The following is a 144,179-nucleotide window of genomic DNA, read 5'->3' as shown; positions in this document are numbered from 1 at the left end:
TATCCAAAGTATTTGAGCACAACAACTACCAGTGGATATGTATTCGGCTTCAGCGGTTGATAATGTAACACTATTTTGCTTCTTTGATGACCATGAAACAAGTGATCTTCCCAACAATTGACATGTGCCCGATGTGCTCTTCCTTTCAACCTTGCATTCCGCATAATCCGAGTCGGAGTAACCAACTAGCTCAAACTTTGCTCCTTTGGGATACCACAAACCAACATTTTGTATATGCTTCTAGTACCTCAATATTCTCTTTGTAGCCTTCAAATGACTTTCTCTCGGTGAGGCTTGAAATCTTGCACACATGCATACACTAAACATGACATCCATCCTTGATGCGGTCACATAGAGTAGGCTTCCAATCATAGACCGATACAATTTTTGATCCACCATATTTCCACTTGCATCACTATCCAAGTTGCCATTTGTTCCCGTTGGTGTGCTAATGGCTTTACTATCACTCATGCCAAACTTCTTGATCATGTCCTTGATATACTTGCCTTGACTCACAAAAGTATTATTCTTCAATTGCTTGATTTGAAGACCAAGGAAGTAACTCAACTCTCCAATCATGGACATCTCAAACTTATTAGCCATCATCTTTCCAAACTCATCACAAAAGTCTTGATTGGTTGATCCAAATATGATGTCATCAACATAGATTTGTAACACAAATAAATCTTTTCCAATCTTCTTGATGAAAAGAGTGGTGTCAACCTTGCCCATCATGAACCCTTTAGAGAGTAGGAAGTCCCTCAATCTCTGATACCATGCTCTAGGTGCTTGCTTCAAGCCATATAATGCCTTCTTCAATTTGTACACATGGTTGGGCTTTTTGTCATCTTCAAAACCGGGAGGTTGCTCAACATATACTTATTCATTGATGTAACCATTGAGAAATGCACTCTTGACATCCATTTGATAGAGTTTGATGTTATAGGCACAAGCATAGACTAGCAAGATTCTAATTGCTTCCAATCTAGCAACCGGGGCATATGTTTCTCGAAAGTCAAGACTGTCGCAGAACCGACCAATTTATAAGAGTACAAGTACAATAGTAGACCGCAAGCGGTCGCACTGTCATACTTGAACCCATATAAACCCGGTAGTCTATCGAGTACCACGACGGGTCTCAATAAACGATTTACAACAACCAAGATCGTACATGATTCAACATACATGTCACATATTTCATAAAGTTCACAGATACATTTCCATCATCAGAGTATGAAACAAGTTATTACAAACCAAGTTTGATAAACAAAAGCGGAAGCAAATTAAGTTTGAAAGTAGCAATTGCTAACATAGTTTGATACAGTGCCAACATACGATCATAGTCCACAAAAACATGTAGAGGGGTTAATAAAGAAGCCTGCCCAAGGCTTACTCCTCATCCACAGCGGGATAGAAGCAACTCTTGCAATAACCATGATACACAGTGCCATCTACAACAATGGGAAATAAACCCTGAGTACGAGAAGATACTCAGCTAGACTTATCCGTCATAAACCAGAAATAAAAATGACTCCAAAGATCATGCAAGGCTGTATAAGTGGATATAGCTTAATAACATTTTGCATAAAAAGCGATTAACTCAGTGATACAATTATAATTCTATTATCAAGTTAATTATGATTATCCATCTCTAAATTAGCAACTATCCTATGCCAAACATGTGGTATATCATTTTAAGAGCATACAATAGTAACCATAGCAGGTATTGTAATTCCGTGTTTATCCGAACCATCATGTTCCATAGTACAGTTACTATGAGGTTAGAGCTAGCCAAGTTTCTCACTATCTGGGAGAGACGACGATTCAAATCGATTTCAACCAGCTAGGAATTTATTCCTAAAAGGATCAAGATGCCCAAGAGGGGGGTGAATTAGGCTAATTCTAAATTTTCTTGCAATAATCAAATCCTACAGATAGCCCAATTAACCCCTTGTGCCTAGAAAAGTATTTCTATCAAACTAACGCACAAAGGACTTGCAGCCTATGTTCCAAACTTACTCTAGCATGGCAATTCTATGAATGTAAAGACAAGTATTGAATTGCTCAAAGTAAATACTCAAAGTAAATGCTCAAAGTAAAGAGAGAGAGAGAGGAACGCGGCGATGTTTTGCCGAGGTATCGGAGAGTCGCCACTCACCACTAGTCCTCGTTGGAGCACCCGCATAAGGGTGTAGCTCCCCCTTGATCCACGCAAGGATCAAGTGCTCTCTATGGGTTGATTCTTTGACACTCCATCACGGCGAATCACCCAAAGCCGCTCACAACTTGAGTTGGGTCACCCACAAGCTCCGCCGGGTGATCACCAAGCTCCCAATCACCACCAAGCCATCTAGGTGATGGCAATCACCAAGAGTAACAAGCACGAACTCTCACTTGACCACGCGAAGCCTAATGAGAAGATGGATGCACACTTGGCTACTCTTGATTCACTAATGAGGCTACTCTCTTGGATTCTCAAATCTCAATCACCTCACTAGGACCTTGCTCTTCTTGGCACTCACAAACGTGTTTCTCAGCTGTTGGAATGAGCAAAAGTAACTCCACACATGAGTGGAGCTTCTATTTATAAGGCAGCCTAAAAAACGAACCGTTATGAGCTTCTACGGGGTGACTAGACGCTCCGGTCGTGTTGACCGGACGCTCCGGTCAGTTCAACCCACGAACCAGTAAAAATGAGTTAACCGGACGCTGGTAGGGTCCGGTCAGCACTGACCAGACGCGTTTGGTCGCATGAAACCCTTACTGGAACCTTACTGGACTCGACCGGACGCTGAACCCTTAGGGTCCGGTCAGTACTAACCGAACGCGTCCGGTCGTGGATTCCCTTCTCTGGAACCTTACTGGAGTCGACCGGATGCTACATTTCAGTGTCCGGTCACTTGACCTCTCTAGTGTCCGGTCGCACCGACTACAGACTGCTGATCAAATGAACTGACCGGACCCTGCGGCCAGCATCCGGTTGCACCGGGGCCAGCGTCCGGTCAGCTTTTGACCCTCCATTCACTTCCAACTCTCGATCATATGTGAATGAAGTTTGCTCCAAAGGATCTTAGGCATTCATAGGAGCTACCTAGAGCTAGTTTTAATAAGTGTGCACCACACCTAACTCACTAGACTCAACTAGGTCAAGCTACCCATCCATACCCCCCTTAATAGTATGGCCAAAGGAAAAACAAAGTCCTAAACTATTCTAAGTGTCACTCAAACTCCAATCAACACTTAGAACTAGTCATCCTTAACCTTGTCGTCCATCCTTTGAAAACCGAAACGATTTCCATCGTAGGGGCATGACAACTTTGATTGCCCAATCGATCTCCATTACCATGACCTACCTTAATTGCCTCTGCAAAACACACGTTAGTCATAGTAATCTTGTATTGTCATTAACCACCGAAACCCAACTAGGGGCCTAGATGCTTTCAATCTCCCCCTTTTTGGTGATTGATGACAATACCACCTCGAGTATGTGAAAGAGTGAGGTTTTTGACGGGCTTGGTTCATATAAGCTTTTGTCGATAAGAACAAAAGTGTTAGTCAAGCTTATATGACCCAAGCCAACATAATGTACTCAAAGGATATGAATTAAGCATGAGTACAAGTAACAAAGCTCATTTGCATCGGAGTATAAACACGGAAGCAAAGGCAAATGAGCATAACACAAGTGATATGACATATACATAATGTAAAGTAGAGAGCACACATGTCATATATCACAATCACGTAGATAGCACTATCACATAGATATAATAATGTGCACGAAAGTAAACACACGGATGCATAAGTAATAGTGTATCACACAAATAAAACTCCAAATGTATATAATAAGCTAATACTAGAAAACTAGCTCCCCCTAAATCATGCTCCCAGTCTACATACTCGAACCCTCTCCCCCTTTGGCGTCAAACACCAAAACCTAAGGGTCGGTCGGCGGGGCTATAGCAGATGAGTCGAGTGCTAAAGTACGTGGAGCAAGCTGGAACTAGGCACCATCATCATCTGACCCTAAACTCTGAACAGACTGACCCTCTATGGCAGGAAGTGTCACTAAAGCGGTCTGGGTCTGAGCTAGGGCAGGTGCTGCCTGTGAAGCTGCTAGTACGTCTGTCGTAGGATCTGAAGAGGTGACATATGAGGGGAGCCTCTGAGTAGTCACTGTGACTGGAGCTGTTGTAGAAGGACCGGCGGTATGCATATGAGGCGGTGTAGGCATGCCGGTCAGCTCATTGAAAGATGCTCCAAGACTCCTAGAGACTGACATGTCAGGCACAAAAAGCAAGGGTGGCTGCTCTGGTGAGAAGCCCATGTGATATGGAGTGAACTGCGGGGCAACCACCAGTGAGGACAACCACTAGGACACCTGAACTGTAGGTGAAGCAAACTGAGCTAGAGGCTGTCCCTGACTCTGAAGCCCACTGGGCTATATAGCTAGAGTCGTCGAAGTGGTGGTAGGCTGAGCAAGCTGGGGTGAAGGCTGTGGCAGTGGGGCCCCAAGTGCTGTCACTACATGCTGCATAAAGCCCATAAGCTGCTACTACATGAGTATCTGCTGCTAATGCATCTGCTGCTACTGCTGCTGCTGCTAGAGAAGCTGCTGCTGCCTCTAGAACTCGTCCTGATGAGCCTAGAACTATGCGAAGTTGGCAGCGGTCTCCTGTGCCTGTCATGCCTGATCCTGCTGCATCCGCTCAAGAATGGCAATCAATGCGGGGTCCGTCTGCGGTGCTGGTGGAGCTAAGCTAGAACTGTCGGCCTCTGCATCATATCTGTGTGGAGGCATCTGAGGAATCGGCAGATAGTCATCATCCGAACTATCACTGGACTCGATCATCTCCTGCTGTGCCTCAAGCTGCTCCTCCTCTGTAGCAGCTATGCCTCTAATGATCTCATCCTGCTGAGCAGCTGACTTTGGAACATCTGGACAATGACTGGGACGAGTTGGTGCCCATGGAGTGCTGTGCCTGATCCTCTGTGCCATGTTATATGCGGGAAACTCTATGGTGGCAGCCCTATACTCTGCAACCAACTCAGGGGTCCTGACGTGCACACACTGTAGCATCAAGAATGTGACCCAATGTGCATAAGGAAGCTGTCGGCGACCCTTGAAGCCCTCAGCAATAGTATCCTCCATCTCTGATAGAAGGAGGTCCCAAATGTCGAACACGGTCTGCTGCATCAGGGCATTAAGGAGCCAGAGCTATAGGCGAGTCAGACCCTCTCTGTAACCCAACCTAGGAAGTAGTGTCCTCCTGATGATGGCCTCTAGCACATGAGCTGTAGGAGTCAGGTCACTGGGGTTCCTGCTCGACCCCTCACCAAAGGACTCCTTGAAGCAATGTCGCACCAGATCTGTAGGGGGCACCAACCCTCCATGAGGACACCTAGGAGGCTCTTGCTATCCATAACATACCTCATGCAATTTGATAGGCTGATCCTATAGCCTCAGTATCTCCTAGGCCCTGAAACTCATCACCTTGTAATCTCTGTCGTTGAATGCAAAGTGAATGAAGTTGTGATGCGGATCAACGTACAGTGAAGCATAAAACTGCCAGACCCAAGATGGTACATATACTCCTATCTGGCCAATCAGATCTGCGAGCCCCAGCAAATATGACAAGTAGGGGCAGATGTGCTCTCCAGCTGCTGCCACAATAGACTCTAAACTACAGACTCTCTGAGATCTTAACACTGCCCCACTGTTTAGATATACGTTGTAGAAGTCCTCCTAGAGCGGCGTGTAGAACCCCTCTGCTGCTCTCTCATCCCTCCTCAGAGGGAACCACACATCGAACTCAACAAACCTCAGCTAGCGAACCTGTCTGGCTATGGCAGCCCTCAAGTCGAGGTGTACCACTAGAGGCGGACCCTGTGGTCTAGGCGGTGGGCATGAACCCCTACGCTGTGTAGCTGGCCTCGGTGGAACTATAGCACTGGTACGACCAGAGTGGCGTAGCTGGGGTGCCCGCTCGGTCTCCTTGGCCTACTGGCCCTCCTAAGTGTCCTGAGCTGGCTGAGGCTCTGCTGGTGGGGGTTGCTGCTATGGCTCCTGCTGAGACTCCCCCTAACATTGAGGCTCCTCAATAGCAAGACGATGACCTGCCATCATGACAGTCCTAGGTGGACTACCATGAAGTCGCTCAATCTCCCTCAATCTGTCCTATGCGTCTAGTGCCAGCTGATCTGCTATGACAACTCCACTACGGGCACTGCCTCTCTCGGCACGCTCTGCGGCCTCAGCGACTGCAGCTGCTCTCGCTGTCTCTACGTCGAGGTACTTGCGCTTCTTGGATGTCACCTGCTTCGTTGCCTTGCCTTTTGGTCCTGCAGGCTTACGAGGCGGGGGCCTCCGATCATCATCACCTGGGCCACCACCAACGTCCTTGGTGTGAGCCATCTGATCTGACAAGAGGATGAACTGTCGCTAATGAAGATCAACTGTCAAACTGACACTCCCAAGGCTTGGCCTCGATCCTTACTCGCGAGCTTGGCTCTGAGTTGACTACCAACTGCCACAAGAACCACAACGGCACCGACTCGCTGCACGATAGAATAGATGGATATACGAATAAATACGATATACCTAATAGATGCGAAAACCTAGGAAGCAAGCAATGTAGGTACGAAATTGAGACGATGGGCAAGCTACCTGACAATCAGTGATCCGGGAAAAGAAAAGACGTCGCGCGGGGGGAACCTCAGAACCGACTAGGGTAGATCGAAAGACCTGAATGCGATTGGAAATCAGTGCATTACAATTGATCTATCACACAGGTAAATCAAATTTGGATCAAAGGACTGGCCTTACCAACGATGGAGGAGGCAAAGGTTAGGGCTTGGATCAATGGCCTTGAGAGACCCTCGGTGCCTGGGGAGCCGATGGCGGCGCTGGCATGGAGGGTGCGCGGTGAGCGCGCGAGGGGGTCACTGGCGAGCGTGGCTTGGACGCGCGGAGAGACTCGGCAGCGAGCTCCTTGGTGGCGACGCGGTGGCCAGCGAGGCAGGGGCGAGTGCAGGCAGGGGAGGCCCGATGGCGTGTGTGGCTGGCGCAAGGTGCTCAGCTACAGCAGTGCGGTGGCTTGGGCGTGGGAGAGCCAGAGGTGGCGGCTATGGCGATTAGGGTTAGGCCTAAAAAACGTGATGGCCATGGTTAAATGAGAACCCCCAACGCGACAGGAAAGGAAATGGAAAAGAGTCCTGAGACCACGCGAGATCCACTGACCGGACACTCCGGTGGTAGCAACCGGACGCTACCACCCAGCGTCCGGTCGATTCCAGAGAGGTCCAATTTCTCTAGAATCGGGACCGGACGCGTCCGGTGGTCCATGACCGGACGTAGGCAGGGTCCGGTCAGTACAACCTGTTCCTTCTTCAATCGACCGGACGCTGGATCCCTTCCTGACCGGACGCACAAATGCAGCGTTCGGTCACTCCTTCACCAGCAGTTCACCTCCTGTGAACTGACCGGACGCTGGACAGCAGCGTCCGGTGCAGCGTTCGGTGCACCTTTTCCAGCAAATCTTCAAAGTTCCTTCGCGCTGCCTGTTCCCAATCAAGTCCCAACTTGAATAAGATCCAAATAAACACCAATTGGGACTGATGTGGGTGTCCTCTCTCAAACCCTCATATTTTTCAAAATATTTTGCCTTAGGCTATTATTCTTTTTAAGAAAATAGACAATAAGAGGGCAAATGGAACAAAACGACAAAACAACATTCATGCATATGCAATACTTGTAAGTAAATCTAGTTGCTTGTCAAGTTTGATCCAAGGTTAAGCTTCTTCACACGTTTTTTGGTGGTTATCTTAACCATGTTAGACAAGCCCTATATGCATTGCAAAAAATTAAACATGTTGTATATTACAATGAATGCAAGGGACAACACAAGCTCAATTTTTAGTGAAGTTGCTAAAGTCAAGTACATTGAGCTCATTCCGCAATCTACAAAATGTAGCCTCATCTAGCGGTTTAGTGAAGATATCCGCTAATTAATCTTCGGTTCTTACACCTTCTAGTGATATATTATTTTTAGCAACATGATCTCTTAGAAAGTGATGGCGGATATCTATGTGCTTGGTGTGAGAGTGTTGAACCGGATTATTTGCAAGTTTTACCGCACTTTCATTGTCACACAAAAGAGGTACCTTTTCTAGAAATACACCACAGTCTAGCAAAGTTTGTTTCATGTATAATATTTGTGCACAACAAGCACCCGCGGCAATGTATTCCGCTTCGGCGGTGGACAAAGCCACACTATTTTGTTTCTTGGAGGACCAAGACACAAGTGATCTACCAAGCAAATGGCACCCTCCGGATATGCTCTTTCTATCCACTTTGCATCCGGCATAATCCGAATCGGAATAGCCAACTAACTCAAATATAGCTCCTTTGGGATACCAAAGACCAATGCTTGGTGTGTGCTTAAGATACCTAAGGATTCTTTTTACGGCAATAAAATGTGTTTCCTTAGGACTAGCTTGAAATCTAGCACACATACACACACTAAACATGATGTCGGGCCTAGATGCGGTTAAATATAACAAGCTACCAATCATAGAATGGTAGAGAGTTTGATCAACCGGGTTACCTCCCTCATCTAGGTCAAGATATCCATTGGTAGGCATTGGTGTCTTGATTGGCTTACATTCATCCATCTTGAATCTCTTGAGAAGATCTTTTATGTATTTCTCTTGAGAGATGAAGATGCCTTCTTTCATTTGCTTGACTTGAAAACCAAGAAAGAATGTAAGCTCACCAATCATGGACATCTCAAACTCCTTTGACATCAATTCACCAAATTCTTTGCATGAGTCTTCATTTGATGATCCAAAGATGATATCATCAACATATACTTGACAAATGAAGATATGCCCATCAAGCTTCTTGGTGAATAGTGTGGTGTCGACCTTCCCAATGGTGAAGCCCTTCTCAATGAGGAAGTCCCAAAGGCGCTCATACCAAGCTCTTAGGGCTTGCTTAAGCCCATATAGTGCCTTGGACAACCTATAAACATGATTAGGATATCTAGGGTCCTCAAACCCGGGAGGTTGATCAACATAGACTAGTTCATTAATAAAGCCATTTAAGAATGCACTTTTCACATCCATTTGATATAGTTTCATTTCATGATATGATGCATATGCAAGAAGGATACAGATGGCTTCTAATCTTGCAACCGATGCAAAGGTCTATCCAAAATCCAAACCTTCAACTTGAGAGAACCCCTTTGCAACTAGTCTTGCCTTGTTCCTCACAACAACACCTTGATCATCTTGCTTGTTGCAGAACACCCACTTTGTTCCAATGACTCTTGCACCTTTTGGTCGCACTTCAAGAGTCCAAACTTCATTGCGAGTGAAGTTGTTCAACTCTTCATGCATGGCATTGATCCAATCTGGATCTTTAAGAGCTTCTTCTACCTTGGTAGGCTCATAGCAAGAGACAAAAGAGTGATGAGCAATAAATGAAGTAAGTTTTTGAGATTGAGTCATTACTCCCTTTGATGGACTCCCTATAATGAGATCTTGTGGATGATCTTGTAGGAGAGGTGTATTTTTTCTATTGACCACTTGGGGAGGAGGTTGTGGAGCATCAACATCTTGTGCCTGTACCACCATTTGCTCATGAGAGATATGAGTATCTTCATTTTCTACTCTCCCATCTTTTTCACCATCTTGTGGCACACTTGATGAAGAGGGTTGATCAATGACTTGTACATCATCTTCATCATCTTTTGGCTTGATGTCTCCCACCGGAATATTCTTCATAGCCTCCCTTAATGGTTCATCACCTACATCATCAAGATTCTCATGTGATCCTTGGGAGCCATTAGATTCATCAAATTCCACATCATATGTTTCTTCAACCAAGCCGGTGGCATGATTAAATACTCTATATGCTTTGGACTTCAATGAGTAACCAACAAGAAAACCAATATCACAACGTCTTTGGAACTTCCCTAGGTGTTGCCGCTTCTTGTAGATATAGCATTTGTAACCAAACACCCTAAAAAATGAGACGTCCGGCTTCTTCCTATTGAGCAACTCATAAGGTGTCTTGCCAAGGAACTTTTGAAGGAATAGACGGTTGAATGCATAAGGTGTCCGCCCATAGAGCTTCGGGGCTGTTGTACTCATCTAGCATTGTCCTTGCAAGAGTGATCAAAGTCGGGTTCTTCCTCTCAACTACACCATTTTGTTGAGGAGTATAAGTTGCGGAGACTTCATGTTTGATTCCAACTTCATCACAATAGCCTTCAATATTTGTGTTGTCAAATTCTTTGTCATTGTCACTTCTAATCTTCTTGAGCTTCACTTCAAATTCATTTTGATCTCTCTTGGCAAACTTCTTGAAGCAAGATGCAACTTCAGATTTGTCATGAAGGAAGAACACCCATGTATACCTTGAATAGTCATCCACAATCACAAGACAATAGAGATTTCCTTCTAAACTCTTGTATGTAGTTGGTCCAAATAAATCCATGTGTAGGAGTTCTAGGACTCTTGTGGTTGATATGAAAGCTTTGGTTGGATGAGTATTTGCAACTTGCTTGCCGGCTTGACATGCACTACAAAGCTTGTCCTTCTCAAACTTCACATCCTTCAACCCTCTCACCAAATCATTCTTCATAAGCTTCTTGAGTGAGCTCATCCCAACATGAGCTAGTCTTCTATGCCATAGCCACCCAAGTGTTGTTTTGGTGAATAGGCAAGTCTTCAAATTAGCATCTTCGGAGGTGAAGTCAACTAGATATAAGTTGTTGTATCTAAATCCATTGAATATCACTTGATTGTCATCTACCTTGGATACAACAACCTCCTTCTCGGTGAACAAGCATTGGAAGCCAAGATCATACAATTGTCCAACGGATAGCAAGTTGAAACTCAATGAAGCAACATAGAGCACATTGGAGATGGAATGATCATTTGATATTGCCACTTTGCCCAATCCTTTAACCTTGCCCTTTGAATTATCTCCAAATGTTATTTTCTCTTGTCCATCTACCTCTTCATCTAGTGAGGTGAACATATGAGGGCACCGGTCATATGTTGAGTGCAACCACTATCAATAACCCAATGACTTCCACCGGTCTTGTAGTTCACCTACACATAAGAGATTCAAGCTTTAGGAATCCAAACTTGTTGAGGACCCTTCACCTTCTCAACAAGTGACTTAGCCACCCAAATCTTCTTAGGTCTACTCTTGTTGGGGGGGCCTAAGAACATGACTTTCATCTTTCCACTAGAATCTTTTCTAAGCATGTAGTGAGCATTGAAAGCAAAGGGTCTAGCATGCTTGGGCAAGGGTTGTGGCGGTGGAGTTTGACACTCATGAGCAAAGTGGCCTTCTTGTCCACACTCAAAACATCTCTTTGGCTTTGACTTTGACTTTGATTGTTGTTGTTGAGCTTGAGCCTTCTTCTTCTCTACACTTGCTACATATCCAATGCCACTTCTATCCATCTTTATGACAGTGTTCATAAGTAGCTCACTTTGGAGATGCTTGCCTCTAGCAAACTTGCTCAATCCCACCTTGAGATGCTCTTTCTCCATCTTGAGCTTCTTGTCCTCTTCCTTGAGAACATCATTGTTCTTCTCTTGCTTGAGCTTTTTATTTTCTTCTTTGAGCTTCTCATTCTCAAGGATCAACTCTTTGTCATGATCAAGAGTTTCTAGCACAATGGTGTTGTGGCTTTTCATCTCTTCAAGATCTTTCATGAGCTTCTCATTATCACTCTTGAGCTTGACATACTCATCATAGTCATTGCACTCAACCACTTGCTTGCCTTTGCTACTAGATCCATGCTCAATGCTCTCATCAATTAAATCATCACATGAAGTAGCTATATCAATCTTGCGTTCACCCTTGGCCATAAGGCATAGGTGTGTAGAGGGTGATGGCAATGGTGGCGGTGAAGATGCAAGATCAATAGCAATGGTGGCCACCTTTTTATTGTCACTATCATCATCGGATGATCCACTTGATGAATCAATGTCCATGAGCCAATCACCGACGATGTAGGCCTTTCCACTCTTCTTCTTCTTGTGGAAGTCTCTCTTTTTGCCATCTCTCTTCTTGTATGGCTTGTTCTTTTTCTTCTCATCTTCATCTTCATTGCTTGAGTCATCTTTCTTGCCCTTGTTCTTGTTTTTGAACTTGTCTTTCTTGGGCTTTGTGCATTGATGTGCAAGATGGCCAAGTTCGCCACAATTGTAGCAATCCATCTCAGAGATTGGCTTTCTTCTTGAGCTAGTGAAGAACTTCTTCTTGCCATCAAACTTGATGCCACTCTTGTTTAGCTTCTTTAGCATCTTGGCGGTCTTCTTCACCATGAGAGCAAGACTTTCTTCATCATCTTCTTCATCACTTGAGCTCTCATACTCAAGTCTTGCTTTGCCCTTATCTTGGCTAGCTTTGAATGCTAAGTCCTTCTCTTTCTTCTTTGTAGAGGATGAGCCATCTTGGGGAGTGATGTGCATGTACATCTCATGAGCATTGATCTTTCCCAAGATTTGTGTCGGTGTAGCGGTGGAAAGATCACCTTGATGTAGCACGGTCACAATGTGCCCATATTTGTAATGGGGAGGACACTCAAGATCGTTCTCACAACGTTAGATGGTGACATTTGAGTAAGTCCAAGCCCATTGACTTCCTCTACAAGAACATTTAAATGAGAATACATCTTATTAGCACTTTCTTTGGGAAGCATTTCAAATGAATTTAGCTTTTTAATCACAAGATGATAGCGTTCCTCATGCTCACTCTTGGTTCCCTCATGGAGCGCACAAACGTCCGACCATAGTGCATGGGCGTCTTTATGGTTCCTTACACGATTGAACACATCTTTGCAAAGGCCTCTAAAGATGGTGTTGCAAGCCTTTGCATTCCATTTTTCATAATTAACCTCATCACCTTGTAGGTTAGTAGCATTTTGAGGTTTTGGGAAGCCTTGTGAGGCGGCTCTAAGAACACCAACGTCTAGAGCTTCTAAGTATGCCTCCATGCGGATTTTCCAATATGGAAAGTCATCTCCCTCAAAGATAGGAGGAGGTCCATCCCCGTGAGACATCTTGCTCTAAGTGGTTAAGCTTAAAAATGTGAGCATGAGGCTCTGATACTAATTGAAAGGATCAAGATGCCCAAGAGGGGGGGTGAATTGGGCTAATTCTAAATTTTCTTGCAATAATCAAATCCTACGGATAGCCCAATTAACCCCTTGTGCCTAGAAAAGTGTTTCTATCAAACTAACGCACAAAGGACTTGCAACCTATGTTCCAAACTTACTCTAGCATGGCAATTCTATGAATGTAAAGACAAGTATTGAATTGCTCAAAGTAAATACTCAAAGTAAATGCTCAAAGTAAACAGAGAGAGGAACGCGGCGATGTTTTGCCGAGGTATCAGAGAGTCGCCACTCCCCACTAGTCCTCATTAGAGCACCCGCGCAAGGGTGTAGCTCCCCCTTGGCTGCGCAAGGATCAAGTGCTCTCTACGGGTTGATTCTTCGACACTCCGTCGTGGCGAATCACCCAAAGCCGCTCACAACTTGAGTTGGGTCACCCACAAGCTCCGCTGGGTGATCACCAAGCTCCCAATCACCACCAAGCCATCTAGGTGATGGCGATCACCAAGAGTAACAAGCATGAACTCTCACTTGACCACGCGAAGCCTAATGAGAAGATGGATGCACACTTGGCTACTCTTGATTCACTAATGAGGCTACTCTCTTGGATTCTCAAATCTCAATCACCTCACTAGGACCTTGCTCTTCTTGGCACTCACAAACGTGTTTCTCAGCTATTGGAATGAGCAAAAGTAACTCCACACACGAGTGGAGCTTCTATTTATAAGGCAGCCTGAAAAACAAACCGTTATGAGCTTCTACGGGGTGACCGGACGCTCCGGTCATGTTGACCGGATGCTCCGGTCAGTTCAACCTGCGAACCAGTAAAAATGAGTTGATCGAACGCTGGCAGGGTCCGGTCAACACTGACCGGACGTGTCCGGTCGCATGAAAGCCTTACTAGAACCTTACTGGACTCGACCGGACGCTGAACCCTCAGGGTCTGGTTAGTACTGACCGGACGCGTCCGGTCGCAGATTCCCTTCTCTGGAACCTTACTGGAGTCGACCGGACGCTGCATTTTAGCATCCGATCACTTGACCTCTCCAGCGTCCGGTCGCATCGAACGCAGACTGCTGATCAAATGAACTGACCAGACCCTACGGCCAGCGTCTGGTCGCACCGAGGCCAGCGTCCGGTCAGCTTTTGACCCTCCATTCACTTCCAACTCTTGATCATATGTGAATGAAGTTTGCTCCAAAGGATCTTAGGCATTCATAGGAGCTTCCTAGAGCTAGTTTTAACAAGTGTGCACCACACCTAACTCACTAGACTCAACTAGGTCAAGCTACCCGTCCATACCCCCCTTAATAGTACGGCCAAAGGAAAAACAAAGTCCAAAACTACTCTAAGTGTCACTCCAACTCCAATCGACACTTAGAACTAGTCATCCTTAACCTTGTCATCCATCCTTTGAAAACCGAAATGATTTCCATTGTAGGGGCATGACAACTTTGATTGCCCAATCGATCTCCATTACCATGACCTAACATAATTGCCTCTGCAAAACACACGTTAGTCATAGTAATCTTGTATTGTCATTAACCACCGAAACCCAACTAGGGGCCTAGATGCTTTCAATTCCTAACACAAACCCGGGTCTACCAGCCATGCTAGCCTTAGGTCACCTTTGATACAACTCAAGTACACATTTTGCGGGTTCGCCCAGCGCCGCACAATCAGGGACAACCAAATGCCAGGACGTTTAGGCCCAGCCTACCCTTGGGCTCAATCTGGCTCCCCCACATCCTTACTACCATCCAGAGTGTGCACTTTGATAGAGCGGGTTTCGGCCTGAGTTGAGGTACTCGGCTTCACGGTCGGAACGAGTCATCCGGCCAGCTAAGTGATAGGCATGCGTTCAATCTTGTCAAAAGGTCCAACAACGGTACGGTCCTTAATCGGCACAGACGGAATCACATGAGTCCACCTACCATAGACTTCGTCCGGCCTCGATTTACATTACCCCATGGTTCTTTTCCACGATAGCAAATATAGCCAACCGTGCTTCGGTATCCACCTATAACTCGCAGGTGATAGGAAATCACCCGACTTCTACCGGTCTAAGCATGGCTAAGCATATATTCGATCCTAGACCTATACAGGGTTAAAGGTACTTTTCTGGACAAGGAATTTATATGCATCAGTGGTTTCAAATCAACTCTTATAACCTAATGCATCAATCATAAGGACTTAAGTAATATTTTGTAAAATACTGGGAGACTTAGAATGCTCCGGGGCTTGCCTTTCAGAAAGGAAGTGGGGCGGTTATCAGGGCACTCTAGAAGCTCTTCTGGGGTTTGCTCCTCACCTTCAGGAACTGCAGCTTGAGGAATCTCCTGCTGGTTCCCTTCCTCTCCTTCATCGAACTCCAGCAACGTTATCTCCTCTGTCGATCCTAGATGCATGAGTGTGACATGAGATAATGCGAATGCATTCATGTTGGCAAGTATAGTATGATGATACATGATGAATGCATTCTTGCAAGCATTCTTAACAACATGGTGTTAAAGAAATATAAGTGCATCACATTTACTAAGTATGTGCATATCTCTTCTTGCTTATTTAACCAACTACTTCAACAATGCATTTACTATATCATAAAACAATAGCTATTTGTTTTACTCATAACTAAAGTTCTACTTATCCAAATGTGGTGATCTTGGACTTTCTGGAAAGTTTATAAAATTATCTACAACTTTCCTTTAATACTCTCACTGTGATTCAGGAGTTAAAGTGGGCAAACAATTCATTCAATCAAATCTATCTAGAAAGTAAACCATTTGGACAGCAAACTTGCAACAGCTCGAACTCGAAAACCCTAAGTCCTATGATTGTGAAAATTTAACACCAGGTATATTAGAAAGTTATCTACAGCTTTCTTATTAAAAAGTTTTACAGTAGAGACCATTATCCATATGAAATCATCCGCGCGATCAAAACTATACATGCAGTCTTATATTTAAATGATAAAGCGATAATTAGTCATTTGTGTACAATCAATGGCTTCTAAGCCTTACCACTGATATCAACAGTTAATATGCAACATAAGAACCATAGAAAACATTATGCTTGATCATAATCTAATTATTTAATTGCCTTTCTTAATTTAATTAAATAATTAGAGTAAATAATAAACATATACAAAAGGTGCATCATAAATTCTGAAACATTTACAGTGGCTTACTAGTGCTACCAATAGGCTACTGTAAAAGTTTCATTCCATTTTACCAAGTAAAACACCCTACACAAAAATGACAAGGCAAAAAGGCTTAAAATAGCATAAATAGAAAACCCTAGTGAAAAGTATCAAGCAACAGATTTTATATTTTTCTTAGCATCCATATCATACTAGGACAACCTCCAACAAATTTCATGAATATTGGATTCATAAATAATTTATAAAAATTCATACAAGGATCATCTAATTATAAAAGGAAAATCTATAATTACAAATCCATACATGCACTGACCCTCAAATTTTTACCAGAGCTTATACTTGTCAAGAACAACTCACCACATAAATTTCATAATTTTGGGAGCCTAGGAACTCAAGATATATATTAAACAAGTTTACATATATTTAAAAATACATTTCAAGTTTCATTTTAAATCTTCCAGAAACTTTACTACCATTGCTAATATCATATTTTTCATAAATACGACACTTCTCAAGGAACACTACAAAATTTGGTTCATAGATTTTGGATCTCTATAGCTCAACTTATAAATTTTCAAAGTTGCATACAAAAACAGGAATAAATGGACTAGCTTTCTTCACTTCTATCGCTGACAGGCAGGACCAGCTGTCAGTAGGCCCCACACGTTAGTGAAATAAAGTAGGGCAACGGCGTTGAAACGATGCTGTTCGGCCATGGCTCGTCACCGGCGAGCTTTCTGGCGAAGGCAAGTGGACCATCATGATCTACAGAGCAAGGTGAGTCTAGTGACCTAAGTGGTGGCGGTGCAAGTGTGGCGGAGCGGGCGCATCGCCAGCCATGGCGGCATGGCGGCGCTGCTCTACGGTGTGCCGGCCGTCACCGGCCACGGTGAAGCCAGGCAAAGCGCTCTATAGAACCACGGCGACCATGCGACTATGTCTAGGTGACCTAGGCGGCTGGAGGTGCTCCGACGGAGCATGGCCACGGCAGCGGCCATGCAGAGCTCCGGCGAAGGCGTACCCACGATGGCGCAAGGCGAAAAGCGGCTTACTAAGGACATGACTATGGCGCTGCAAGGTGGGAAAGGTGGAGAGGGGTGAGGCGGAGCTATGAGCACAACCGATTGGAGATTGGGGCGGCTGTGAGCGCAGGTGAGCTCGACGAAGCAGCTGCGACGGCAATAGTGATGGCGGCTACTGTGGTGACTGTGCTGAGGCGAAGGAGGAGGCCAAAAAACTGAAATGCGAGCTCGAGCGTAACGGGCGAGCGATGGGGCTGATAAGGGTGTGCTCTAGCCCGACGTGGCTGCGCTAGGCAGGGCACCGACGACGCGTGGCTTCACCAGCAGCTCCATGCGGTGGCCCAAGCCTGATGCCGGTCGGCCACTGAACGCTGATTCAGTTCGTTCATCAGCGCGAGCAAGCAGCCTGACAGTGCGATTTAGTGATGCTCGTTCTCCTAAACCGTGAAGCAAAATCGAAAACAATCTAAATCAAAGTCGTAGACCTATATACCATCTTCAACTTCTATTAAAGAATCAATCTCTAATTCCCAACCAATACACAGTAATATCATCTCCAAGTCGAGCTAGTGCAAATGAAAACCAGAAAAAGACAGAAAATTCTCAGTGTTGCAAAACATTGTTTTGTTGATTTTTGGGAGCTCAAAAAGACTAAGCTATGCACCTTATTATCTCATGACCCAAAAATAAAAGTTGTTCCTCTAGCCAAATACTACAACTTTGCTTTAGTGATCACCTCCATGCAAGGTCTCTAGCATATAGTTCAAACTTGGCCAAACATGCTACATTCAAAAGATGACTTGTACTTGAACTATGACTTAGTGACCCATTTAGCCCTAGCCATGAATACCAAAGTTGTTCATAATGATCTTCTAAACATGTTAAATCTATTTGTAAGGTCACACACTCATTTCATGCATTGGTCACACATAGGGCTATCCAGGTCAACACATAACATCACTTAAGTACTTGATCATGAAAGGTGACCTTCATGAACAATTTTCCATTTGTTAACCTAAGTGTAGCTAATAGGTTTTAGTGACTCACATCAACCATTTACATGTATTCACTCATGATCATATGCATATATACAAAGAAACATAAATAACAAGCATGTTTCATATGTTTCAATCACATGTTTCAAATGTAAAAGCTTAAATATGAATGCTTGATGCTCATGCTCATGCTATGCAAGTCAATTTATGCAAGTCTAACACCTAGGGTGTTACAAAGACCTTCAACTTGGGTATATTCTTGTGCTACCAATCTTACTTTGTTCCTTACTACTATCCCATCTTGATCTTGCTTGTTTCTAAAGACCCATTTGGTTCTAATCACATTGTGTCCCTTTGGCCTCTCTACTAATTCCCACACTTGATTTCTTGTGAAGTTATTCAATTCTTCTTGCATAGTATTACCCAATCAACATCCTTCAATTCTTCATCTATCTTCTTTGGTTCAATGGATGACACAAATAAGAAATGCTCACAAAATGAGGCCAATCTTGATCTTGTTTGTACACCTCTAGAAATATCACCAATGATAGTGTCCAATGGATGATCCTTTGCAATATTGGTTGGATAGAGTATTGGAACTTGATTGCTTGTATTTACTTGATCATTCGATTGAGATGATGTACTAGCCACTTGATCTTGTTCATTGTCATGAGAGCCACTTGTACTAGCTTGATTTGTATCATCTTGCACATTTGAGTTAGAGAGCACTTGCACTTGATCATCTTCATCATCATTCACTTGCCTAGGCTTCAATTCACCAATATCCATGTTCTTCATGGCATTTGAAAGTTGAATGCCTTTAACATCTTCCAAGTTCTCATTCTCTACTTGTGAACCCTTGGTTTCATTAAATTCAACATCATGAACTTCCTCAAGAGTACCACTATCCAAATTCCAAACTCTATATGCTTTGCTTGTAGTGGAATAACCAAGTAGGAATCTTTCATCACATTTCTTGTCAAACTTGCCCAACCTAGTGCCTTTCTTCAAGATATAGCATTTGCAACCAAAGACCCGAAAATATGCAATGTTAGGCTTTCTTCCATTCAAGAGCTCATATGGTGTCTTCTCTTTCAATGGATGACAGTAGAGGCGGTTGCTACAATAGCAAGCCATGTTGATAGCTTTGGCCCAAAAGGATTGACCCACATTGTACTCACTAAGCATAGACCTTGCCATATCAATTAGTGTTCTATTCTTCCTCTCAACAAGGCCATTTGATTGTGGAGTGTACTTGGCCAAGAATTGATGTCTAATTCCAAATTCATCACCCAACTCATCAATTCTACTGTTCTTGAACTCACTACCATTGTCACTTCTAACTCTCTTGATGGTTGTTTCAAACTCATTGTGAATGCCTTTGACAAATGATTTGAATGTTACAAACACGTCACTTTTGTCCACTAGAAAGAATACCCAAGTGTATCTAGTATAGTCATCCACTATCACAAAGCCATATTTGTTACCACCGATGCTAGTATATTGTGTTGGCCCAAACAAATCCATGTGTAATAACTCAAATGCTTTACTAGTGCTCATCATGCTTTTCTTAGGATGGGTGTTTCCAACTTATTTGCTGGCTTGACAAGAGCAACAAAGCTTATCTTTTTCAAACACAACATCTTTCAAGCCTCTAACCAAGTCATGCTTAACCAATCTATTCAATTGTTTCATTCCAACATGACCAAGCCTTCTATGCCATAACCAATCCATGCTAGACTTAGTGAACAAACATGTAGATAATTTAGCTTCACTAGCATTGAAATCAACCAAGTATAGATTCTCATATCTAAAGCCTTTGAAGATCAAATTAGAGCCATCTACACTTATGATCTCTACATCATCTACCCCAAATATACATTTGAATCTAAGATCACACAATTGAGCCACAGATAGCAAATTGAAGTTCAAGCTCTCTACTAGCAACACATTGGAAATGCTCATATCATTGGATATTGCAATCTTACCAAACCTCTTGACCTTGCCTTTGCCATTGTCACCAAATGTGATACTATCATAACCATCATTGCCATTGGTGTTGATTGAGTTGAACGTTCTTGCATCACCTATCATGTGTTGAGTGCACCCACTATCAAGAACACAATGCCTTCCTTCGACTTTGTAATTGACCTACAAAAGAAGATCAATTCTTTTTAGGTACCCAAACTTGCTTGGGTCCTTGAAGGTTAGTGACCAAGCTCTTTGGCACCCAAATGGCTTTCTTCTTTGAGCCCATCCATGGTTTACTAATGAACTTAGCCTTGACACCATTTGCACCTTTGGTAAGCACATAGAAAGAATCAAGCTTAATGGAGGATACATTAGCTTGTGACTTCTTGTTCATGCACTTTTGCTCTACATGACCAACTTGCTTGCAACTAGTGCAAAACCGACCATTGTTCTTCACAAAACTAGTTTTGTGAGGAGCAAAGGCCGCCTTGCCTTTCTTGAGGGTATAGCCCAATCCCTCTTTGTAGAGAGAAGCTCTTTGGCTACCCAAGCTCATAAGCAAGTGGTCCTCACCACCATAGGCCTTAGCCAAGGTGTGAGTGAGCTTATTGACCTCCTTCTTGAGGTTCTCATTCTCAACCATTAGTGAGGCATCACAAGTGAAACCATCACTACTAGATGAGGTGGAAGTAGAAGTACTACAATAAGGGTTAGCAGGAGGAACAATGATAGACATGGATAATGATTCATCAATTATATCACAAGTTAAGCCTACATTGCAAGTCTCAACATGCTTCTTTTTATTTTGCTCATCAAGCAAAGAGGAATGAGCCTTTTCAAGCTTTTTGGGAGCCTTGCCAAGCTTCTCATGGGCTTCCTCTAGCCTCTCATGAGTTGCATTGAGCTCATCAAAGGCTTGCTTAAGGGCTTTTAGTTCCTTACGTAAGCTTTTGCATTCCCTTCTCTTAATGTCAAAGTGTTCTTTAACATCGTCTAGCATGTCAAATAGTTCATCCTTAGTAGGTTCATCATCATCACTGTCACTTTCATTTTCATTTTCATTTTCATGTTCTTTATCACTTCCATCATCACAAATTTGTACCTTAGTGGCCTTAGCCATGAAGCATGATGGAGTGTCGAAGAGAGAAGGCTTCTCATTGATAGCAATGCTTGCAAGCGCCTTCTTCTTGGTGGTCTTATCATCATCACTATCATCATCATCACTTGAGGAAGCATCACTATCCCAAGTGACCACATATGAACCACCCATCATATTGAAGGTCATCTTGTCCTTCCCTTTTGTTTCCTTCTTGTCCTTCTTCTTGTTCTTCTTGTCATCATCTTTGTCGCTATTGTATGTGCATTGAGCAACAAGATGATCTTTGCTTCCACAATTGAAGCACTTTCTCGACTCTTGTTCTTGGATGAAGACTTATTTCTTCTAGCATGGTAGCCCTTCTTCATCATGAACTTGCCAAATCTCTTGACAAAGAGAGCCATCTTCTCATCATCATCATCATCCCATGAGCCATCATCTTCACTTGATGTATCTTGCTTTGTCTAGCCCTTGGATGATGTGGCCTTGAATGCCACACCCTTCTTCTTCTCATCTTTCTTCTCCTTCTTTTTTTTCCTTCTCATCATCATCTCTATATGTATCATCAGTCATTATATCTCCCAACACTTGGTTTGGTGTCATGGTGTCAAAACCACTCCTCACTAGAATAGTGACCAATGTGCCAAATCTTGAAGGCAAACATCTCAAGAACTTGTGGGAGAAGTCCTTGTCCTTTATCTCTTCTCCAAGTGCTTTGAGATCATTGACAAGCACTTAGAGCCTATGGAACATCTCTAGCACACTCTCATCCTCCTTCATCTTGAAGCTTGCAAACTTCTCTTTGAGAATGTATGCCTTTGCACCCTTCATGACTTGAATGCCCTCAAATGATTCTTCCAACTTCTTCCAAGCCTCATGAGCCATCTCAATATTCTTGATTTGCTCAAATGTTCTCTCATCAATTGCATCATGAATGGTACTTAGAGCAATGTCATTGTTTTGGAGAAGCACTTCTTTGGCCGCGGTGGGATTCTCCGGATCATCAATCTCAATTTTGGTTTCTACCACCTTCCACACTCTTATATTGATTGACTTAATATGTGTGGTCATCTTTGATTTCCAATATGGATAATTTGTGCCATCAAATTGGGGTGGCTTCTTGGTGTTGTTGATTTGAGCCATTTTTTACAACAAAGGTTGTTAAGCCTCAAATCACGGTAACCTCGGCTTTGATACCACTTGAAAGGCCCTAATGACTAGAGGGGGTGAATAGCATATTAAAAATTTCTACAACAACACTTAACAAATCGGTTAGATAATTATGAGGTGAAGCAAGTGTTGCGCTAGCCTACTAAAAATGCAAGCCACCTACCACAATTCCAGTTTATATAGTTTTTATCCACACAATGGCTATGTCACTATACTAAGTTAGTGCGCTCTCAAAAGCTAACTAAAGAGCCACACTAACCAAACTAACAAGCTCTCACAACTAGCTACACTAAAGAGCTTGACAGCTAGTTTGTGGTAATGTAAAGAGAGTGAGCAAGATGGTTATACCGCCATGTCGAGGAAGGAGCTAATCAATCACAAGAATGAATACCAATGAAGACCAATCATCTCGGAATCAAATGATGACATAATGATTTTTTACCGAGGTTCACTTACTTGTCGGCAAGCTAGTCCTCGTTGTGGTGATTCACTCACCTAGAGGTTCACGCGCTAATTGGCATCACACGCCAAACCCTCAATAGGGTGCCATACAACCAACACAAGATGAGGATCACACAAGCCACGAGCAATTCACTAGAGTACCTTTTGGCTCTCCGCCAGGGAAAGGTCAAGAACCCCTCACAATCACCACGATCGGAGCCGGAGACAATCATCAACCTCTGCTCGATGATCCTCGCTGCTCCAAGCCATCTAGGTGGCAGCAACCACCAAGAGTAACAAGCGAATCCCATAGCGAAACACGAATACCAAGTGCCTCTAGATACAAACACTCAAGCAATGCACTTGGATTCTGTCCCAATCTCATAAAGATGTTGAATCTATGATGGAGATGAGTAGGAGGGCTTTGGCTAAGCTCACAAGATTGCTATGTCAATGCAAATGGCCAAGAGAGTGAGCTTGAGCCGGCCATGGGGCTTAAATAGAAGTACCCATAAAATAGAGCTGTCGTACCCCTTCACTGGGCACAACACAAGATGACCGGATGCTCCGGTCAGATCGACTAGACGTAGGACTGTAGTGTCCAGTCACCCGATGCTTGCCACGTCATCCCTCTCTTCAAATACTGAGCACCCAATCCCAACGGTCAAGTGATGACCGGACGCAGCACAGTGCCACGACCAGACATAGGACCCCAGCGTCCGGTCACTTCCAGTAAGGTTCCAGCTGTGACCGGATGCATCAGTTAGATCATGACTAGGCATAGGACCCTAGCATCCGGTCATTTCCAGTAAGCCTCCACTCACGACCGGACACGTCCGGTCATGCTCGACCGGGTTCACCCAGTGTCCGATCACTCACTGTCTCCTCTATGCGCTGCCATGTCAGTGTGACCGGATGCACCCCGCCAGCCTCAGGTCACAAAGTGACCTAGCGTCCGGTCGAAGACCGACGCCAGCGTCTTCACTGCTTCCATTGATCGAACGCTCCGGTCCAGTTGAGACCAGCGTCCGGTGCACTCTGTGAAATCCTGTCTTTTCTGTATAGGGCACCGGTGGCATTGTTGGACTATCCGCACTCTATGGGCGGACACTCCACCGGTAAAGTTTCTAACCCTTTCTCAAATGTGCCAACCACCAAGTATATCACCTTGTGCACATGTGTTAGCATATTTTCACAAATGTTTTCAAGGGTGTTTGCACTCCACTAGATCCTAAATGCATATGCAATGAGTCAAAGCATCTAGTGGCACTTTGATAACCACATTTCAATATGAGTTTCACCCCTCTTAATAGTACGGCTATCGATCCTAAATGTGGTCACACTCACTAAGTGTCTCGATCACCAAAACAAAAATGGCAATGAAATCTCTGTCCAATGTTCGGGACAATCAGCCAAAATAAGCTCTTGCATCTCTGTCCACTTGGCAATGAAATCTGCAAGCACTTGTGACTTTATAGTCTGCCAACTCCTAAAATCAATGGAGTATGTGCCGGGCTCTATCGCCCATTTGATGATATTCTCATTGGCTTCCTTGTTACGAAGAATATCACTGAGTGGAAACTCGGTGACAACAACAATCTTGTATATTTTGAAATAGTGGCGGGGCTTGCGGGATGTAATCAAGATTGCGTACAACAGCTTCTGGACTTGAGGATATCGGGCCTTAGACTTGTTCAAGACTTCGCTAATGAAATAAATAAGACGTTGAACCTTGTACACATGTCCATCCTCTTTGTGCTCGACGATAATGGTTGTACTGACAACCTAAGAAGTTGCGGCAATTAGATTAATAGAGTTTCATCGGGTTGCGGCGCTATCATAATTGGAGAAGTAAGGAAGAGTTTGAGCTCGGCGAAGGCCTTGTCGGCCTCCTCCGTCCATGTGAAACGCTCACTGGCTTTGAGCAACTTGAAGAAGGGAAGACCCTTTTCGCCCAGTCATGATATGAATCGACTTAAAGCCACCATATATCTCGTAAGCTTCTGAACGTCTTTCACACAGGTCGACTGCTTCATATTGGTGATGGTCGAAATCTTTTTGGGGTTTGCTTCAATGCCGCGGGCACTGATAATGTACCCCAAAAGTATGCCATAAGGGACACCGAAAATACACTTAGTGGGATTCAGTTTCCATCAGAATTCCTTTAGGCTTTTGAATGTTTCCTCGAGGTCGACGATGAGGTCGTCAGCAGTCTTAGACTTGACCACGACATCATCGATATAGGCCTCAACGTTGCGCCCTATCTGCTTAGCAAGGCAATGTTGAATGGCCCTTTGATAGGTGGCATCGGTGTTTTTGAGTCCGAAGGACATGGTGGTGTAGTAGTAGGCGCCAAACGACGTAATGGATGATGTCTTAATCTGGTCTTCCTCCTTTAAGGAGATCTAATGATAACAAGAATAACAATCGATAAAAGAAAGGAGTTCGCAGCCGGCGGTAGAATCTACGACCTCGTCAATGATTTCAAATAGAAAAGTTGTAAACTCCACATTTGTAGAACTCATCGAGATCTACAACTCTTATTTTTGTTATTTCTCCATCCAACTTTGTTTGAATATTTTGAAATTTAAATTTCAGAATATGATAACTTCGAACATCATTTTGGGATAGTAAGTGATTTCAAATGAAAAAGTCGTTCACAACAATGTCGTAGAACTCATCAAGATCTACAACTTTTGTTGTGGTCAGTTCTCCATCAGACTTTGTTTGAACAATTCAAAATTTGAATTTCAAAATATGGCAAGCTCTCATTCTCCAATTATTTGAGGAATAAAATAACCAATAAACATCAATTAAAAAGTAGTAAGAACATAATGAAATGATAGAGCATGATTTTAGAAACTTTTAGAAAAAAACCATCACATTCCGAGTTAGTACGAGGAAGAAAGACTAGTTACAAATTTTAGCGAGAGATTAAAAAAAATTGCACTTGTTCATAAGATTAGTTACAAGATTTGTGAGAATTTTAATATATGAGAACTTTAAACAGAATTTTGGGATAGTAAATGATTTCAAATAAAAAAGTTGTCAACAATAAAATGGTAGAACTCATCAAGATCTACAACTTTGGTTTTGTCCATTTCTTTCTCCGAGTTCGTTTGAGTAATTCAAATTTTGAATTTTAGAATATAAGAACTTTAAAAAGAACTTTGGAACCGTAAATGATTTCAAATGAAAAAGGCATCAACAATAAAGTTATAGAACTCATCGAGATGTAAAACTTTTGTTTTGGTCGTTTTGCCATTCGACTTTATTTTAACAATTCAAAATTTGAACTTCAAGATACGAGAACTTAGAACAGAATTGTAAGATAGTAACTGATTTCAAATGAAAAAGTCATCAACAACAACATCGTAGGATTCATCGAGATCTTCAACTTTTCTTTTGGTCATTTCTCTATCGGAGTTTGTTTGAACAATTAGATATTTAAATTTTAAAATTTGAGAAATTCGAACAGAATTTTAGGCTAGTAAATAATTTTAAATGAAAAAGTGGTCAACAACAAAGTTGTAGAACTCATAGAGATATACAACTTTGGTTTTGGTCATTTCTTCATCTGAGTTCGTTTGCGTAATTCGAAATTTGAATTTCAAAATTTGAAAACTTCGAAAACCGAATTTTGAGATAGTAAATGATTTTAAATGGAAACATCTCTAACATCAAAGTCGTAGAACTCATTGAGGTCTACAAACTTTGTTTTGGCATTTCTCTATCAAACTTTGTTTGAATAATTCAAATTTTGAATTTCAAAATTTGAGAACTTCGAAATAATGATGGTTCAAAATTTTCGTTATAGAATCTGGGCCAAGGATGGGCTCCAAGAGAACCCATGTCTCATTCTGCTATTCTATGATGAAACCTAAAACTGTCACAAGAAAACCGTCATGGATTAACACATTTCTTGTAGTGAGGTGCACACGGCAGGGAGCGGTGGGAGATGGTAGGGGCAGCAGGGAATCAGCAGCGGGAGGAGCCAGGGGCGGCGGAATATGAGAGGGGAAGGGAGCACTACTATAGAATTGACTTTCACTATCGGCCCTTCACTGTCGTATTCTTAAAAACCGATACTGATAGTGGATGACGGCCCATCACTACCGGTTTTGGCTAAAATCGGCAGTGATATTCGGGTCATCATTGTCGGTTTTAGCACGAACCAACAGTGATATTGGGTCATTACTGCCGGTTTTTGGCTAAAACCGATAGTATCTCGGTTCGTGGTTTGAACCAGTACGGATAGGATGCACGAAAAATTTAATAACTTTCTTATATGAGGTTCGATGAAGGCGAACTTTATACCAAAGTTGTAGTACTTTTCAAGATCTACAACTTTGTAGTTCAAATTTTTTTTGATTTGAGGTATTTTAGATGTCCAAATATGTATTATAAGATTTTATAGAGTTAATACCAAGGAGTATATATGCTCTAAAGTCACAATTGAGTGTGTAATGGTAGAAAAGGTTCTCCGATATAGAAACAACCAAAATAAAAGATGTAGATCTCAAAAAGTTATGCAATTTTATAGTTGTCAACTTTTTTATTTAAAGTTGTTTTGATGCTGAGTTATTTGTTTCACAAGATTTTATAGAAATTAATACCAAATGAATCCATATGTTCTATAGTCATAAATGAGTGTGTAGTTGTAGTTAAGGACCTCAAATGGAGAAGCGACCAAAACAAAAGTTGTAGATCTCGAAAAGTTACGTAACATTATAGTTGACAACTTTTTCGTTTAAAATCATCTATCCAACGAAAATTACATTTGAATTCTCACATTTGAAATTCGAATTTTTCAAACGACCTCAGACGGAAAAACGACTAGAACAAAAGTTGTAGATCTCGAAAAATTATACAACTTTATAGTTGCCAACTTTTTCATTTAAAATCATGTATCAAGGAAAATTATAGCCGAATTTTTTAGTTGCTCTAAGCACGTCTATTGTACTTCTATTGTACTTGCTCTCGGCTGCACAAATCAAGCTACAAGTCGCTAATAGGTCAATTTATTCCCACAATCAACTGGAGCTAGAAACCGTGCAAAGTGAACGAAACTCATCCCTTTTCTCTTCTTAAAAACAATGTCAGATCATCAAAAGTACCTACGTGCACTCAATTAAATGCCGATAGAACTTTGACTGAGACTGATGTTAGTGATGCATCCACAGACCAGGATGTAAAGTCTGCATGTACATGGATCTTGCCGAGAAAGCTGGCTTCATGCAAAGTATATGCCCTTTAGAGCGGACACATTGGTTGATCATACCTTTTTTTATCTTATGGTTAGAGATGTACCTAAAGTAAAAAAGAAGACCTCTGCAAACGCGTTAATTAATGATGGGGTGGTAAGTTCTCTGCCGCATGGACCAACCAGTCAAGGGTTCAAAGCCCGCCTAATCATGCGTTAAAAAATATGCTCCTTGTTGTGGCATGTACAAAAGTGAGAAATAGTTTCTAAAACTTATCTCTTTGCAACAAACATACTCTCTCCGTCCTAAAATATATAGTCCATTGTGACTTCTAAAATTTATACTGAAATATAATGAATTCTATGTAATGACTATCTAGATTTGGCAAAATTTGTGAAAAAGGAAACCATGATTTGAGGAGAAACTCTTTAATTGGAATAATCCATAGGTACATACATCATTTTGAGTGTTTCCTTAAGTTGTCTTAAAATTTTAGAATGCACTGTATTGCAGGACGAAAAGAGTAACCAAGAAAAACAAGGATAAACATGCATGAGCTTGCACACTAAAGCACTGGTGGGTGGAGCAGATGCTGCTGCAACAAGGGCACAGGAGCACCAGAGACCAAAGCAGAGGCTGCAGCAGCAAGGGTGGCTGGAACACCAGTGCCTCACCGGGAACTCGAGCAAAGATTTATCGCGCGGTGATTCATTGGCCTAGAGATTTGGGATGAATTTGGTGGGGTGGAATTCGATTAGGGGAGGCTAGGTGCTGCCACTATCAGCAGCTAAGCGAGACCATCCTGAAGCAAGAAAAGCGCAGATGCAACGTGCTGCATCACACCATCCGCAGAGGATATAGGATGCTGACGCTCAAGCTGATTGAAGCAAAGGCTGCCTTGTTGAAAGCTGCCCACTAACGCGACCAGTCACTTATGTTCATCGTGGCAATGAGAAATCTTCAAGATGTGCTCGATCTCGCCTCTACAAGGAAAGAGAGATCAGTGGATAAAAGTGGTTAAAAGAAACCCAGCTAGAGTGCACCCTAGAGTGTTCACTGATGGCTTGCTCAACAGAGACATAGTGTTCAAGTGGGAACCCAGACTTCGGTGAATGGATCACTTGTCCCCTTTCTGCTTTACTTTAGAATATTTGTGTTTACCTCGACCTACTTGGTTGTGAATGTAGGTGCTTCGTGGACTTGTTATCATTGGACATCTCTAAATTTATATCCCCAAGTTTGGTTTGTGCTAGAACTCATTAGGCGTAGTTTAATTTCGATTTATTCTTTCAAGTTCGGAAATTCCAATCCCCTTCAGGACTTACAAGGATTATTTAGGTGGCATCTCGGCCCGATACATAAAAGGTGACATGCAAACATAAAAAAACTATGCTTACGGATGAACAAACATATAGATTAGAAATTGTAAAGTTTGTCACAACTAGATAGAGATTCTAGAGTATTTATTATGCCTATTGTGTTACAAAATGAAAAAAAAAAGTGAGATGTTGGGGGAACGCCCTACACGCGACACCCTGTCCCCGCCGTGGCCTAGGCAAGACCCTCGACTGCTTCTGGCCTCGCAGCACCCCTAGGCGTAGACGATAAGCCTCGCCGGCGACGGGGACCCTCGCCCGGAGGTCGAGCGCCACCCTCGCCCTAGTGGGCGCGAGCACCCGGGACACCCTCGTAAAAATTACACCCACGTTGCTGCCGGCGGGTGTCTACGACTGAGGATACCTTAGCTCTCTATTTCTGTAGGACCAAGGACCGCCCGCATGTTCTGGCTGTCTGGTGGGAACCCTCACGAGGTCAGCTTGATCGCCACCTAAAGGAAGACAGAAAATCATGGTCCCACAAGCGAAGCTCCGGAACGACGTTAGGGTAGTGGTTGAGGACGAGGGACAAATGGTCGCAATACCCCTATGACGTTGTAAGAGGACCCTCGGTCAATCCGGGGCAACTGTAATTTCCTTTCGTCCATGGGTATGCCCTATAAAGACCCGGGGGACATTACTATATGGATGATGAATTAACGACCATTTACTCTAGAATTAATTGTTGTCCCTGTTCTATTATGGATAGCATAACCTCTGCTTCCCTTCCTGATCCTACTAGACACCCTCGGCCTGCTCCGCGCTAGTCCTTAGTGAGGGTACGAGGCAGAGAGAAAGCCCCCACATGAGAAAACATACAGTTTAGTACAAGTAATTTTGATTAGTTGTAGCTACATGAATAATGATAACTAATGCTTAAGTCAGCTAAGATTCTAGCCCGTGCAGGAGCAAGGGTTTATGGACTAGTGCCATGAATAAATATAACGAGTCACCCATGTAAACGCTGTGAACAAATAAATTTCAGTTTTTTTTTTTTTGCTAAAATTTTAAGGTGAGAATGTGTGGTTTTAATTTTAGGGTTCGTCTTTCGACAAGGGTCCATGTATATATTTGATCGCATCGGTCTACACAAAGTAGAGAACAATCATATATTTATTCATCTCTGGAAAGTTTCGGTCGATTTCACTAAAAATTTTATGTTGTGAACACGAGAATTTTAATTCTACGGTTCGGTTTTGGACATGGGGTCCACTTATGTACCTAGTCACACTGGTCTACGCAAAGTAACAGGCAATTGTATTGAATCATCTCCAGCAAATTTTAGTCAATTTTTCTATAAAATTATAAGGTGTGAACATGAGGTTCAATTATATATATGGTCCAGCTTTCAACATGGGGTTCTCCTATATATCTAGTCATATCAGTCTATACAAAAGAAACAGGCAGTCGTACTTACTCATCTCTAACAAATTTTAATCGAGTTTGCTAAATTTTAAGGTTTCAATGATGAGCTTTTAAATTCTAAGGTCTAGATATTAACATAGAATTTATAGATAGTTATAAGAGTTATTTTTTAATTTTCATTGGATCATATTGGGTGGATTTAATTAGACTGAAGAGCGTCTGGATTGGATTGGAATGGATTGAATTGGTCATTAGTCATTTTATATCACGGTAGGTTGGGATTTAGATATTTTCCTTGAACTTATATACCTACAGATTTGTATGCTAATCCGTTGCCACTATTCTCCAATTCGATGGAACGCTTCCTAGGATTTTTATCTTTTTTTTTCGAAATAGAAATGGATTTCCATTACTCTAAAGCTAGGTGTCGCGCACCAGCTGAACATCCCAGTCTTCAGTGATAGGATCGAGGAGTTCTGAGACCTGGCGAATAAGGTGGTGGCCCCTAGGAGTAATCGTCTTACGAGTGTACTCCTTGGGGAACCATGGATCATTCCAAATATCTATCCCTCCCTCCATCCCCAATCCTCCATATCATCCCCTCCTTTATTAGGACTAAAATTCCCTTGAGAATACTCCTCCAGGTGTAAGAGATCCCATCCTTGGGACGAGCGGACAGACAGCTTGAGTTTGGAAAGCACTTTACCTTCAATATTCGCGCACAAAGTGAGTCAGGAGTCTGCATTAGCGTGGCCAAGTTGAAAGCATGTACATCTCTGAAACCCAACCCTCCTTCTTTCTTAGACATAATCATCTTCTCCCAGCTGAGCCAATGGATGTTATGATTGCCCTCTCACTGGTTCCCGCAGATCATGCTGCTTAATTATTTTGTCACAAAGGCCTTTGGCCAGTTCAGAAGGTACTTGAAGCCATAGAATACGATGCAAAACGTAAGCACCAGGAAACGCCAGTCTAATATAAATAAAGGCTAAATACAAAAGTGTAGAAATTAAGGTTGCTGAAACGTGGTTAGCGGCATTTTACAGCTTTGTCGCACTTTATATATTTTTTTCTTATTGACGAAATCATGTATGGACGGATGTGTGTGCTTTATGGCTAAACTGGCGCACATGAAGCACACTACCTGACTACCCACGCTACTACCATTCAGACGCCGTGTGTGTTAGCTGTCGACGTACGCATCGCCCATTTAAGCTACTGCGGTCGGCATGTAAACACACTGCTCCAACGGCTGGCCAGCCCTTGGATTCCTAGTTTGCTACGGCTACTACTCCCGGCACCCGACTTTGTGTGCGAGGTATGGGCTCTTTCATTCTTCCGTGTTCATGCATCTGACTCTTAGTTGCGTCTTTCAGTTATGTGTCCGATAATAAATTCTTATATGTATATCAATTACCACTCTCCTCCAGACGTGGATCGGAAAGCATCGTTTCAAACGCCGGTAACGACGTCAAGGCTGCATTCGTCGTACGTCTTCTTTCTCAATGGGGTCCATCATTAAAAACAAAGTATCCGCAGCATCTTCATGTCTTTCGTTAAAAACAAGTATCGGCAACGTCTTCGTGTCTTTTGCATTGTTACATGGTGGTGTTTAGTTCGGAGCTACAAATTTTTAACAGCTACAAAATTAGCACTTGTGGATTCAAACACCATAACTAATAGTCCAGCTAGTAAAAAAAAATTATGAAGTAGCTTCCTCAAGCTAAGTACTACGAACTATCAAGGTAGAGGATCTAAATGGACATACATTTAGTTGAAACCTTATCTTGAGCTATGTGTTAAAAATCGTTATAATCATAGCTTGCAGCAACCACTTCGTCAGCCACTGAGTCATCAGGAGCAGCTGCAATGGATAGGCGTCTCCTAGAAGCAGCAGCAACTGGAGACGCAGCAATGCAGGACCTGGCTTCACATGAGCCAGCAGTGCTTGTTGGAACCACGCCACAGGGGAACACCTGCCTCCACATCGCCTCCATCCATGGCCACCAGGGGTTCTGCGAGCATGTCCTGACGACATTCAACCAGTATCTTCCTCTACTCAACACCATCAATGCCGATGGCGAGACGCCGCTGCTCACCGCCGTGGCTAGGGGCCGTGCCACTTTAGCTTCTGTTTTACTTAGGTTCTGCCGTGAACAGCCGAGCGAGACGATCCGGAGGCAAGACAGGCGCGGATTCAACGCACTGCACCATGCCATCTGCAGCGGACACAGGAAGCTCGCACTCGAGTTGATAGAAGCAGAGCCTGCCCTGGCAGATGCTGTGAACAATTGTAACGAGTCACCCATGTACACCGCGGTGATGAGAAATTATGGGGACGTCTTGGAGAAACTATTGAAGATTCCTCATGCAGCTCATGGGGGAGCCCATGGGTGCAATGCTCTGCATGCTGCTGTGACAAGTGGTAATGCAGGTGAGACCAATGCATACAGCTAACTGGAATAAATTTTTTTTGACATGGAACAGGAGGGGCGCACCCCTACTGGTAATTTATTAATTTTTTTTAAAAGTAAGTACAGGTAGGAATAGGTAGGAATACAGGGGGTTCAAGAGACAAAGAAATAAATGAAAAAGATGAGCCACACTAAAAAGCTTAAACATGATTGTTTAACCATAATTCGATCACAAGAAAGTAGCTTCTTTTTGGGCGTATCAGAAGTAGCGCAAATTCATACTTGAAGGCCCTTTTTGCCTCCTGAATTGAAGGCTGTTTGTTGTTGAAGATGAGCCCATTCCTTGCTTGCCAGATCGTCCAGCACATCAAAATGATGATTTCTGTGAAGAAAGGGACTTGGAGTTGCCTTCTGAAATTTTCTAGACTCTGGAAGATGTCTAGGTGTTGGCTAACCTGCATTCCAAGCGAGTTCCAGCAGGTTGAGGCAAATGGGAATCTATTAGTAGATGGAATAGGGATTCCGCTGTCGAAGAACTACACAGGACACAACTGTAGTCCTCCAGTTCCATGTTTTTTCTCTTGAGAAGTTCTCTCGTGCATTGGGACCTTGTTGCTCCACAAATCTGTCCATAAATAGCAGGACTTTGCATTGTTGATATTTACCATTGCCAGCCCTTTGAATTTGTCTAATAGTTTTAGAATGTCTCTCCACCAAAAATATCCTTTCTTGGCCAGTGATGGTAGACTGCCAACCTCATAATAGCTCTCCCATACTAGTGAGACCCATGGTATATCTTCTCTGTTAAAGAATTCCATCAGATGTTTTAGGAGTAGTGCCTCATTTTGGGTTTTGAGGTCTATCACTCCCAGTCCCCCTTCCTTCTTTGACTTACAAACATTTGTTCAGGCAGCTTTTGGTTTCTATCTTGAATTAAGGTCAGCCCCCCTCCATAGACACAGTTTCTGAATTTATCTATTTGAGCAATCACTGTGCTATGAATTGCAAAGGTGCTCATACAAAAAGTAGGAAAAGCTGAGAAAACTGAGTTAGTTAATTCTAGCCTTCCTGCTTGGTTGAGGAAAGTTGATGTGGCAGCTAGTCTTCTCTCACATCTGCTGACCAGTGGGGAAAAATCAATGACCTTGGGCTTTGTTAATCCCAATGGCAATCCCAAATATGTGAAAGGTAGTTTGCCTTTTTCACAGTTGAAAGTTCTTGCAAGGTGCTCAAGCCTGTTCTCCTGAATATTGATGGGCACCATGACTGACTTGCTGTAGTTGATTTTTAATCCTGTTTATTCACCAAAAGAGTGTAATAATGCTTTCAAGGTTAAGAGTTGTTTGCTGCAGGCTTCCATGATTATCAAAGTGTCGTCCGCATATTGGATTATTGGGAAATCTGTAGAGCACCTTAGAGGTATAGGTAGCTGTAGTAAGTTTAGGTGCTTAGCTTTGTTCAAAATTGATTGCAAAAGATCTGCTATGAGCACAAAAAGTAGAGGTGAGAGTGGATCTCCTTGTCTGACTCCCCTTTTGCAGTGTAAGACCTTGCCTGGCATTCCATTTAATAACACACAAGAAGTCCCAGTGTTCAGAATTTCATTGATCCAATTATTCCATTTTTCCCCCAAAGCCTTTGGCCCTAAGAACTTGGATGATGACTTGATGTTCCACTTTATCAAATGCCTTTTCAAAGTCCAACTTTAAAATAACTAGTTCTTTCCTGGATTTATGACATAAGTGCAGATATTCCGGGGCCCAGGCTAGGCAGTCCTGAATATTCCTGGTCTTGATGAATCCATAATGATTTTTGTGTTGTGTTTTGCCTAATTATTTTCTGCAATCTGTTGGCTAACACTTTGGTGATAAGCTTGAAGGAGGTGTTGAGAAGAGAGATTGGTCTGTAATCTGCAGCTGTGGATGGACCATCTTTTTTGGGGATGAGTGTTATATGAGAGGTGTTTACGCTTCTCAGGCAGATCTCTTCTTCAAAGAAGGCTTCAATCAGAACTGGAATAATTAGGATTGTGAAATTTGTTACTTTCTTCACAGAAACATCATATCTAATAACTATCGTCAGCTTTGATCACCTGTTTCTTGCCTTGATTTGCTTTCAGTTATGGCTAAAAGGGTTATGGAGGCACGTCCATGGCTAGCCAGACAAGAAAATGAAGATGAGCGTACACCGATGTACCTGGCTGCAAAGGAGAACAAGATTGACATACTTACAGTATTGTTGGAACATGACCCGTCTTTGTGTCATTTAATCTCCACAGATGGCTCCTCTCTTCTTTGTATCGCAGCAACTAAGGGCAATGTTGGTGTTGCTCAAGAGCTTCTCAGACATTGTCCTGATCCTCCCTACTGCAACGCAACCGGCTCGACATGTCTTCACATAGCTGTATCATCTGGTCGGTCAAATTTTGTGAGGTTTGTCATGAGGTCACCACAACTTCAGCATCTTATTAACCTGCCCAACGAAAGAGGAGAAACTGCTCTGCAACTGGCAGAGAGAATCATGCAAGAAGGTGACGGAGGAGAAAGACGACAAACTATGATGAGCATGATCGCTGTTTTACAGTTCCACCTTTATTTAAGTATCCATGCAGAGCCTTTCACGTCGGTACGTATGATTTATCCGTTATATATCATGCCAAGTTGATAAAACGTGTCAGTTTGTGTAATATCGCCTATACGTCCTCCTGAAAGCAGAGAGAATCATGCAAGAAGTTGAAGGAGATGGACCGACTCCTGGAAGCAGCAGTATCTGGTTATCTCCCAGGAATCAGGCACCTGGATGCGCATGGCGTGCTGCTTGCAACCACTCCTCGGGGGAACACATGCCTCCACATCGCCACCATCCATGGCCACGAGAGGTTCTGCATGGAGGTCCAGGCTCTGAAGCCGTCACTCCTCGCCACCGTCAACTCGGACGGCGAGACCCCTCTGCTCACCGCCGTGGCGAGCGGCCATGTCACTCTAGCTTCTCGTTTGCTCGAGTGGTGCCATAATAACCTGCTGAGCCAGGCAATCCTGGTGCAAGACAATCGAGGGAACAATGCACTGCACCATGCCATCCGAAGCGGCTACAGGCAACTTGCTCTGGACCTGGTAGCAGCCGAGCCTGCTTTGTCCAAAGCTGTGAACCAATACGGCGAGTCACCCATGTTCATCGCGGTGATGAGAAATTACAGGGATGTCTTCGAGAGTCTGTGTGTGATTCCTGATTCTGCTCATGGGGGAGTCAATGGCGAGAATGCTCTTCATGCTGCCGTGAGAAATGGCAATTCAGGTGACACCTGCCAAGTACTATACCTCTTTCCTTCTTTTTTTCGAGAAACTAAAATCTATGTGTAAAGGCGGCGACGTACTATTATTCTTTAGGGTTTTGGTCCGTGCCATATGACTCAGCCAAGCCAAAATTTTCTGGGCAATAAAAATGTTGTTTGGATTTTGTGGCCAAGCCAATCTATGAGAGAGAAGATTGCCTTTTTTACTATCCTTCCTAAACATTGTTAAAATTGTTTCAATCAAAATATGTCAAATATGAATCTTATTTTGTGACAAAACCATGAGGAATATTATGATGAAAACCGTTTGAAAATCAGATACATGATTTAAGAGGTATTTTGATTTAAAGTTTGGTTGACCAAGAAATATAGGTCTAGGTGCACCCAATTCCCCTATTGCCACCTCACCTCACTTCTTCTTGGTGTTGAATAATTGATCTTAGACATAACAGGATCTTACATAGACTAAATATTATTACTAACATAACTTAGTTAAAAAAAAACCGGTATTAGATACTAACCAGAGTCTATAGATGCCAACTATACTTCTTTACTTGAAGTAGTGTTCATGTAGATGATGTAGGTCCTTAGTTTTTCTCAAATTGGGGCTTTCCTCTAGATTGTGAAGAATATGGAGTAGATTTGCAGCAGCAGTAGCTGTATATGGCATTCTTAGCCATTCAACAACTAATAGATTGATCTATCACTACTAAAAAAATGATATTAGGGGACAGGCTCTCTGACCAGAGGCAGATATATTTAGGGGCCGCCTCTGTAAATGGTCGCATGGCCTCTAGAAAAATACCCTCCTCCGGAAATCATTTACAAAGGAGGATGTCCTAAGGTAACCGCCGGTGACCTTAGGATGCCTGTCTCTGTAAATCAATTTTTAGAGACGGACATTGAAAGTGCCCGTTTCTGAAAATTGATTTTTCAAAGACAGGATCTTAAGATGTCTGTATCTAAATAGTTACACCTAAAAAAATTTATAACTTTTCCATATGGACATGGATGAAAACAAACTTTATATCAAAATTGTAGGTCTCGACGTAATCTGCAACATTATTGTTGACAAGTTTTTTATTTAAAACTATTTAGAATCCCAAAATATTATTTTAAGTTTATGGATTTTGAAATTTAAAATTTAAAATTTTCAAACAACCTTGAACGTTGATTGGTCTATACCAAAGTTTTATTTCTTAATACAGTTTACAATTTTGTAGTTGAAAATATTTTTCATTTGAGATCGTTGAGAGTCTATATTTTCTAAGTTTATAAATTTTGAAATTCAAAATTTAGAATTTCTGAACGACTTTAAATGTTCATATAGTCAATACCAAAGTTGTAGTAGCTGACCTGACCTACATGTTTATAGTTGATAATTTTTTTATTTGAATTTGTTTAGTGTGTCATATATATATTTTAAATTCACATATTTTAAGATTCACATTTCTGATTTTTTTTCAAACAATCTCGGATGGAGACACATCCTATACTAAAGTTGTAGTGCTTAACAAGATTTAACACTTCCATGTTAAACTTTTTTCATTTGAGTTTATTTAGTAGTCAAAATATTCAATACAAAATTTATGAAATATTAAAAAAAAAGAATCTTGTGTATGTGTACTCACAGGTGAGTCTGTGATGTAGTTGTAGTACGTTGTTAGTGCTAAGTGGTAGGTCGCGAGTTCAAGTCTTGAGTAACCCCGAATATTTTGTTTTTTTATTGTAGTATGGTGTATTTGACGATAAAATTGACGTAGGGAACGTGTAGAGGTATCACCCCTTTATTTATAGTGCTCCGGGAGGGGCATCACTGTGTAGTGCGGGCCATGCAGATCGGAGAAACTATAGTAGATTTATATATTGCCACCAATCATGACAAAAAGGTTATTTTAACAAAATATGCACTATTTATTAGTTGGACCAAACATTATGTGCCAAAGTAATATGCGTTAGCTTGGAGATCTCAATTCAACCCTTCGTAGCCGACAAAGTCAAACGTGGCCGAGCAAAATGCATGATGGCCCGTGCAACGTCCTCCTCATTACTGTAGCCGGGGCATGTCAATTATATTGGCCACGAACCTAAGCAAATGGGTGCCAAAATTTTTTGGACTTGTCAGTTAAGGGCCTGTTTGATACATCAGCTAAACTTTAGTTGGCTAAATTTAGCTGTTAGGCATCCAAACAGCCCAACTAAAAGACCAACTAAAGTTTAGCTGGGTTTAGCTATTTTATCCCAGCTAAATCCAGCTAAAATTTAACTGAGTCTATTAGCTGGAGTATCAAACACCCCAACTAAAGTTTAGCTGAGAAACTTTTAGCTAGCTAAAGTTTTACTTTAGCTAGCTAAGCTTTAGTTGGGTGCATCCAAACATACCTTAAATATAGCTTGGGCCGAAAACAGATACAAAGCAAATGTGCCTTTCAATATATTACCACTCCATCACACATGTCGTCATTAGATGGATAATGACCGTCTTTACTTTCATAATTTGCAGATATCGCTGAAAGGATTATGCAGACACGTCCTGCGCTCGCAGCAACAGAAGACAATAGTATAACAACGGCCACTCCACTGCACCTGGCTGTACTTTGGGACAAGATTGACGTGCTAAGAGTACTGTTGAAACATGATCGGTCTTTAGGGTATGTATTCTCCTCACAGGGTACCCCTCTTCTTGTTTCTGCTGCACATAGAGGCCATGTCGGTGTTGCCCGAAAGCTTCTTCAACATTGTCCAGATGCGCCCTTTACTACAAGACATCGCTCCTGGACATGTCTGCACCAAGCTGTATCGAAAGGACAGATGGAGTTCGTAGATTTTGTCCTGGGTTTGCCACAATTTGGTAGACTCATTAACATGCGAGATGAACACGGCCATACTGCTCTGCACCTCGCAGTCCGAGAGTGCAATCCCAAGATGGTGGCTGCTTTACTGCTTCACCCAAACATAGACGTCACAGTGCTTAACAACGGGGGAATCTCAGCAATCTGGAAATTAGATGGTGCAGCCGACAATTCCAAGACATTAAACTGGGTTCGTACTCGTATGTTTTTCTAATGATTAGTATGTAGTACTACTTTAATTACTCCACAAAAAATCATTAGTTATGCCAATCTTCTGCACACGCGCGCGTCGATCGATCTTCCTTACCTGAAACATCTGATTTAGACTATCATCGTTACCAAGCTCCTTTTGCATCTTTCTATGTGCAGAATGAAGTTTCCATGCTTATGTTGAATGCTGATCCTCAAGCCGCAACAAATATTTATAACCTCCGCAGGCAAGCCCATGCTGAAGTGACAAAAAGAACAAGGAAGGATATCAAGTCACTGACTCAAACATACACAGGCAACACTTCCCTAGTAGCGATCCTCATTGCAACAATCACTTTTGCTGCTGCTTTCACTTTGCCTGGAGGATATAGCACTGATCCTGGAAACGAGGGGCTTCCTATCATGGCAAGGAAGTTCGCATTTAAGGCATTCTTGGTCTCTGACACCTTGGCAATGTGGTCCTCACTTGCTGTTGCCTTCATATGCGTCATAGCAAGGTGGGAGGATCTTGAGTTCTTGCTTTACTACAGGTCTTTTACAAAGAAGCTCATGTGGTTTGCTTACATGGCAACCACCACAGCATTCGCTACTGGTTTATACACTGTTCTGGCTCCTCGACTCCCATGGCTGGCTATTGCGATCTGCATTCTCACATCTTTGCTGCCCATTCTTACTAAGCTTCTTGGTGAATGGCCCGTATTGAGACTGAGATTTCGGTTGGGTCGGACATTCAATTCGGAGCTCCTTGATATGGTCTAGCTAGCTTCATCGCCTTCAGTTATTGCTTCCATCTTTTTTATGTTGAAAACATAAGGAAACAACATATTTTTGTTGCAAGGTTTGCAGAATAGCACTATTGTTTGGGTAAATTGGAATCCCTGTAATAAAACCAGAATTATGTACTTTGAACACATAATATTTCAGCCTGCAGAGATGAGTGGTAGTATTTTATTTGCATGTTGGACATGCTAATTTGTTGATGAGAAATACATTAGGGCCTACAGTGTTTGCCATCATACTTCATATTTTTCAAAGATAACTGTTAGCAACCAGACAGTAAACAGAAGTGCTAGCCTTTTAGGGAAGAAATATACTTTAATCAAAATGGTGCATATCTCCATCTGCAGGGATAAATATTAATCTTTCCGGGATGGACACGTGTTCCATAATCTTGCGGTAGCTTGGCAGCTCTCCCAGAGTGGAACACAGAAATGAAAACAGAGGTCTGCTGCAGGTTGCAGCGTCATCTGGATGTTTGAAAGCAGCACCTAAAAAAAAAGAAGAAATATATGCCAATTATGTACGTACTCCCTCCAACCCAAAATAAACGTCGCTACGTTATTCGTATCGGTCAAACTTTCTTAAATTGGACTAGATTTGTAAAATATGGTTCGACATGTCTTCGTAAAGCTGTATATATCGTCTGGTCAGCCAAGGACTCTAGCTCAACCGGTTAGAGAACTCCAGCGGCACCCTCCAGGTCCTGTGTTCGTCTCCTCGTGCACTACTACACAAACTTTACTGGAGGCGGGCATTTTCGGTTTTCCGCGGCGGGCAAAGCCGTCCGCCGCGGCCTAGAGGCCACAGTAAATCGTGGCTTAACCGCGGCGGGCGGCCTTGCCCGCCGCGGTTAATCGATTTACCGCGGCGGGCGGTGTAACGTGCCCGCCGCGGTAAATATACTTTTACCACGGCGGGCACGTTAGGATGTCCGCTGCGGTTAATCATTTAAAAAAAACAAAAAAAAACTAGGAGCCCGCCGGTGAGCCCGTTCTCGAGCCCACCGGCGACGGATACGGGCTTCCCACGGCCACCACCACCTCGCCAGTCGCTCGCAGGGGACCACACCGACGCCTCCTCGCGGATCCTGCCGCGCCGTGGTGGAGGGAGGCCGCCGCGCCGACGCATCCTCGCCCGCCGTGGTGGAGGTCCCAGCGTCGTGGCCGTGGTGGAGATCCACCGCCGGATCCGGTCGCTCCACCGCCAGATCCACGGAGGAGGAGGGTGCAGCCACCAGATCCGTGGGGGAGGAGGTCGCCGCTGCCGGATCCATGGAGGAAGAGGTCGCCGTCGCCGGATCTGGAGAGAGGAAGAGGGAGGAGTGAGGGAGATGGAGAGAGGAAGAGGGAGATGGAGAGGAAGAGGGAGATGAACTCACTGGATTTGAAACCCTAGCCCCGCGCCGTCGTCGTTCATGGAGGATCCGTGGGGGAGGAGGAGGGCGCAGCCGTCGCCGTCGTCCCGCACGCGTCGCTGTAGGGGGCGGCGCTATGGAGGAGAGCTGCGCCGCGCGCCGCTGCCTACATCGAGGGACAGTAGAGGGAGGCAGAGGGAGAGTGGGGGAGGCAGAGGGAGAGTGGGGGAGGCGGGGAGCTGAGAGAGAGAGAGAGAGAGTGGGGGAGGCGGCGACGATGGTGCGAGGGCCTCGGTTTATATTGGAGATGGCTATACATTTTCCGCGACGGGCATCTTAAGACGTCCGCCACGATAAATCAATTTACCGTGGCGGACGTCTTAAGATGTCCGCCACGAAAAATAGGGTACCGTGGTGGGCAAAAAAGCCCGCCGTGGTAAATAAAAAATGCCCGCCTAGGTAAACCGTGGCATTTATCGTGACGGGTAAAAATAGGTGCCCGCCTCGGTGGCCTCCGGGGGGGTGTCGCGCAAAATCATTTGTGTAGTAGTGGTGGGAGCGAATTTCAGGCTGGGGATAAAAGCAAATCTCCTCGTCTGCCCCATGTCCAAAGCCATGTTAAAAGTCCGGCCCAGTCTCACATGGGCTACGGACCGCTGGTATGGGTGGAGCGGAGGTTCGGGGGTTTTCTTATGTGTGTGAGAAGTCTTCTCTATCGCATATTGACCGGGGGCGTCTTACCCACGCGGGTCAAGTTTATATCGTCTGGTCATATGGAGTTTGTACAGTATGTCCTGGAGTCTCCACAGCTTCAGCATCTCGTTAACATGGCAGATAACAGTGGTGAAACTGCTCCGCGTCTCGCAGAGAGAAAGGGCAAGACGGAATTGGTGGATGAACTAAAGAAGCACAAAGACATTGATGTAACATTGAGTTAAAAGTGCCGGCAAACACGCCAAGCCTATAGTCTTGGTATTACGTACGTTTTATCCGTGTATATGTTTTATTATCAATCAAAATCCATATATATGTCTTGTATAATTAATATCTGCTCATCTGCTGTACGTCCTTGATCAGGGGATGGATCCCGGCATGTAGGACGCAGCCACATCTGGTAATGTCACAAAAATGATGCGACTGAATCAGGATATTCCGGGCGTGCTGCTCAGAAGGACGCCACAGGGGAACACCTGCCTCCACATCGCGTCAATCCATGGCCACCAGGGGTTCTGCACGAAGGCCCAGGCTCTGGAGCCGTCGCTCCTCGCAGCAGTCAAATCGGAAGGGGAGACGCCTCTGCTCGCCGCCGTGGAAAGCGGCAGTGCTTCGGTAGCTTCTGTTCTTCTCAGGTGCTGCCGTGATCAGCAGCTGAGCGAGACGGTCCTGAAGCAAGACAAGCGTGGATGCAACGCGCTGCACCATGCCACCCGCAGTGGATATAGGAAGCTACTCGCTAGTGCTGGAGCTGATAGAAGCAGGGCCCGCTCTGTCTCAGGCTGAACCAGGATATTCCGGGCGTGCTGCTCAGGGGAACACCTGCCTCCACATCGCGTCAATCCATGGCCACCAGGGGTTCTGCACGGAGGCCCAGGCTCTGGAGCCGTCGCTCCTCGTAGCAGTCAACTCGGAAGGGGAGACGCCTCTGCTCGCCGCCGTGGAAAGCGGCAGTGTTTCGGTAGCTTCTGTTCTTCTCTGGTGCTGCCGTGATCAGCAGCTGAGCAAGACGGTCCTGAAGCAAGACAAGCGTGGATGCCCACCCGCCGTGGATATAGGAAGCTAGTGCTGGAGCTGATAGAAGCAGAGCCCGCTCTGTCGCAGGCTGTGAACCGGTACGGCGAGTCACCCATGTTCGTCACGGTGATGAGGAATTAGGAGGAAACTGCTGGAGATTCCTGATTCTGCTCAGTGCTCACGGAGGAGCCTACGGCTACAATGCTCTGCATGCTGCCGTGAGAAACGTTAACTCTGCCGAGCATCTGGTACAGTATAATACTCCCTCCATTGAAAATCATAAGTTATTCCAATTTTCTTGGAGAGTCGTAGCATTTCAAGTTTGCTGACACGGAGAGAGTACTACTCTCTACTCTGATAACACTGATATATTGTAATTGCCGTCGTTACATTTCTATAGCCGTTCACCGTATTAATTTACTACTGCTTTACTTGTATGTAGTCATTGCTGAAAGAATTATGATGAAACGTCCTGGGCTGGCAAGACAAGTAGACAAGAAAAAAAAACACTCCAATAGAGCTGGCTGTAAGTTGGAACAAGACTGAGGTGCTAAAAGTATTGCTGAAACACGACCGGTCTTTAGGGTACTCAGGTGAAGCCAAAAACGTTGAACCTCTTCTCTTTAAAGCCGCATACATATACATATGAAGGCCATGTGGATGTTGCTAGTGAGCTTCTGGAACATTGTCCAGATGCTCCCTACCACCAAACAAATGGCTACACTTGTCTGCACCACGCTGTACGGTCGAACGGACAGAGTTCGTAAAATTTGTGCTGGACTCGCCGCTGCTTCATAGCCTCGTTAACATCAGGTTCCTTAAAGACTACTCCCTCCGTCCCGGAATGAACGTAAGTATGGGATTCACGTCGGTTAAATTTGCTAAAATTTGATTAAGTTTATAGTGATTAGTATTAATATTTATGTTTCAAACAAGATTTATTATGAAAACATATTTAATCATTAATCTATTAGTACTTATTTTGTATTATAAATGTTAGTAATTTTTTATATAAATTTTAATAAAAATTAAAATGGTTTAACTCCTGAGAATTGCATTTTTTTAAGGAGGCAGTACCGTGAATTCCTCGCACCAGAGCATTTCACGGGGCCGCGGACATCCTCGCACGCGTCGACGCATGGCAGGCTCTCAGCCAGACATCGCGTGGGTTCGTAGAGGAACAATCGCTGGCTGGTGGACCTTCTCCTGCACGACCCCACGCAGGCAGCGACGGTGAGCAGGCGAAGGTTGGAAGCGTGGCGGACCCGAGAATTTTATTCATTGAACTTCTACTCCCTTCGCGTCCGTGGATCGAAATCCATTTTGCTTTTCGTCTCTGCCTCCCTTCTCCTGTTCCCCATCGGCGGCCAGATCTATGGCAGCGCGGAGGCGAGCGGCAACTACTGCGACGTGGGGTGGATCTGGGCGGTGCCGCGGAGACGAGGGCTGTTGCAGCGGCAGCCCCCTCTACGTGCCGCTACTCGCCCCGGAGCTCTTGGCTTCACAGCTCCTACTCTTCGTAAGGCTACCTGCGATGGTTTCCCAGGGCAAGATGCGAGCTGTTGTGTCAGCTCCATGGATTCTCAGCACCAGCTCGCGCTTCTACGCCATCGTCCGCCTCATCTGTGAAAGCCCCTGGCCGACTCCTGGGCTGGGTGAGCTGTTGCAATGCAGCCCTCCTTTATTCGAAAAAAAAACCAAAAAAATGCAGCCCTCCTCTGATTTTAGCAGCTATGATGTATTGATCTTTCATCGCCCCGTTTGTCCTGTGTTGGGACACAGATGTCTTGGTCGTGAAGGCAAGCCCCTCCTTCCCTTTGCCAAACGACTACTCTCTCGGTCCCGTAATAATCGCACGTCTGGAATACGAAGCTGTAAATTAGTGCTGCTAACCGTCCCATAATAATCGCACGTCTGGAATACGAAGCTGTAAATTAGTGCTGCTAAAAAATTACGTTTTTGCCCCTATACTGGTACGAGGTGACATGAATGCAGAAGCTGCAACGCTATTGTGTGAGGGGACAAGGACAGACGACTAGTGCTGCAGTGCAAAAACGAGTGGATGAGAGTACCCGCACTCCGTCAGTTCCCTCCGTTGGTCCCACGCTGTTCCATAAACTTTTGTCTTCTACTGCTACAGACATTGGACTTCACGCCTATGTGATCGATTAAATTGGGAAAAAATTTGAACTCCAGACGTCCATTTAATCTGGGATAGAGGGAGTAATAGTTAATCTGGAATGTGGACTGTTGTGTTTTTCTTTGTGCAGGTGCCTTCGGCGGTGCCCCCGGTCTAGGCAAAGGCACAGGGCCTGTGAAGACACCTCCAGCGAAGACTCAGAGCATACCGCAAGATGGGGGTCTCATACGGACTTCGCTCACAACAGCACGACCACGCGAAGGCCCAGTGGAAACGAAGGCACTGCAGCGAAGGCCGAACCAGGCTCTCAGAGGAAGCTCATTCTGCACGCCTGTTGGTCCTCCAGCGGGCTTCAAGCGAGGCCAATGGAGTAAAGGCGGTTAGGAAGGAGAAGGCTAAAGATACTCCAGAAGGTCTCTAGTTGTACAGGAATATCCCTAGGATATGCCGTGTCGGTTACAACGTATAAATGTAAAAGGACTTTACTTTGTACAGTGACCTATAAAAGGGGAGAGCAACCCCATGTAAAGAGAGAGTCCAACAAATGAATAAAACCCTAATTGTGTCACATGAGGTATCGTCTTGTTTGAGTTAGCCTTCGCCCCCCACCTTCATCGGTGAAGGCCCCCAAGTACTTTGCCTGTTGGGACACTTCTCCCAACATTGGCTCCCACCGTGCTAGGCCAAGTGCAAACCTACAATGGCAGGAAAAAGAATGACCTTCGCCCGCACCCAGAGGGGGGAGGAAGCCCCTATGTGGGGAAGACCCAGGCGTAACACTCCAAGCACTTTTGCCAGCCCACAACCTCAAGAAGGTGCGGAGGCCAAAGAAGAAGAGGTGGCTGCGGCAGATCAGCCAACAACCGAAGGAGGGCAGCCAGCGTAGCCAGCCCAAAACCGAACACTAGAACATACACTGCAGCAGTTGCATGCCCAACTTCAGTAGGCTCAGCAGGAAAGAGACAGGTTAGCTGCAGCCTACGCTGATAACCAAAGGGCCGCACTAATGTCTCAGCAAGCAACAAAAGTAAGGCAACAGTTGGTAATCTTGCAAGCTAAAATCAAAAGCTTACTACCAAACCCTCCGTCTTCGCACAACTCTAACTAGCCTCTGCTAGTTCTGCAAAACCAAGGCAGCCAGCTGTCAACCTCTCAACTTCATCGAATCTTCGGCACATCTAGTAGCCTTGTACCACCTCCAAGATCCATTGACAATAGGTCCCCGCTATCCGAAGGCTTACAGAGCTCTCCTTGGCCATCAACATACAAGGCAATTTCCTTGCCAAAGTTCAATGGCCAAATAGACCCCCGTCAATTCATCATGAGCTTCGAAGCTGCAATAGCCTTAGCTGGCGGAAATGACATCGTCCCAGCAAAGTCTTTTGTCATCGCAGCCGAAGATGATGCCCTCGCATGGTATTCTATGCTGAAACCAAAGTTTGTATACTCTTGGGAAAACCTCCGTGACAAAATCATGGCCAACTTCAAAGGGTTCTCAAGTAAATCTTTAACGGCCTCTGATCTCTCCAATGCAAGCAGCAGCAAGGGGAATCTCTCAAGGAATACTACCAAAAATTTGTTCATCTCAAAGCCAGAGCTCCCAATGTACCCGAAGACGTACCAATTGAAGCAGCAATCAAAGGCCTCCGCATCGGAGCCTTCGCAGGCCATCTTGCCAGAGAAAAACCATCGAAAATCAAAGAATTGTACAGTGAGTTCAAAAAATACTGCAGATCCGACAGTGACCTTCGTAGAAGACTGGAAGAGCAGGGTCAGTACAAGCAAACTTAGGGCCAAAGCAAAACCCCAAGGGATAACAAAAATCACAATCAGCCACAGCGAAGGCAAGACTAGCAAGTCCTTAACATAAATCAAGAAAGCAACCAGCAACAGCAAGAAAAAGACCAAAGCAACAAGCCTTACGACCAACAAGATACCAGAAGAAACAACCAAGGCAAAAATTGGAACAGGAATCAAAACCAAAAGCCCCGAAGGCAGTACTTCTTCTTCCATGGGGAGAACAAGGGGCACATCACTAGAGATTGTCTAGATGCCAAAGAAACACAAGAAAGAATCAAGAACAAGGAAAACACATAGCCTTCACAGCATCAACCAACAAGGGAAGTCAACCATACCTCCGCGGTGGCTTGGTAGCAGCAGCCATATTGCCCCATGCATACAAGCTTGAATTCTACCTAGATACACCCATCCACCTTTGCAGCAACATACTACCCTAGCTTCCTGCCCGCATGGCGACCTACTACCCAGCAACCCTCTCAACAAGGGCAGTGCAGTAATCACCGAGCGGAGGCCAATCTGACCTATGTAAATCTTAGGCCTCCGCACATCACTTACATTGAGACATGCCAACCTATGCAAGTTCCAAATAGATAGCTTGAAGCCCTACCCCCACCTCCGCAGACAGCACAAATGCCCCACCCCAAAAAACAAACCCCTTTCAGAGAACCAACTCAATCCACATACACTCTACCCACCATTGGCATGATACTTACAATTGCTGGAGGCTCATCACTAGAATTCCAAACAAAGAAACAGAAAAAGGATCACTTTAGACTTGTCAACAATGTAGCAGTACAAGGCCCGATCCACTACATAGATTGGTCGAAGACACCCTTGACCTTCTCCGAGCAAGACCTCAACCTAGGGAGCTACCCTCACACAGATGTGTTGGTAATCAAGGCAAATATTGTAGCTTGGGAAGTCAATAGGATATTGGTTGATTCAGGGAGTTCAGCAAATATTATCTTTATCAATGCCTTCGATCAAATGAAACAAAGCAAAAACCAACTGTAGCCTTTAGATTCTCCATTGGTCGATTTTGGAGGTAAGAGAATTGAAGCTTTGGGGAAAATTTCTCTGCCTGTTTCTTTTGGAGACCAACAGAATGGAAGAATAGAGTACGTGACCTTCAATGTCATCGACCTTCACTACCCATCAATATAATCTTTGGCAGAGGCTTTGCAAACAAGTTCAATGTCGTCATCAACATGGGATATCTTTGTATGAAAATGCTAGCTCTTCACGGTGTCATCACTGTACATGGCCGTCAGAAAGAAGCAAGAAAAATAGAAAGAGTAGTCCACAAGTCTCAAAGGAACATAAACTTTGTTCAAATAGCTAGCAGTAGCGCCCCGAAGCCTCCGGACATGCCTAAAGGGAAGACAGACCTCAAAGAACAAGAAGAAACAAAGACGGTCCCACTCGAAGACACAATCCTAGACAAGAAAGTCTACATCAGAGGCAACCTTTCCAACAAAGAAGAGGAGGAACTCCTGGAGGTTCTTGCTAAGAACAAGGACATCTTCGCATGGTCAGCCTCCGACTTGCAAGGAGTTAGCAGAGACATCATACAACATTCTCTAGACATCAACCCAAACATGAAGCCAAAAAAGCAAAAACAGAGGAAGATGTCAGAAGATAGAATCTTAGCAGCAAAAGCTAAAGTACAAAGACTGCTAGATGCGAAGGTCATCAGGGAAGTCAAGTATTTAGACTGGCTACCAAATGTGGTCTTAGTCCCAAAGAAGAACGACAAAATGAGGATGTGTATAGACTTCACAAACTTGAACAAAGCTTGCAAGAAAGACCCATTCTCGCTTCCAAGGATCGATGCCTCCGTCGACAAAGCTACTGGCTACAAGCGTTTCTCCCTGCTGGATTGTTTCTCAGGATACCATTAGATATGGCTGAACAAGGAAGATGAAGAGAAAACAAGCTTCACGACCCCCTCTAACACATACTGCTTTGTTAGGATGCCCGAAGGTCTCAAGAATGCAGGCTCAACCTTCACAAGAATGACCAAAGTAGTCCTTGGACCTCAGTTGTAGAAAAACATCATAGCATATGTCTATGACATTGTGGTCATGAGCAAGAGAGAAGAGAATCACATTGAATACCTCAAAGAGACCTTCGGCAATCTTAGAGCCGCAAGACTGAAACTCAACCCAGAAAAGTGTGTCTTTGGAGTAAGCAGAGGAAAGATGCTAGGGTGCATAATAGGGCCCCAAGGCATATATGTAAACCTAGATAAAATGAAGGCCATACTTTCAATGATAGAGCCCTCAACCTAGAAGGAAGTCCAGAAGCTCATAGGCAGAATAGCAGCTCTAAACAGATTCATCTCAAAGTCTGCAGAGCGCAATTTGCCATTCTTCAAAGCTCTAAGAAGCACAAACAAGCTAGAATGGGGACCAGAGCAGTCGAAGGCCTTCTAGCAACTTAAGAACTACTTGGCTAGCAACCTCATGGTCATGGTACCATGCCTAGACGCACCCCTGCTACTGTATGTGGCAACATCAGACCATGCGGTGAGTGGAGTCCTAGTCTAGGAGAAACAAAGTGATTCAAAGGTCATCCAACAACCCGTCTACTATGTATCAGAAGCGTTGGCTAGGGCAAAGCTAAACTACTCAGAGATTGAGAAGACAGCCTACGCTGTTCTATTATCTTCAAAAAAGTTGAAGTACTACTTCCAAGCATATGAAATCACAGTACCCTCGGCACAACCACTAGGTGACATATTCAGCAACAAAGAAGCCTCTGGAAGAATTGGGAAATGGGCAATGAAGTTATCTCAATATGGCATAAATTATGTTGCAAGAGCAGCAATAAAGTCCCAAGCACTGGCAAACTTCATGGCATATTAGACACCTTCGTCACAATCAAATTTACAACCACCAGCTCAAGTATGGACACTTTACACAGATGGGGCTTGGGGTCACCTAGGAGCTGGAGCCTCCGCTATATTGATATCACCATCTGGTACCCGATCCAAGTACGCAGCCAGGTTGACATTCAAAGCAACAAACAACATAGCCGAATACAAAGGCCCCATTCTAGGACTTAACAAAGCCAAGGCACTAGGTGCACAAACAATACTGGCGAAGACAAACTCTTAAGTAGTAGCAGGGTAGGTAGAGAAGGAATACATAGCATGGGAGCCAGAATTGGTCAAGTACTTAGCAACTGTGAGAGCCTTAGAGCATAGATTCCATGGGTTCACACTCAAGTACATACGAAGAGTAGAAAATTCAGAGGCAGATGAGCTTGCGAAGGTGGCGGCAAACAACCTACCTATGCCAGAAGGAACCTTTTTCTAGAAACTAGAAGCACCAGCAATGGCAGTAACATCGAAGGCATTCAAAGAAATCCTAATCACCAAAACAGAAGATTGGAGGCAATTGGTCATCGACCAAATCAATGGCGCCTACCAAGCAGAAGATGAACCTAGTGCTTTGAGAATGGCAGCCAGAGCAAGGAGTTACACACTAGTGGATGGGACCCTATACAAGAAAGGCGTTGTGCAGCCACTACTCAAGTGTATAACGTAGAGCTATGGCAAGGAGCTTCTACAAGAGATACACTCAGGAATATGTGGATCACACATAGGCCCAAGAGCATTGTCAATGAAGGCCATTAGAGAAGTGTTCTACTGGCCCACGCACATCAAGGATGCAGAAGACATTGTCTAGACATGTGAAGCATGTCAGAACACTTCACCTCATTAAATAAGGCCTTCGACAACAACATAGCTTATACCAGCCACTTGGCCACTACAAAGATGGGGCATGGATCTCTTAGGTCCTCTGCCACCTTCGCAAGGGGGGAACAAATTTGCAGTTGTGCCAATAGAATACTTCGCAAAATGGATTGAAGCCAAACCCTAGAAAACATCACTTCAGAGTCAGTGAAGAAGTTCTTTTGGCAGAACATAATCTGCAAATTTGGAGTACCAAGAATTCTCATAGTGGACAATGCCAAGCAATTTGACTCGGACAATTTCAGAGAGTTTTACAAAAACATTGGGACAATGCTAGCCTTCGCATCTGTCTACCACCCATAATTAGTTGGTGTTGTAGAAAGAGCAAACAGGGTGGTCTTCTCAGCAATTTCTAAAACATTGTTCAGCCTTCGCAAAGGCAAATTGGTTGAAGAATTGCCTAGAGTTGTCTGGTCACACAATACCATAGCAACTAGAGCAACGGGTTTTACCCCTTTCAAGCTGCTATACGAGGAAGAAGCAATGCTCCCCAAAGAAGCCAAGCATCAAAGCCTTCGAGTACTAAAGCACGCATTAGCTTCAGATGAAGCGTACTCCAAGGAAACTATTGAAGAAATAAGGCTAGAAGCAGCGGAAAACATCAACAAGTATAAACAACAAACTAAGAAATGGAGAGACAGTCAATTAGTTAGAAAATACATACACCACGAAGATCTAGTCCTAAGGAGAAGACCAAATGCAACCAATGTGGGCAAGCTACAACCAAAGTGGTAAGAACCATACACGGCAAAGGCCGTAGGGAGACCAGGCTCTTTCTACTTGATAGACACCGAGGGGACAACAACTACCCACACATGGAACATCGACAACTTGAAGAGGTTTTACATCTGATTGTAACGGCGGTCTTCGCGGGAATATAAGCGAAGGCCACCTCATTTCTTTTTAGCATTACTTTTTTGTCTTTACATTTTCAAGCAAGCAATGGGCCTATACTCTTTTCCTCACAGAGGGGCACTCCTAGCGGAGGTGAGGTTTTTAACGAGGTAGGACCCATGCAAAAACCCTCTAAAATATAAAGAGGAACCCCCGTCAAAAACAATTTGAAAGCGAAGGTCAAAAGTGGCTAGCAACGGAGCCACACCATTCGACGAGCAACTCATGACAAGGAGAACCCTCCGCCACCCACAGCTAAAAGCTCATAGGTGCATAATGATCTCCATGGCACCAAAGCACCTACCCTTGCTGAAGACCTATCAATCCTCAGGCATCAAGGTGTCAACCGTCAGGCTAAAAAGCCAGAACCCCGACAAAGACCTATCTTCGCCATAGGCATTGGGAGAATACCTGACGAAGACCTATCCTCATCAGGCATCAGGGCAAAAATATTCCCAAATCACATACACCAAACAAGTACATAATCATAAATTACCAAAGATACCAGAAGTACAACACAATATGCCACAATAATTGCAAATCACTTTCATATTCAAAGCACTCATCTATCCCAACAACCAAATTTTATGCAAGGAAGGGACTCCAGGCTATAAAAGAGGATGCTGACACCACCCCACCTTACTCATTCCATCACATCACCAACAGCTTAGACTGCAAAGAAGAAGCCTAGCCTTCAAAACCACTAACAACAGGAGAGTAAGGGAAGAACCACCACGATGGAATCTAGAGTATCCTTACACATACTAAAGCAAACAAAAAAGATACCATGCGAAGACTTGTAAAAAGAGAAGCTCGAGGCACCGGACGAAGGTCAAGAAGAACATATACACTCGTTCCATAGGGTGATGTACAACCTCCATCCGCCAAGTACCAGCTGAAGCCAAAGGCTACGGGTAGATATCGCACGAAGGCTCGTAACATCCCCCCGCAGCCAAAGGTCCCAGCTGGTAGTGCCTCGCAGCCCATCAACTCAAAGGGTGTGCAGTAGCCTCCGGTCGACTAGCAAGAGTCATAAGACATTGAGCAACAAAGCCACAAAGACCGTAAGGCTGACTACCTCGACACAGGCAGGGACGAAGGCATGGCACGAGCATGACTTCTACAGCCCGCGGAGGGCACCCGCAGAGGGGCGGAACCTTCGGAACAACAACAAGATCGAAGACAGGCACTGCTATTTCCTTACCCTAAAGCGCTAGAGGGTGCCTACCTTCGATGCTACAAATAAAGAACGGAGGCTAGTAGTAGGGACTTAGCGCTATCAATTAGGTGCTTTCTTCATTCCAAAGAATACTGTAACAATAATGGATGAAATCAAATAAGCCTTCGTTTATTTAAAACCAAGCATACAGCTAGAATGAAAACAAGTTACAACAAGCTCAAGATAGGGAGCGCGTAATCCCAAAGGTTTACATGGCCCGAAGGCCCCTAGCCATAACATAAACAATGGGCCTAAACACTACGGGGGGGGGGGGGGGGGGGGGGGGGGGGGAGGGGGGGGGGGGGAGGAGGCCCTCGCCAAGCGAGCAATCTAACAAACTCACTACGCTCATCGTCTCTATCATCCAACATGAAGTCCCCCATATCGGCGACCAAGGGCCGTGGAAAAGTTGCACGCCAGTAATCCCAAAGGTCTCCATTAACATAAATGCCATCCTTCATCATTACTAAAGGAGTTATGTCCTGCACAGACCCACAGGAGGCAACCTACGCAGGACAAATTTACATTCTGTCCAAAACATAGACATCACTAAACCAAGTTCTCTGTACAAATAGTGCAGGATGCGAAGATAGCCTCACTACCCTCATTCTACTCCTAAAAATCTAACTAAGCCTAAGGATTAACCTCCGGAGCGGTCGAACCAACTGTAGGGCCTTCAGGCTTCCGAGCCTCTGCAGCACGCGATGACTCCGCTGTAGCACCCTTGTCGGTCTTCCGAGCCTCCACCTCCCGTGCTGCACGAGCAACCACCGTAGCCTTTAAATCCTGCACAAGAAATAATAAATTATGACAAGAAGGAAACAAGTTCTAAGTAAGAAAACCCTACTGCACGAAGACAAACCTCAACCCGACGTGCCTCTGCTAAGGAACGAGCATCCAGTCGTCCGAGCTTGGACCAAAAATAGCCCATGAAGCGACGGACAACGCTAGAAACAGGCTTCGGGATCTCGCCAAGCCCCACCGGGTCTTCGTAGTCCTTCCGCTTAAGCGCCTCAATGTGCTCACAGCCACCTTCCGCCAAAGCTCTGGCAAAATTAGTTGCACTAGAAAGCGCAACAAAATCCGCAATCTTGCCAACGAAGTTTGGAAGCTTGGCAAAGTTGGTGGACATCCAAGTAAACAGGCGGAGGCTGAAGCCCCAGCTGGAAGAGATGACGTAACCTTGCCAAACCCAGTGAGGGCAGTGGTGTACGCTTCAGCAGAAGACAAGCCCAACGTCTTCGCCTCATCAAGTTGCCCTTTTAGCAACTTAACCTCCGTGACCAGGAAAGCACTCGAGGTCTTCTCAACATCTATCTCCTTGCGGAGATTGTCAGCAATCTCGGTGGCCTTCTGTGCACTCTCCAAAGCCAAGTCCTCTGCAGCCTTCGACCCAGCCAAAGCCTTGTCCAAGGACTCTTCCTTAGCTTTCATTTCGTCAAAATCCTTTTTGGTCACCCGAAGAGCCTCCGCCGCTTCCTCAAGCTGCTTCTTCTCCGCGGTCAGACCATCAAGCTCCTTCTGGAGACATTTGATAGTCTCATCATGGTGGATGATCTCTCGAGAGGCCCGCTCTTCCAGCGCCTGTGCCACGTGATGACTCTGTAGAAACTTAAGTTCAAATCAACCAAAAACAACCTAATTAAATGAAGACCAAACAAAGACATACCACGCATTGCTGCTCAAGATTTAGCCGCAACAAGTGATGGATGTCAATATTCTTGAAGTGATGGCGGGCCTGATCTGCAGAAAATCAACGCATAAGCAAAGTAAGACAAAAATGACAAGAACAGACAAGAAGTTGTAAGCAACCTCCTAAGACATTGTATAGTTGGCCAAGTGCCTCCACCCACCCACTTAGAGTGTCAGAAGAGCCGCCTACTGAAAACAAAATGCACATTAGTACTCATTGTATGGTGAAGAGAATGAATTATAAGCAATATAAACTAACCTTCAACGCCAGCCTGGGTGGGCTTCGAAGGCCCACCATGTCCGGGCAGCTCAGCCCCGATAGCCAAACCGCCCAAACCTTCCAAGGCAACACCGGCGGAGCTACACAGGGGCCATAGTGGGCCATGGCCCCCCCTTGCCTCTATGATTTCGTGAAGCCCACAGGTCTCCTCTGTTCATGAGTCACTGACCGCGGCCAGGGTCATCACTGTAGCCAGCGGCCAGGTCAGACATGCCCCCCTGAATTTTCAGTCTAAAATCTACATAGTGTGCGTATTAGAAGTGATTGTTTGAGTAATATTTTATTAGTAATCAAGATTTCATGTTGCGTTTTGGAGAATTTTTTATGCTCGGCTATTTTGTTGTCAATTGTATTTTATATACTATGACTTAACTATAACTACTAAAATTAATTTCTTCACTACTTGTGTACCTATGGATTCAATTGATAAATTGGCCCCCTCTATATTTCGCTTCAGGCTCCGCCACTGCAAGGCAAGGCCACGGACAGGCGACACCGGCTTGTCTTCACCAGCACCCTTGCCGATGAGGCCTAGCGCTAGCACTCCTGCTAAGCGAAGACAACTAAGCCAAAAAGACAAAGAAAGAAAAAAAACACAAAAAATAACCAACGGACTGTTACCCAAACTCAAGATGCCTTGAGCAGCATCTGCAATATCAATATCCACGAGGTGCGGAGACCCCACAGGACTCGCCCGGTCCTCTGACTCCGCTTCAGACTCCTCTAGGCTAGAAGCCTTCACGGACCGCGTGCGCCCCTTAGACGCAGCATCAGCGCTGTTGGACGCAGTAGAATCGCCCACGCCTGCATCTTCATCTTCGGAACTGGACGCATCTGCGCCAGGACCAAAGATGGATGGCATAAGCTCAACATCAGGGGCATCAATAGAAGCATCGGTAACCAACCCCTGAAGAGCAGCGGACATCAAGTCTACGTCTCCACAGGTGGTGGAGGTCTCCGTCTATGGAATCTCAGCTCCAACTTGTACGTCCTCATCTGCCCCGGCGCCAGCCTCCTCTACGTCCTTAGCCTCCTTTTTGCCAGAATTCCATTTCTTCGACTCCAAGCTTTCCTTTTCTTCGACTGCAAGCGGGCAGTCATGTTCTTCACCGTGGCAGCCTTCGGGGCCTTGTCTTCAACTCACTTTAACACCTTCGTTGGGACCTTATGGTCCCCATAAACCACACCCATCTCCTCGAAGACGCGATTCAAACGAGGCATGGTGCCTCCGATAGCTTGCCGAGCGAGATACTCATGCTCAGGTATATTGCCAAGTATATCAATAGTGGCTGCCTCAACTTGGGCGACAATTTCAGCATCATTTTTATCTTCCTCGCGTTTAAGGCCAAAACACGAAAACCAGACGCCTTCTTCTCCCCCGAAGACCGATAACTTTACCGCCTCCAAGGTCATCTTAGGCCGGTTGTCCTTACCCAATGGCTATAATCTAGAGGCCACCATTTCATCCATGAGGTCCCGGCCTCCGGAGTAGCAACAGGCACTACCGAAGGCCAAGTCGTAGGCCTTCCACGCTGCGTCAACATACGCAGACAAACGAGTCAAAGGCCCCATATCCTCCATGGTAGAGGCGAGCGGGTAACGAACAACTTTGTTCCCATGCTTGTCCCTAGTGTTCACGCCGGAGGTCTTCGTATAAAACCAGTCTGGTTCTGAACCATATGACTTGCACGCCCAGTAAAACTTACTGAGAGTAAGAATCCTGTTGGGGGTAAGATGGTGCAGCTGTACCTTGAAGGAACCCAGCACAAGCCAATGGAAGGTGACCGACGGGAATCGAAGACCACAAACAAAGAAGTCCTTGAAGACAATAGCCTTGTTAACCTCCGGACGAGGAACTGTCTCACCACCCGAAGGCCTCCCCTTGCCCTCAGGGAAACAGCCTTGCGCTGCCAGCTCACTGATCATTTCTTCTGTCAGTGAAGGCTCGAAATCACATGTCTTCCTCATTGTGGCCTTTCTCTCTCTGCCCTTGGGAATCGGATCTCCAACAAAAGCTTCAACGTTATCAAGATCTTCTTGGGCCTTCGCATTTACCATCATACACTCCTCAAAATGCCTAGCCCACTCACTGGCCCTCACGCCAAGTAAGCGAGAGTAAGGGCCACTAAAGCGAGCCTAGCGGGAGTGCGGGCTAGCGGGTGGAGCCGCCTCCGAAGGTTTTGGAAGCTAAAACTAGGAGAAGGCAAGAAGAATGCAAAAGCCGGGAAAGCGACGGCCGGTGGATTGAAGTGGAGGGAGCCTTCACCAACCTCCTTTTATAACCCACGAGTGTGCGCTTCAACTTCTGCCACCAACGGTCACATTAGTTCAGAAATGACTTGATTCCATAACCCCCGCAACCAACCAAAAAAGGACACGCCATACAATTGGGGTCTGGCACAACGCGCCTCGGGGGAGAGATGGGGGAGCCTTCGTGAACTGACATCAGCGAAGAAACAAGGTTCACGGCCGACCTACGCCAGACCAGACCCTCAGGGGGGAACTGTTGGGACACATATGTCTTGGTCGCGAAGGCAAGCCCCCTTTCTCTCTTTGCCAAACGACTAACTGTTAATCTGGAATATGGATTGTTGTGTTTTTCTTCTACAGGTATTATGCAGGTGCCTTCGGTAGTGCCCTCGGTCTGGGTGAAGGCACAGGGCCTGTGAAGACACCTCCAGTGAAGGCTCAGAGCATACCGCAAGATGGGGATCTCATACGGCCTTCGCCCACAACAGCACGACCACGCGAAGGCCCGGTGGAAGCAAAGGCACTATCGGTGAAGGCCGGGAGCTCTTCTAGGCGGCGCGCGGAGAGAGGTCGCGAAGGTCGCCAGGGGGAAGACGATGATTGAATGCGGAAGCCGAGGAAGATCGGCGAAGGCCAAGCCTTCACCGCCCAAGGACCGGGTTCTTAGAGGAAGCTCATTCTGCGCACCTGTTGGGCCTCTAGCGGGCTTCAAGGGAGGCCCATGGAGTAAGGCGGTTAGGAAGGAGAAGGCCAAAGATACCCCCGGAGGTCTCTAGTTGTACGGGAATATCTCTAGGATATGCCTTGTCAGTTGCAGGGTATAAATGTAAAAGGACTTTTACTTTTTACAGTGACCTATAAAAAGGGGAGAGCAACCCCATATAAAGAGAGAGTCCAATGAACGAATGAAACCCTAATTGTGTCACATGAGGTACCGACTTCTTTGAGTTAGCCTTCGCCCCCACCTTCATCGGCGAAGGCCCCAAGTACTTTGCCTGCTAGGACACTTCTCCCAACACCCTGTCTGATGCAAGTGCGAATGGATGTCTGACAAACATCCCATCAACTCTCCTAGGAGGCCACATAGGCTCATGCAAGCTCTCCCTGATTAGATCACTGCTGCAAGTGATGTCTGCTAGGCAAGTTACTTGTCGTTCTTAATTATTGCCATCTCGTGACATATTGGTCTTGTTTTGTTAAATTATGCTAAACCTGAGCTTGTTGGTATAGTGTCATTGACAGTGATAGCGTTGCATTTCAGGAACCTACAAGACCTTATGACTTTTGTGGAGTAGTCTATACAATTATGTGTAGCAGCTCAAGCGACCATTACTGCTAAAGACAGGAAGGATGTAGTCGATGACAACTGCTGCAAGGTTGTCAAGCTTATCTTGGTATTTTTACTGCTCGAAATCAGTATACATTGGTTACATGTTTTTTGAATACTACTAGAGCATTTTTTATTTGTAATACGTCTCAAGTTGTTTCTACAGGTCTCAACATTGTTGGCCTCCAAATGGATCTCAGATTCAGATTGGGGAAAGCCCTGAGGGTAGCTTGGCCATAGGCCGCTTGTTGGAATTGAAATGCAAAGGATTTTTGGCTTATCTTACAAGATGGTCTGCCACTGCTTTTATAAAGCAGCCGACTGCTCTCCTCCTCACCTGCTCCAGCATATTCTAAGATGCTGAGCATATTCCTAATACATGCCTGGGAAGCCAAGTAAAAGTAAAGTGCAGAAAAGTAAGATACAAGTGTAGGGCACTGGGCTTATCTATCATTCTCCCCCTAAGCCTTGTGCTGAGCACTGGAAATGATCTGTTGTAGCCCAATCCTCTCCCTCATCTCTTGGAACTTGGACTTTCCCAGTGACTTGGTGAGAATGTCAGCCAGCTGATCAGTGGTGGCAATGTGGCTGGCCTTGATGCTCCCATCCTCTAGGCAGTCCCTGATGAAGTGGTACTTGATGTGAATGTGCTTGCTTCTTTCATGGAAGACAGGATTCTTGGCCAGAGCTAGAGCGACTTGCTATCCACCTTCAGCTCAACCACATCCACATTCCTGCCAAGGAGCTCTGCCAGCATCCTTGGCAGCCATAGTGCCTAAGTTGCTGCAGTGGTGGTGGCGATGTACTCTGCTTCATAGCTCGAGAGGGCCACCACCTTCTGCTTGAGGGACTGCCAGCTGACCAAGCAACCACTGAGGAAGAACATGGTCCCAGTTGTGCTCTTGCTGGTGTCCACGTCGCCAGCGAGGTCGCTGTCACAGTAGCTGACGAAGCGCGTCGTGTTGGGGGCCCTGCCATAGTGGAGACTGTAGTCGAGGGTGCCCGCCACATAGCGAAAAATGTGTTTGACGGCCTACAGATGCTCCATCATGGGCCGCTCCATCAACAAGCTCACATACCCGACGGCGAACGCAAGGTTAGGCCAGGTATGGACCTGGTAGCGCAAACTCACGATCAGCCGCCGGTAGTAAGTTGGAACGACCTCCTCCGCCATGTTGTCTCGACTAAGCTTGAGCCATTCCTCCACTGGGGTGTGGGCCAGATTGCAGTCCATCATGCCGCCGAGCTTGAGGATGCGCTTGGCATACTAGGTTTGGTGAAGGGCGATGCCACTGGCATCCTAGTGCACTTCGACGCCGAGGTAGAAGTAGAGGAGGACGAGGTCGCTCATGTCTAACGCCTTCTTCATCTGCACCTTGAACGTCTCCTCCTTCTGTCCTTCAGCGCCGGTGATGATGAGGTCATCGACGTAGATGCCAACCAGTAGGACATTGCGCTCGCTGCACCGCCTGTACACCACCGCCTCATGCGTGCTCTGCTCAAAGCCCATCTTCTTGAGCGTGGCTTCGAGCTTCGCGTTCCAGGAGCGTGGGGCCTGCCGCAAGCCATAGAGGGCCTTACGCAGGCGGTACACCTTATCTTCTTCTTCGACGACAACGAAACCCGATGGCTGGCGCACGTACACCTCCTCCTTGAGGTTGCCATTGAGGAAGGCAGACTTTACATCCATGTGGTGGACCTACCACCCCTCCTAAGCCGCCAGCACGAGGAGGACACAGACTGACTCCATGCGTGCCACAGGGGCGAAGGCGTCATCGTAGTCGATCCCCTCTTTGTGGACGAAACCGTGCGCCACCAGCCACGCCTTGTGCTTGATCACCATGCCCTGCTCATCCTTTTTGAGCTTGAACAACCATTTGAGGGTGATGGGACGGTGGCCGCCGGGTAGTGGCACCAACTCCCAGGTGCGGTTCTACTCGACAGACTTGAGCTCCTACTCCATCGTAGCCCACCATGCCAGATCACCCTGCGTCTCAGCATAAGTGGTCAGCTTGACGGCGTGCGTCAGATGAAGCTGGGCGAAGAGCCGCTCTGCCTGCTCTAAAGTAGACTGGTCACCAAGGATGTTCGCCATCATGCGGTACCACAGAGGCTCATCGACATAGTAGGCGTCCAAGCGGTCTTCATCGTCCTCCAGTAGCGCTGCATACTCGATCTTCGGCTGCCCTGCGTGCACTGGTGTCACAGCGGGCGAAGCAGAGGATGCCATAGCTGGGGACAGAGGTGGTGAGATCGGCTAGGGTGCTGGAGTGGTCGGCTGGCTTGCCAATGTGGTCGGCTGGCTTGCCGACGTGGTCGGCTGGTTTGCCGACGTGGTCGGCTGGTTTGCCGACGTGGTCGGCTAGCTTGCCGACTAGCTTCCGACCGCCGCCGATGAGCTTCCTAGCTCCCTGGATTTGGTGAAGGCGAGCACGGTGGAGCTGTTGGTGTGGTCGGTGAAGCTGGTGAAGTGGTTAGTAAAGCTACTGAAGTGGCCAGCGCTAGTCCTCCAGCCCACTCATACTTGACGATGAAGTCATGCAGAGCTGCTGCGGATCCATCGTCAGCCGCCTTGTCCCACGCCCAGCCGCAGCCTTCGTTGAACACAACGTCGCGTGCTACCCGCACGCGCCGTGTCACCAGGTCGAGTACGCGATAGGCCTTAGCCCCTTCAGCACAACCGATGAAGACTCTAGGTGAGCTACGATCGTCAAGCTTGCCGACGTGGTTGAGTTCCTTGATGAATGCTAGGCAGCCGAAGACCCGCAAGTAGCCGATTGCCAGCTTGCGCCCGTGCTAGGCCTCATATGGCGTCTTGCCGTTGAGCGCCTTGGTCGGCGAGCAGTTAAGTAGATGCACGGCGGTCATCACTGCCTCCCCCTAGTAGATCGCCGACATCCCTTTCTGCTTGAGGAAGGCGCGGGCGGTAGCCACCACCATCTGGTTGCGGCGCTCGATGACGCCGTTCTGCTACGGGGTGTATGGCGCGGAGTAGTGGCGCTGAATCCCTTCATCGGCCTAGTATGCTGCGAACTCAGCCACCGTGAACTCACTATCATTGTCCATGCGTAGCACTCGAAGCTTGCGGTCGCACTCCTTCTCTACAACATCTTGATGGTGCTTGATGGCATCCGCAGCTGCCACCTTGGTGTCGAGCACGACTGCCCACATGTAGCGTGATATGTTGTTGACAAGGAGGATGTAGCACCAACCTCCAGGTGTAGCCGGTGTCACGGGGCCACAGAGGTCGCCGTGTACAAGTTCTAGCTTCTCCTTAGCTCGGAAGCTTGCCTGGCGGGGAAAGGGGAGCCGCCGCTGCTTAGTGCGGATGCAGGTGTCGTAGAACTGCTCCACATGGTCGACGCGCGGTATGCCCCGTGCCATCTCCTTGTTGCCGAGCAGCTTCAGAGCCTCGAAGTTGAGGTGCCCGAAGCACTCGTGCCATCGCCAGGAGTCATCATCATGGCGGGCTACAAGGCACACGGGATGCACCACCTACACATGGAGGACATAAAGGCGATTGGTGCCTCTGTTCACCTTGGCGAGAAGTTAGTGATGGCAATCCTAGATGCGCAGTACCCCGTGCTCGATCTCCACGCACGAGCCGTTCTCATACAACTGTCCCAAGCTGACGATAGAGTTCCTTAGTATGGGGATGTATTAGACACCGGTGGGCAGCCGGTGCTCACCAGTCTTGTGGTGAACATGACTGAGCCGACCCCCTTGATCTTGACGGTGGAGGCATTGCCGAACTTGACGGAGCCTTTCATGCCGGAGTCTAGGTCGGAGAAGAACTCATGCCAACCAGTCATATGGTGGGTGGTGCCGGTGTCGAGATACTAGCCGTCAATCTTGTCATCACCGGTACCGATGCCGAGGAAGGCGTGGGTGTGCGGCTCGTCAAGGTGGAGCAGGGCGGAGCCGACCGATGCGGGAGGGCAAAAGCTTGAACCTTTCTCCACCTCCCTTGTTTCTTGTCACAGCTCAACACACCCGTGCACCAAGAACAGAGCATGGTCCAGCTCCTCTGCTTGCGTGACATGGGCTAGCCTACTGCGGCATGGAGGAAGGTGGCAGTCCTTGGCCCAGTGGCTAGTCTTGCCATAGTTGAGGCAGGTATCATCTCGGGTCGCCTTGCGCTCGCTGCCATCTGCACCAGCTTGCCCTCAAGGTCCTTTCTCCTCCTTCTAGCTGCCGTGTGGTCGCCGGCGATGCTCCCTGGGCGGACTAGAGCCAGAAGCCTTGTCCTTCTTCTTCTTGTCGAAGGCCCGCCACTGCTCGGCGTTGTAGAGCAGCTTGCCTCCGGCGGTGCTTGACTCGGTGTGGGGCACCTCCTTGCGATCTTGCACCACCTTGATCCTCCCCGTGACCTCCTCGATGGAGAGCGCCTCGAAATCAAGAAGCGTCTTGATCGCCAGCACGATCTGGGAGTACTTCTTGGGAATGCAGCGCAGGAGCTTCTCCACCGCGCAAGCGTCTATGATGTCGGTGTCACCGTTGCGCGCCATATGCTCCTTTAGGCTAGAAAGGCGAAAGGCGAAGTCTTTGACTTGCTCACCGGGGTTCAAGGCGAGGCCTTCCCACTCCTGTCAAAGCCACTGCAGCGTCGCTCGGTGGATCCGGTGGTCGCCAAGGCACGCGGTGGCGATGGAGTCCCAAGCCTCCTTTGTTGTCGCCTTGTTGGCGAGGGAGGCACCGATCTCTAGCGGCACAGCGGCGCACAACTCCTCCAGCGCCCACCGATCGTCATGGAACTTGGCATCACCGAACTCGACCACGTCCCAGAGCTATCGCGCCTGCATCTTGACCTTCATCAACAAGCTCCACTCATGGTAGTTGGTTCTTGTGAGCATCGACCATGGCGTCCCCGCTCCAGAGTCACGGTAGACCGTCTGCACCACCGGCAAGCAGCCGCAGCACCCACGACGCCGTTCCGGTGAGGGCGAGACCGGTCGGCGCCTCGCGGGGCTACGCGATCCTCCAGCAGGTGGGCACTCCATCTCCGCTTGCAGCGTGGCAGTGGTGGCGGTCGTGGCTTCAGCCGCAGCCGCTACACACGTGGCCACCGCGACTGCCTGCATAGCTGCCACCTCTATGGCAGCAAGGCGCGTGGCGCGGTTGTCGGTCGAAGCTCCCTGTACCGTGCCTCTGGGTTTGATCTCCTCTGCGGCGGCTGCGGCGCGCCTAGCCCTCTGGCTGCTGGTGGACATGGCTGCTCTCTGAAACCCCAAAGAACCCTAGACGGCTCCGATACCAATTGTTGGCCTCCTAATGGATCTTAGATTCAGATTGGGGAAAGCCCAGAGGGTAGCTTGGTCATAGGCCACTTGTTGGAATTGAAATGCAAAGGATTTTTGGCTTATCTTGCAAGATGGTCTACCACTGCTTTTATAAAGCAGCCGGCAGCTCTCCTCCTCACCTGCTCTAGCATATTCTAAGATGCTGAGCATATTCCTAATACATGGCTTGGAAGCCAAGTAAAAGTAAAGTGCAGAAAAGTAAGATACAAGTGCAGGGCACTGGGCTTATCTATCAAACATTACGATTCTTGGTTGCAGTGATTTGTATTCTTATAGAAAGCAGGTGAACCTAATTTCTCTTTTACATACTAGATATCCCATATAACTTATAACAAATTTCCTTGTTCGGCAGCACAAGGTTCTCTCTCACACACATAAATGTTTTATATTGTATAATTCATTGTTCTGAGAATTTTCCTGGAAAATGGTAATCTAGATCCTATTTTCACCCTTACTTGAAGCACATATGCACACAACTGAATCAGTTCTGTTCACATTTGGAAGGCACAAGATAGTAGCTGAATATTGTGGAATACTGAAGATATCATTTTTCATTTGAGAGGGGCTGGACCAGGTTAGGGAGGGGTTTCAGTAAATCAAAACACTTGTAAACTATTTACATCTGTTATGGCAACTATCCACATCCGAAGGGCCAGTATTTTCCTTTGGCATTCTTTAAGATCTTGTATGCAATTATGAATTAAGAGAGCACATTATAGAAACAATGAATGCATTAGGATAAATATTTGCATATCTATTGTGGTGAATTTTGTTTGAAGACTGGTGGCATGTGAATCAGAAGATGGTAGCAGTCTAGCAGAAGAAAAATGGCACCCCTTTTCATGAATCTAATTTCAACTGTACTCTAATAATATCACTTAACATTGGAATTTTCGGAGGATAGATAGTTGGCATGTACTATAAAACAAATGATGCTTTACTTTTTTTCTATCTCTGAAGATATTTAGGAAATTAGCAATTCAGCAATTGCAGTCTTATCTGTAATTCCTATGCCAATGTGGTAGCGGTCGCCTCTAAGGTGGAGCGAACCTCCTCTTGGCAAAGCAGACCATATGTTGGCGCAAGGGTGAGCAACCACCGGGTGGCGAGCCACGGATGGAAGTGGCTTGCCAGTGGATATCTGGAGCAGCGGACGCAGGGAGCCACTGATGTCATTGTGGACAGGGTTATTACAAGATGTAACACTGTAAACACAATCGAGATTCCAGTTTCCACTAATATTTACAAGAAGGATTCTTTAACTAGCGATAATTAGTTATGAAGTCCAACAGTTGCCACCTGGTAACCAATGGAACTGGAAATTCTGGTGGGTATATGGATCTTACTTTTGGCCTGTTTTGCTGTTCAGGCCTCTGACTACTATGTGATCTTGCAACAATTTGAAACTTATTTAAATTTTAAAACATAATGTAAGATATTCTGATGTCACCATGAAGATATGAAATTCCATGAGTTAAAAACTTTAAACAAGGGTGTTTGGAACTGTTTTGAGACATACAATGCAAGGTGAAGTCAAGTAACATGATAATATGTGGGCATGAGTTTTCTTGCTGGAAAGCAATAAAGATTCATAATTTTAGTTAAACACCATGCCTTGCAAGGGCGTTTGAAATGTTCCATTTTTATCTTTTGATCACCATTTATTTAAGATTGAATGTTCAACATTGAGCCTTACATGTGAGCACAACTTCTTGTTTTGCATCAGACTCCTATTTATCATGTGCTACAAAGATAATCAGTGCATTTGATGATCTTCGCCCATAGAGATATGGTTCAATACCATTAAAATTGTACTTAAGTGAAACGGATACTATGTAATTTTCTATCCATTAATAGGGTTTATATTTTGTTGCTTTTGTTTTCCACTCTACATTTTTCAGTGGCACTAATGCAGTCAGCCTTAGAACTATGGGAAACATTCTTAAAAACAGCAATGCATTGTCTTTGTGCTGAGATGCACAAATGTCATGTTCTTTACAGAAAAGAAATCAGAGGAGAATATTATTTGATAGGGCGCGCGAAGACCAACTGGTGTAATCTATGCTGGTGTGCATCTCTTGCAGAAATGGTGCCCCTTACTGCACGCAAAAGACCATGTGAAGCTGGAGGTGTTCATGGAGAAAGTGCTGATTTAGCGATTTGGTTGCATGTGTTAAAAGTGAATGTAAATGAACAAGTGATTGGTAGAATTGTTACTTTCATTGATCTCTGAAATATATTTATACAAGTGAAGGGGTGTCACGAAGAGACACGACTATTCCCAAAGGTCTGCCCTTTGGGAGTAAAACAAACTATCTAATCCTATCCACTAATCTTGTAATTGATGGATGAGATCACTTCGTGAACATGCGTCTCTTGGTGGCGTCGTTTCACAACACTCCCACTTGATCAAATCTTCCTTGAGATCAATGTAGCTGTGATTAGCAGCTAAAATTCCTCGAAAAACTCAATGGGAAAAATCTGAGGAATATATGGCTATGCCATAAAAACTCTTTTAAACCTTATTGGAAAATAAGGAGAAAATAACATATTTATTTGTGATTTAAATAAACCACTATGTCATTGGTGTCCCATTAAAAAACCCTAATGGGAAAAATATTGGAGATACGACATAAAGATAACTCCTCCAAAAACCTTTTGGAAAAATATGAGGAACAATGTAAAGTGATATGCTGCAAAAACTCTTGCAAACCCAGTGGGAAAATCTGGAGAAAATGTGACGACATATTATTGTTATTGCTTCTTGGATAACTCACATGAAAAACCTTTTCACGAAAAAACATGGATGAGTTATGAGGGCAATATGTGTCTTTGATATTTCCCACAAAAACCCCAATGGGGAAAATAGAAAATACAACACATTCTTGTATTGATATTGCCTTATTAAAAACCTTTTATGAGAAACATTTGTGAGGAAAACTTATAGAGGGAAAATAGTACAACATGATGCTTGAACATGTTATAATCCAGGAGAAAACTCCCCCCGAACCTTGCAACTCTCAAAGTCATAGAATACCAATTCCATGAAATGTGGATGTAACTATGGACTTAGTGAGTGAATCTGCAAAAATATTGCAATACTAGTTTTGCAAGATGTTTATTTCCCAATATTTTGTAATTTATGGGGATAAAACATTTTGAACAATATATTTAATTATATTGCTCTTATATGACCTGTTTGCATCTTGACAATACAAGCAACCTTATCTTTGTAGATAATGGTTGATGACCCTATGGGATCACATTTGATCACTTTATGATGTCATGCATATAGGATGCTTCAAAATGATAAGTGGAAGTAATCATTGGAGTCAAAATTTGATGACTCGTGTGTGGAGACTATACCACAATAAAATCAGTATATGATCTGGCGTTGGGGACATTTGATCACTTTATGATGTCATGCATATAGGATGCTTCAAAATGATAAGTGGAAGTAATCATTGGAGTCAAAATTTGATGACTCATGTGTGGAGACTCTACCACAATAAAATCAGTATATGATCTGGCGTTGGGGAATTAAGTAGCCAGTATCTTGATACTCCACTTAGGTCGTGTCTTAGTTTATTTAATAATAAACTAAAATCCTTTACTACCATATGAATATATGTGGATATCCTTTTTGACTCCCACCTTTCGATGTTGTAGAAGTTGCGCTATTTTGTGCTAGCAAGGTATCTGCAAATGCAATATCAGGCCTGTTGCTATTTGCAAGATACATGAGCGCTTTATGGAATTAAGGTTGTCATCCCCTAAATGGATAGAAGTCCATATTTAGGGATTGAATGACGACAAGAGTTGATGGATATGATGTCCAATATTATTTGGAAATTGATAGACAATGTCAATTGGATATTGGTATACTGATATAGGTACTTAAGTTAAGACTTAAGCATAATTTGGTTTTACCCAAATATCTCATCTTAAATCTGTCTTAGAGGTCAATTCCACATGATGGAAATTGTACCTAAAATGATTGCTTAATTATATTTGTATCTTGATGATATTAAAATAATCAATATGTGTTGAGATGATAGGGAATCCAATTTAGGATTTCTTTACAAACACATATACACAATCATGATTAGAGTAATCCTTCTTTGGAAGGAACTCAATCAGTAAGTTGTACCACAATCAACTTTACTGTGTCAAGTTATGTTGTAACCTGAATTATACACAATGTATGTTGAAATTTGTATTTGGATTCAGAATGTGAAGTCCATTGGGACTTATACGTCTGAATCTATCAAATTCATTTGACCTACCAATAATTGAATTTGGGAACATAATTTTCACACATACCATGGGGTATGTTATGCTAGGTCTCTGCATGAAACCATATGCTACAAGCTCTCATTGTTCACCACCTTGCTTCTGAAAAGAAACTCTGCGAGAGAAGATATTATAGTGGTAATACTTCTCATCATTGAACAAGAGCAATTCTCCTTAATTGCCACCTTTTATTTTGACCCAATTTGAGTGTGAAGACACTCTGCCTAGGACTTTGGTCTAGATCTAGTAAGGTGAAGAGCAATCTTTGAGAAGTATATGTCGCGACAATTTGTTGTCTTTAAATGATTGATTCATTGGAATCAATATAGCATGTGAAAATGTTAACCCTTTTGAACTCAATGTCATTTCCCATAATTATGGAGTCAGGGTGTTCCGATATCTTAGGATCAGAATTTGGGTGAACCGTTGTTCCAGCTGGATTTTGATCTGGGTTTTAGATGCTGATCCACTAGGTGTCTGCCAACTTGAGGTTGGCTTGGATTTACTGATTTGGAGGATCTAGTCCTCAGTATCCTCAGACACTTACTTGGAACATTATCCTAAGGAGCGGCCATATTTCTCCCCATCTTTTGTTAGAAGTGGGAGTTGAATGGTTTTAATTGGTACCTCCACTCTTTCGGGCGCATTATGAGCAGGATAAGAGGATTTTGTGACACCCTTATTATTAGTAAATGTTTCTGGCAGATTATTTGCAATATGATGCAAGTATAAGATGTTCTAAATGATTAGGTTTAGATTCTTTGGTATGTGGATGTGAGGATTGATTATCAATATATGATACTCTTTTGATTCCTAGCATTCTTTGTGTGGTATAAATCTCCCCCTAATGCCTAGGATTATCCTCAAATTATGATCAACATACGAGCAATGTATAAATCCCCTGTAGAGATCCGAGGTATTCTATGAATAATGGATAATAATCCATCATTGGGATCCCTAATGCCCATTGGTATGTTGGGGTGGTGATATCGGTATGTGCAAACATACTTGATGCGCAGATAGGAAATGTTTGGTTACGACCAAACTTCCACGTACATACTACAACGGAGGGAGTTGTATAAGTGTAGCTTGATGAATTTGAATTAACGATGCGGTGTGTAAGGCCGCATGAAACCAACTTAGTGCTAGTAAATTACAATTATATTTTAATAGGTCATTCAATTAATTTGATTCTCAATAAGAGATTCAATCAAACCATTATTCGTATGGACATAAGGTACTTGATATATAGTTCCCAGAAACCAAACAGTTCCATGTAAAATGGATTTGATCCCACGTTCAAGATAATTTGCTCTACGAAGATTTTGAGCAATGGGTTTGGTATAACGGTGGTTCTCATGACTAAGAGACACATGTGGGACTATATTGTGGATGCATCAAAGTGAGTACTAATAGTCCACAAAAATGGTTAAGTGAGGTCACTAGTATGTACTTGAATGTGCTCAAGAAATTGAGTGCCTTTACATTTGAATTTTAAGGTAAGAGGGCCTTAAAATTAAATTCCCCTATGGCAACTACGGTGCACACAAAATCTATGGATTTTGGGAATTTCTGCATGACCAATAGAATTGACAATAATTCTCACGTTATCCCTATGATTGAATAATTGAGGCAAATGTGCCAAGTCTTGTTGACATCAAGGGAGAGGATTATTTTGTACACAACATTGGATACGAGTTATTTATATGCAGTCTAATCCAACTGTGGATGTTTTGTTTAAGTACAAGATGTGCCATATCCATTGTTAAGAGGAAATACTCCCCTTAGTTGTCATCTTGGGGTTTCGATATGGAAACCACATTGACAGATATCTCTATAATTGAATCGGGTACATTATGGAATCAGAATGCAATAATGGATTCATGATTATTATTTGAGTACCAATAGGGAGTATGATAGTAGCATGACCAAAACCCACTATCATGACATCGCGCAAAGCGATTATCAAAATATTTTTTTTGTCTCTATGTAAGAGTTTAGGAATATTTTGCTTCCCTATATATGTATAGAGTTTGGGGTGCAACTGTCCACTAGGCAAAAAATTTCTTTGCATTTGGATTGACTCCCGTATAAATCTATATGTATCATGAAGAATTTAATGAAATTCTTTGTAGATATACAGATTACATACAATTTAATAGAATATCAAATGTGATGGCACATTATTATGATATTCAATCGATTGAAATTGATGACAATATTTTATATTACAACACTAAAATGGGACGCAGATACTAGGTATCTTTATAAATGGGAGACAAATTTTTGGTCTCTAAAATGGATCAGGCGAAGTAAATTTGATGATCGTCTTATCCATGCTCATAAGACCCACTTATTGATTAAATTTTTGGTTGCTACTTGGTTTCGTCATGAAACTTGTTGTGAACAACTGGCCTTCTAGGTGGTGTCAGGTTGAAGATTGAAGCGTGCTTCATATCTTTATTGGTGAGCCAGATATTTATGTCCAATGGATTTGTAATACTGATCAACTAAATGTCTCGGGGCATGACATTTCCAAGTTGTGTGGCTGTAACATCCACAATTGGGACAAAGTATGATTTTGTCATGTTTGGGAAATGCCTTGACCCTAAGGAATGCATGGGGCTGCTACTTCTTGTTGCATTAAATCTTACCATTAAAGTTATTTGGATGGCATTATTACATGGCATCAAACTTGTCATGAATCTAAAAATTCAATATACTTCAGATAATAGAGCATCTCTATCATGCTAATGATGATTCCTCAGTAAGAGTATCATACACTTAGACCTGAAGTATTGTAGGAATTAATCCAGAATTCATATGGTAAGTTGCGAGCAATCGCAAAAACACAATATGGAGGATATTTGGGGACGACATAATTCTATTCTCAAGTGGACATAAAGTCCTAGAGATAAAATTGTGGCCGATCATAGTTGGTATTGGGCAAAATTATTGCCAGATGTTGTTTATATCACTTTGTGAGAGCTAGCCATATAGTGCATCAACTTATATCCATTGAGATACACATATTTTGTGATCTGGATGTGTGTGGTGCTTTATGTAAATAAAACTTCATATTTAAATTGATCATAAGTGGTGATGCTCTCTTGTGAGGAGCATCAAATAGCTATGAATCCATAGAATATCAAGCTTAACATTACATCCATTGTCCATGTTGGATAATGGTGATCATCAAGAGCGAGAGATCAACTCTTTCGTGGTCATTACTCCAACTAGGTGCAAACCATAGATTTTCTGAATTTACTCTAAGGTTAAATTGAAATTGCTATGGGTGTGTTGTATTAATTAATGCAGAATAAATTTGTAAACAAGATGGGTCTTGTATTGCTAATGGTGTGAACTTCATATTTTTGCTAACACTTTGGAGCTAGTCATCATAAAGATTTAGACCTCTAATAATGTGGACATCATTTGTATGTACAATAGATGCCAAGTAGTGTATGCAATTTATGTAAACACATGTTGAGGTAATCATCAAAAAGTTGATGTAGACCATTGTAATTCATAAACGAATTGGGTACACACGTTGAGAATAGTCGTTGAGTCATGAACTTAGTGTAGATCCCGCAACAGTAACTTGGTGCTACCTGGTGTATGTGTAGCACCCTAAATTTTCAGTTTTCATAAATAGCTTTAAATTGTTTTAGTTTTGTTCAGTTTGCTTGAATTTTATATAGGAAAATAAACATTTACAAAAATAGATTAAAAAGAAATATAAGGTAGAAACAATGTATTGATGCATTCATGCTGCTGCAAGGTTTTATTGCTTGCTCATGTGTGAGCTTAGCTTAGGGTTCAAATCGAATTTGTGAAAACTCTTCTCAAAAGCGCAATTGAAAAAAATGGAAAAATCTTTCCTTTTCTGATTTCCTTTTTCTCCTTAGTTCTGACCCGCTCCCGCTTGTGGCCCAACCAGGCCCGCTCCTTTTTCCCACCTCAGCAGGCGCAGCAGGCCCAGCCTCCCTCTGCCATGCTCGCCCTCGCCTAGCGGGCCTTGGTCAAGTGCTCGACGGCCTAGCCTTAGCAGCAGCGCTAGTCGGCCAGCTCGCCCACGCAACTGTGCCACTGCCAGCCTGGCCCTGCTTGTTAGTTAGCAGCGCCGCGCCGCCCAGCGGGACCCACCCATCAGCGAGACGGGCCGTCTTCCTAATGCTCCGCAGGAACTGGACGAAGCAGCCGCCGCTCGATCCTGCCTCAAGCGCGTGGATCAAGGATTGCCGTGCCTATATAGCAGAGGATCGAGTTCACAGCGCGGCCCCTTGAACCCTAGCAGTCGCCGTCGCCGCCACCTGTGCCCTAGCACCCGCCCGCATCACCGTCGCACGGAACGGCCGCCACCCATCGATCTCCTTCCCCGCCACTTCGCCGCCGTCATTAGCCCCTTGCTGGTCTTTGGAATTAGGTGAGGATCCCATAGGTACCGTTCCCATGCCCTCTCTCACGATGTATCGCTCAAACGATCTCAACGGAGTGTTGCCATCCGCCCCGTCCAGCTTTGCCCCTTCACCGAGCCGTCCCGAGCCGACGCGAGTACCCTAGATGAGTTCGTCGTAGTCTGCTAGATGTTCTCGTGCCTTCCCCATGCGGAACCATGGCCTCTACACAGTTTTCGCTGAATTTCGGCAAGGAGCTTGCCACCGGCCATGGCGCCACCACCTCCCATCCCTGTTCTGGCCGGCCCTATGACCCTGAAGCTCTCGCCATCGTCCATCCATAGATCTATGGCTCAGATCAGAACTTACCCTTTCGCCTCTTTAACCGGTCCACCGCACAGTTCTGGACTTGGCCCACGGCGCCACGTCGGTTGGTTCACCGTGAACCCGCCAGTCCCATGCCGCCATGTCACCCTGCTGGCCTGGCCGACCCGCAGCCGCTGCGCTTGTTACAAAAGAGCCCCCCAATTTTTTCTGGAATCAACCCACAGTCCTTCCAAGTTCAAAAATAATTCAAACTAAGTCCTTTTTCTTCTGGAAAACTCCCTGAACTTCCAAGCATTAGAACCCGCCGTCCAACAGAGGCAGTTTTATAGGTTAGACCTCGTGTTTATAAACAAAATTATGTATAGGTCCATTTTGCAAACTACAAAAATGCCACTGAACCTTGTTTTAAGCGTAGGATCTCCATTTTAAGCCCGATTTGAGTGATTCTCACGTCTGCATGCTCGTAGCAAAGCGTAGAACAATTTTAAGGCCTTTTCAACTTATTTTTATAATGTTTGGTGTACTATTCTAATTAGTTTATATTTGTTTGCTATGCATGTATATGTGGATGCCTGTGTGGTGTTGTTTGATCTCGAGTAGACAGTGAGTTTTACGTTGGTGATCTAGAGCAACTCTTTGAAGATGAAGACCAGCAGCAAAACTTTGAAGAAGGCAAGTATAATATGAGGCTCCTTGATTACCTATTCACTTTTAATACATTATTATTCATATGCATGTGTTAATGAACTGCCTAGAGTTTATCTACCTTGATATTGATATCCTGTCCTAGGTTTATGAAATGATCCCGATTTCCTCGAAGGGAAATCCACATATTTGAAACATAATGTGATAGTCTCAGAAGATCATTCCACCACATCATAGAATATCAGTCGATAACATGAGTCATACATGAATACCTGTCTTACAGAGTACAAATAGAGGGGTTTACTTATTTATTACATTGCCACTTGGTGGAATCAAACAGAGTTCGCAGCATCCAGAAAAGCACTAGGTGGAACGAAAATGGGCGTAGACTTCATCCCCAGCATCGGCAACTCGAGGGTAGGACAGACCTCTAGTCCTCCCGGTTGTCTCCCGAGTAGTCATACTTAGGCTCAGATCCTGTCAAACAATTATCAGTACGATTTGTACTGGCCACTAGCTCCCACCCTATGTTTTGCGTTTGCTTTGTGGTAAGTAGAATGCAAGGGTTGAGCAAAAGGCCTATATATGGTTGTAGGTTTCTTATGCAAGTTCAACAATATTTTATAGTAATTCATCATGTTTTAACCCATCACATCCACATGTTCACCCATCCCATCACACACATCTCACCTCACTCTCACTCTCACTCTCATGGCGGCAAGGACAACTCCCTCTCGTGCCTTGCCTCAATGGCCTAAGCCAAAAACCAACAACAACCCTGGGGAAGAAGAAGAAAGGACACCCCCACTAATCAAGGGAAGCGTAGAACATAGGAATGCCCGTGACCATGGGCATGGCTATACGTATAGAATTTCAACTTTTGCAGAGTGTGTACACCTGGAACCACAAGATCGCCATCATCGGCAGTGCCCTGCCTAGGCCGATTCTGGACTACCTTCTAGCCAATACAAAACCACCCTGCCACTCAGCCTTGGGGCACCCCAGAATCCACCAGCACGCTGAGACTGTGAGACGTAGAACCAGGCCTCCAAGGTCACCACGCTGTCTTAGGAGGGTGTGGGCCGCCTGCCCGTACCTCCCTACACAATCTCCTACCTCTTTGGTAGTAGTGGATTCGCACCAACTAGTCAGAATGTCGTCTCCCACCCATCAGAAGTGAGTGGTGTGCACGAAAGGTCCTATGAGCCGGTTCTCCCGCTCAACAAGCAATCTACCATGCAACCTATCACAGTTTAATTGCAAGAAAGTAAAGCGCTAGCAGCTACATCTTTGCATGTCTAATAGGATTCTACGAGGTTGAGTGGGACGTGGCACCTACTGGCAAGTCGTCACTGAGCTCCTCAGTGTAGTCCGAGTCGTCCTCCTCAGTCAGTGGCTCCTCCTGGGCTGTAAATCAAGACATATATCCATATTTAGCGACTGCTATAGATAGCCACAAAGAAGCAATAGAAATTCAAAAGATCCAAATGCACTCAAACATAAGCCTATGACATAGAGCTCGTTTTTAGGAAAATTTTGGGACTGGTTTCATATTTTTCTAAGGTCATCAGAATTTAATATGAATTTCCAAAGTTTAAATCATTTAAGAAAAAGAAAAAAGGGCTAGGCCAACCAGGGCATGACACGTGGAGTGCTATGATTGGCCGGACGGTTGCGGTCACTGACAGGTGGGGCTGAGTCAACGGCCATCATTGACCAGTCAATGGTCAATGTTGACCGGGCCTCGACTGGGCCGGGTCAGGGCTAGATCTGGGCCAGGTTGGGCCAGCCCCGCCCAGACATGTGTCAGTGCCATGGGCTTCCACGTGAGGTGGCTGGGCTCCCAACGGGCTCGGGTCTACACAAGCTGGCTCACGGTGGATAGGGCTTCGGCGCACCATGGACCACAGGCATGGTCCTTCGGGGACCATGCTCATGCAGGCACTGGCGCACGAGCGGTGCATAGTGCACTGGGTGCACGCAGGCATGGACGGGGTGCAGTCGTTCCCTCCCCCTCTCTACTGAGCTCTTGCCGATAGCGATCTCGCATGTAGGGGCGCCGTGGTTGCTCAGCGGGGCAGCTGAGCCTCCCTAGGGCTACTCGGCACCTCGGCAACCACGACAGGGCCCAAAAGGTGGTGGATTGGGGCTTGGATGACGCTGGCCTCGGCGGTGGTGGCTCGGCAACATCGGTGGGCGGTGACTAAGCAACTATGGCCATGATAGGGGCCAAGTGCTGCTCCTTTCCTCCAACTAGGGTCACGGGCGAGCCAGGCAACTAGTCGGTGGCGGCCAAAGGGCATGACGGAGTCCACGCCACGGCAAGGCACGTGGCGAAGCTTCAGCGAGCGCGCGACAAGGCGGCTAGGACCAAGCGGAGGCCCTCTTCCTCGATCAACTAGTCGGCGGGGTTCACGGGGTCCTAACAAAGCTCGACGGTCCCTCCTCGATGCGCGAGGCACCCAAGGTTAGCCAGAGCAAGCCCGGCACGACAGTAGCATGGGAGGCGCACGACTTCGATGAGGCGGAGCACGGCCAATGGCTCCCGAGGTCCTCTTCCCTTTCTACCTAGTGTACGTCATGTTCCTCGGCGAGGCGAAGCTCACCAGGGTGGTCGTCTTTTCTCTACTAGCTCTAGGTGGCCAGAACGAGGGTGCGACACAGCAGACGCTGGCCATGGCAACCGTGGCGGGTGCGCCGTGTAGGCGCTAGCATTCCCGAGCACCAGTGGCTCAGTAGAGTCAGCCGGTAGCTTGTGTGAATACATGTGCATGCGTTGTGCTTCCAAGATGGCAAAGGCTCTACCTTTGGCCTCCCAACGGGGAGAGCACGGTGGCGCGAGCACGATGTGGTCACAACAACGAGCGGAGGTGGTCGGGGTCTCACCGTGGGGCTCGCGGTGGTCGGATGGTGGTGCGGTGATGAGCTGTGGCCATGACGAGTCAAAGCAGTGTCGTGCCAAGCTGCTACACCGGCGTAGACGATCATGGCGTCTCCAACACCGGCGAGCTCCGGTGGCACCGGTGGCTCTGATGGCTCTGACTTCTTCCTTCCCTCCTTCCTTCGCCTTGCCAGTTCAGTGTGGAACGTGGATGGCCACCGAGTGGCGGTGGGGGCGTGGAAAGGGGGCTAGGGCACTGGGGTGCCCTCTTATAGTGAGGCCGTGGCCATGGCGTGGTCGGATGACCAGGAGCAGCGCGGGGGCATGTGTAGGGCGATTAGGGGCTCACGGCTAAGGTTTTGGGGAGCACGGGGTGGTTGCGCGGGCGCTAGTGCTCCCAAATGGGAGCGGCGGCCAATCAAGAAGCGAGGACGGGCGGTGGCGTTAGCGGTGCGTGATTCGTAGCGATGATGTCACCTCGTCGCGACGCGGGCGGGTGGCAGCGAGGGGGTATGGCTGGGGGACGTGGCGCGTATTTGCGTGTTGAGGCACAACGGCCAGGGCACGAATGGTGGGGGTGAGCAGGGGACCGTGTGATTCCCCCATGTCAGTGCCCTCATGCTTTTGCAAAAGCAGAGGAGAGCGCGAGGTTGGGGATGACAAGCGAGCCCCGCCCGTTAGCGGCCGCGTGTCGCAACGTGGGGCGCGGTGCTGGCTGCAGGTTGGGATGGCTCGGTCATGTGTGGGCGCAAGCATGTGCGAGTGGAAGCTAGGCCACGGCGCTGGGTCAGCGGTGAGTGCGCGCGGGGGCTTCCCGAGATTTAAGGTGTGATGTACCTTTCAAAGAGGTAGGGGTAGAGCATTCTCAGCTCTGTCTCCTTTTCCCAAGTGGCTTCCCATTCAGTGTGGTTGCTCCACTAAACCTTGCACATGGGTATGGTGGTGCTCCTAGTTTCCTTGTTGGCCTTATCCAGAATCTAGATGGGGTGTTCTTTGTACTCCAGAGTATCTTGCAGATCTAGTGCCTCGATGGGTACCTGCTCTTCTAGTAGCTTCAAGCATTTGCGTAGCTGTGATACGTGGAATACCGGGTGCACTTCGGCTAGTTCTTCAGGATGCTCTAATTTGTTGGCTAGTGTGCCAATCCTCTCATAGATCTGGTATGGTCCCACATATCTTGGTGCTAGCTTCCCTTTCACATGGAATCTGATGGTGCCTCGGAGTGTGGAGACCTTGAGGTAGACATAGTCTCCCACTTTGAACTTGAGATCCCTTCGCCTGTTATCTACATAGCTCTTTTGTCGGCTTTGTGCAATCTTTAGATTTTCTCATATTTGGGCAACTCCTTCGGCCTCTTTGATCTTTGCGGGGCCAAAGAACGATCTCTCTTTGGTCTCTGACCACGCCAGAGGGGTTCTGCACTATCTCCCATACAAGGCTTCAAACGGTGACATCTTGAGGCTTGCCTGATAACTATTGTTGTAGGAGAACTCTGCATGTGACAAGCTCTTTTCCCAATCTGATCCATACTTCAGAATGCAAGCTCGAAGCATATCTTCCAAAATCAGATTTACTCTCTTAGTCTGACCATCTGTCTGAGGGTGGTAAGCAGTGCTATAGTCTAGCCAGGTTCTGATAGCCTTGTGGAGACTCTTCCAGAACTTGGACACGTACTATGTCCCTTGATCTGACACTATGCTGGTAGGGGCTCCATGTAACCTGAGGATATTGTCAACATATAGATCTGCCAGTTTGTCAACTCTATAATCAGCTCTGACGGCTACGAAATGAGCCACTTTGGGCAATCTATCGACTATCACACAGATGGAGTCATGGCCTTTCGGGGTCCGTGGCAACCTAACAATGAAGTCCATGGATATGCTCTCCCACTTCCACATCGGGACATCGAGTGGCTTGAACAGTCCAGCGGGCCTCTGATGTTCTGCCTTGACTCGGTTGTAGATGTCACAATGTGTGACATACCCTGTAATATCTGCCTTCATGTTCCTCCACTAGAATAGCTTCTTCAGATCAGCGTACATCTTGGTGCTCCCTGGGTGGATGCAATACTTAGAGTCATGACCCTCTGCTAGGATTTCCTTGTGTAGGGCTTCATCTGTAGGCACACAGATTCTCTCCTTGCACCAGCATGTTCCTTGCTCATCCTCCCTGAATTCAGAGCATTTGCCTATCTTCATCAGCTCTTAGATTTCTGCGATTTCTAGGCAAAGTCATTGAGCATTACAGATACGCTCTTTGATATTGTACTATACGCAAAGCTGGTGTAAAAGTCCTTTCGGTATCACTTCAAGCTAGAGTTCTTCCATCTCTCGAAGTAGTTCAGGTGACATGGTGTCAGCAAGCAGGACATGGCAATAGCTCCTTCGGCTCAAGGCGTCAGCGACTACGTTGGCTTTCCCCGGATGATAGTGTATCTCCATGTTGTAGTCCTTGATCAGTTCTAGCCATCGGCGTTACCTCATGTTTAGATCTTCCTAAGTGAAGAAATACTTGAGGCTCTTGTGATCAGTGTAAATGTCACACTTGTTGCCAATGAGGTAGTGCCTCTAGATCTTCAACGCGTGCGCAACTGCTGCAAGCTCAAGGTCACGAGTAGGATAGCGTTGCTCGTGCTCTTTCAACTGTCGGGAGGCATAAGCAATGACCTTTCCTTTCTACATTAGAACACAGCCAAGACCTTGTCTGGATGCATCACAGTAAACCATGAAGTCTTGCTGGATATCTGGTAGAGCCAGCACGGGTGTGGTAGTGAGCTTCTGTTTCAAGGTTTGGAAGCTTCGCTCACATTCTGGTGACCATTCAAACTCGGTGGTCTTCTTTAGGAGATTGGTCATGGGTCTTGCTATCTTGGAGAAGTTCTTGATGAAGCGGCGGTAGTATCCCACTAAACCAAGGAAACTTCGAATGTTTGTCATGTTTTGGGGTTGTACCCACTCTCTCACAGCTTCGATCTTGGCGGGGTCTACAGCTACTCCTTCGGCAGTGAGTATGTGACCCAGAAAAGTGACTTGCTCAAGCCAAAACTCGCACTTGCTGAACTTGGCATACAACTAGTTCTACGTTAGCTTCTCTAGCACTATCCTTAGATGCTGCTCATGCTCTTCGGCGATAGCTGAGTACACTAGGATGTCATCAATGAACACTACCACAAACTTATCCAGGTCCTCCATGAACACCTTGTTCATCATGTTCATAAAGTAGGCCAGGGCATTAGTGAGCCTGAACGACACTACTATGAACTCATATTGTCCATACCTGGTGACAAAAGTCGTCTTCAGAATGTCCTCAGTTCGGATCTTCATCTGATGATACCCGGATCAAAGATCGATCTTGGAAAAGAACTTGGCATTCCTCAGTTGATCAAGCAAATTGTCAATCCTTGGAAGCGGATACTTGTTCTTAACAGTCACTACATTCAAGTTGCGGTAGTCTACGCACATCCTCATAGAACCATCCTTCTTCTTCACAAAGAGAACTGAGGAACCCCAAGGTGAAGCACTTGGTCTAATGTACCCTTTGTCAGATAACTCCTTAAGCTACTTCTTAAGCTCCTCCAGTTCGTCAGCCGACATGCGGTAGGGCCTCTTGGCTATGGGTCCCAAACCAGGCAATTGGTCGATCATGAACTCCACGTCCTGATCAGGTGGCATCCCTGGTAGTTCCTTAGGAAACACGTTGGGATACTCACACACCACGGGTACCTCCTCAACTGCCTTGGCCTCCAGGCTACATAGCATGGAAACTGTTCTCCCCTGATTTGGCTCACATCGGATCACGTGACCATTAGGGTGTGTTATTTCCACATACCTTAGGGAACAGGATGTCACTCCTTTGTGTTGGGTTAGCCAATCCATCCCCAAGATTACATCCAGGCCATTAGAGGGAAGCAAGGTAAGGTCGGCTAGAAAGGTGTGTCCCTCAATGGTGATTCTCACTCCCTGACATTTCTTGGTGCAACAAATGTTGCCCAAAGAGGAACTGGTGTCTATGGGCTCCTTACGAGGAGTCTCCGGTAGGTTGCGAGCACAGGGTTCCTCCTCCTTGAAGTGAAGAGGAATGTGTCCCATGCGCCTCCCACGGCGGCCTCGACCATGGACGACCGGTGTGGGGGAAGGGGAGCGGCGGATCAGCCGGTTCGAGCGACATGTTGCCATCTTGCTGTAGACGACAAGGGTGAGGGCATATGCTGATATTATTAAGCAATTTAAAACATTTTATATCTAGCTGTACACTCAAACAAAGAAGCATGAACAACCATAAGAAGCATCATTTATTACATAGCGGTATCTCCAGTAGCTACACTAGAAGATCCACGCAGCACGCACTACACGCAGGTAGGCTCCAAAAGAGGGACATCTACTCTACTTCAGAAGTGAGTCATGTCTCATAGCCAGGCAGGGCTCATCTCTGACACACACTCCATACTCCCACATTATTGGACCAACTCTAAGGGACTAACTCTAAGTGACAGGTGGGGTAGCAGGGCTACCGTCCATCTCCTAAAGCTCGTCATCGGTGCGGTGCATCCTGGCAATGTACTCCAATTCCTCTGCTAGCTCCTGGGTCTGAGCTACCTCGGGGTAGTTCTCGGACGAGCAGGTGATGAGGTTGAGGAAGGTGGGCTCCACGTGGAAGGTCTCCCATCGTGGCCTCTTGCATGACTCGGGTGGCAAGGTCTCCTGCAGCTCCTTGTACTCCTTCACATGCCAGGCATCAAACTTTACCCAAGCCTCCAGAATCCTATCCGCCTTGTCCTTTAGGAACTCGGTGTACTTCATGTACTGAATGAGGTGAGACTAGTTATGGGCAGCATTGGTACTCATCTGGGTCAGGTCCATCTCTAGCATGTTGTTGCGGTTCGCCATCATCATCTTGTGGAACCCGAACCTCTTTTCCTTATTGAGGTGCTTCCTTAGAGAGATCTTCTTGCACTCTAGAGCATCCTCAAGCTTGAATACCTTATTGCTAAGGTAGTCATTGTGGAGGCTGAAGTCTCCCACCTTGTCTCTGAGGTCCATGATTTCCGCCTTTAGCTTCTCCTCATGAGCTTCACGAAAGCACTCACGATACGTGAAGTCCTTGCATTCCTCATGAAGAGCTTCCCGCAGCACGGCCTTCTCCTTCTCCTCCACCAGGAAAGCCTCATCAGCTCGGAACAGCATGTCCCGATAGTGACGATTCTGAGCTTCCACCTCCATGATGTAGCGATCCTGGCACAGGATGTATAGTCCAGACACCTGAAGATAGGGGTTTTCCTCGGCAAAGGTGGCCTGGTCAGCTACCGCCAGCTGCTTTTGGGTGCTTTGGGTGAGGTCCAGGGCTCGAGGTAGTAGGTGGTATGGGCCTCTCTGGAGGTGCTCATGTGCATCACGCATCACGCGGCCGAGTGCCGAACGTGAGATGGACTAAACACAAGCGTCGATGGATGTCACCACCTCTAGCTCGGTGAAGGCCTACAGCTCATGGCATGGCCTCACTTGCGGGGACCTTGATGTTGATGATGACGTGCCCCTACAGTCCATCAGGGCCTTGCTCGCCTCGACAGACGTACTCAATGAGCTCAGTGCGAACAACTAGCTCTTGGAGCACCTCATGGAGCATCTGAGCGAAGCCTCCGTAGCTCTCTCCATCGATCTTGAGCTCAATGGTTGGGGCCATTTGCATATGTGGCCCCAAAGACTAGGTCAGCAGGTTAGAAAGGGGGTAAGCCATGCATAAGAATATGCAAGGTCGGTAAATATAACCGAAGAAACAAGTTTTCGCTCTCATTCTATCGGCCAAACCTAAGGGTCTCGTCCTAGGGCCCAAGCATGGCTCTGATACCAACTGAAATGATCCCGATTTCCTCGAAGGGAAATCCACAGATTCGAAACATAATGTGATAGTCTCAGAAGATCATTCCACCACATCATAGAATATCAGTCGATAACATGAGTCATACATGAATACCTGTCATACAGAGTACAAATAGAGGGGTTTACTTATTTATTACATTGCCACTTGGCGGAAACAAACAGAGTTCACAGCATCCAGAAAAGCACTAGGTGGAACAAAAATGGGCGTAGACTTCATCCCCAGCATCGGCAACTCGAGCGTAGGACGGACCTCTAGTCCTCCTGGTCGTCTCCTGGGTAGTCGTACTTGGGCTCAGATCCTGTCAAACAATTATCAGTACGATTTGTACTGGCCACTGGCTACCACCCTATGTTTTGCGTTTGCTTTGTGGTAAGTGGAATGCAAGGGTAGAGCAAAAGGCCTATATATGGCTGTAGGTTTCTTATGCAAGTTCAACAATATTTTATAGAAATTCATCAAGTTTTAACCCATCACATCCACACGTTCACCCATCCCATCACACACATCTCACCTCACTCTCACTCTCTAGGCGGTAAGGACAACTCCCTCTCATGCCTTGCCTCAATGGCCTAAGCCAAAAACCAACAAAAACCCGGGGGAAGAAGAAGAAAGGACACCCCTCACTAATCAAGGGAAGCGTAGAACATAGGAATGCCCGTGACTGTGGGCACGGCTATACGTATAGAATTTCAACTCTATAGAGTGTGTACACCTAGAACCACAAGATCGCCATCATCGGTAGTGCCCTGCCTTGGTCGATTCCGGACTACCTTCTAGCCGGTATGAAACCACCCTGCCACTTAGCCCTAGGGCACCCTGGAATCCACCGGCACGCTGAGACTGTGAGACGTAGAAACAGGCCTCCAAGGTCACCACGCTGTCTTAGGAGGGTGTGGGCCACCTGCCCGTACCTCCCTACACTATCACCTACCTCCTTGGCAGTAGTGGATTTGCACCAACTAGTCAGAATGCCATCTCCCACCCATCAGAAGCTGTGCACGAAAGGTCCTATGAGCCGGTTCTCTCGACATACCAGTCCTTAGGGGGACTGGATAGGATATCTTCCCTAAGGGGTTAAACAATACCCCACACCTCGACGGCACCTCCATTCTAGGGATTCATTCCACAAAGACACTCCTCCCCGGGATCTACTCATCTCACATGTACCCGCCACAGGTACCTCAAACAGGGGATGCCCAGGTCACACCCCCTCAGCAAGACTTGTCCATAGACTTGTTGGGATCCTGCCCAGTCGACACAACCCTCACCACACACCCAAGACTCACGCCAAGATCTCCCCAAGTTATTACCACATTATTAACATGTTATCGGCACCAAGTGCCAGGTCCACTCACAAACAACCTTCCACCAAGCATCACATTATAGATATAATGCGTAGTAGAAGCAAGCTATAAGTAGTAAGAGAGCGTCTATCCTACCAGCGGGTGTGCAGGGGTAAGGTTTGCATCAAGGTAATGGCTCAACAAGCAATCTACCATGCAACCTATCACAGTTTAATTGCAAGAAAGTAAAGCGCTAGCAGCTACATCTTTGCATGTCTAGTAGGATTCTACGAGGTTGGGTGGGACATGGCACCTACTGGTAGGTTGTCACCGAGCTCCTCAGTGTAGTCTGGGTTGTCCTCCTTAGTCAGTGGCTCCTCCTGGGCTATAAATCAAGACATATAGCCGCATTTAGTGACCGCTATAGATAGCCACAAAGAAGCAACAGAAATTCAAAAGATCCAAATGCACTCAAACATAAGCCTATGACGTAGAGCTCGTTTTTAGGAAATTTTTGGGATTGGTTTCATATTTTTCTGAGGTCATCAGAATTTCATATGAATTTCTAAAGTTTAAATCATTTTAAGAAAAAGAAAAAGGGGCTGGGACAACCAGGGCATGACACGTGGCGTGCTATGATTGGCCGGACGGTTGCGGTCACTGACAGGTGGGGCTGAGTCAACAGTCATCGTTGACCAGTCAATGGTCAACATTGACCGGGCCTTGACTGGGCTTGGATGGGCTGGGTCAGGGCTAGATCTAGGCCAGGTTGGGCCGGCCTAGCCCAGACATGTGTTGGTGCCACGGGCTTCCATGTGACGTGGCTGGGCTCACAACGGGCTCGGGTCTACACAAGCTGGCTCACGGTGGATAGGGCTTCGGCGCACTGTGGACCATAGGCACGGTCCTCATGGACTAGGCTCACGCGGGCACTGGCGCACGGGCGGTGCATAGTGCACCGGGTGCACGTAGGAGCGGATGGGGCATAGCCGTTCCCTGCCCCTCTTTGCCAAGCTCTCACCGACAGCGATCTCGCGCGTAGGGGCGCTGTGGTTGCTCGTCGGGGCAGCTGAGCCTCCCTAGGGCTGCTCGGCACCTCGGTGACCACGACAGGGCCCAAAAGGCGGTTTATTGGGGCTTGGATGATGCTGGCCATGGCGGCGGTGGCTCGGCAATGTCGGTGAGCGGCGACTAAGCCACTACGGCCATGATAGGGGCCAAGAGCTGCTCCTTTCCTCCAACTGGGGTCACGGGCGAGCCAGGGAACTGGTCAGCGGCTGCCAAAGGGCACGGTGGAGTCCACGCCACGCCAAGGCGCACGGCTGAGCTCCGGTGAGCGCACGACAAGGTGGCTAGGACCAAGCAGAGGCCCTCTTTCTCGATCAACTGGTTGGCGGGGTTTGTGGGGTCCTGACAAAACTCGATGGCCCCTCCTCAATGCGCGAGGCGCCCAGGGTTAGCCAGAGCAAGCTCGGCACGTCAGTGGCATAGGAGGCGCATGGCGCGGTGGCTAGAACCAAGCGAAGGCCCTCTTCCTCGATCAACTGGTCGGCAGGGTTCGTGGGGTCCTGATGAAGCTCGACGACCCCTCCTCGATGCGCGAGGCACCCGAGGTTAGCCGGAGCAAGCCCGGCATGGCAGCGGCATCGGAGGCGCGTGGCTCCGACAAGGCGGAGCGCGGCCAATGGCTCCTAGGGGTCCTCTTCCCTTTCTACCTAGCGTACGTCGTGTTCCTCGGTGAGGCGAAGCTCGCCAGGGTGGTCGTCTTTTCTCAACCGGCTCTAGGTGGCTGAAACGAGGGTGCGACACGGCGGACGCCGGCCATGGCGACCATGGTGAGTGTGCCGTGCAGGCGCTAGCGTTCCCGAGCACTAGTGGCTCGGCAGAGTCAGCCGGTGGCTTGTGTGAGTGTGTTGTGCTTCCAAGATGGCAAAGGCTCTGCCTTTGGCCTCCTGAGGGGGAGAGCACGATGGCGCAAGCACGATGAGGTCACGACAGCGAGTGGAGGTGGTCAAGGTCTCACCATGGGGCTCATGGTGGTCGGATGGTGGTGCGGTGATGAGCTGTGGCCGTGATGAGTCGAAGCAGTGCCGTGCCGAGCTGCTACGCCAGCGTAGATGATCGTGGCGTCTCCAACACCGGTGAACTCGGGTGGCATTGGTGGCTCCGACGGCTCCAACTTCTTCCTTCCCTCCTTCCTTCGTCTTCCCAGTTCGGAGTGGAATGTGGATGGCCACCGAGTGGTGGTAGGGGCGTGGAAAGGGTGCTAGGGCATCGGGGTGCCCTCTTATAGTGAGGGCGCGGCCATGGCATGGTCGGACGGAGGGGAGCAGCATCGGGGCACATGTACGGTGATTAGGGGCTCATGGCTAGGGTTTTGGGAAGCGTGGGGTGGTTGCACGGGCGCTGGTGCTCCCAAATGGGAGCGGCGGCCGGTCAAGAGGCGAGGACGGGCGGTGGCGTCAGCAGCGCGTGATTCGTGGTGACGATGTCACCTTGTTGCGACATGGGCGGGTGGCAGCGAGGGGGTATGGCTAGGTGACGTGGTGCGCATCCGCGTGTCGAGGCGCAACGGCCAGGGCATGAACGGTGGGGGTGAGCAGGGGACCGCGTGATTCCCCCACGTCGGTGCCCTCGTGCTTTTGCAAAAGTAGAGGAGAGCGTGGGGTTGGGGATGATGAGCGGGCCCCACCCGTCAGCTGCCGCACGTCATGACGCGGGGCGCGGTGCTAGCTGCCGATTGGGCCGGCTCAGTCGCGTGTGGGTCTGAGCGCTTGCGAGTGGAAGCTAGGCCGCGGCGCTAGGTCGGCGGGCGAGCACCCGCGGGGGCTGCGCAGGCTGGACCGGTCTCAGACGGCGGGTATCTATGGGAAGGAGAGGGAGGGAGAGGCAGGCCGGAGCTAGGCCAGTTGGCTAGCCTCCTCCTTCTTCCTCCTATCCTTTCTTCTTTTCTGTTTTTCTTTTCCTTTACAAGCTCATTTATGAGAAAGGTACTTATACATGTATACATGTATTGCCTTGCATGCTTGCTCCCATGTGGGGGGTCCACTAGAGTCAACTAGGGGCTTAGGGCTTGGTCAAGGGTTTGGGCCCACACACAAGCATTTTCATAAAAAGGTTTGATTCATATTTTAATTAGCCATCACATAAAATCATGAAGAAGCAAATCACACGTTGGTTAGATGCAAATGCTCATACAAGCTATCTTGGGGCTACTTGTGCATCTAGGGTGTTTTCCTAGCTTGCCACTCATCACACATGGTTTTTTAAAAAAAATTGAAAGTTGGGATTTTTGGGTTGTTACAGTTTACCTATGGGCTTTTGCATGTGGGTAGTATGCTTAGATTGCCTCCACCAATATTCGAGTCATGAATCTGATTAAAGATATATGCAACAAGGTATAAATATATGTTTTTTAGCAACATGGAACCAATGGGGCTAGAGCATTGGGCCTGTCTTTTGGTGCTCTAGTTTTTCTCCATAAGGACTCATCTTTAAGCGGCAACCTAGGACTTACAGTACAACCATGAGGACCAGATGGCTCTGGTCTTAGTCTAGTACCTTGCTCTGTTCTAGTTTGTAGCAACTTACAGAAAGGGCAAGAGGGGAGTGCTGTGATGGTTATGGGTCTTATCCTACCATTGTGTGTATAATGCTGCGAGCACGTGTGCCACCTTGGAGGATGGGCTCCATGATGGGCGGTCCACTGAAACCTTAGCAGTTGCTATTTATTAGAATGACTGGGGAAAGCTTCGTAGTGTACCCTACCGCACTTCCTTGGAAGAGGTGATATGGGATTCATGACCCCTGGCATATGGGAATCATGACTCATGGGTAAAGATGTACAACCTCTATAGAGTGTTTTAAACTAATATATCAGTCATGTTCTCGGTCATGAGTGACCTGGATCCTTTCTGAATAGTGGTTACTTGGATGGTTTGGTAATATTGATGATATCTTTAATTATTATTCACACTCGGGAGCCTAAGCATAACTTACCAACTTATGATTAATAATGAATGTTACCAACAAAAAGTGCTTACCGCAGTTCAACCGTGTCAAGCCTTTGAGCTTGCATCCCATCATATTATGCTTGTTAAGCGGTAGTAGCTTACGCTTGTTTTATTTCAATACTTTGGCAAAATCCCGGATGGGTACCAGATGGAGGTTCTTCTGTGGAGTTTTCCAAGAGGATTAGGCTTGTGATCAACCAGTTGACGATTCCTGTGGTGTTGGAGCCTTCGCCACAAGAATAGAGCTAGTACATTGTGTGATGTAAGACTATGTCTTTTGTAATGAATACTCATGAGCTATGTAATAAAGACATTGTCTTGGTATTACCCCTTTATTTGTAGCTATATGTGTAAATTGAATTCTTGGGCACACATATGGTTTGTACCTGGTTTTGTTCTTCAAACTGGGTGTTAAAAGTGTGGTATCAGAGCTATGTCGACTGTAGGACGCAAGCCTAGCTAGAAAATGGTCGTCTTAAGGTCTAGAATTTGCCATGAAATCCTTGTTCTATAAAGCTTGTTATCTTCTATATTATATTCCTTCCCTTGATATCCATCTCCTCAATTACTTTGTCCCTATGTCCACTCCTTGTTTTGAGCTACTTTTAGAACTGTCTCTTACCAACTTCTTGCGCGTCATCAAGATGAGGCCTTAGAGTTTGAACCCTTGGTGTACCAAGAACGATAGTGTCGCAAGTTGAGTCAATGCTTGTTGTGTGCACCTTTAATGCCTTGTTGAATTGTCATTATGATTTTGCTTGATTTGGATCTTTGTATGATTGAAATGATTTTGTAGAGTTTGTCTACAACTTCATTTAGATGTAGGCTTAAGACATAAGGATTAATGAATAGATAGTTGGGTTGGTTATCTTGTCTCTGCAGTCTTCTATTTACCTGAGCAGTCTGTGTTCTCTGTGTTATATCTCAAAATCTTGACGCCCAAAGTTTATGAAATTTTTATGGATAAAAGTATACTTCTTCATGTTTCATATGCCACTGGAATCACCCGTATATCTATTTCAGTTTGAGAGTTATGACTGCTACAAGTTGCCGCGATTGCGCTGACAGATTCTCTGGACAGAACTTATGTTTCGCTGTTTTACCTAAATTTAACGTCAGAATCTCGAGAAATGTTCTATGCAAAATTTGTAGTGAATTTCATAAGCTTTCCAACCATATAAGGCCCGTCTTCATATGATTTCTGGAACTCGAGATAGAACTGTTTTACTGCACTGCTACTGTTAGTTCTCGTCCAGAAAATTTCAGATTGAATGCTTTATTATGTAAATGACTTCCGGATCATGGATTTCAACCAATACTTGTGCTACATGTTGCAAACAGATGGTTGCTACCAGGAGGAGTGTTGCACATGGCGCTAGAAGGAATGCCCCCAATGCTAATCCTCCACCACCAAATCCTCCAACTATAGAGCAGGTTTTGATGACACAGACTCAACTAATGCAAACCATGGTACAACACATGCAGAATCAGCCTGCAGTAGGAGCGCCACCAGCTCCACCTCGGGACAAGCGTGGTGAATTTATGGAGGGACACCCGCCGACATTCTCTCATGCAAGCGATCCACTGGAAGCTGATGACTGGCTTAGGGCTGTGGAGCGACAACTTAACGTAGCCCAATGCAATGATCAGGAGAAGGTGCTTTATGCTTCCGGTCAAATTCAAGGAGCAGCTTTAGGCTGGTGGGGATCGGAGTTTGGGCAACAAGATGCAAATCATATTGGTTTGGAAGAATTCAAAACTGCTTTTAGATCTCACCATGTTCTAGCTGGATTCGTGATGATCAAGGAGCAGTTCCTCAACTTGAAGCAAGGCTCCATGTTAGTGTGTGAGTACCGTGACAAGTTCACTCAGCTATCACACTATGCTCTAGGAGAGGTGGTTATTGATGCTAAGAAACAAAAATGCTTTTTGAAAGGACTGAATGATGGACTTCAACTGCAGTTGATGACTGTTGTGTATCCTGACTTCCAAACATTGGTGGATAGGGCCATTATGATCAAGAACAAGCGTCGAGAGATGGAAGAGAAGAAAAGGAGAATGCAATGCCAATCTGCAGGTAGGAACACTCGCCCCCACTTTACTCTCCCGCAAGAATTCCAGCAGTGGCACCAGGAACCATGTGATCAGGGAAATCTCAACCAACCTCAGCAACAACCTCAATGTCAACAACAGCAGCGGCCTCAATGTCAACAAGAGCAGAGGTATGAGACTCACACTCCACAACCAAGGAAATTGAACATTGTCCCTATTAAGAGTGGAGTTTCCAATACCCCTCCAAAGGACAAAAGGTTCTATCAATGCGGCGAATTAGGTCACTATGTGAACAAGTGCCCACAGAAGCAGAGTCAGCGGAACTGTGTGCAAGGAAGGGTGAATCATGTGTCTTCAGAGATTGCACAGGAAGCCTCAGATGTGGTTATTGGCACACCTCTAGTCAACTCCAATCCAGCTCCAGTTCTTTTTTATTCTGGTGCTTCACATTCTTTTATCTCCACCCAGTTTGTGAAGGAAAATTCAATGTTCATGTACTCCATGAAGAAAACCATGTTGGTTAGTTCACCTGGAGGAGACATGCGAGCTACCCGTAAATGTCCAAAAGTCAATCTTAACATAAGGAGGGTAGACTTTGAAGCAGATCTTACCGTCTCAAGACTTACTGGAATTGATGTTATATTGGGAATCGACTGGTTGTTGACACATGGTGGAGTAATCAAATGTGAGCAAAGAACAGTGAGTTTGACCTCTCATATGGGAGAGAGGATCGAGGTTATCACCATAGAACTAGCTATAGAGGATTATAGAATCAATCATCTTGAGAGTAATTTCGAGGATCCACGTAGAGTGGTGGATGAATTCCTAGATGTGTTCCCTGATGAACTACCAAGTATGCCACCTGAACGAGACATTGAATTCTTTATTGAGCTTCTACCAGGGATAGCTCCCATAGCTAAGAGGCCATATCGAATGGGAGTGAATGAACTATAAGAACTCAAGAAATAGATAAAGGAGTTGCAAGAAAAAGGATTCATGCCCCCAAGTTCTTCACCTTGGGGAGCACCAGTTATATTTGTGGATTAGAAGGATGGTACACAGTGGATGTGTGTGGATTATAGATCTCTCAATGAAGTTACTATCAAAAATAAGTACCCGCTACCCAGAATTGATGATCTATTTGATCAGTTAAAAGGTGCTTGTGTGTTCTCCAAGATTGATCTTCGTTTGGGTTATCATCAATTGAGGATTCGATCTTCGGACATACCCAAGACAACGTTCACTACAAGGTATGGGCTATATGAGTATACCATGATGTCCTTTGGAGTGACCAATACATTTGTATACTTCACGTATTTGATGAACAAGGTGTTTATGGAGTTTCTCGACAAGTTTGTGGTGGTCTTCATTGATGACATTCTGGTTTTCTCCAAGACCGAGAAAGAGCACGAGGAACATCTAAGACTAGTTTTGCAGAAGCTCAGGGAACATAAATTGTATGCTAAGCGGAGCAAGTGTGAGTTCTGGCTGAAGGAAGTTTCTTTTCTGGGTCATGTTGTCTCCAATGGTGGAATAGCAGTGGATCCATCAAAAGACAATGATGTGTTGAGTTGGAAACCACCAATGGATGTGAGTGAGATCCATAGTTTCCTTGGATTGGCAGGATATTATCGAAGGTTCATTGAAGGTTTCTCTAAGATTGCTAAGCCGATGACAGCATTATTGGAGAAGAATGCCAAGTTTGTATGGACCAATAAATGTCAAGCTAGTTTCTAAGAATTGAAGAAGAGATTGACTATAGCTCCTGTGTTGACATTGCCAGATCTAAACAAGAGTTTCTCCATCTACTGTGATGCATCTGTCAAGGCCTAGGATGTGTTCTTATGCAAGAAGGAAGAGTTGTGGCATATGCATCACGACAGTTAAGGAAGCATGAGTTGAACTATCCTACACATGATTTGGAATTAGCAGCTATGGTTCATGCTTTGAAGATTTGGAGACACTATCTTATTGGACATAAGAGTGATATCTATACAGATCATAAGAGTCTCAAGTACATATTCACTCAGTCAGATCTAAACTTGAGACAACGTCATTGATTAGAGTTGATCAAGGACTATGACTTAGAGGTGCACTATCACCCTAGAAAAGCAAATGTCATTGCCGATGCTCTTAGCAGAAAAAGTTATGCAAATGAAGTTCGGGCAACACCAATGTCTAGGGAGTTGTGTGCAGAGTTTGAGAAGCTTAACTTGAGCATAGTCACTAATGCTATGGAGTTGGTAGTGGAGCCAACCTTGGAACAAGAAATTCATAAAGGTCATTTAGAGGATGAGAAGTTAAAGGAGATAGCAGAGAACATCGTGATTGGTAAGGCACCAGGTTTTCGTATGGATGAGAATGGAACCTTATGGTTTGGGAAGAGAATTTGTGTGCCAGAGTCAAAAACTATTCGAGATGTGATTCTGCGAGAAGCTCATGAGTCAGCTTACTCTATACATCCTAGAAGTACCAAGATGTATTTGGATCTTACGGAGAAGTACTGGTGGTATGGACTAAAAAGGGATGTGGCAGACTATGTTGTCTTGTGTGATACATGTTAGCGAGTTAAGGTAGAACATCAGAGGCTAGCAGGATTATTACAGCCGATGAAGATGTCTGAGTGGAAGTGGGAAGAAGTTGGTATGGATTTTATAGTCGGATTACCACGTTCTCAGAGAGGATAAGACTCGATATGGGTAATAGTGGATCGATTAACCAAGGTTGCTCACTTCTTACCAGTCAAGACTACTTATTCCGGTGCAAAGTTGGTAGAACTGTATAGGGAAAGAATAGTGTGTTTGCATGGAGTTCCTACGAAGATTGTGCCTGATAGAGGTACTCAGTTCACATCAAACTTTTGGCATAAGGTACATGAGTCCTTGGGAACTAAGTTGAACTTCAGCTCAGTCTATCATCCATAGACTAGTGGACAAATCGAGCGAACTAGTCAGATACTAGAGGACATGTTGAGAGCTTGTGCTTTGCAGTATGGAATAAGTTGGGATTAGAGTTTGCCCTATGCAGAGTTTTCTTACAACAACAGTCACCAGAAGAGTCTCAAGATGGCACCATTCGAGGCTTTATATGGACGTAAGTGTAGGACTCCATTGTTTTGGAATCAGACTGGTGAAAGCCAAGTGTTTGGACCGAATGTTCTTAGAGATGCAGAAGAACAAGTGCGAATGATCAGGGATAACTTAGGAGTGGCTTAGTCTCGACAGAAGAGTTATGCTGATACACGGAGAAGAGAATTGGTCTTTCAAGGTGGAGACTATGTATATCTCAAAGTATCACCCATGAGAGGCATAAAAAGGTTTAATGTGAAGGGCAAGTTAGCACCTCGCTACATTGGTCTGTTTAAGGTACTGGAAAGAAAAGGAGAAGTGGCTTGTCAGTTGGAATTACCAGAGAGCTTGTCTGGTGTACATGATGTGTTCCATGTGTCTCAACAGAAGAAGTGTTTGCATGTGCCAAAGGAACAAATACCATTGGAAGAGCTCAATGTGAAAGGGCACCTTACCTACAAAGAGTATCCAGTCAAGATCTTGGAAACCACTGAGAGAGTTACTCAGAGTAAGGTTATCAAGATGTGCGATGTACAGTGGAATCGATACTCAGAAGATGAGGATACTTGGAAAAGAGAAGAAGATCTAAAGTCAGAGTATCCACATCTCTTTGAGGCAACATCTTCTGAATCTCAAGGATGAGATTCATCTTAAGGGGGGGTAGGTTTGTAGCACCCTAAATTTTTAGTTTTCATAAATAGCTTTAAATTGTTTTAGTTTTGTTAAGTTTGCTTGAATTTTATATAGGAAAATAAACATTTACAAAAATAGATTAAAAAGAAATATAAGGTAGAAACAATGTATTGATTCATTCATGCTGCTGCAAGGTTTTATTGCTTGCTCATGTGTGAGCTTAGCTTAGGGTTTAAATCGAATTTGTGAAAACTCTTCTCAAAAGCTCAATTGAAAAAAATGGAAAAAACTTTCCTTTTCTGATTTCCTTTTTCTCCTCAGTTCTGGCCTGCTCCCGCTTGCGGCCCAGCCTGGCCCGCTCCTTTCCCCTGCCTCAGTAGGCCCGGCCACCCTCTGCCGTGCTCGCCCACACCTAGTGGGCCTTGGTCAAGTGACCGACGGCCTAGCCTTAGCAGTAGCGCCAGCCGGCCAGCTCGTCCGCGCCACTATGCCGCTGCCAGCCTAGCCCCGCTTGTTAGTCAGTAGCACCGTGCCGCCTAGCGGGACCCACCTGTCAGCGACATGGGCCGTCTTCCCCAATGCTCCGCAGGAGCCGAACGAAGCAGCCGCCACTCGATCCCGCCTCAAGCGCGTTGATCGAGGATTGCCGTGCCTATAAAGCAGAGGCCCGAGTGCACCACGTGGCCCATTGAACACTAGCAGCCACCGTCGCTGCCACCCATGCCCTAGTGCCCGCTTGCATCGCCGTCGCACGAAACCGCCGCTGCCCATCGATATCCTTTCCCGCCTCTTCACCGCCGTCATTAGCCCCATGCTGGTCTTTGGAATCAGGTGAGGATCCCGTAGGTACCGTTCCCATGCCCTCTCTCATGTTGTATCGCCGGAACGATCTCAACGGAGCATCGCCGTCCGCCCCGTCCAGCTTTGCCCCTTTGCCGAGCCGTCTCAAGCCGACATGAGTACCCTAGATGAGTTCATCGTAGTCTGCTCGACGTTCCCGTGCCTTCCCCATGCCGAACCATGGCCTCTACACAGTTTTTGCCAAATTCTGGCAAGGAGCTCGCCGCCGGCCATGGCGCCACCGCCTCCCATCCTTATTCCGGCCAGCCCTAAGACCCCGAAGCTCTCACGACCATCCATCCACAGATCTATGGCTCAGATCAGAACTTACCCTTTCGCCTCTTTAACCGGTCCACCGCACAGTTGTGGACTTGGCCCACTGCGCCACATCGGCTGGTTCACCGTGAACCCGCCAGTCCCGTGCCGCCACATCACCCCGTTGGCCCGGCCAGCAGGCAGCCACCGCGCTTTTTACAAAAGAGTCCCCCAATTTTTTCAAGAATCAATCTGTAGTCCTTCCAAGTTCAAAAATAATTCAAAATAAGTCATTTTTCTTCTGGAAAACTCCCTGAACTTCCAAGCATTAGAACCCGCCGTCCAACAGAGGGAGTTTTATAGGTTAGACCTCGTGTTTATAATCAAAATTACATATAGGTCTGTTTTGCAAACTACAAAACTGCCACTGAACCTTGTTTTAAGCGTAGAATCTCCGTTTTAAGCCTGATTTGAGTGATTCTCACGTCTGCATGCTCGTAGAAAAGCGTAGAACAATTTTAAGACCTTTTCAACTTATTTTTTATAATGTTTAGTGTACTGTTCTAATTAGTTTATATTTGTTTGCTGTGCATGTATGTGTGGATGCCTGTGTGGTGTTGTTTGATCTCGAGTAGACAGTGAGTTTTACATTGGTGATCTGGAGCAACTCTTTGAAGATCAAGACCAGTAGCGAAACTTTGAAGAAGGCAAGTATAATATGAGGCTCCTTGAGTACCTATTCACTTTTAATACATTACTATTCATACGCATGTGTTAATGAACTGCCTGGAGTTTATCTACCTTGATATTGATATCATGTCATTGGTTTACCTATGGGCTTTTGCATGTGGGTGGTATGCTTAGATTGCCTCCACCAATATTCGAGTCATGAATCTGATTAAAGATATATGCAACATGGTATTAATATATGTTTTTTAGCAACATGGAGCCAAGGGGCTAGAGCATTGGGCCTTTCTTTTGGTTCTCTAGTTTCTCTCCATAAGGACTCATCTTTAAGCGGCAACCCAGGACTTACAGTACAACCGTGAGGACCACATGGCTCTGGTCTTAGTCTAGTATTTTGCTCTGTTCTAGTTTGTAGCAAATTACCAAAAGGGCAAGAGGGTTGTGCTGTGATGGTTATGGGTCTTATCCTGCCATTGTGTGTATAATGCTGCGAGCACATGTGCCACCTTGGAGGATGGGCTCCATGATGGGCGGTCCACTGAAACCTTAGCGGTTGCTATTTATTAGAATGACTGGGGAAAGCTTCGTAGTGTACCCTGCCGCACTTCCTTGGAAGAGGTGATATGGGATTCATGACCCCTGGCATATGGGAATCATGACTCATGGGTAAAGATGTACAACCTCTACAGAGTGTTTTAAACTAATATATCAGTCATGTTCTCGGTCATGAGTGACCTGGATCCTTTCTGAATGGTGGTTACTTGGATGGTTTGGTAATATTGATGATATCTTTAATTATTATTCACACTCGGGAGCCTAAGCATAACTTACCAACTTATGATTAATAATGAATGTGACCAACAAAAAGTGCTTACCGCAGTTCAACCGTGTCAAGCCTTTGAGCTTGCATCCCATCATATTATGCTTGTTAAGCGGTAGTAGCTTATGCTTGTTTTATTTCAATACTTTGGCAAAATCCCGGATGGGTACCAGATGGAGGTTCTTCTGTGGAGTTTTCCAAGAGGATTAGGCTTGTGATCAACCAGTTGACGATTCCTGTGGTGTTGGAGCCTTCGCCACAAGAATAGAGCTAGTACATTGTGTGATGTAAGACTATGTCTTTTGTAATGAATACTCATGAGCTATGTAATAAAGACATTGTCTTGGTATTACCCCTTTATTTGTAGCTATATGTGTAAATTGAATTCTTGGGCACACATATGGTTTGTACCTGGTTTTGTTCTTCAAACTGGGTGTTACAGTATGGCCAATAGGAATCCAAATTAATGGTAGTCATCTTGTGAAAAGAAGTAGAGCGTATGTAGCGTATGTTCCAATTTGTGGTGTTGGGTACACACGTTGAGGATAGTCACTAAGTTACAACTTAGTGTTGATCTCGCGGTAGCAACTATATTGCTACCTTGTGTATGGCCAACATACAATGTGGAATTTTTTGTGTTATACAAATAATGAGGTAATACACTTAGTTGATTTTGCACTAAAAATGTAAGCACTTTGAGATTTAAATAAAGCATAAATGGGCTTAACATGAAATGAAAATTGCAAATAGCAAAGTAGTTGCAATAAATAGGTCATGATAATAATATTACATGTTTATTGGGTTTGCTCATTTGGACAAACACTTTGAACAATGTAATACTAATAGTACATGTTTATTGGGTTTGCCATTTTGGAAAAACACTTTGAACAATGTACTAGGATTTTCCAGAGTTGAAACTGCAATGTGAATTTACTATGGTAAACTCATCTGCTTTGGTACATATCATGATGCAATTTTTCATAACGCACGGGTCTCAAAATATTTATTTACATGAGGTAAATATTGTGCATCATAATTTTTAGACCCAAAGTCTAAAATGAATATTTACATAAGGTAAATATAGTATGCTGCAGTTACATTAAAATCTGATGGTTAAAACATAATACTGGAATACAATTAATAATTCATTTGAACTATTATATAATTTGCTAAAAATAAGGGGATTTTGTCAAAATGCACAACCTTATCCATCCATTCCACATAGGGTCTTCCGTTCCCATGGACGGTTGCGTCGCGTGGACGGTTCCCAGTCGGCCAAGGTGCGTACACTTGACCATATGGCCCGAGGCCCGTTGGCCCGGCCCACGGCCCGATGTTTTGGCCCAGCCCAGGCACGGCACGGCCCGGTGGCTGGCAGGCCCGGGCTAGCCTGGGCCTCACTTTTGGCACGGCGTGCCGGCCCAGCCCGGCACGACACAGCGGTCGACATGAGGGGCCCGACCTAGCCCGTTTGGCAACCGACGAATATAACGCGCCCCTCTCCCCGGCTCTCTCCATCCCAAACCCTAATCCTCATTTCCAAAGACTCCACCGGCCGCTGCCTCGCTCGCTTGCCTAGCGCCAAAGCGGAGAAAGGGAGCACCACTGCCGCTCGCCTCCAACCATCACCGGGTGCCAGCGAGCTTCTCTCGGCTCGTTTGAGCTTGCTTCCTTGCCGGATCTACGACTACGGCCATCGAAGGCGCATTGACGACTCCTCTCGCTTGTCTGCTCCGTGCATCCTTCCTACTTTCTCCGTCTTCGTCTTCATCTCCGGTCACCGCTCGCTGGATCCAGTCCCGTTTTGGCCATCTATAGCCTCTTCTCTCCCCTCTGACCATCTCTTCCCCGGCTTGCTCCCTCCACTGTCCTTCTCTTCGTCAGATCCGTCCCCCAAAACCTAGTCTCTCCATCCTCTTCTCGTAGATCTGTGGATCTCGGTCTTCAACAGCAACTTCGGTGCTCCGGTTGAGCAGGTAAGCCACACTCCTAACCCTAACCCTAACTTTGTGTAGCTTGTTCTAACTTCTATCATTTTGTAGGCCACAGGCTTCTTGCTCAGCTGCGGTAGCTGCCGTTGAGTGCCCGGAGTGCCCGCGATGGCCGATGGTGATGATCCCACCTCCACCAATTACGAGTTGAGGATGATGGGGCTTCGAGGTGATGACAAAGATGACCTGGAGGACGAGCGCGTGGAGCTATTCGGCACTGCAGCCACTCCGACCGAGGTTGGCGCAGATGAGTCGCCGGCGACAGCGCCGTAGTCTGAGCATGGCGCTGCTCCTAGAGCTGCTCCTGAGCACGGCACTGCTCCTAGCGCTGCACCATCCGGCTCGAGCGCCAGCAACAAACGCACCAGGTCTAAGGTATGGGAGGATTTTGAGGAGTTGTTTGAGCTCCGCAAGCGAGGCTCCATGGCCGGCGGCGTGGAGCTCGCCGGAGTGCGCTGTTAGGGGCCTACGGGCCACGGTTCGAAGAATCGAGGGTACCAAGGAAAAGAGGGGAGCAAGGGATCTCAGCCAGGCCGATACGGCGGCTGGAGGACGCTGCTGACGCGGGGGTCGCCATGGCCGGCGGCGAGAGCACACGACCACACGCGAAACGGGCTCTAGAAGCCATGAAACGAGAAATAAACTGCATGGGGAGAGAGAGGGGAGAACGGTGAAGCTCACACCGGGGAAAAACAGGGTCGACGGTGGCTTGGAGACGGCGAACCACATGGAGGCGGACGACGGATCCCGGCGCGCGCTGCGGCGGTTGCTGTGGCTTCCTCGACGCCTGGCGAACGTGAAGAAGAGAGCGGGGAGGCAGCAGGGGTGTGCGCGGGGGGTTCGGCACCCTTTAAATGAGGCCGGGGAGCGGGGCGACGTGCCCACGGCGCCAGGAGCGGACGGCGGTTGCGGCTTGGACTCGCGCGGCGGTTGCGGGGGGAGGGAGACGGCGCTGACGTGCGGGCCCAGTTCGTCAGCGGCTGCGGAGAGGGAAGGGCGCGCGGCAACGGTTGCCGCCCGAGTGGGCCGACCCAGGAAAGGAAGAGGGGGAGGGCGAGCGGGCCGCGGGAATGAGAAAGGCCAACAGGCCGAAATGAGAGAGAGGAGGGAGTGAGAAGGATTTTGTCTTTTCTTTTTCCAAATAGATTTTCCAAACTCATTTTCAAGTTGAATTTGAATTCAATTCAAATTTTAGTCAAAACTAATCATTACAAAAACTAATGTGCAGCAGCATGAATGCATCAACATGTTTCTATCCTTATATTTACTTTTAATTTCATAAAAAATATTATTTCCTAAATTTGAAATGCACATATAATTGCATAAATAAATCAAATTTAACTATTTTGAAAGAATGCAAATTTTTGGGTGTTACATCTCAAGTTAGAGTCAATGCTAAGTGCAATTACTGCAAAAAAAACTTTGACTGCTCGTTCTACTGCTGGTACTGGTCATTTGATTAGGCATATCAAATCATGCAAACCGAGAAAGCTTGGCAGTAATGCCATGTCTCAGTCCCTGCTTAGGTTTAATCCTGATGGTTCTGTCCATCACTAGGAATACAACCCTGAGGTTGCTAGAACACAGTTGTGTAGGCTGATTGCTAGAGAGGATCTTCTAGTTTGTTTTGGTGAATCTGCTGCTTTTGAGGAGTACATTAAACTTGCTCATACCCCTAGGTTTGTTCCTGTCTCTCGGCAAACCACCACCGGAGACTTTGTTAAGTACTTTAATGAACGTCATAGCAAACTCCTTGAATCTTTGAAGTTTGTTAGTTCTGTTGCTTTGGCATCTGATATATGGTCTGGTAATGCTAAAGAAGACTACTTAAGTATTGTTGCTCACTATGTTAACTCTGACTGGCAATTAGAGAAGAGGATTTTGGGTCTAAGGTTGATTGATGTGTCACACAATCATGAGAACATTGCTGAATGTGTGCTTACTTGTATTGATGAATATGGCTTAACTGATAAGGTTTTCTCCATTACATTAGACAATGCTTCTGCAAACACTAAAGCAATGGAGATTCTTGCTCCTGCATTGTCTAGTTATGTTGGTGAACTATTTTTGCATCAGTGCTGTGCTTGTCATATCATTAACTTAATTGTTAAAGCTGGGCTAGAAGTCTTCAAGCCCATGCTGCATGCTTTTAGAACTGCAATTTCATTTATGAATTCCTCTAATCTGCGCATTGCATCATACAAAAATTTCTACATTGCTAAAGGTGTCCGCCCTCGTAAGTTTGGCTTGGACATGGATGTTAGATGGAATGCAACCTATCTGATGCTAAAGCATCTGATAGGACACATGGCCCCTTTTTCAGTGTGGATCACTGCAAACCATCCTTTGGTTGATGGCCAACCATCGTTGACAGAGAATGACTGGAAAGCTATTGAAAAACTTCTCCTATTCCTTGAATAGTTTTATGATTCTACTGTTGTGCTGTCTGGTGTTTATTATCCAACATCTCCACTAATTATGGATCATGTTCTTGAGATTGCTGGACATTTAAATACTTATGAAAGAGACAGGACCTGAGAAATATTGTTGCCCCATGAAAGAGAAGTTTGAGGACTACTGGTCTACAATTCCAATGCTTTATTCCTTTGCTTTTTATTTTGGATCCTAGAGCCAAGATAAGAGGATTCACCAATGTTCTCCAAATTATGTCTAACCTAACTGATGACAACTATTCTGAATATTTAACCACTGTTAGGGCTAACCTATCTGATACTTTTGCTAAGTATGACTGCAAGTTTGGTGCTGTGAGATTGCAAAGGGCCACAGTTCCAGGCCCTGCTTCAGGGAAGAGAAAGACTGCTTGGGGAAAAAATTTTGGTGGCACTCCAGGTGGTGGACTTGGTGCTGGTGCCAGCCTAGCTGGTGGACTTGGTACTGGTGCCAGTCTAGCTGCTGCTAGACTTGGTGCTGGTGCTAGTCTACCTCCTGGACTTGGTGGTGGTGCATCTTCATCCACTAGGAGGCCATCAACATGTGCTTTGCTGCAGGCAGCACACTCTGGTGCTAACCTGAATGCTTCTGAGTTGGCTGCATACCTTGACAGTGACACTGTCAATCAATATGACGACGACTTCAATATCCTCAACTAGTGGCATGAGCACAAACTGTCATGTCCTGTTCTTTCCATCATAGCCAGAGATGTTTTGATTGTGCCTATTTCTACTATATCTTCAGAATCTGCATTTAGTCTAACTGGCAGGATCATCGAGGAACGGCGACGGCGTCTAACTTCAGACATGGTGGAGATGCTGTCGTCGGTGAAGGACTGCCATGGAGAATGTGGAGCTAGTGGAGGCATTTGAGAACTTGTATCTTGATGATGAGAATGTGTAATGATGTGGCCTGTGGGCTTGTACTCTTTTCTTTTCTGGGGTTTTCTCAGGAGGTGTGAGTTTTTACCCAAAAAGATTTTTAATGAGGCAGCCATTACACTAAGCAGCTAATATGTCAGTTATTTATGTTTACATTCATGTTCCCAGTCGGCCGGGGCGCTTGGCCTCCATGCGTGCTGCCCAGGGCCGGCCATCACCGCCGGCCTGGCCACCGGGCGCGGCTGCCAGCCGTGGTGCGCAAGGCCACAGCCACGCGGGCGCGGGAGCCGGCTGCGGCGCGAGGGCGATGGCGCGGGCCGCCGGCCGCAGGGCTGCCGCCAGCTATGGGCGAGGAGGTCTCCGCAGGGGCTACCCAGCCACGAGCGAGGACGCGGAGCCGCCGCCGCCGCCGCCGTATTTGGTGAAGCTGAGGCCGCCGGGAAGCTGCCGCCGCTGCCAGTCGCGCTAGGGCTGCTGGCCTCGAGGATGGGGCAGCGCCGGGCCACCGGCTGCGAGCGTGGGGGCCTCCAGCCACAGGTCTCGAGCGCAGCAGGCGCGGGTCCGGCCACGGGCCGCTGACCGCAGTGGGCTTCATCGGCTATGCGCACTACCGTTGTCGCGGGCTAGGCAGGCGCAGGTCCCGCCGCCACGGCGGTTGCCGATGACGTTGATGCGTGGGCATGGTGAGCTCCCGCAACAATTGCTCCAGAGCAGTCAAACTGGTAAGAACTTTTTTTAATGGAGGATTTTACATCTGTTCTTACCGTGAGAATTCGTCCTAAGAAGTTGTTCTGGCTTGAAATGCCGCCGTCCTCAAAACGCCGATGAAGCAGCCCTCCATTAGCATGAACATTGAGTTCTTGAGTCTGCACACCAAAGAACGTCCTTACCCAGTGTGTTGATGGCCCTTGTGCCTGTCTGGATGTTGGAGAACAGTAGTCTTGCAGCGGAGACGGCGTGGGTGAATACTGCGTCGCCGGCAGCGTCATGCTTGCTTCTTGCGATGATGGTACACAGGCATCCGACGTGTCTCTGTCGTTCTCCTTTTTCTCGTTCGCAGAGCAAAGTACTGATAACACGTTAAAAGTGAAGGTAAATGAACAAGTGATTGGTAGAACTGTTACTTTCATTGATCTCTGAAATATATTTATACAAGTGAAGGGGTGTCATGAAGGGGCATGACTATTTCCAAAGGGCATGCTCTTTGGGAGTAAAACTAACTGTCTAATCATATCCACTAATCTTGTAAGTGGTGGATGAGATCACTTCGTGAACAGGCGTCTCGTGGTGGCGTCGTTTCACAACAGCATGCTTTCAATTCGACAACACCAACTACAACTGATGTGTGGAAGATTTGAGAGTCATGTTTAATCTTTTATTATGTTCATTAACGACTCCCGATACTTTATATGTGGTATTCGGGTATCCTCAGAGGGATCTGTTTTGAACCCCCAAAAGTTTGTTAAACCTTAATTGCTTTCAGTATAAACAGAGAAAATCTCAGTTCAAAAAAAGTGTACAAATATGCTCAATAGGGCGCGCAAAGCGCGCTTCATTTTCTAGGGAGGGATGAAAGAAGATGAAACACCTCTGCGTCTCGCAGTCAAAAGGTGCAATCCGAAGATGATTGAAGCTTTTATGCATCACCAGGACATAGATGTTACAGTGCTTAACGACTCCGGCGAGCCGCCAATCCAGAGGTTAGCAGGTAGTGCCACCGACCGTGCCAAGGCATTAAACTGGGTACGTGTGTTTTCTCACAATACATTGCATTGGTCCTATACCATTACCATTTATATGCACCTTCTGGAATGATTGCTTCTCTGCACTTCCATATTTTCCCCTATACATCCATATACACATTTGGAATTTGACAACTAAACATAACCTATCATTTCCTTTAATTAGAATTTAGAAGCTAGTGTGCCAACAACGCCCACTGAATGACTAATTTTTTATTTCAGCAACAGTGACAATATATATACCTAAGACCATTTAGTTTTCTAGCTAGGACGACAAACCAGAAGGAAGTCAATATGGTGCACGCTGAGCCATGTAGGCTTCTTTTTCATAAAATCCATTGTAGAACTGTAACCACAAGCTAAGGGAAGAACAGCACCAAAAAAAAAACATGCAAAAACATGGCATTTGTATGGTTCAGTAGTCCTTGGGCATTGTATGAATTACTGCAAGCTCCGTTTGCATGTTTTTTTGAATTTATGCAGAATGAAGTTTCCATATGCTTATGTGAAAGCTGATCCTCAATATGCAACTTCAATCTCTAATATCTACAAAGATGTCAAGAATAAAGTAACAGACACAACAAGGAAGGATATCAAGTCACTGACTAAAAAATACACAAGCAGCACTTCTGTAGTAGCATACCTCGTCGCCTCGAGTACCTTCGTTGCTGCCTTCACTATGTCCAAAGGATATAGCACCGAAGATGGAAATGTGGGGCGTTCTGCCATGGCAAGGAAGTTCACATTTCAGGCATTCATGATTGCTGATGGCTTAGCCATGTGCTCCTCAGTTGCTGTTGCCTTCATATGCATCATAGCAAGGTGGGAGGATCTTTTCTTACTTTACTACAGATCTCTTACAAAGAAGCTTATGTGGTTTGCATACATGGCAACCACCACAGCGTTCGCAACAGGTTTATACACTGTTCTAGCACCTCATCTCCTATGGCTGGCTGTTGCTGTCTGTGTTCTAACGTCTTTATTGCCCATTCTTACTAAGCTTCTTGGTGAATGGCCCATCTTGAAACTGATAACTCGGTTGGGTCGTACTTTCAAGTCTGAGCTCCTCGATATGGTCTAGCTTCATCACTATTATTAGAGATGTATAACCTTTCTAATCCTAGCGGTTAGCAAGGCTCTATAGATCTCTAGGTTCCAACTGCTTTCCTTTTTTTGTTGGAAACACAAGGATTAAGAAAACAACATACGTTGCTTGATGTTTGGTTGAAGACATTAATAAGATTTTGGTAACTAGGAATTCCATGTAAAACCACAACTTTATGTTTTTAAAACATATTATGTCAAGCCTGTGCAGATGACAGAACTTCATTTACCTTATTGATGAGGAATACTTTAATGAGGACAAATATATTATCCTTTATCGTGTTTATGGTAATTCAAGGAGATATGAGCAGTAAGGAAAATTACCCAAAACCCTCAGGCCTACTTTGGCAATAGGTGCTTATTAGCCCGGGGACAGGAAAACCCCGATGGAATTTTTTTGAACTTCTTCTTCCCGCCTCTTCCCAGGGCAGGTAACCACGGGTGGGGGGAGTTTCCACGTTGTCCTTTGGCAACAAGCTGCCGGCGCAGGGAAAACTGAACTGAATTGAATTGAAACACAACACAAGACTAGAATCGAGCTGCAGTTCAAACAAGAAAAACGATCGAGAACACTGCTTAGCTTAAGGTCCAAACAAAATAAACAAATTGTTGCTGTAGCAAGAAGCTGCAGTGGAGAAAAGATTTGTCGATCCCCACTGAACTGCAGTTTCAGTAACAATACAGGGCATAGCAGTACACCTCCAGACCTCCCAAAATCAACACAAACCTAAACTGATTGATACAAAAATTTAACCAATATTATGGTCCTCCAGTTCATACACACCAATATTACATAGATGCTTCTAGCATAAAAAAAATTGACAAATAGTAGCTTTATGTATATAAAAATTGACAGTCAGGAGGAGCGAAATCTCGCTATGAGATTGAACATTTTCTCAGATGCTTGTGATGAAGGGAACAAACTTTTTTTTCGCTAATCATGTGTTGCTTCCACCAAGTCCTCTACAAGTAACACAAAGGAAATGGTGAGTTACAAGGGAATACACAGCTTACAAGAATACGCAGCAGAACAATGTAGTGTCATGCTTGCTACACATTTCATATCATGAACTGGTGAGTTGCATTCATCTCCCTTATCTCTCTACACATGAAATGGACAAAACAAACAGGCTCACTCACCTCTCTATCACAAGATAAAAAAAAGGCCGAGACATACTGTACATATAGCAAGATCTATACTACAGAGAGAGAGCTATGAGCAAACCTAGCAAAATGGATAGGAGTAGCAAAATTCCAACACCATAACATGAATACACCAGTGACAAGGACTGAGCGACATGTACTACAGCTCCTCTACAAAACCAGAGGCATTATTTTTATAAACAAAAGAGGCTTCTTGCAAATAAGATCGGAAACACAGCTCAGACACTGACCAATCTACCAATGTGTGCTCAACCCCCCCCTGTAGGAAAGGTCTCAGGAAAGCTATCATCATGACAACCTGACAAGGACTGAGCTATGCTTTCATAGCAGGAAAATAGAATCTCAATTTAGCAACACATAGCTAACCTGACAACAGCAATCCAAGTTCTGTAGAGAACATAAGCAAGGACAAATGACAAATTCTAGGCTCACACTAATAAAAAAATTTGACCTAACCAGTGCAATATACTGTGCTCACAACGATGGAAATACCTGCATACAATGACTGCAGCTGCATTTTTCTTCTCAATTCAAACATTGCCTCCACCAACATTGCCTCTACAGATAGCACTGCAAGTAAGCACAAGGAAAAGCATTAGCAGCTAAGACATACCAAAGTAAACTAATCCAGTGGCAGCTAAGCATTATTACCTAATCTGCTGTTTGAGCCAAATCAAGCGAACATTTTTGTTTTTCATTTTCATGAATACCTCCCTATCTATCTCAGATTTGAAGATATTCATAGCATACGCCTTCTCCACATCAGTAAGTTCCATTGCATCAACTTCATCGAGACACTTGTCGACTGAAAATGCTTCGTCTTGTTTCTTCTTTTCATTGAGTGCTTCCATTGTTTTACTTGTTTGCATCTTCTTAAACTGCACAAAACCATCAATAGCAGCACCAATGTGACTTTGCTTACGCTTTCTCCCACCACTCGTTCCTTGCACAGAATCTTGATTGGAAGGTGCAGACTGAGCTTCATTGCGTGCACTTGAGACATCTAGCCCATCAAAAGTAGCACCTGGACTTGTGCTATCAGGCACTGCAACAGGAGCAACTGGAGCAGCTGGAGCAGCCAGAGCAGCCGGAGCAGCTGGAGCAGCAATAGGAACAAGAGGAGCAGGCTGCAAGTGCTCAGTTGATGTGAAGTTTAGATCTCCTGTAGCAACACTTCCTATGCAAAAAAAAATAGGAAGAGTTACTACTTTTACTAGAAACTGATGGGTGGGCGAAAAATAGGAACACTTCCTATGGTTTAAATCTTGTCTAAACAAGAAAAATAAAGTATAGGATTTATTGATTTGTATGAGCCTGTGCAAGAATCTGAGCTGTTGAGGAAGGAATTTAGTGTGTAGTTGTTAATACAACTTATTTTTGGAGTTGTGCTCTAGTTCCTTTGATTACTAGGACTTTCTATCGTGAAATTATGATGTATTTGTCGGTTCTGTTATGCTCAAGAATCGAACCCCTGCCATTTTTGCACTTCGACAATGTTCTGATTTTACCATTCCCAAGGTGATGATCACCCACGTACGGTTTCCCAATTGTTGCAAGAGGAGATTATCAGTAGGGAGGAGACGGTGGTGCAGACCGGATTCATTGTAATGGAGGCATGTGAAGTGATCATGGGGTTGCACAGCGAGGGGCTGGTGTTGGGGTGCCTCGGCCTGGACTGCTTCTGCCTCGATCACTTTGGGCAATGCCTGCTTGATTTGAATCAAGCGTTGGCATTGTGCCCGGGAGTCCAAGCAGGGACTAGCTCAAACAGTATTCGAGCTTTCATCGCTCCAGAGGTGGCGGCGGTGCTAGGTGACACATTGCGGATGAAGGATTGCGATTTTGATGGTTTGGTTGGCTGTAGCTCGGATATCTGGTCGTCGGGTTGTGTGTTCGTGGCACTTCTTACTAGGGATGAGCAGCTTGTGGCAGGTTGGAACTCTGAAGGACTGTATGATGATTGGGAGAAGGAAGTAGTTACAAGGCTTGATGCCTCATTGCTTGGTACGGTACTTGAACCATTGGCTGCAGTTATAGCATCGTGCTTGAGATATGATCCAAAATGCCGTCCAGAGATTGCTGACACAGCAACTGCAATTACAATCTCCCCTCCACAGTAACTGCCATCTCATGCTGACACTAACCAATCCCGCAATACAAATGCACAAAAATAAAACACCCAGAGAGGGAGTATGCGGAATCCTTACCGAAGCAACAGCAGAAAGCACAGAGGTGACGAGCGCCCTCAGATCTCGCACCCTGCTCCATAGAGCGCCCAGCTTCCGGTTCCCATGTCGTGTTGCTCGGCGCCGAAACCCTAAATCAGCCGCGGCCACCTCACCGCCCTAGTGGGACAGTCTGTGAGAAGAGCGGATCAAGAAATCTGAAACCCTAGCGGGAGGCACAGAGATGTAGGATGAGGCGGTCTCACCGTTGGCGTGACCGAAGCGATGAGAAGGCGGAGTGGCAGCGGTGACGGACTGCCGGGGCAGCGTCGACGGGATGCCGGGGCGTCAACGGCCTCACGACGAGAAGACCTGCGCGAGCGGAGGAAGCTACGCGGCTCACGAGCGGTCGCCACTGGGAAACCCTCCCGGCCTCACGAGTCGTGGATTCCTTCCGCGTGGAAAAAGAAGGGAAGCGGGCTGCGACCCTCGGGTGGGTGGGCTGCCAAAGTGCGCAAAAATTTGGCCCGGGGGAGATTGGCACGGGGAGACTAGCCCAGGGGAAACGCGGGGATCCCCCCGGGGAAACGGGCTGCCAATGTAGCCCTCATGGATAATGTTCACTGACAGTAACATTCTGGGATAGATTGATAGGGAAAGCCATGCTCGAAGCTTCTCGATGGTGAACATTCGTTGTCTCCGTAGGACCTTCACTGTTCTTCTCCCATCGGCTCCAACCTTCGGCCTCTGAAGGATTCCTCGTTTTTAGGCTTTGGTATGGACGAAGGGCGAGGGCTTCTCTGTACCTTCGTGGTGGATTCCCAACGTCGCTCGTGAGGGGCATTCACGAACCAACCCCCGAAGGTTCCGCTGCGTGCCTGCCATCAAAGGATTTGAGCAAAAGGAAATAAGATATTATCGTTATAGTATTGATTGGAAAAAATATTTATAATGCGCATTTTGTCAGCATATTCACATCTAAAAGAATGCCGGCTGATTATATATGATTGCAATAACAATTTTTTTGTTCTAAATGAAAGGCAGAAGACACATCACGTCTACTTGTTCCCATGCTTAGTGCAGTTCTATTTTGATGAGTTCAGTCACGAACTCGTGTTAATCTGGTGTATTACTAATATAGTTATTATGGAAGCAAGCCAAGTGATCAGCATTCAAAAAACTAGATAGTCGGGTATTCTCTAGTTTTCCCCGAGAGTGGTAAATCTCACCCTTTTGCGGTGAATGGTACCTAGGTTTTCAAACAAAATAGCAAAGGATACCGATCACGCTTATGTGGCAATGAGGAACTAGTTTTTGAGAAAATTAGTAAATTAAGGATCTTTGGGGGGTATAACCCTAGGTACCCACGGCGTAAGACATGGGCCGCACCATCAAGGACGGTCCAGCCCACAAGATCAAGGCTTGCGGTGCAAGGCACTGCTCGGCGTACACCGCAAGGCTTCAGGAAGGAATCTTGAAGATAGATAAGGATCTGATCAGATATGCTAGATATCATATTTCTTATTATGATTATCATGTAACCGACTAGATTTAGATCTAACCGACCTGTAACCCTACCTCCAGCTATATAAGGCGGGTAGGGGACCCCCTCCAATTCACCTCATCATACATACAATCAATACAAACCAACAGAACACAGGACGTAGAGTTTTACGTCGCATTGACGACCTGAACCTATCTAAATCTTGTGTCTCTGTTGTCATCTAGTTCCTGATCACGCGCACCTCTACCGTACAATCTACCATCGTGGGTACCCCTCGGTAGACTATCGACGATATCATGTCGACAGTTGGCACGCCAGGTAGGGGTGTGCATGCTGATTCCAATGGTGAACCAGATGATGCGCGTTCCAAGCTCTCCGTTCTCCCCCTAGCCGGATCAGACCTTCACAGTCGGATCCATGTCCTGGGTCATCAACGCCGACGGAGAAGGGGAGATCATCGATGCGGTGCAGGTCAATCTTGTGCCGATCACGCCAACATCTACGCTAGCAGATCCGATCTCGGAATCCGTTCCGGGGTCATCTTCCTCGTTGAGAGCCCACCGACCGGCGCCTCGTTGGAGGAGGAAGCCCGTTGAAGAAGACAATCCGATCATTTCTATCAATTGGGTCGGCCAAAGCTTAGCTGATTGCTTGTCTCTTGCGGACTCAGTCTTAGATTGATCTACTGGAAGCGACAAATCTCCGCTACTCCAGCACCACCAGGCGGTTTTCGCCAAGTGCTCCGTTTGTTCACACCATCCAAGGTGGTAGGATGAAGATATAGAGATCACGGCTACTCCAGAGGGGCGCACAGTTCATTGCCGACCACTCCCCAGATCCAATCTACCTAAGGCCGATCTCGAAGCCCCAGTGGAGGATGTCGTGAAGGCCCATCCCTTCGGGCTGACCAATGCGGCTGCCATCTATCAAGACGCCATGCAAGAGTGTTTCGCCGACCAGATCGAGCGTGGCCAAAACCTCTCCGGATCCGATCTGCCTAAGGCTGATCGGGTTGCGCTAGAAGTGAACATGGCCGTTATCCGCCCGCTCGAGGACTCTCTGCCCACGATCCTGGAGGAAGACCCAGGATCAAAATCGGAGGGTTCCACTAGCACCACCGTCAGCTACTCCACCATCCCTAGGCTCTTTGGTGGAGAATTGTTCATGGTCAGTCACGACAGCGTCGCTCAAGACGGTGAGACTAGCGCCCAGCGTGGGGCTCGTGAAGCTAGAAACCCCGACCACGAGCGACGTCGTCAGGAAGAAGGAGATGCTGCCAATGCAGCCAACCTGGCCAATGCGGGAGGTAATCTGTGTCCTTTTGTTCGCAATCTTGATCAAGAGTTTTTTCGCATTGGCAACCAGGACGTTGAGCAGACGCTGAGCGCCAATCTTGCCGTGGCCGCTCATGAGTTGGACAGACTCCAACAGACGCTCCCTCCCATTTGACTTCATTGAATCGCCACTGCTCCGCGGGCCGACATCCGTCTCGGTCCCACCGAGCAGGGGGAAGTCATATCTCCCTCGCTCACCACTAGGGAGACGCCTAGTACCTCATGATTGGCTCAAGAGGCAACTACCTCGTCAACCCTGGCCAGTAGGGAGCCAAAAATCAACAAGGCCAGCGAGGAGCCAGGAACCGACCACCCCAACAGGCCAATGCCGGCAACGCCAACCAGGAAGTTGATCAGCCTATCGGCGACGTTCACAATGTCCTCAACGCTCGCCATGACGTGTGTAACCACATCGAGAGACAACGCAACGAACGCCATGAATAGGAGGCCATTCGTCGGTAGTAGTATGACGACGAGTTCGGCAATCCCACCGACGCTCTCTTGTCGGCTGTTGCTCCCGGCAACGCTGTTTTGCCCGCTGCTAATAACCCCGAAGGACCTCGCCCCTTCACAGCAAGACTCCGAGCCATTCAGTGGTCGGCTGGCTTCAAGATCTCGGGGGTTGAACCCTACGATGGCAAAGTCAACCCTGAGCAATGGCTGTAGCTTTACGCCATTGCCGTGCGTGTTGCTGGGGGAGACTATGATGTGATGGCAAATTATTTGCCTGTTATGCTCGCTCCTTCTGCAATGAACTGGCTCACCAATCTGAGGACAGACTCCATTGGCTCTTGGGATGATCTCAAGAGAGTTTTCATTGAAAACTACACGGCCACATGCGTCCGACCAGGTACGAAGCACAACCTAGAGAAGTTTTATCAGAGAACCGGCGAACCTCTCCGCGGCTACATCAGATGTTTCTCGGAAATGAGGAACTCCATCCCCAACATCAATGATGGTGAGGTCATCTCTGCGTTCATTCGGGGTCTTTATCATCACCCCAAGCTGCGTTCTAAGCTCAATCAGAAGACGCCGCGTACAATTGGCGAGCTATTGCAAATAGCCAATCCGTATGCCGATGCTAAGGAGGCTGACCAGCACCACAAGGATGATGTCACCCAGACTTCTCGGTCCGAACGCCAGCCGCGTTGCAATGATGATCGCCGCGAAGAGCGGGGCGATGACGACCGTGACCGCCGTTATAATGACAGGCCAGAGGGCTCAAAAGCCAGGCAGTTCCATCATCGCCGACTAGATAATGCCATCGCCTTGGTTGAGCAACCACACGCTAAGCGCAACTACGATGACAACTATGAAAATCTCCTTGATGGTCCATGCCTCATTCATAAAAATAGCAAGCATACAATGTGACATTGCTATGGCTTAGCCAAGGCCTACCGCGATGAGGAGAATAAGACAGCCAAGAAGCGTAATGCCCGCGAGGATGACAGCCGCAAGGATCCTGAGCACCCTAAGGACGCGAACACTGCCTTCCAAGATCCAAGCAAGACCGTCGGCACGATTTTTGGAGGAGCGGCTGCCTCCAAGAACAAGCGCAAGCAGAAGCTTACCACTCGCCAGGTCCTATCGGTTAGCAATAATGACACTATCGCCGATCCCAGGTACCTGAACTGGTCGGAGTACCCCATCACCTTCAGCAGGGCTGACCAGTGGTCAGACATTCCCTGTCCAGGGCGGTTTCCGCTCATTCTGGACACCATCATCCAGAAGGTGCGATTTAGGAAGGTCATCATTGATGGTGGGAGCGCCCTCAACATACTCTTCGCCGGAGCCCTAACTGAGTTAGGCCTCTCCAAGAAAGATCTCACCCCCGTCGACTCTCCATTCTAGGGGATTGTACCTGGAAGAGCATCTTAGCCTTTAGGCGAGATTGCATTGCCTGTCCAATTCGGCACCATTGAGAATTTCCGTACTGAATACGTCAACTTCATGGTGGCCGACTTTGACACCGCCTACCACGCCATCCTTGGCCGACCGGCTCTAGCCAAGTTCATGGTCATACCGCACTATGCGTACTTGGTCATGAAGATGTTGGCAGAACGAGGAATCCTGAGCTTGCGTGCCAACATCGCCGTCGCCTATGCTTGCGAGAGAGAGAGAGAGAGCCTTGCGCTCGCTGAGGCGCTCGATCTTTCTGCACGCATGGATAGCTGTCTCGTCGTGTCGAAGGAGGTACCCATGGAGGAGCAGGAGATTCCGATGGTGGAAGCACCCCGAGCAGCCATGAAGGCCAAGGAGACCAAGGACGTGGACCTCGTTATCGGTGACAAAAACAAGACTGCCAAGATCGGGGCCAACCTCAATCCCAAATAGGAAAGCGTGCTCGTCAGTTTCCTATGCGCCAACACAGACGTGTTTGCATGGAAACCAGCAGACATGCCTGGGGTGCCGCGGGAGTTGATCGAGCACTCCTTAAACGTCTCGCCGACCGCCAAGCCGATCAAGCAGAAGCTTCGACAATTCACGCAAGACAAGAAGGAGGCAATTAGGGTAGAAATAACATGGCTCTTAGCAGCCGGTTTTATCAAAGAGGTGTATCATCCTGATTGGCTGGCTAATCCAGTCCTTATACAAAAGAAGAATAAAGAATGGAGGATGTGAGTTGATTACACCGATCTCAACAAACACTACCCTTAGGACCCCTTTGGCCTACCTCGTATAGACGATGTCATTGACTCCACCGCTGGCTGCGAACTCCTATGCTTCTTAAAGGAGGACGACCAGATTAAGACTTCCTTCATCACGCCTTTGGTGCTTATTGTTACACCACTATGTCCTTTGGACTCAAAAACATCGACGCCACCTACCAAAGGGCCATCCAGCGTTGCCTTGCCAAACATATCAGGCGCAATGTCAAGGCCTATGTCGACGATGTAGTGGTTAAGTCTAAGACTGTCGATGACCTCATCGCCGACCTCGAGGAAACATTCAAGAGCCTAAGAAAGTACCGATGGAAACTAAATCCCACTAAGTGTATTTTTGGTGTCTTGTCTGGTATTCTCTTAAGATATATTGTCAGTTGCCGAGGCATCGAAGCTAATCCCAAAAAAGTATCGGTAGTCATCAACATGAAGCAGCCAACCTATGTCAACGACGTCTAGAAGCTAACAGGGTGTATGGCGGCTTTAAGTCATTTCATATCACATCTGGGTGAAAAAGGTTTTCCTTTCTTCAAGTTGCTTAAAGCCAAGGAGCGTTTCACCTGGACATCTGAGGCCGACCAGGCTTTCGCCGAACTCAAGCTTTTCCTGACAACACCTCCGATCATGACAGCACCACAACCCGGTGAGACATTGCTAGTTTACATTGCGGCAACCACCCGTATTGTTAGCACGGCTATTGTCGTCGAACGAGAGGAGGTTGGACATGCATACAAGGTTCAGCGCCCAATCTACTTCATCAGCGAAGTCCTGAACGAGTCTAAGACTTGGTATCCACAGGTACATAAGCTCTTGTTTGCAATCTTGATTACGTCCAGGAAGCTCCGCCACTACTTCGAGACATACAATGTGGGTGTGGTTACCGAATACCTACTGGGAGACATTCTTCGCAATAAGGAAGCCAATAGCCGCATCATTAAATGGGCGGTTGAGCTTGGCACGTACTCCATTGAGTTCAGGAGCCGACAGACTATAAAGTCGTAGGTGCTCTCTGATTTCATCGCCGAGTGGACAGAGATGCAAGAACACATCCCGGCTGATCGTCCCGAGCACTAGACGATGTACTTCGATGGAGCGCTCAACATCGATGGTGCCGGGGCAGGTGTGTTGTTCGTTACTCCATCCGGGACGAGCTCCGCTATGTCCTACGGATTCACTTCCCGGCCTCCAATAATGCCGCTGAATACGAGGCGGCGCTTTATGGTCTCCGCATCACCGTTTCCCTTGCCGTTAAACGTCTAATGGTGTATGGAGATTCTGCGCTAGTTATTAACCAGGTCAATAAGGACTGGTCCTACACTAGCGAGAAGATGGATGCTTACTGCGCTAAAATTAGGAAGCTTGAAGGAAAATTTTATGGTCTTGAGTTCCATCATGTTGTTCGTGATGAGAACACAGCAGTCGACCGCCTATCTAAGATAGGGTCGACCAGAGGTCAAGTTCCAGCTAGAGTTTTCGTTCAAGATCTAAGGACATTGTCGATCAAGCAGGGGGGAGAAGTTGATGAAGCACCCCTAGCCGAGCAGTTAGTTCTGGCGATTCCTATGCTCTACAGCGACTGGAGAGAGCAATTCATCAAGTACCTCACTACTGCAGAGGTGCCGACCGACAAGACTGAGATGGAACGCCTCATTCATCGCAGCAAGCATTATGTCTTGGTTGATGGAAAGCTGATGTGGAAGAATGCGAAGGAGGAGTTGTTGCAGAAGTGCATCTCTAAGGAAGAAGGTGAGAAGTTGCTCCTTGAGATACACGCGGGATCATGTGGCAACCATGCAGCTTCTAGGAATCTGGTCATTAAGGCTTTCTGAGCAGGTTTCTACTGGCCCTCTACTGTTGTAGATGCAGAAGCACTAGTTCAGCGATGTGAAGGGTGTCAATTTTTCGCCAAGCAGATACATGTTCTAGCACAGGCCCTACAGACGATCCCAGCCTCTTGGCCATTTGCAAGCTTGGGACTGGATATGATTGGACCTTTTAAAGCCGCCCCGAGAGGATTCAAATATGTTTATGTTGCCATTGACAAGTTTTCTAAATGGATTGAGTACAAGCCTATCGTCACGTCTACAGCGAAGAAAGCAGTCGAGCTATTTGAAGACATAATTCATAGGTTTGATCTATCGAACAGCATCATCACCGATTTGGGATCTACATTCACCGGTAGCGCTTTCTGGGACTTTTGTGAAGACCGATACATCTCCATCAAGCTTGTCTCGGTTGCCCACCCTAGAGCAAACGGCCAGGTCGAACGGGCTAACGGCATGATATTAGATGCCCTCAAGAAGAGACTCCACGAGAAGGAGGAGAAGCATCCGGGCAGATGGCTCAAAGAGTTGCCGGCTGTGGTCTGGGGGCTGCGGACTCAGCCCAGTCGCAACACTGGTGTCTCGCCTTACTTCCTGGTGTATGGCTCGGAGGCCGTACTACCTGCAGATGTCGCCTTCCAAGCACCCAGGGTGGAGAATTTTGATGCGGAGAAGTCTGAGCAGCACCGACCAGAAGATGTTGATCGTCTAGAAGAAGAGCGCCCGATTACATGTGTTCGGACGGCTAAATATTTGGAAGGGCTACGAAGGTACTACAATCGCAACGTTTAGGAGCGATCCTTTGTGGTCGGGGACCTCGTACTCCGCAAAAAGCAGAAGACCGAAGAGTAGAGTGATCGAACTACCGCCAGGGCATGGCATGTGGCGGAGACGGCGGCGCCACGAGTGAACTCCTTGAAATGTGTCACGGCATCTTTGCACCTCTCCATGATCGCGTCTGCTCGGGGTGGCCTGTATCCGAATGCAGAAGTCTGAGGGGCCTCTGGCACGGGATCGATGTAGTCCAGTACGGGTTTTATTCCCATGACTATGGCATCGATCCTGTCCTGTTTGGCCTTCAAACGTGACTGGAGGTCTTGGAACTGCGCTTCAGAGTTGGTGCAGATCACTGCAAACATCAAAGCGACGTGTTAAACACGTACACCACTTTAGAAGATGAATTATTATCGCGTGGACATACATTGAAGCTCCTCGGCAAATTTTCTCTCCGCCGTACGCGCTTCATCCCTCTCCTTTGCCAGTTGTCCTGTAGACTCGCGCAACAGGAAGAGCTCCGTCTCCACCTCTGTATCAACAGGGGTTACATTACTGCATGACGTACGGTCACCAACGAAAGCACTACGCCATGAGGCCTAAGGTCTTACCATTTTTCTGCTCGGTTAATGCCCAGTTCTCGGACTCTAGCTCCGCCACGCGCGACTGCAGCTTCTCCTAGTCGCCGTGAGCCCCGACCAAGCTCTTTTCGAGCGCCTCCACTGACTCCCACAGCCTCTTGTTCTCGGCAAGGGCTGGGGCTGCCTGCTCCAGAAGCCGAGCGCATTGCTCGGATGTCTTCAATACACCCGGCAGTAACGGTAATTAACGCCTGGACTTCATGACAACAAGTGGCAATGAAGCTTGATTTACTTCTATCCGGCTTGACAACGATGACAGGGAGTCCCGGAGTTCTTTCACTTCCTTGCTGTCTTCCACTACCTAGATTTGGACATCACTATTGGTTCAAAAATCCACTTCACTGTAGGATTTTGAATCGACAGTAGCATACCGGCAGTGATGGGGGTTGATATCACTGCAGGTCTTTAAAAACCGACACTGATCTACAGGAAACAGTGTCGGTTCCTAGCTCCACCCAGCAGTGTCCAGTTGAATAACAATGCCGGTTTATAGTGCCAACCGACAGTGACGGTTGCTTCAAGAGTGTCGGTTCTTGGCTCAAGCCAGCAGTGTTGAGCAAGCCTACATTGTCGGTTCGTGGATCAAACCGGCAGTGTTGTCGTAACCATCAGTGTCGGTTCATGGTTCAAGCCGACAGTGTTGAGCAAGCTAACAATGTCGGTTTATTTCTAACCGGCAGTGATGGTTACGACAACACTGCCGGTTAGTTGCTAACCGGCAGTGATGGTTATGACAACACTGCCGGTTTGTTGCTAACCGGCGGTGATGGCCCGTTCGTATTTTATTATTTTATTATTTATTTTAATTTATATTTTTTCGTTGAATCGGGTTTCGCTTTATATACGCTATGTAGACGACAGGTCCATCAATATTAAATATTACAAATGTTACGGTTACAATTTAAATACTCTTATCCAAATCTCGATCCCTCAAAATAAAAAAGAACCCTCAAAATAAAAAAAATATTCTCGGACTTCACAGATTGTGCAATGCTTGTCGAACTTCTTACAATAATCTGGCGAGCCGTTCTGGGCCATACTGGTCCTTGTACTTCACGGATTGTGCAATGGAAAATACTCCATCTTTTTTTAATACCTCGGCTAAGATGAATTTTGCCAGCTCCGATTGTAGTGCGACGATCTCCATGTCTAGCAGCCTTTCATGCTTAAATTTCTTGCGCTGTCGTTCAAAAAAGATGATATCCAAAGAAGAATAGTAAATCATTTTGTTGAATTATTAACAGACATAAATAAAATGGGGATTATACACACCAACTTATCGGCTTCTTCCGATTTCCCGCCGATGTAGCGAAGCATTGCCCACATTACATAAAACCCGCATTCATTGTTTCCCGCCGGCTGTGATAGGTACTTCCCCTCCATTTCGACAACCTTGAATGGGATCGATATCCCACCGATATGTATTCTTCGAACACTGAGCAACATTAAAAAGAGAAACATTAGAAAGCGGTATGTATGATTAGAAAATAATATGTTATTAGGATCGCTTACTAATTCAGCACTTCCACCAGTGCATCCAGATGATGAAATGGTTTTTTCTTCGAGTCCCACACCTCGAGCAGATTTTTGGCAAGATTAACACAACTAAAGACGAAATGGTTGCTGCAATCACATAATCCTAATTATCGAATAATCTTAACGAAAAAAGAAGCATAAAATTAAAAGCCGAGAACACATACTCGCAGTTGTAGGCTATAAGTATGTGGGTTTTCTTCTTCATCGTGAATTCGTCGAAAACAGCAATCAATCTCTGTTTCAGGTCTTTCACGTCACATCCATAGAGGCCTAGACATGTCCTCTCATTGACTCGCATGGGGTCCAAGAAACCTATGTAATTCCATTTGCTTTTTAGAATATAAAATTTTGCTATACACCTACATAAAATCATGGAAAGTGCTCAAAAGTTAATAATTTATGTCTCGAGAGAGTAGTTAATTGTAATATCGTGCGTGTAGGGTACTTACATAGTCCACAACGTCAACAGTTGAACATCGAGATCGTGTTTCTGGTATAGCTGGAACAAGCACTCCCACTCGACATCGAACTTCTCTTCTTCAGGATAATGGAAAACATGTGGCGAACGGATAATAACCTCAAAACCAAAGTCCTCCGTCTCTGTTGTTTGAGCCATGTAATATTCATGCAATTGGCGCATATATGTTGTCAAATTTTTAAACTCGTGATTGGGAACCAAAAGATTGCCCCTTTCATACTTCATTGCTGGTGTTGCCGTCCCTTGTACATCATAATAGATGGCCACGGCCTCTTCCATGGTTAATTTGGGGTTGTCTTCGACTAACTTCTGTATGTTCCTTAAATCTTTATTGTGTATTTCTTCATCTCTTGTTGTAGCGTATTTATTCTGTGTTTGCCTTTCGAATTCGGACTTCACCAAAAACGGAGGCAGTGAGGCACAGAGATTGAAGAAACTAACACAATCTTCCTTCGAGATATGTACTGTAAATTTTTCTTTCATCAAGGTGGTAACACTGCCACTGAAAGGCCTTTTTCTTTTTTGTTGGTCCACTTTGGGAGCATTACCGACTGAATCCAAGAACCTTTTCTGCGACTGCGAGGATGTCCGTGATCTTGTTTTGGGCTGAGGTGGAGGAGGAGGAGGAGGATGACGACGAGAATTCTATTTTCCCGGCGCTGATGAAGATGGAGGAGGAGGAGGAAGAGTCTCTTTTCTCGGGGCTGATGAAGATGGAGTCGGACGAGGAGGAATAGAAGGAGACCTCTGTCTTCTCAGGGGTGATGGCTCCAGATGAGGAGGGGAGTGATCTCTGTTGGGAGATGGTGAGTGATCATCGCGGGTGGGCGAAGACTCGCAGTCGTCCTCGTCATCAGAGGACAATTGGTGGTCAAGCTTAATGAAGCGCTTGCGCTAGGCCACTTGAGAGCCCTTGTTATGACCAAGTTTTGGCCTGTCTTCCACTACGGGGTACTCAATGGGTATCTTGTTATACTTCTTATAAAGTATTCTGTCAATGGTGACACGAGCGTACCCCAGTGGAACTGGGCGGCCATTAATTGTCCCGTCTCCCATAGGCCAGGCCTGGCCGAGCGCCACCTTGTCCTTTGTCCATTTCTGACGGATGTACAACTTGACATTGACGGGTTCAGTGATGTCATCCACCGGATGAGGCACATTCGCCTCTTGTTCGTCGAGCGGGGTCGATCCGCAGCTGCTGTGACCCCTAAACTGTGGGCTAAAGGCACTAGGAGTAGGGTTTTGTGGTACTACTGACCCTTTGGACAGCAAAATTTGCTTGACTCGCGCTTCAACGGTCGCCTCAATCCGTGCTTCCATTCTATCTTCCATCTCTTTTAGTCTCCTCAAATACTCTACCTCATGTTCCGCTCTACCCCTCAAGCGGCTCCGGTAAGTGTTAGATTCTTGGGGGAATGCTAGTTTCCAAGGAACAACACCGGTTCCTCTAGTGCGACCAGGGTGCTCCTTGGTTCCGAGTGCTTGGGTGAGCACGTCTTTCTCCCTATTAGAAGTGTGAGTCCCTTACCTCACCTCCTCAGTTACCTAGGAGATCCTCTGTATGAGTTCGCTCATGGGTTGATTTGAGGAGCTAAAGCTCCCGTCCTCGGTGTGCCGTACATTTCTCCCCATACAGTATAATACCGATCTAGGCTCCCAATCGGCGGTCTCAACCTGAACGCCTTCCTCAGCAAGGCAATCTATCTTTTGAAGTTCTGCTTCAAATTCTAGCATCTTTTTGGCGTAGCCACGAGAGCCGAGATGATGAGGATTCGTCGCTTTCTGTGAATTCTCCTTATTCTTCCTGCTCAGTTCTAAGTACTCCTCGGATAACCTGTATTCCTTAAAATCCTGCCAGAAGTCCTTCTACTTGCTAAACTGTCCACCATCGAAATCTGGCTCTTTATTTCGGAGGACAAAATTCTTGTACAATGTCCCCTTGAAATTCTTGAAGCATGTCCCCATGATTTCTTTTGCTTTTTTCTTGACTAACTCCCTGTCATATTCGGCTGGGAAAGTGAAATACTCTAGGATCTTTACATCTCATATGTAATCCTTCTCGCTTTCGGGAACCCTCCACCGGTCATCATCTTTCCCAATCCACTTCTTGTACTTAATCGGGATGAAGTCCCTAACAAGTAACCCGAGGATAGTCTTGTATTTGGTCAAAGCTATAGGCGGTGAGAGTGGATCCCCGAATTCATCGAACTCAGCAATGTGCCAGTGTGCATTCCTACCAATAGGAATCTTTGACACGCCTCGCTTGGATCTGGCCTTCCTGCTACCCGAACCCTCTGGCTCCTCGGCCGGCGGAGGCTCCTGCTAGAGACACCAAGTAAGCTATGACCCTCTCAATTGATTAGCGTGTGTGGCTACATAGTGACATGATACCAAAGTTACCAGGCCATCTTGGTCATTTTGACCCAGATCGAGCAGGCCGGACGGGGTCCATGGCTGCTCGTTCTCACCGACCTGATTGACACCGTCATTGTTTATTGGATCATGCGGCTCTCCCGTCCCAGCGATATCAGCTACTTCTTGTTGCCGATCAGTTCTTCGGTGACGGGGTAACAGGCGACAATGAGTCATGGCTGTGACATGATCGTGGTTAGTTTTGGCCGCGGACAACTACTAATAGCATATGTTCATATATATATAATATGTTTAATGCAAAGTCTAATAATAAGTCCACATACAACAAAGTCAAATAATAGCATATGTTCACCTAGAACAAATTCATTGTTTGATTGACCACATACAACAAAGTCCACCTACTGTTCTATGAAACTAAGCTTGCATCAACTTCCAAATAAGAAAAGCGATGACCATAGCCATAAATAAAAGCATGACATCTTTCCAAGACTAAGGAGCAATTCTCCTAATCTTCACATCTCCGGCGGGTGGCTTCTCTTCAATCTCCAGTGCCAGCGGATGGCCATGGTTTGCATTCATTGGACCATAGTAGGCCGGTTGCCCATGGTTTGTAAGGTAGGCTGGATGACTATAGTAGGCCCTCAAAGCTTCAGCTTCTGTATTGTATTTTTTGTGCAAATTACCAGGGTAGCGATTGACTTGAGCATAGCAATCTTCCCAGGTTCGATAAATCCCAGGCATGTGACCAACATGCACTACATATCATGCCATGGTTGCCTATACATTTAAGTAAATTAGGCATGTGGTAAGTGGTAATGGTAACTCACTGAACAAGAGTTATTATTCAAGTTATATGGCCAAACTAAATCTATTTAATGTTCTTTATCCTTGACATTCCATCAAAATCAATTGACACTCTACCTATAGCGATTATACCTGTACACATTTGACAAGAATCCATCATTGCTTAAGCAAGAGCAGAAATTCTTACCTAACTCTTACACAAACAGAACACTCCCTACCGTCATAAATAAGACGTCCACAGTCATTAACGTGTACCTTTGACTGCTAGTTTCCATTGCTTGCAATAATTACAAAGTACAGAGATATCATAACATTATGCAACTACTATTTGAGACAGATATGCTCATATCATTGTCACATATTCAATCTAACTATGTCAAGAGGTGTTGATGATCAATGTTTAAATACTTAGAACAGACAGTGAAGGTGCATATATGTAAAGGATATATTTATTTAGATACTACAATAGGAAAGTTTTAACAAGAACAATATATTTATTTAGATAGTAATGAAATACATCAAAAAATTACAAAAAATTAGAAATAAGTTACATATATGATAACAAAGACCTTACATGTGTGCACCATTTTTGTGAACTACGATGCATAACGATATATGTGGTTTGTTGTGAGAGAAAAACATTGTATCATGACTGATAAGGCCTGGCTGAAACCAACATGCATGGAGAGGCTAGCTCCTGGCCGAGGGCCATTTTATAGGGGCTAGCAGTCATGGTACATTTTTATTTCTAAACTAAAGTTGTCGGGGTAGGTGGGAGCAGTGTTCCAATTGTTGTGGTCATGGAAGCACCGTTGGCATATGAGGAGCATCTACACATCACTGTCCGTTTTAGTTTAAAAACCGACAGTGATAGAAGCTATCACTATCGGTTTTAAAACCAAAACCGACAGTGAAGGGCCTTGCTGCCATCTTTTAGTAAAAAAATATAAAAAAACACTGTCAGTTTGGAGCCTACCATCGTAGCCTTTTGTAAAAAATATAAAAAGTTTGGCCCGCCTGAGATTCGAGCGCGGGTCACGGGGTCGAGAGTGCGCGGCCTTAACCGCTGAGTTAGGATAGGGAGTTCGGTTAGAATGGTTTTATTTTTTTTCTTTTATCCCATCGTAATGCACTACTAAATAATAAATGCAAAATAAAAAAGTTTGGTCCGCCTGGGATTCGAGCAAAGGTCTCAGAGTACAGAGTGCGCGGCCTTAACCGCTGAGCTATGATAGGGAGTTCGGTTAGTTTGCTTTTCGTTATTTATTTATTAATAGAAATATTGCAGTTAGTTTATATTCTAAAATAACACAAAAAATTGTGTCTTGATTATTTAATTCTATGATAATTAAATAATGGTCTATAATTATCAAATAATAGTGTTTGTGAACATCATCTTAATATTTGATTACACAGTCAATAATTAAATTATCGAGATGCGCACAAAATATAAATTAAATATTCAGTGCAAATTACTGATACAACATCTGCATAATGATTATATAGTTAACAATAATCTAACTATCTTTAGGTGCATCAATAATGAGGGCCTCATTGTGATCAATTCGTACGTAAGCAGGTTCGTCACCATCTTGAAGGATAGGTAGGGGTACGTTCGCCCCAAATGGATGCATTTCCTGATAGCCCCTGTAGTCTTCTTCGTCCGTCACTCCATTGACACCGACAATCTTCCTTTTCCCTTCTAGGACTACTTTTAGCCTTCCTTTTGTCTTGTTGTCCCTTGCATAGAAGACTTGCATAACATCTCTTGCAAGAACAAAGGGGTCGTCTCTATATGCAGTCTTAGTGAGATCAACGGTTGTGAACCCTTCGCTGTCAGTGTTGATTTCCTCGAGCCAGACCCACTGGCAGCGAAAAAGAGCTACCTTCAACGGACCGTAGGCTAGCTCCCATATCTCCTCTATGAAACCATAGTATGTCGCCTGCACGTTGCCGTTCTCGTCGTGAGCATCAAAACGAACACCACAATTTTGGTATGTGCTCTTTCCATCTTGCTTTTTTGAGTAAAATGTGAATCCAATGATCTCACACCCTTGGTACTTAAGATATGTACTCGAAGGCCCCTTGGCTAAGGCATCCAGTTGATTACCCAACTTTATTCCAACCAAACGACGTTGCAACCAGCTGACAAATTCCTCCTTATGTTTTTTATCCAGCCAAGCCTGTGACCTGCTCGGATACATAGTTTGTAGCGATTGCCTATGCTCGTCAATGTATGGCATCACACCCGTGGCTTGCTAGAGAATAGCGAACTATGCCTATCTGAAAAAAACAGGGTCGTCTACTGTAACAGATTTCTCCCCGATCGTTCCTTTGCCACGTAGTCTTCCCTCATGATGAGATTCTAGAACTCTGACCCTTTTGATGTCTAGATAATATGTACAGAACTCAATGGCCTCCTCCGTTGACCATCCTTCAACCATACCCCTTTCTGGCCTAAATCTGTTCCTAACATACCTCCTGAAAACTTTCATCAATCTTTCGAAAGGAAACATCTGATGTAGGTATATTGGGCCAAGGGCTCTAATTTGGTCAACAAGATGAATGAGCAGATGCAATGAGATATCAAAGTAAGTCGGTAGGAAATGCATCTCAAGCCTAACGAGAGTTTTGGCTATGTCCCGCTGCAGCTGCTCTAGCGTGGACACATCAATGATCTTTTTTGAGATCGTGTTGAAGAACGAGCAAAGCTTTATGATTGGGGAACGGGCCTTTGGGGGGAGGATACCACGTAGGACAACAGGGAGCAGCTAAGTCATAATGACATGATAGTCATGGGCCTTCATAGGGCCATAGTTGAACTTGAGTTCTCTCATGTTCACTAGCCTCTTCGGGTTCGCACAGTAGCCCGTCGGGACTTTGAGTTCATTGAAGAAAGAAATAAGCGTACGCTTTTCTTCCTTCTTCAATGTCCATGACGCAACTGGAAGTTCGAACTGGCCATTCTCTAGCTCCACGGGATGCAGCTCCTTCCTGATTCCCAAGTGTTGCATGTCTAGGCGTGTGGCTAGTGAATCCTTCGATGTCCCCCCGGTGTCCATCAAGGTGTTAAGAGTGTTAGCGCACATGTTTTTAGTGATGTGCATGGGATCAAGACAGTAGCGTACACTCAGAAATGGCCAGTAAGGTAGTTTCCAGAAAACTGATTTTTTCTTCCAAACGCTCCCATCAGGCACTGCTACTGCATTGTCCCCTTTCCCAAGGACAACCTCCAGTTTGTTGAGTTCTCGAAGTATCGTAGGCCCGTCTCGATATTTTGGAGCTAAGCGTTTCTCAATAGCACCGTTGAAATCTTTTCTGTTCCTGTGGTAAGGGTGGTCCTTAGGTAGGAACCTACGGTGTCCCATATAAACTATCTTTGAGTTATTTGGTAGATTTACCGCATCGGTGTCGTCCAAGCACTCGACACATCCAGTATAGCCTTTTGTCTTCTCTCCGGACAACGAACCTCGACCTGGCAGGTCGGTGATTGTAGCAATAAGTACTCCCTTGATCGTGACATGTTCCTTTTTGTACTCGTCCCAAACATCCGGCACACCCTTTTCAAACATCTCCACTAGTTCATCGATCACTGGTTCCAGAAACACATCGATGTTATTCCTAGGCTGTCTTGGCCCTTGGATCAGTAGTGGCATCTAGATGTACGACCACTTCATACAGACCCAAGGTGGAAGGTTGTATATACAGAGCGTCACTGGCCAGGTGCTATGATTGCTTCTAACCTGGTCGAAAGGATTCATCCCATCTGTGCTCAAAGCAAACCAAAGGTGCCTTACCTCTCCACCGATGTCCTTATAGAACATAGTATTGATAGTCCTCCAGTCATGCCCATCGGTGGGGTGCCTCATCATTGTATCTTTCTTACGCTCTTCGCCATGCCAGCGCAATAGCTTGGCTGACTTTGCACATGCAAATAGCCTATGCACCCGGGGAGCTATAGAGAAATACCAAATGACCTTTACGGACCTCCTCTGGTCTTGGTACCCTCATCTGATGGCCCTTCCTTGTACTGTGGAGCTTCACACTTGGGGCACTTGTCCAAGTCTTTGTATTTTTCTCCACGGTACAATATGCAATCATTGGAACACGCGTGGATTTTTTCAACCTCGAGGCCGATGGGGCAGATCATTTGCTTGGCCAAGTATGTCTTTTTTGGCAACTCATTTTTTTTCTGGGAGCATTTTCCTTATTATACCTAACAACTGATCGAAGCCTTTATCGCTCAATCCGTTTGTCGATTTGAACTCTAACAGCATGATGTCGACTTCCAGTTTGCTCATTGGACAATTCCTATACAATGGTCGGACCGCGCGTCTCGCCTTCTTTCGTTGGCTCGGGACAGCTGTATCTACAGATGCCCTCGGATCCTCTGCCGACCACTCTCTGCCGACGTTTTCGGCGCCAACGTCTAGAGCGGATTGCTCCGTTTGCAGCCGCGGTTCTTTAGCACCGACTGGGCATAACCTTTTGGTTGATGCCTCGCTGCGAAAAGATGGTTATTCATCACTAATTTCAAGATTACCGGTGGTCGGCGTGAACTAAGGATGCTATACTTACGTGTTTGATCGCCGGACAGAAGCTTTAAACTGACGCGGCTTGCCAGAGCTCCCTTGCCCTATGGTCGCTGCTCCTGTCTTGGAGAAGCCCGGGGGTGGTCGGCTCGTTGTGGTTGTTTTCCCCGTTGGAGCCTCCTGTTCAGGCTTCGGGACTTTGTCACTAGCTCCGCTAGACGCCCTGGTGGTCGGACTTGGGGGCGCCATGCGTGCAGCCCTTTGTTGGAGCATTCCCTCCTCCTCCTCATCAGAAGATGGGGGTGCCACATACTTTCGGCTACTGGAGTGTGTGGCGGGCTCCCCAATCTTCACCCCACTTTGCATGCGAGGGAGGTGGTGCGGCTGTCTTTCTTTTCTTCTTGGTCAGCTCCTTGTGAATCGGCTGTTTCCCACCCTCCGATTGCTTGCGCTTGGGGGGAACCACCTCTTCTTCGCTATCCAACTCGGATGACTTGCTGTCATCCAGAGTCGGATCTGCTTATTGTTGGTCCCTGGTCGGCCATGCATCCTTAGCTGTCGGCCAGGTGGCGTCTGGTACGCTGGAGAAGTACGCCGCTCGGTCCTGCGACTAAACATCCAAGATATGATTACAACATTGCAACTGGCATAGTAGTACTGGCTAAGCTGGTCGGATCACTTGCCTCTGGTCGCGGGTTTGAAAGGTTGTATGGCCTTTGTTGCCCCAAATTCCTCAATGGTCTTGAGGTTGCGAAGAACTTCTGCAGCCGAAAGTAGGCGTCGTCCTTTTCTAATTTCTCGGGTGCCTCCCGAGTTACATCGTCCTCCCCTACGAATTCATACGTGGGGATGACCCTCTCCTTGCTTGGTTGGATTCGGCGGCATACGAAACTAACCGCAATGCCAACTCCATCCAACTTGATTGTCTTCAGGATATCCAGCAGCTCCTCCACCTGATTCATCTCCTCACCGGTCGGCCTTGCTGACCAGTTTGCATTTGGCACAGCATAATGGTCGATGTCGGCCGCAATGCTTGGCTCCCAATTCCGGACATAGAACCACTTTGCATACCACCCTTTCAATGAAGTATTGAGTGGGATGTCGATGTATTGATTTGCCATCCCACCCCGCAACTGCAAGTATACAACGCCGACCACCTTGGGCGACCCTTTCCCAGCGAATGGTTTCAGACAGAAGAAATGACGGAACAGATTGAAATGTTGCGTGATGGCGAGGAAGGCTTCACATAGATTGATGAAGATGGAGATATGAAGAATGCTATTTGGATTCAGATGACAGAGGCTAATGCCACAATATTCGAGCAAATTACGTAGGAAGGGATGGGTAGGAAGTCCAAATCCCTGAACAAAATAGGCTTCGAAAACAACAATCTCATGGGTGTTAGGGGTCGGAAATAGCTCACCCGTTGCAGGGCGCCATTCTGCGGTTTCCCTGTCAGGGATGATGCCTTCCATAACCATTCTGTTGAGATCCGATTCGGTGAGGATTGATTTGATCCACTCTAGATTGCGGCGAGTTTGGCCGGCGTTCGCCATCAATTCCTTCTCAGATTTCTTTGGGCTCGTACGGTTGCGCTTCATCCCCTTGGCCATGGCTAAGATTTGGAAGGGGAAGGAAGCGATTGGGTTTGTTCGTGCGATAGAGAGCCCTAATGACGGAGCAGTTGATAGACTTGGACACGAATGTGCGAGGAAGACGAAGTGACAGTAAAAAGTGGGGGCTTTCGCCGCTGACGGTGGAGTTTATAACGGTTCCCCCCGTCTCTTCGCAGTCCAGGGTTTTTTTGGCAACTGTGCCACATCGTGTGGATGGCTGTTGGGCCTTTGAGTGGGCCTTTTTGGTTTTCCACTGAAGCAGGCCTCTTTAACCTGCAGGTGCTAAGCACACTCCACTTCTTTGATCCTTGAGCATATTTTGATTTCCCTTTTTTGACCCTGCTACAAGATGTTTCTTCATCTTCTAGTAGGTTCGAGGACTAAGTGTGTACACTTCACCTTGCGGTGAGTGTACTGTTATTCTTTTGTCATTGGTTCTCAGCTAAGCTGGATCTAGTTTTGTGTTCGACTACGAGATTTTTCCTTTTTGATCCTGGTACAAGATGTTTCTTCATCTTCTAGCAGGCTCGAGGACTAATTGTGTACACTTCACCTTGAGGTGAGTGTACTATATTTCTTTTTTCAAGGTTGTCAGCTAAGCTGGGATCTGGCTGGGTGATCGGCTAGCATCTGGAATCTTCTATTTTTTATTCTAGCACTAGATGAATTCTTCACCTACCGTCAGGCTCGGGGACTCAGTGTGTACACTGCACCTTGCGATGCATGTACTGTTTTGGCAATGGCCCAAGCTTCCTTATTGACTAAGTCATAGATGATAATCATCTAACATCGCAAATGGCACCTAAGTGTGTACACTTTACCTAAGGTAAAAAATTTTAAATTTAATCTTGAGCTCCTTACATCCTTCTGGCAAGCCTTACTTGAGCAAGTTCGAGGTCTGCAGACCAGTTAAACTGGTCGGCTTTTTATTTTCTTCGATTGGCTACTAGTTAAACTGGTCGGACTACCAGTTAAACTGGTCAGATTACCAGTTAGACTGGTCGGCTTCAAGCTGGACTGCTCAAACATGATCAAGACGGCGTTGCTCAGCGGATACAAGGTGCTCGGGGACTAGCTGTGGGGGGTATAACCCTGGGTACCCACGACGCAAGACATGGGCCACACCATCAGGGATGGTCCAGCCCACAAGATCAAGGCTTGCGGTGCAAGGCACTGCTCGACGTACACCGCAAGGCTTCAGGAAGGAATCTTGAAGATAGACAGATATCTGATCAGATATGCTAGATATCATATTCTAATATGATTATCATGCAACCGACTAGGTTTAGATCTAACCGACCTGTAACCCTACCCCCTAGCTATATAAGGCAGGTAGGGGACCCCCTCCAATTCACCTCATCATACATACAATCAATACAAGCCAACAGAACACAGGACGTAGGGTTTTACGTCGCATTGACGGTCTGAACCTGTCTAAATCTTGTGTCTCTGTTGTCATCTAGTTCCTGATCATGTGCACCTCTACCGTACAATCTACCATCATGGATATACCCCTCGGTGGACTATCGACGATATCCCGTCGACAGGATCCCTAAAGCTCTGCTAAGAGGAACCTTGTCAAGGAAGCGTGTGCCTCGCTAGATTGCCCTTTATCGGCTAGCAAGCCTAGGGTGCCTCCTCTAGTTATGAATCAGAGTGATGAATGCTGTGCATACCCCTGGTGGCTTCTGGATTTTTTATGGAACCATTCCATGAGTAGTTTGAGAAAATCTTAATCTTACTTTGTTATCGCACTATTCTATTTAGTCAAAACATTTTGCAATTACTGATACTAATATAAAACAAATTATGCCATGCAATTTCAGGTCCAAACGGGCTAGTGTGGCCTAGAGAAGGGCCAGGGCCAGCCTAGTCGTGGCAAAACGCATGAGGGGGGCGATGGCCTCCCCCGGACGGCTGTACCTCTTCCTAAGCAGGAGTATGCATCCAATTAGAGTCTGAATAAGATAGAGAAGAATAAATTTAAATTTGAAAGATAGAATGTGTTTAGAAAACCCAGAGTCCAAATCTATATATAAAGACTCTACCCCTGGTTTGCTTAGGGAATGAGTCTTAAGTTGTTTTCATATCAATCAAGCAAGAAATAAATGATTATTCATCGAGCTTTCGTGAATTCCTGCTCTCCTGTGCCAGCCCTCCACTAGCACAGTTGCTACCTATCCTAGGTCGTCACTTCATGTCGCTCATCCACCTACCTCCTTCCCCTACAATATACACAACCCATCACCCACCATTATAGACAAATCACATCAGGTATCCAGAGACTAGGTATCCATGGTTGACGACACCACCATTACTCTAAGCGCCATCGACATTATGGCATTGCTCAAGAAGCTCATTGTCAACACCAACACTCGCTTTAACCAGATTCAACGCCGCTAGGAAAACGTTAACACCTGCCATATCTCCACGGATCAAGGCAACACTAAGTCCACCAAAGACGACAATGACGTTGCAGCCACTAAATCTGCTGCCATGGCCAAGGAGGAGCACGTATGTAACACCCTGTGTTTTCATCATGTTAAAATTCACTAAAATTTTGAACTTTTAAAAATTTTACAACAAATTAAAACTTGATTAGTTTATTTTCTGCAAAACCATTTTGAAAATCTTTTTTCCAAAAACCTTGCATCAAAATCTACCATATGCATTTTGTGTTTTTGAATGCTTGTGTGCTTCTCTAGAATTTATGTGTGGCACTAAAAATATCTCCTTGAATTTCTATTCCATCCCACCTTGAATCCAATTCAAATTAAGACAGACAAGCCGGACATGCTCCTCGAGCGGAACCACCGTCCACGTCGCCCGAAATTCCCACCACCCACCACCGTCCGATCTGTCATCGTATGGCCAAGATTGCTTATAGCCGCTTCCGTTAGAATCAGCTTCTTATAACTCTTCGTCGTCGCAGTTGCTCTGGCTAGCTTCTGCAGCTTCTCGTCAGGACCCCAACCACTAAATATATACCTGGCTCCCGCTTCTCATTCCCTCATTCCAGATTCTTCTCCTGACTTCCTCCTCTCTCCCCATCGGTCTCTCTCTGTCCCGATGCACGGAGGGGCGACAACGGCACCGCCGGATGCGACTGTTGTGCGGCGGCGGGCGCCGCCCTCCTTCGCCTCCTCCTCCTCCTCCTCCGTCCAACCTCGGCTGCCTCTCACCTCCGTTTTCCCCTCCCCTTTCTCTCTCTCCTTTCCTTTTGATGGCGTGACCGACCAAACCCTAGCTGCGCCATCGATATCCTCGTATGGAGGTACGACATCCTCTATCTCTCTCTGACCCTTTCACTTTCCATGCTCGTGGAGGTTGGTCGCGATTGCAACGCGGCGGCGGCAGCGGCAGAGGGGAGGGACCTAGAGCTGCGCCATGGGGCCTACGGTCGGCGCCGGCGAGACAAGACCATGTCAGGTGAGTGAGTCGATCGGCTCGCAAGGCTCTAGGAGGGGTCGTGTTGTTTGGTCCGCCCATTGTTCTTGGAGATACGCCGTCTCGTTTAGTTCTTGGGTTTTAAATCATCTTGCGTTGTTCATACTTGACATCTGTGGTGTGGAATTATGGAAATCGTTGTTGCTACTCTAGCTGCGAATGCGTGTCTTTGAGGTTTTCTGTTTTTTTCCTACAAATTCGGATTGGCGATACGTATAACCCCTTCTATTTTAGGGAAACACAGTGACTTTTTTGTTTGGTTTATTTATTTTCTTGCCCGCCCGTGATTCAGAGCAGAGTAGAACCGTTATTTTGAGTAGCGAAATTGCGTGCTTGGTATCGGTTCTTTCAATCTGTGATTTTGTTTTATTCAAGCATTGGATGCTTTTAGAACACACCTTTTGAAGGTTAAAACTTAAAAACTGAGGTTTTCCACGATTTCAAGTTAGATTTTTAGATAGTATTTTGGCGGTTGGCGTCTGATTGAATTATCTTTATTTACTTGATTTTTTTTCTTCGGACTTATTTTTACATGATAAAATATTGGCATCTAGGAGTGGTAATTTTACTATTTTGTTTTTTCCTCTGCTGCCTTGCCCTTGTGGCAGGATTTCAATGCAAATTTAGTTTTCCAGCTCGAAGACAAATACAAATGCCACCGCCACAAAGCCTCCTTTCTTCGAAAAACTGTGTTATGGAAGGGTAGCTGCCATTTTTTTCCCCATGCGTTGCAAAACTTGCGGAATTTCGATTTACTATATGTGAACAAGTTACCTAGAATGTTAGTAATAATTTGGAGTGTGTGTTGGATTCTCCATACGGCACTACAGGATGAGATGAAACCATGATTTTTATTAACACTTCGCTAACTGAACGAATAATGAGATATACTGCGGTGTAGTCCATGCTCTAACCAGTGCACTTTATATTTCAGAGCTCCGGGAAAAACATCGTGTGGACCTGGAGAGACTAACAATTACATCAAGACCATTCAAGACATTGGCATTCTTTGTGTTAGCCATTGCTCAGAGTTTGGAAAGAACGTGTTCATCTGTTCTGAAAAAAGGTTCTCGGTTAAAAATCGCAATGCTTTTGGTTGCTGCTACTTGGGTTCTGCTCTTGTTCACTGATGGCCTGCATGAAAAGGTACCGTCTTCTTTCAAATTAATTAGAACATCTGTATATCACAGGATATTTGAAGCAAAATATTATTGATGTGACCAATCTATAACAATGTAGATGAAATTCTCTTGAACAATATGGAAACAAATTTGCTAAATGGCAGATAATTTTAGGTCTTCCCTAAATATATATAGCAGCTTGGATAAACATGGTATGTTGTCATTGATGCAGCATCTACAGGAGCTACTTTGGTATGTCAGGTTTGGATTGTGGTGGATCATACTAGGGGTCGCTTCATCGATTGGATTAGGTAATTACAAATAGTTTCAGATGTGGTGAAATTGTGCACTAGGAGTTTAATTAGTTGATTTAAATATAACAAGAGTTTCTGCTTACACTGTAATTATCTTGCAGGTTCTGGTTTGCACACTTTCATAATGTATTTAGGTCCCCATGTTGCCTTGTTTACTATCAAAGCGGTTCAGTGTGGTAGGGTTGATTTAAAAAGTGCTCCTTATGACACTATTCTCCTTAAAAGGAGCCCATCCTGGTTGGAGAAAGACTGTCTGCAGTTTGGACCCCCAATTTATCATGAAACAATTCCATTCATCAAAATACTGCAAGAAGTTTGTCTCGAAGCTGTTCTTTGGGGCATTGGAACTGCGCTTGGAGAGCTTCCTCCATATTTCCTCTCAAGAGCAGGTTTTGTTCATACTGCTCTGCATACTAACTATAGCATAATTTACTTGATTATTACAGCTATTTCCTCTTGCTTGTCCACTTGATCCGTCTCTTCCACTTTGAGTCATTGCCTCATGCCCTCATCAGTTGTCCAAGGGCTGGTTAAAAAAATACAATTCTACCTCCTGCCTATTTTTTGATAATAATACCACCTTTCATTGAAGCATACTTGTGCTCGGATTTCCTGGCCAGAGTAGCAAACTAAAATTGTGTAATAGTCTTCTTGTTCTTCTTAGACAATGGAATAGAAATATCCCAGCCTCCACATTGTGAGATGCTTTAGGCGGTCCTTATTAGAATAGGTGCAAAAGCAGTAAAAGGAAAACAAAATGCTTAATAACAGCGATCTACAGCCATTATAAACCAAGTCTGCTGGTTCTGTAACTAAAGAAACAAATATAAGATATGTGCAAGAGAATGCAGCATTTTTCATTGAATACTTTTTTTCCTTGTCTCCTTTTAGTTTTGTAGATATAAACAATACTTTTTTTTCCTTCTCCTTTTAGTTTTGTAGATATAAACAATGATGTCTTCATATTGTTATACATGAAAATGAAAATGGTAACCATCTTATTAGCTTATATCACAGGCTAAGTCCCCCTTCTACTAAGAAATTGAAATCATTTATGATCCATGGGGCTTATATAGGTATCAAAGGAATAGTGAGCTTGTTTATATCCAAAAAGTTTTACAGCTCTGCTGCCAGCAGGGTTATCTAGCTTACAAGTTAACCACAACAATCCATCATATAAAGTTAAATTTAGGATCAATGTACCTTACAAGATTGTGCCATTGGTTAAAGGCATCAACTTCAATGATGCAGTAAGCCCATTTTTTTTCTAAGTATGTGTTATGTTGCTGACTCCTTTTAAATAATGAACCACAGCTAGCATGTCAGGCCGCGTAATTGATGAGTTGGAAGATTTGGATGCTTCCATTTCAGAAGGTTTTCTATCATCAACTTTGCGCCAGGCCAAAAGATGGCTCATGTCTCATTCACAGCATTTAAGCTTCACTCTAATATTCCTACTTGCTTCGGTTAGTATCATTTTGTTGACATTTAAAATTTGTTTGTTCAAGTCATATTTTAGTATGTTGCATTTTTACCCTACTTGTTGACTTGCCTTGTAGCACCTTGTCAATTTAGACTGTAATAAGGTGAAGGCCCATTTAAATCGTTGAAGAAACTCACATTCACTCTTTTCTGACATTTGCATGACATATTATTGTTAAATCTATTGAATTTTTGGTCGCACCGAAGTTTTATACTTATTGACATATTATTCCTTTCCTTATGAGATGTATGACATGGAGAAACTGTATAATTATTTCTTCTGTCAGGTGCCAAACCCTCTATTTGATCTTGCCGGTATGTTGTTTGGACAATTCAACATCCCTTTCTGGAAGTTTTTTCTAGCAACTTTGATTGGAAAGGCTATTGTTAAAGCTTGTATCCAGGTTCGTCAAACTTCTTGGTGGAATTCATATATTTGCGTTTTGCTGTGAATTGTAGTCATAGTATCATGCAGATTTCTTCTCATCTCCGTTAAGACAACTGACTGTCATTTACAAATCACTTATGTAGACCACGCCCAAGATTGTTGGGATAGGGATTATGGTGGTTTCAGATGACAGATTTGTCTGTACCTTCTTTGTCTTTGGGGAGGAAATATATAGTCCTCGTCATAATTTGTAAGTATTCTTCTATCTGCAGCATGGACTTCTTCCATTTTCATAGATAAGTGTTTCTAAATGCGTTCAGTATTATATGATTTACCTTTAGTTACCAAGTGTTCTTCAATCTACAGCATGACCGAGTGATTATTGGTGCTGTAGCATAATTTTGGTGCTCCTATGTATGAGACTGAAGTTTCTTTTCAAATTATATGTGTATGTGCGTGCTTGCTTTGCCCCTAATAGTTGTTTTCATGATATAGTGCCCGTTTTTATATGTATAATCTATTTATTTAGCATGATATGTCAAGCATAAATTTCATAATTATATCTTCAACACAATGATATTCATTAATAAATAGAACGTTTGAGACGGTGCTTATGTATAATTTATTTATCATGGATGTGTCAATAACAAATTCCTTAGTTATTTTCAATACAATGAGCGTTATTAGTAAATAGAATATTTGAAGAGAATATTTGAAGTAGTGCTAATTCCCGGTGCTGTTTTTTTATACATGTTTTTTATGTGGACAGGTTGTGGTAAATCTCATTCCTTTGGAAACCAATGGAGCTACAGGCAATATATATAGGTGTGTGTAGCCTTGCTAAAGTATGTTCAGTTATTGTTGATTCTTAGATATCTATTGCACTCCTTTTGGGGTTTTTTATACTATACACATTACTATGGATCTTGCTTCTTGCCATGTGAAAAGAGCAGTTAAATGATAAATATCTGTTCCACTTAACTGTTGTTTCTAGAATTTTATGCCATCAATTTAGGTGTGCTTCCCTAGATTTGTGTATCTATGATAAAAAACAGGTCACCCTCCATGTGTACAGCCACATCATGGCTGTCAACTAAATTTTTTTTCTCCCATGTCAGGTTCATGTTGCTGTCATTTTTATCCAAAAGTTTGTCCATTGTTGTACATCTAACCCCCCCAATTTAGCTTCTTGCCATGTGAAGAGAGCAGTTAAATGATAAATATCTGTTCCACTTAACTGTTGTTTCTAGAATTTTATGCCATCAATTTAGGTGTGCTTCCCTAGATTTGTGTATCTATGATAAAAAACAGGTCACCCTCCATGTGTACAGCCACATCATGGTTGTCAACTAATTTTTTTTTCTCCCATGTCAGGTTCATGTTGCTGTCATTTTTATCCAAAACTTTGTCCATTGTTTGACATTTAGCCCTCCCAATTTATTTTCGTACGATGTATTTGATTTCAAATTCTCCGGTGTGCCTATGACTGTCCATTCGAACTTAGGTCGATAACTATTCATATGTCAGCCGCTATCTATGTTTGATTGCAAGAAAGGGATAGAGTTAACATGCTCACCCTATTTAAGTTCTTTTATGCTCTCAACAATTTAACTGTATCTTATCTGCTGCTAAGTCAGGGTCATTTCTGTGTGTACGTGATTGAAAAGGTGTTCTCTCCTTACTTTAGGTCCATGAATATTATCCGAAACGTACCATTCATTCTTTTCTTACTCGAGTATTACAAGTAATGATCCATATAAATCGACATTAAGAGACAAGACAGTATGCATCCACAAATTAATATTCGTACACATAATTGTTTCAACTATTTTCATAAGACACTATTTTTTTAACAGCATGTCAGCAAGAGTATTCATATACTTTGTAGAACTTTCTCTAGAGTCAATTTGACTGAATATATTATCTTAGGTACCATTAGGTACCTTACATGGTTAGATCTATTTCTTTTGTATTGACCTTTCTCGAAATATAAAAGATGATGATAAGCTTCAAATCATGTATTTGTTTACTTTATGGAAATGGCAGAACAGAAGCCTATAGAACCCATCAATTTGAAACATGCTCATGCGCAGTTGGTCCAGTATTCAGTTTCATTAGTAGGAGTTCCTTTTTAATTATTCTCTGTATATTCATTAGTAGGAGTTCTTTTTTTATTATTCTCTGTATATTCAGTGTGTTCCTTGGATTAGGATATAGAGCCCTAATTGGATTAGGATATAGAACACTAATAAGGTTTCATATGGCCGTCCTTGCTTTTTCAGGCAATGCACCATAGCATTTGTAGACCTTTTTGCAGATTTCACATAAAGGTACTACTTTTTAATTTACCATTGTTACAGTTTCGTCAGCCTCATCGAACCATGCTTATGTGCAATTACAGTATTTCCCTTTACCCAACGAAGCGTTATTGAGCAAAACTATAATATGATTCTTATTGAATAGTTTTTTTTCTTGTGGGGATATTTTACAAACTATATTTTGGTAACCAGTATGCTTTATTTGTGTATTGCAACACAAGAGACCGACCGTGTAATGGAGATTAGAAACAAACAGGATCTTAGGAGGAGCCATTGATGTTCCAATTTTACAGCTTCCTTTTCCAACCTTGCCGATGCTACTGACAACTTCAGGGTTCCTTCCTGGTGCCTACTGTAGGATGTAAACTTCTTCCTTGTTTTTAAATTGGCATATTTATTGCAATATATTAGTTATGTGTTGTCCGATTCTGCCTATTGCATTTGTAAATTGTCTCCACCATACAACTAGATTACCCAAATACAATTATTTCTTCAGTCAGTAATTTCTTTTCCCTCCAACCAGGTTACAGTAGTTACGAAGGTGGCGGCTTCACTGAAACATGTGCGGGATCATACATGTCAGATGACTCAGATTTCCCAAAGCATCTCCCTGTGTGCCATTATAAAAGATCGTAATTCCCTGTGTGCCCCTGAAAAAACTCAGCGGTCTTCAGCGCCACTACTTCAACTTTTTCGTGTCATCCATGCTACTTCCGTCAGTTTGGGCTCTAACGCCGTCAAACTGCAGGTGTGAAAAGACGAAAATGCCCTTAAGTTCAAATATGTTATTAATTTTTTTTGAGCATTTTAACGACTTCAAATGAAAAAACTCAAAACTAGAAAGTTGTAGATCTCGTCGAGATCTATAATTTTCATATAAATTTTTTTTTTCATTTAATTTCGCAAAAAAAATAATATAATTTTTCTAAGATATATTAATCATATCAAATCATATTTTTTTGTGAAATTAAATGAAAAAAAAAATTATATGAAAATTATAGATCTCGACGAGATCTACAACTTTCTAGTTTTGAGTTTTTTCATTTGAAGTCGTTAAGATGATCAAAAAAAATTAATAACATATTTGAACTTAAGGGCATTTTCGTCTTTTCACACCTGCAGTTTGACGGCGTTAGAGCCCAAACTGACGGAAGTGGCATGGATGACACGAAAAAGTTGGAGTAGTGGCGCTGAAGACCGCTGAATTTTTTCAGGGGCACACAGGGGATTACGATCTTTTATAATGGCACACAGGGAAAAGTCTCTGGCTAATACATACGCCTTGGCAGTGTGCCTTGTACAACTAGCTAAGGTTGGAGACTCACTTATCCGTCTACAGATAAGCTTTGTATCAATCATGCCTAATTCTTAGGTGGTGGATTCTGCCTCAAGTACTACACTATTGCGAAAGCGAATGGAATCAGACTCAAGTTCTGAAGTAATTACACATAGAAATTCAAAAAGAAATCGATACAATCCACGTCGGAGAAAGAAGCATGATATTTCCCGGGAAGATGAACTGACTTCTGGATTAGCGGGCGAAAAAGAGCAATAAGCCCTTTTGTTTACACAAAAAAATTATATAGAAATTCGACCTATTGCTCCGGATACAAGTCCAGTCAAATTTAATATCTTTATTTTCATGAAAAATTTTTGATTTCGTTGTAGAATCCAAAAATAAAGATAAAGTACTTTATTTTTGAAATACTTGCCAATCTAGTTATCCACCTATCTACATATCCTTTCTTTCTCGGCTAACCCAATCCTTTCTTTTCAAATGCTTTCTTAAATTAGAAATTACATATATATCCACCAAGTTATCCCGACCACAACAGCAAAAGGTAGTCCTGTATAGAGAAGTTCAAAACCGATTCCAGTCTTTGATTGTAATAGACAGGCCATCGTACTCTCATCTACCATTATTTAGCTAGAACCGTCTCATGCAGTCCTAAACTTAAATGCCTATTTATCCAGATACTTTGACAAAGCGTCTTCGTAATATCCAGACCCACCCATGTCTGCTACTATAGTACAACCTAGATCTGCACAACTCTACTGATACTTTATCTTCAGACTCTGTTCTCTTCTAATGTCATTCAAGTTTCTTATGTGTATATTAGGACCTTAGGGGATGTTTGGTTCCAGGGACTATTTTTTTAGTCCCTGTCACATCGGATGTTTGGACATTAATTTGGAGTATTAAATATATTTTAATTACAAAATTAATTACATAGATGGAGACTAATTTGCGAGACGAATCTATTAAGCCTAACTAGTGCATGATTTGACAATGTGGTGCTACAGTAAATATACTCTAATGATGGATTAATTAGGCTTAATAGATTCGTCTCGTAAATTAGTCTCCATCTGTGTAATTAGTTTTGTAATTAGAATATATTTAGTACTCCAAATTAGTGTCCAAACATCCGATGTGATAGGGACTAAAAATTAGTCCATGGAACCAAACACCCCCTTAATCTATTGTACTTCAAACCTATCCATATTATGTTAGACCTCAGTTCACCCAAATTCCCAACTGCATGGGTGCGCGGAGGCACGCGCCCTGCCACTAGTCAAATACATTCCAAAACACTTCTATGAAATTTCTGGAAAAAAGAAAAGCATTCATAAATAGAAAAAGGCCCCTCGGGCTCAATCCTCTCTCCCCTCTCCCTTCCGGCCCGCGGACGCAGCCCGCCTCCTCTCTTCCTTTCCGCGTGGGCCGGCACCAGCCTTCGGCCTAGCAGGCGCGTAGCTCGCCTCCCTTTCCCTTGTCCCGCTGACACCGCGGCCCCAACTGCCAGCCGTCCTCCTCTCATCAATTCGCGGGACCCAGCCGTCAGCTTTGTCGTCCTCAGGCGCAGCGACGCAAAACTCGCGTCATCACGCACCGTCTCGACCTCGCCGCCGTCTCGTCCCGACGCTGGAGAAGACAAGGATGAAGGAGCCACCTGTCCCTCCTTCCGGAGCCTTCCAGCCACCTCGTTACTGCCTTCCCTCCCTGTTCCTCTTCGTCACGCGGTAGCACGAACTGGATGGACCGTTGCCATCGCCTTAGCTGAGCTCTGAGCTCCCCGCTTACCTCTGGCCGAGCATGGACATGAGCGTACCGTTGCAGTATCCATCGCACCGCCTTCGAGCCCGAGCACGTGCACAAAAGAGAAATATCCCGAAGGGCGGAGAAATATCTCGCCGCCGGGGCACCGCCATTGCCAGCCTATAAATAGGCCCAGCCGGTGAGCCCCCGCCATGGTGAACACCACTCCGAGTTCCGCCAAGAGCTAGAACACACCATCTCGCCCTCATATCCTCTCTTCCCTTCCTCTACCGAGCTCCTGCTCGACTTTCCCCAATTCGGGCGCCGCCGCCACCATGGGAGTCGAGCTCCGATTTCTCCGTCTCTAGCGCGTCTTAGGTCAATTAGGAAGGAAGGTGAGCCCCTCGACCTCTCCTCTGTCTCCTCCGCCGTTCCTAGCTTCCTCTTCCTCTGTGTTGCCCTGTCACCGTGAGGAGCCCGTCACCGAGCCACCATTACCGCCGGTCACCGTCGGCAAGGTATGGCTGAGCGTGGCAATGCCCTCTGCACACCCACACACACGCCGCGACCACGCCACACACACCCTCGCACGCCCAAACACCTCGCGCAAGCATAAGCACATCACCGTGCCGCCGTGACTGCTCTGGCAGGCCGCCACCGCCGCTACGAGCACCCACCGCCACCGAAAAACTCCACCAGCGGACGCGGGTTGGACTCTAGAGCGTCGGCCATCACTCAGCGACGGTCTCCGAGCACGGACGCCACCGGCAAAGGCGCCTCCGGCGAACCCCGGTGGTCTGCTCTGTTCCACCGGCGAGCCGGCCGCCCTCGTCACGATGTCGTCGCCCTCTGTCCCTCTCCCCCTCTCTGTTCTGCGGGCCCAGCCCAAAACGGCGTTCACGCCGTTGAATGGGGAGGCCGAGTATGGCACACACGTCAGCGACACGTGACGCCGACCCGTCGATCCCACACGTTAGCCACGCACCACCCGTCCACTCCCTGCACTCGGTTCACGTGAACTCGAGACACGAACCGCCGGTCCACCGCATAGTGTCCTACACCGGCTCACATGCACAGCGCACAACACACTGAAATTGCTAGGGCCACATGGGCAGTGTACACATAGAGATGTGTAAAACCATTTTTCTTGCATAGAAAAATTCTCAGAAAATTCCGAAATAAACTAGAGGCACCCTAGAACCTACCCAAACTTTTTCCACTCCTTTTCCAACACTCCTTTTCCATCATCCAAAATTCCAGAAATATTCTTCAAAATCCTTCCGATGCACCTTTTTCTAATAAACCCTGGAAAATCCATATCTCCCCCATCCTAACTCCGAATCCCGTAATTCTTCCACCAAAAATCTTCTAAAATCAAACCCTACACACCCATATCCTTTTCATAATTTTTTATGCCCATTTAAATTCTAGTTTGTTTGTTTTTTGTTTCTTTGTATTAACGCTAACTCATAGTTGCAACCATCCATTAACACCTCTTAGCACCGGATATTCGCCTATGCGTGTACACTGAGACATGTACATGAAATACCCGAATATACACGCACATAGAATAATAGGTAGCACACATGCATAAGCATACCTGGTGGGTATACATATACACGCATATATATATATATACATACTAAAAGTCATACCTATACATGGCTAACCTCACACCCACCTTTCCATCATAATTAACCCCAGGCATATACATATACATGCACGTATGTGCCGCTAACTTTAACCATCACCCATGTCAACCTAATCCTACACCCATGCTTAGCCTATAACCTTTGTATGTGGATGCATATGCACGTCGTACCTAACCACCTAACCCCATCTTCATGAACACATATATGTGAACCCACTTAGTTAACCCCGCCAAACCCCTTTGTGGGCCTGTAGAAGTCAGTCGAGTCATTTATGATGACTTGGTCAGGCTTTCTCTTTAGGTTCACATAATAGTGAAAAATAATAATGTGGTCTGGTTTTCGCCAGATCACCTCACCACTTAAACCAAACCCGTAGGATCCACACCTTGTTGGATGATGGATTTCTCTCCATTCAACCTTACATCAAATTGACATAATAATGATAGTCTTAGAAGTAAACCCTTCAACCAGTTAGAACCAACCCATGTAGGACCATTTCTTTTCCTTCTAAGTTTGTTTGATTGTGTTTGTTTTGCTTTCCTTGCTTGGTGTTTTCATTGCTTGTCGACGCTAGACAGCGTAGGATAGAAGACGTGAAGAGAACCTGATGGAATCCGGAAGCACAGTTACATAAAAGACATAGAGCAAGAAGCACAGAAATCGGGATCTCGAAATAAGGATATAATCGTCAGAGAGCGGAGGCAAGTCCTAAGACCCACCTACCCTCCCCCTCCATATATTATGCCACATCCATCCCACTCAACTTTCCACCACCACCATGTTTTGCCACCTCCACCATATAACCTACCGCTTCCCATTCCCGTTAGTTATTTAATAAACTCAATTTACATTATTCGTGTCATTTTCTTTATGTGAATAAATGATATGAGCATTTGTGATATGTTGTATATTATGAGCTTTTAAAATATGGATGAGCTTAAGAACATGAACCGTGTTAATAGTGAATATAATCTGGTGAACTAAAACTTATCTTCGATGGGAGCGAGTGGGGGTATTTCACGTGGTGTGGATTACCTCGGCAGGTTCGCCTAGTGAGGGTTCCTGTTGGAGATACTCGCTTCGGTCATATAAGGACTGGTTCATTTGCCATCTCACCTAGCCAGAATTTCGTACAGCCACATGTCTGTATGGGCAGGCTTGGTCTCACACTCCGATAGATTGAAGTATAAATTCTACTAGGAGGCCGGAGTGGCAACGAACTATCAAAAGAGGACACGGATGCTGGGTGATCTTCCGTGGTCTGGTTGGCATGGTTGCTATGTGGTCTTTCATGTAAAATTATTGTTGTGCCGTGTGCGAGCACTAATTATTCTGAAATTGGATGCTGTGTGATCATCCAAACTCTGTGTGGTTTTTCTGGCCCTGAGTAGTCTGTGGTAGAATTATATGGAAATCTAAGGTCGCATCATCCAGGTACGGGATCTCGTTAGGCCTGTTTCTGCCACCGCGCATGGTTGGAAATTGTACCTATCATGTGGGGAAATGTTTACAACCTCTGCAGAGTGTATTGAATCTATTCGAATAGTCACGTCCTTGGAATGGGCAATCGCTGGGATGAGGTCACAAATGATTAGATTCTTTTATGTGTAATGAAACGGTGCTAATATGGTAAGTTACAACCTATAAGCTCCGGGAACTGGCAAGAAGGGTTAATACTCTCCCATGGCCCAAATTCCATTTTCATATACAACACCACTCCTATCATATACACCTCTGCCACCATAAACCACCTCTACATATAGCCTCCGCCATCCACCTCAACTTTACCCCAAAGTTAGGGCATGCTGAGTACTTTATGTACTCAATCAACTCTACTCTATGTTTTTAGGAGAGAAGCTGCAGGAGCACGTACAAGGATGGAGCTATCGAAGTCTACGCAAGGATGGGACGACAGGAATACACACGAGGACGAAGCCGTACGACTACGCAAGGGAGCTACCCAAGGACTACTAGGATTAAGATATAGGAATGAGCTTAAGGATGAGGTTTACGTCCACGCTCCAAGTTGCCTGCAGGAATGGAACCACGACGTCGTAGGACCGCTGTGTTAGAACTCCGATGTCTGTTGTAAGGCCAATGGCTCAAGCTATGTAAATATGAACTTTGTAATGTGTTTTCCCCATTATCAATAAAAGTATGGTTTTTATATCAATCTTGTTCAATCTGTGCGTATCAGCTACTGATCCAGAGACTGATACGTGATGCACAGTGGACCCCAAAGTAGGGGCCCACAACGTACGTGCCACCGCTAGCGATAAGGATCTCAAGCCTAGGAGAAGCACGTTATGGAGGATGCAACTTCTTGGGGATTGTCTAATAGCTGACAAACAATATTTTCCCCACACCACGCAAGATCGACATGCCATCATCAACGTATGATGAATTAGGGTTAGTCATGTTCCTGGCGCTACATCCACACTAGAACAAACTGATCGACCATCCTCAACTATGATGACAGGGAGGATCTGTTACCATGGCTTAATCGCTGCAAGTAGTTCTTCAGGGGGATAGTGGATCT

General features: G+C 45.6%; 6 protein-coding genes, 2 long non-coding RNA genes and 1 pseudogene across 9 annotated transcripts; 8 read left to right on the top strand and 1 right to left on the bottom strand.

Annotated features, from left to right (window-relative positions):
* The first annotated feature begins 32,808 nt into the window (after positions 1–32,808).
* Positions 32,809–40,466, top strand: LOC136485299 (protein ACCELERATED CELL DEATH 6-like). The gene is made up of 5 exons (XM_066482210.1): positions 32,809–33,373; positions 35,473–35,978; positions 36,092–36,647; positions 39,149–39,687; positions 39,867–40,466. Exons 1-5 carry the CDS (start codon positions 32,809–32,811, stop codon positions 40,464–40,466), a joined length of 2,766 nt encoding a protein of 921 aa, XP_066338307.1.
* A 2,202-nt stretch (positions 40,467–42,668) lies between these two features.
* On the top strand, positions 42,669–104,451 carry LOC136488672 (ankyrin repeat-containing protein NPR4-like; annotated as a pseudogene).
* LOC136486614 (uncharacterized) lies at positions 72,830–88,310 on the top strand. Of its 2 annotated transcripts, none has more exons than XR_010766900.1 (3): positions 72,830–72,953; positions 73,852–73,923; positions 88,099–88,310. It is a non-coding gene; the product is annotated as an uncharacterized lncRNA (long non-coding RNA). The 2 variants fall into 2 exon arrangements; XR_010766899.1 differs by having other exon boundaries at positions 72,835–72,968.
* A 1,466-nt stretch (positions 104,452–105,917) lies between the features above and the next one.
* On the bottom strand, positions 105,918–111,037 carry LOC136488671 (uncharacterized). Its single transcript, XM_066485519.1, has 4 exons — positions 110,888–111,037; positions 110,510–110,597; positions 106,290–106,815; positions 105,918–106,208 (listed from the first exon to the last, which is right to left on the bottom strand). The coding sequence occupies exons 1-4, from the start codon at positions 111,035–111,037 to the stop codon at positions 106,169–106,171; spliced, it is 804 nt and encodes a 267-aa protein (XP_066341616.1). The 3' UTR covers positions 105,918–106,168.
* A 315-nt stretch (positions 111,038–111,352) lies between these two features.
* On the top strand, positions 111,353–112,492 carry LOC136488669 (uncharacterized). The gene is made up of 2 exons (XM_066485518.1): positions 111,353–111,971; positions 112,029–112,492. Exons 1-2 carry the CDS (start codon positions 111,353–111,355, stop codon positions 112,490–112,492), a joined length of 1,083 nt encoding a protein of 360 aa, XP_066341615.1.
* A 99-nt stretch (positions 112,493–112,591) lies between these two features.
* On the top strand, positions 112,592–112,975 carry LOC136488668 (uncharacterized). Its single transcript, XM_066485517.1, has one exon. The coding sequence runs from the start codon at positions 112,592–112,594 to the stop codon at positions 112,973–112,975; it is 384 nt and encodes a 127-aa protein (XP_066341614.1).
* A 63-nt stretch (positions 112,976–113,038) lies between these two features.
* LOC136488667 (uncharacterized) lies at positions 113,039–115,919 on the top strand. The gene is made up of 3 exons (XM_066485516.1): positions 113,039–113,259; positions 114,425–115,050; positions 115,138–115,919. The coding sequence occupies exons 1-3, from the start codon at positions 113,039–113,041 to the stop codon at positions 115,917–115,919; spliced, it is 1,629 nt and encodes a 542-aa protein (XP_066341613.1).
* A 15,381-nt stretch (positions 115,920–131,300) lies between these two features.
* Positions 131,301–134,710, top strand: LOC136488666 (vacuole membrane protein KMS1-like). The gene is made up of 7 exons (XM_066485515.1): positions 131,301–131,310; positions 132,263–132,474; positions 132,682–132,760; positions 132,865–133,152; positions 134,078–134,229; positions 134,533–134,649; positions 134,705–134,710. Exons 1-7 carry the CDS (start codon positions 131,304–131,306, stop codon positions 134,708–134,710), a joined length of 861 nt encoding a protein of 286 aa, XP_066341612.1. The 5' UTR covers positions 131,301–131,303.
* A 59-nt stretch (positions 134,711–134,769) lies between these two features.
* Positions 134,770–137,554, top strand: LOC136486613 (uncharacterized). The gene is made up of 4 exons (XR_010766898.1): positions 134,770–134,883; positions 135,403–135,458; positions 136,916–136,963; positions 137,475–137,554. It is a non-coding gene; the product is annotated as an uncharacterized lncRNA (long non-coding RNA).
* Positions 137,555–144,179: the final 6,625 nt, after the last annotated feature.

Source organism: Miscanthus floridulus, chromosome 10 (genome assembly GCF_019320115.1).
Source record: "Miscanthus floridulus cultivar M001 chromosome 10, ASM1932011v1, whole genome shotgun sequence".
Lineage (NCBI taxonomy): Eukaryota > Viridiplantae > Streptophyta > Magnoliopsida > Poales > Poaceae > Miscanthus > Miscanthus floridulus.
This window is presented reverse-complemented; position numbering and strand designations above follow the sequence as displayed.

Coding starts and splice junctions, on each gene's coding strand:
- LOC136485299 (XM_066482210.1), top strand. CDS start 32,809: ATGGATAGGCGTCTCCTAGAAGCAGCAGCAACTGGAGACGCAGCAATG. Junction 35,979..36,091: donor ATGCAGAGCCTTTCACGTCG/GTACGTATGATT, acceptor AAGAAGTTGAAG/GAGATGGACCGACTCCTGGA. Junction 39,688..39,866: donor ATTCCAAGACATTAAACTGG/GTTCGTACTCGT, acceptor TTCTATGTGCAG/AATGAAGTTTCCATGCTTAT.
- LOC136488671 (XM_066485519.1), bottom strand. CDS start 111,037: ATGGCGAGCGTTGAGGACATTGTGAACGTCGCCGATAGGCTGATCAAC. Junction 106,816..110,509: donor GAGCCCCACGCTGGGCGCTA/GTCTCACCGTCT, acceptor TTTTTTGCATAG/GAAGTGTTGCTACAGGAGAT. Junction 106,209..106,289: donor TGGCTCAAACAGCAGATTAG/GTAATAATGCTT, acceptor GCTTACTTGCAG/TGCTATCTGTAGAGGCAATG.
- LOC136488669 (XM_066485518.1), top strand. CDS start 111,353: ATGGCAAATTATTTGCCTGTTATGCTCGCTCCTTCTGCAATGAACTGG. Junction 111,972..112,028: donor CTATGAAAATCTCCTTGATG/GTCCATGCCTCA, acceptor GCTATGGCTTAG/CCAAGGCCTACCGCGATGAG.
- LOC136488668 (XM_066485517.1), top strand. CDS start 112,592: ATGGTGGCCGACTTTGACACCGCCTACCACGCCATCCTTGGCCGACCG.
- LOC136488667 (XM_066485516.1), top strand. CDS start 113,039: ATGCCTGGGGTGCCGCGGGAGTTGATCGAGCACTCCTTAAACGTCTCG. Junction 113,260..114,424: donor AAGAATAAAGAATGGAGGAT/GTGAGTTGATTA, acceptor GTGCCGGGGCAG/GTGTGTTGTTCGTTACTCCA. Junction 115,051..115,137: donor GTGCATCTCTAAGGAAGAAG/GTGAGAAGTTGC, acceptor CTTTCTGAGCAG/GTTTCTACTGGCCCTCTACT.
- LOC136488666 (XM_066485515.1), top strand. Junction 132,475..132,681: donor CTGATGGCCTGCATGAAAAG/GTACCGTCTTCT, acceptor TCATTGATGCAG/CATCTACAGGAGCTACTTTG. Junction 132,761..132,864: donor CGCTTCATCGATTGGATTAG/GTAATTACAAAT, acceptor ATTATCTTGCAG/GTTCTGGTTTGCACACTTTC.